The following is a 136651-nucleotide window of genomic DNA, read 5'->3' on the forward strand; positions in this document are numbered from 1 at the left end:
TCAAAGCTCCCATTTCCCAGACAGGGAAACTGAGACCCATGGAGGGAAAGCCATTTGCTGGAATCTCTTGAATGGAAGGGGAAGCAAGGAGGACACTACAAACAGAACCTGCGCTTCTCTTAGACTTTATTTCTGGATCTAGGGGAAAGGGACAAAAAATGAAAAACCAACTGGTAAGGTTGGGTCAACGTGCCACAAGGGGGCACTGTGTGCAGGGAGAGTCTAGGTGGCATTGGACCGCTGGGTCTGAGGGAGGAGGGGCTGGGACCTGGACCTCTGGGTCTGGGGAAGGAGGGGTTGGGGGCCTGGACCTCTGAGTCTGAGGGAGGAAGGGTTGGGGGCCTGGACCCCTGGGTCTGAGGGAGGAGGGGCTGGGGGGTCTGGACTCCTGGGTTTGAGGGAGGAGGGGCTGGACTCCTGGGTCTGAGGGAGGAGGGGCTGGGGGGTCTGGACTCCTGGGTCTGAGGGAGGAGGGGCTGGGGGCCTGTACCTTTGGTCTGAGGGAGGAGGGGCTGGGGGCCTGGACTCCTGGGCCTGAGGGAGGAGGGGCTGGGAACAGATATTCCTGAATTCCTTCCGCAGGATGTATTTGGGGGTCAATTTCATGGGTTCCCAGTCCCCATAGTTAACTGGCCTGGACGGTTTTCTCTATCCACTCAGTGAATTTGCAGAGGTTGGTGTAGACGCCTGGCACGCCAACTTGGCCACACGGGGCTTTTCCGAAAGACACAAGGCCCTGCAAGTACCCGTTGCAGATCAGGGGCCCCCCAGAGTCACCCTGTTGTGAAGAGAGGGAGAGTCAGAATCCGAAACACAGAGAGATGGAAATGGATGTGGGATCAGAAAGGAACTAAATGAGACTGAGAAACAAAGACAGAACCATCATCAATAACAACATAGCCCAGCAACATATCTGTTGGAAGTCCCATTCCAGATCCCTGACTTCATCTAATCCTGCTTCCCGATGTCCTATGTCCTGAATGCTGGCTGCTTCTCTTGGGCTTGTGGTCTGTTTCTGTTTGTCTGTCTCTCCTTCTTTGTCTCCTTTGTGGCTTGTTTATCTGTCTCAGTGTCTCTGCATCTCTTTGTAAAGTCTTTTTTTTTTTTTTTTTTTTTTTTGAGACAGAGTCTTACTCTGTTGCCCCAGCTGGAGTATAGTGGTGTGATCTCGACTCACTTCAACCTCTGCCTCCCATATTCAAGCGATTCTCCTGCCTCAGCCTCCCAAGTAGCTGGGATTACAGGCGCCTGCCACCATATCCAGCTAACTTTTGTATTTTTAGTACAGACAGGATTTCACCATTTTGGCCAGGCTGGTCTTGAACTCCTTACCTCAAGTGATCTGCCTGCCTTGCCTCCCAAAGTGCTGGGATTACAGGCATGAGCCACCATGCCCAGCCTCTTTGTGGAGTCTTGATTTTTCCTATTTCTCTTCGTGTTTCACCTCTATGAATCTGTGTCACTGTTTCCCTCTGGGTACACAGTTGACCCTTGAACAACCCTGGTTTGAACTGCACAAGTCCACTTATACTTGGATTTTTTCAATAAATACATTAGAAAAATTTTAGGAGAGTTGCAAAAATTTAAAAAAATTCACAGATGAACTGTGTAGCTTAGAAATATCAAAAAATTCCAACAAAGGTATATCATGAATGCATAAAACATATGCATAAATCGACTATTTATGTTATTGGTAAGGCTCCCCGTCAACAGTAGGCTATTTCTAGTCACGTTTTTGGGGAGTCAAAAGTTATAAGAGGATTTTCTGTTGGGTGGAGGTCACCGCCCTCAGGCCCCATGCTGTTGGAAGGTCAACTGCATTTCTATGTGTGTGTGTTTCTGCCTCCCCATGTCTGTTTCTGTTTCTCTCTTCCTTTGCTTCTCTTTATTCCTGTGTTTATTTCTCTGTTTCTCTCAGTTTCTCTCTCTAGTTGTCACTGTCTCCCTGTGTGTCTCTCCGTCTCTGCATCTCGCCATGCGGCCCCGTGTGTCTCTGTCTCCCCCTTCTCCACCCTTCCCTGAGTCGCCTGCCCTCCCCTTTCCCGTCTCTCACGTTGCAGGAGTCCTTCTGGTCTTGCCCTCCGCCGGCGCAGAACATGCTGGGGTGGTACAGCGGGTCATAGAGCTTACTGCAGACCTCCTCAGACACCACCGACACGTTCACGCACTGCAGCACGGTAGGCATTCTGCCTGGGACGCAGAGCTCTGGGTCAGCCCCCGCGACGGGGCAGAGGACCCCCTTGAAGAGGGCAGACACACACCCGTGAGCTCACCGTTCGCCAGCAGACCCCAGCCAGAAACGAGGCAAGAGTTCCCCGCGGTAGGGCACTGCAAAGCAATGCTGATGCTCCGGATGGTGTCAGACTCGGACACGGATTCGTCCAACTTGATGAGCATGAGGTCGTTAGCGAGCAAGGGTCTGTTGTACTCTGGGTGCCGTACGGAGAGGCTGGCCTCCACCATCTGGCTCCCTGGCTCTTGGTCGGCCTCAAGACTGTGCAGGCCCAGCCCGATGGTGTAGGAGCTGTGGGCCACGGAGGGCAGGTCAGTTTTGTGGCAACTACATCCTTACCTCCATTCTCATCTTCAACCCCATTCCCATCCCCATCTCCTAACCCCAACCCCACCCTCTTCGCTAAACACCCTAAGAGCTACTTAACCATGGTCTCAAATCCTCATTCACAAAAATTCAGGGACAAGAACTTGCCTTAGTTCACTAGAGACTCAGCACTGGGCTGAGATTTCAAGTCAGGGCTCTCTGAGTCCTTCCGAAGCAAGGTTCCCGCCTCCCAGCCCTTCCCTCTGGGCTCCCCGGATCCAGGCTCATTCCGTCCTCCTCCCAGAGCCTTCACCGCTGTTTCCCCCTGAGCACCCCAAGATGAGCCTGATATTAGGCCCCGCCCCCGGACCCAGGCCCTGCCCACTCCCCCTACCTCTGCACTCACTTCTGGAAACAGTGTGCGGCTGACAGCACCCACTGCGGATGCACCAGGACGCCCGAGCAGAACAATTCGTTTTCCATGACCAGTGCCGCCTGCCAGGGCTGCGAGTGCGGGCTGCAGTCCTCGCCGTTTATGATTTGGCTGCAGCTACCAGAGACGAGCGATCCTGAGGGCGGAGTCAGGGATGGGATCGGGACCAGGAGGCGGGCCCAGGGTTCCTGGGGGGTGGGCTTACCGAGCAGGGGCGTGGTCAGAGGTTCAGGAGCAGTCAGGGCTCCTCGGGGCGGAGTCAGGGCTGGGAACGGGCTCAGGAGGCGGGCCCAGGGCTCTTGGGGGAGGGGTTACCGAGCAGGGGCGTGGTCAGGGCTTCAGGAGCAGTCAGGACTCTTCGGGGGCCGAGTCAGGGCTGGGGGCGGGCCCAGGGGGCGGACCCAGGGCTCCTGGGGGTGGGGTTATGGTGCAGGGGGCATGATCGGAGCTTCAGGGGCTGGTCCAGTATATAGGCCTAGGGCTCCCAGGGGCGGTGATCACGGTGCAGGAGCCTGGTCAGGGATTCAGGGTAGTCAGGGCTCCTGGGAGGAGAGTCAGGGCATGGGGGTGGGCTGAGAAGGCGGGATCAGTGCTCCTAGGGTTGGGGTTACAGCGCAGGGGCGCCATCAAGGCTTCAAGAGCTGGGTTATGGCTAGAGGCAGTCTCAGAAGGTGGGACCAGGGCTCCTGGGGCGGAGTCAGGGCTCTGGGGTGAGCTCTGGAGGTGAGACTGGTGCCATCGCGGTGCAAAGCCACGGTCAGGAGGGGTTCAACAGAGGAGTCTAGGCTCACAGCGGTAGGATCGGGTCCTTTGGGGTGAATTAAAGCTCAGGGGGTGGAGTTGTTGCTGGGAGCAAGGATCGGGTCACTTGTCTGCGCAGACCGATGCTCAAAGTCGGTCCTGCGCCGAGTCACTCCTATCCTCTCCCAGCCTTGCCCACAGTCACACCCAGCCACGAGCCCATGCACACCAAAACACCATTTTATAGTCCTGTGAGGTGAGTTCCTTGGGGGTGGGAGAGGGGGATCTCAGGACTGAAGACCCAGGAAGCAGGCGCAGATTCCCAGCAATGGATCACTCCCCAGGAAGCACAATCTCCTGCACCCTCGGCTTCCCCTGTCCCCATATCATCATTACACTGTTGTCACTCCACCAGATATTCAGAGGCACAAACTGTCAGAGTCTCACAGGTACAACCACACACCCAGGCACACTGCCACACACAAATTCACCACGATACAAGGAGTTGCAAGGGCACAGCCATGGGGGACGGATAACACGGTACCGTCTCACAGGCAGCTTTGCAGTCACAAGCAAGAGGACACTGAGTCACACCTGAACATTAACAAACACTGTGCCCCCGAGCACGGACAGACACACACACGCATACTCAGATACCTGCGACACCAAGGATGAGGTACCCCAGGAACCAGCCCCAGGGATTTCCTGCTGTGGCCATCACGTCAGCACCTGGGGATGAGGACTGAGACTTAGCCGTGTCTGGGGATCTTCAGCCCAAGTCTCTCCATCCCTCTCTTTGTCCCTCCCTTTCTTCCCTCTGGGACGTTATTAGGTAGGCAAGAGCCTAGACCATCTACCCCCTCTCCCATCCATGGACCCAGAACCTAGAGAGACAGATTTAGAGACTGAGAGAGAAAAAGAGAGAGAGAGATGGGAAAAGAGAGAGAGAGAGAACTAGGTAGAAAGGAAAGTTTAGAGAAAGCATCTAGCCATCTGTGAATGGCGAGAGATGGTGTCTAGCCACCCACAAATAAGCATGGAGGGCAGACACACAGAGAATCAGAGCCGGAGAGACAGAGTGCTTGAGAGATATCCTCAGAGACAGTCTGAGAGTTAGACATGGAGATATAGATTCAGAGAGACAGAGAGACCCCTAACTAGAGACAGTGACTCCTAACTAGAGACAGTGAGAGATCTGTCTAGAGAGATGTGGAGACAGAAGGCACAGAGGCTGAGAATCCAGCGAATGGAGCTGTAGGGAGAGTTGGATCATGAACACTGCAGGCTTTTAGTGGGGGACCACCAGGCCTCTTACCGGGCCACCTCTGGGCTCCTGGATTCCACTGCTGGGCTGAGCTCCAGCCTGCTGCCTCCCGCAGGGGCCTCTTTGGGGCTTATAAGCATCCTCAGCCTGGGCTGGCCTGCCCCCAGGGGATGTGTTCCAGGGGTCAGGTGCTGCAAACTTCCAGCTCAACTCTCTCAGGCTGCCTCAACTCTGACCAGGCAGTGGTTGGGGGCCCAGAAGGGGCTGGCAGCAGGGTCTAGGGACCCAGGGAGGAGACCCCTGCCCAGATCCTAGACTACACTCTCCTTTCTCTCTCTCTCTCTCTCTCATTCTTTCTCTTTTCATGTTCTTATTCTCTCTCATGAGATACCTCTCTCTTGCCTGTATCTCTCATTTTCTCTTTCTCTTCTTCTTTCTTTCTCTCATTCTCTCTCATTATTTTTCTTGTGTTTTCTTTCATTTCCTCTCATTCTCTCCTGTTCTCTCTCATGTTCTTTCTCTTTTTAAATTAAATCTCTCTCTCTCTCTCCCCTCCTCCTTCATCCCTCTCTTTCTGTGCTTCTCCAGCAAATTTCCCCAGGTTCGTATCCAGCCTACATCACGAACTATTTTTGGAACCTTGGGCAAGTGACTGCACCCCTGTGAGCCTGTTTTTCCAACTGTAAAACTGGAGTGACCATTATGCCCCATTTCCCAAGTGGATTCAAAGAGGTAATTCAGGGAAAGGCACACAGTGCCAGGCACATCGTAGGCTCTCTGTGAGCGGGAGAACTAAAAAGTCTTCGCTCAGTGAAAAGCAGCTGAGTGCCTACCACACTCCGAGCTCTGCGGCAGGTGCTGGGGCCACAGGAGGAACCAGCAAAGTCCTCGTCACCGGGGATCGCGTCCTACCCGGGGGCACAGACCATAAAGGAAAACTGCAGGGACCAGCATATAAGGTGGTGGTCGGGGAGACTCAGAGAAGGGGAACATTTAAGCTGAGAGCCCAGGGAAGAGGAGGAGGAGGGTCCCCGCAGCAGGGGCGGTTGCGGGGTGCAGGGGAGAACTTGGCTCCAGCCAGAGGAGGGCAGGGCGGGTAGGAGCGCAGACCGGGAACCGGGCGGGCCTGCAGGAGTTTACGTACCAGGATTAAGGAGCTTGGGTTTTACTTAAGTGCAATGGATTTTAAGCACGAGGATGGAGTGACATAATCTTATTTACTTTTTAAAAACTTCCAGCTTGGAGAGTGATGGTGGGGGCGGGGCGGGGGGCAGTGGCAACAGCCCAGGTGGGAGGTGACAGGGTCAAGGGAGAAGAGAGGTGAATGGACACGGGGTCCCCTCTGCATGTGGAGCCAAGTTACTGCCCGATGGATGGAAAGTGGGGGGCCAGGAGCAGAGGGGCCAAGGATGGCATGGAGGCTTGGTCTGTTGGCTTGCGCTCTACGGATCTTGTGGAGACGCATAGGTGCGGGAAGGGGGGTGGGGGGTGAGAGGGTGCCGTAGACCGCGGAGGGTGCACGGAGGGGCAGGCCGAGGTCAGGACTGCCGAGAAAGAAACAGTGGGGACTCATCAGGGGAGAGGTGGTGTTTACAGCCACGAGGCCGGGTGAGATCATCCAAGGAGTGGGTGAGTGTAGACCGCGGAGCCGGCACGGGTGAGGGATGGTGCCCGCAGGTGACCGCGACGAGGCAGGAATGTCTGTGTGTCTCTCTGTCTCTCCTGGGTCTCTAACACTCTTTCTCTCTCCTTCCTTACTTCTTTCCCCCACACCCCACCCCGTGTGTCTGTCTCTCTTTCTCTCTGGCTCTCTTTTCCTCTGCCTCTCTGGTCCCATCTCTGTCTCTCTCCCCCTTGTCTCTGTTTCTCTCACCTGCCAGACTAGAAGCATCCCAAGTGAGACCCTCCCCCAACTCTGTCCTGGGCCCGTGCGCCCCCAGATAACTCTGGGCAGGACGGGACATAGGCTGGGACCACAGAACAGGAAGCCCTGGCAGGTTTCTGTCTCTGTCTCTCTTTTCCCTGTCCCTGTCCCTTTCTCTCTCTGATCCCATCTCTCTCGCTCTCCCTCTGACCTCTGTCTGTGACCCTCTGATCTCTGTCTGTCTCTGTCTGCCCCTGTGTGTCTCTCTTTCCTCCTGTCTCTGTCTCACCTTGCCTTCTCTCTCTGTCTGTGTCTCCACACCTGTCTCTGTCTCACCTTGCCTTCTCTCTCTGTCTGTGTCTCCGCACCTGTGTCTGTCCATCTTTCTCTGTGTCTCTCTCCTCCCATCTCTGTCTCTGTCTGTCTGTGGCTCCTCACCGGTCTCTGTCCATCTTTCTCTGTGTCTCTCTCTTCCCATCTCTGTCTCCGTCTCTCTGTCTGTCTCCGCACCTGTGTCTGTCCATCTTTCTCTGTGTCTCTCTCCTCCCATCTCTGTCTCTGTCTCTCTGTCTGTGTCTCCGCACCTGTGTGTCTGTCCATCTTTCTCTGTGTCTCTCTCTCCTCCCATCTCTGTCTCTGTCTCTCTGTCTGTGGCTTCGCACCTGTGTCTCTGTCCATCTTTCTCTGTGTCTCTCTCTCCTCCCATCTCTGTCTCTGTCTCTCTGTCTGTGTCTCCGCACCTGTGTCTCTGTCCATCTTTCTCTGTCTCTCTCTCCTCCCATCTCTGTCTCTGTCTCTCTGTCTGTGTCTCCGCACCTGTCTCTGTCCATCTTTCTCTGTGTCTCTCTCCTCCCATCTCTGTCTCTGTCTCTCTGTCTGTGGCTCTGCACCTTTGTCTCTGTCTATCTTTCTCTGTCTCCGCTTTCCTCCTGTCTTCTCTCATGTTGCTCTGTCTTTGTTTTCCATGCGCTTCCAACACTTCTCCCTTCGCTCTCTTCATTGTGTCTCAACTCAAGTGTTACTTCTTCAGAGCCCTTCCCTGAGCCCTCCCCTAGTCTGATTCAGGGTCTTCACTCCCCTATTTGTTTTTTCATCTTATAGCATCCTACATGCTCCTTTAGAGAATTTGGTACAATGTATACACGTATTATTGTGTGTTTCTTTTTCTTTTTTTTCTTTTTTGTTTGTTTGTTTGTTTCTTTGAGATGGAGTCTCACTGTGTTACCCAGGCTGGAGTAGAGTGGTGCGATCTCTGCTCACTGCAACCTCCGCCCCCCGGGTTCAAGCGATTCTCCTGCCTCAGCCTCCCCAGTAACTGGGATTATAGGTGCCTGCCACCAATTCTGGCTAATTTTTGTATTTTTAGTAGAGATGGGGTTTCACCATGTTGGCTAGGCTGGTTTCAAACTCCTGACTTCAGGTGATCCACCCACCTTGGCCTCCCAAAGTGCTGGGATTACAGGCGAGAGCCACCGCGCCCGTCTTGTGTGTTTATTTTTCTAGTAGCTGTTTCTTTCATTAGTGTGGGAGCCCCTTGGGGAAAGGGCTGGTGTCTGTTATGTTCACTGATAAAAACTATTCACTGCAGATGTGTTGAGTGGATGGATAAAGGGAGATACAAAAATAGAGAGAGACAGACAGGAGAGGGAGAGATGAAGGCTGACGGAGAGAGAAAATAACAACAGACAACAATGGTAGCTTACTATTAATTAACCTTTAGAATATGTTAAATTAATTGTGAGGAGGTCAAGAACTTACCATATGTCTGGCCCTCTTCTAAGTATTTTAAATGCAATAACAAATGTATTCCTCAAAAAAATCTAAGAAGTAGATGCTGCTATGAACTTTGTTTGACAGATGAAGAAACTGAGGCACAGAGCGGGTAAGTAGTTTACCAAGGTCACAGAAAGACTGAGGCCAAGAGAGAAGAACAGACAGAGGTGGGTAGATGGAGAGTAGGAGAGAGCTGGGAACACATTGAGAGATGTGGCCAAAAAGATAGGAAGACGCTGAAAGAGAGACACGTCTCAGGAATTAGGAATAATCATTACTTTAAAAATAATAAAATATCAGTTTGGGCACGGTGGCTCATGCCTGCAATCCCAGCACTTTGGGAGGTTGAGGCGGGTGGATCACCTGAGGTCAGGAGTTCGAGACCAGCCTGGCCAACATGGCAAAACCCCATCTCTACTAAAAATACAAAAATTACGTGGGCGTGGTGGTGGGCACCTGTAATCCCAGCTACTTGGGAGGCTGAGGCAGGAGAATTACTCGAACCCGGGAGGCAGAGGTTGCAGTGAGTCGAGATCGCGCCATTGCACTCCAGCCTAGGTAATAAGAGTGAAACTCTGTCTCAGAAAACAAACAAGTAATAATAATAATGATAAAATATCTAACATTTATCTATCACCTCTCTTCTAGTTGTCATGGTAACAATTTTATACAAGTTAACTAGTTTTAATTTTCATAACTCCCTGAGGTACTCATCATTCCCAATGTGATGAAAGAGGAAATGAACGCACAGAGAGGGCAAGCTACTTATTGAAGATCACACAGCAAAGCAGCCATGCATGTGGGCTGCCTGACCCCAGAGCCCATATCTTGAGCTGTTATGCCACCTCTCTCTATAAGTCAGGAAACAGAAGCCGAAGCCAAAGGACAGGTGGGCCTTCCTGTAGATACACAGGTCATGGGGGCCCACCCTGGCCCACTATCCATCACCTGAGTCATCTGAGTTCACCCCCGCCTGCGGATGAGATGCAGCCTCAGCCAGAGAAGCCAGGGAGTATTGCTGGGGAGGGGAGGGAATGCGGCCACAGACGGGGCCACCCACCCACCGAGAGAGCCCACTCTTACTGTATAACTGGAAGAACAAGCCCCTTCTACCTCCCATCCCCCTGGGGGCTGGCTGAGCCACAAGAGGCATGAATCTCTGGATGCAGTGGTGCCGCTGCACTAAGGCCCCAAGGCAGCCCCAGCCATCTCTGCTGAGGTGCCCAGAGCAGCCCTTAGGGAACTGACCCCTGAGTTTTCCTCAGTAACCTCAGGGAACTCCTGTAGGCTGGATTTGAACAAACCTCAAGGGTGGAAGAAGGCATCACTCTTGCTTTTTTTTTTTTTTTTTTTTTTGAGATGGAGTCTCGCTCTGTCGCCCAGGCTGGAGTCCAGTGGTGGGATCTCGGTTCACTGCAACCTACTCCTCCCAGGTTCAAGCAATTCCCCTGCCTCAGCCTCCCGAATAGTGGGGATTACAGGCACACACCACCACACCCGGCCCATCCTTGCCTTTTATTCAATAACATAAGGCTACCTTGGGGCAGATTGTATTACACAAGAAAAGTCTTTTCCTTCCTTAGTATGGACGATAGGATATTCAGTAGGAAGAAAACTCAAAAGTCCTGGTGTGAGTGGCTCCTTTTCCTGCTCCGGTCTCAAGAGGAGAGAGGCTGGGACTGAATGGTGCAATCCTGGGATCTCCTCCAGAAGTGGGGAGGATGGAGAGACGGACTTTGGGAGAAGGAAAGATGGAGCTCACTCCAGCATGAGGGAGGTGCGGGGAGGCAGAGAGAACACAGCCCGTTTGCCGGTAAGATGGGAGGATGGCTGTGGGCTGGGGGGACAACTCTGGGGAGGATCTTCTAGCCACTCTGCAGCAGCAAGTAGAAGAACCCCAGTAAATAATAAAGGAGGGCTGGGCACAGTGGCTAACGCCTGTAATCCCAGCACTTTGGGAGGCTGAGGCAGATGGATCACTTGAGCTCAGGGGTTCGAGGCCAGCCTAGGCAACATAGCAAGACCCCGTCACTACTAAAAATAAATTAGCCAGGCATAGTGGTGCACGCCTGTCGTCCCAGCTACTCAGGAGGCTGAGGCAGGAGGAGGATCGCTTGAGCCCAGGAGTTCAAGGCTGCCGTGAGCCAAGATCACACCACTGCACTCCAGCCTGTGAGAGCAAAAACAAACAAACAAGGCTGGGCATGGTGGCTCACGCCTGTAATCCTAGCACTTTGGGAGGCCAAGGCGGGTAGATCACCTGAGGTCAGGAGTTTGAGACCAGCCTGGCCAACATGTCGAAACCCCGTCTTTATTAAAAGTACAAAAAATTAGCCGGGCTTGGTGGCGCATGCCTGTAATCTCAGCTACTTGGGAGGCTGAGGCACGAGAATCACTTGAACCCAGGAGGTGGAGATTGCAGTGAGCCAAGATCATGCCACTGCACTCCAGCCTAGCGACAGAGTGAGACTCTGTCTCACACACAAACTCACCAAAAAAAAAAAAAAAAAAAAAAAAAAAAAAAAATCACCCCAAAACCCCACAAAAACCAAAGGAGCAGAAGTTATGATGGTGGCCTCATTAACCAAGGGCCTGGGCATCCCCCATTTTTCTAGCAGCAACCAAGCTGAGTCATCAGACATCACTCTACAGAAGAAGGAGGATGGATGGGACCCCAAAGTAGCTGTGACATTTCTTGCCAGGCAGATGGGGACAGGGGCAGTGGGCCTGGAGCAGACTGAAATCAATTAAGATCTAATTGTGCAGGCCATAGTGGGCAGGTGTGGTCAAGGGACTAGCTTTTAAATTTTATTTAGGTTTTTTTTTTTTTTTTAGATGGAGTCTTACTCTGTCGCCCAGGCTGGAGTGCGGTGCTGTAATCTCGACTCACTGCAGCCTCCACCTCCTGGGTTCAAGTGATTCTCCTGCCTCAGCCTCCCGAGTAGCTGGAAATACAGGCACACGCAACCACACCTGGCTAATTTTTTTGTACTTTTAGTAGAGACGGGGTTTCGCCATGTTGGCCAGGCTGGTCTCGAACTCCTGACCTCAAGTGATCTGCCCACCTCGGCCTCCCAAAGTGCTGGGATTACAGGTGTGAGCCCCTGTGCCTGGCCTTATTTAGTTTTAATTAATTTAAATGTAAACACCAACACTTGATTCAGTTATTGGGAGAGTTTTAATTAAGTATGTTTGGAACAACCTGGGTGCGTGAATCATCTTTTTCAACTCTAAACTTTCTGGGCTCTGAATGCAGATCAAATATTTCTGAAAAAACTTAGCATCCAAATTGCAATGTGCTGGGAGTGTAAGTATATACACTGGATTTTGAAGAACTGGTGTGGAATAAAGAATGTAAATTCTCTTACTGATTTTTTTTACGTTGGTTACATGTGGAAATGACAAGTTTGGATATATCAAGTTTAATATGTTACTAAGATTAATTTTACCTGTTTCTTTTTCCTTTTTAAATTTATTTATTTATTTATTTATTTTATTTTTGCAGAAACAGGGTCTCACTAGTTGCTTAGGTTGGTCTTGAACTCCTGGGCTCAAGTGATGTGCCTGCCTCAGCCTCCCAAAATGTTGGGATTACAGGCGTCAGGCACTGCACCTCGTCCAGGTTTCTTCTTAAATGTTCCCTCCTGACCACCTGTCTAGAATGGCTCCATCTCTTTACCCTGATTTTATTGTTATCAAGTATATAAGTCTGTATTCATTTCATTTCCCATTGCTGCTGTAGTAACTACCACACACTCAGTGGCTTAAAACAAAAGAGATGCATTCTCTTACGATTCCAGAGGTCATAAGTCCAAAGTGTCTAAAGTGGGCTAAAGTCAAAGTGTCAGTAGAACTGATTCCTTCTGGAGGCTTCAGAGGAGGCTCTGTTTCCCCCTTGTTTCCAGCTTTAAGATGTCACCTGCCTACCTTGGCTGGTGGCCGAATCCTCCATCTTCAAAGCCAACAGTCGCCTGCATCATCCTGACCTCCGCTTCATGTACTCACCCTCCTTCTCTGACGGACTCTTCTGTCTCCCTCTTATGGGTGATCAAGGTGATCTTTGTGATCACCTGGAGCCCCCTCGGGTAATCCAGGATAATCTCCTCATCTCCAGATCATCCACTTAATCCGTCTGCAAAGTCTGTTCTGCCACGTGAGGTCACATATGCACGGGGTCTGGGGATTGGGACATGGACATCTTTGGAGAGGGGGCATTATTCTGTGTATTCAAAAATCACGGCATATTCAGTGATTTGCTTGTTTATTGTGCCTGCCTCTGCTAGACCATAAGCTCCATGAGGAACAAAACATGACCCTGTCAGGGTCACCATTGTATCCCCAATGCCAGGGACGATGCCTGGCACATAGTAGTTGATCAGTAAACATTCACTGAGGACTGGCCTGGGTGGCTCACGCCTGTAATCCCAGCACTTTGGGAGGCCGAAGTGGGCAGATCATGAGGTCAGGAGATCGAGACCAGCCTGGCTGACACAGTGAAACCCCGTCTCTATCAAAAATACAAAAAATTAGCCAGGCGTGGTGGCGGGCGCCTGTAGTCCCAGCTACTCAGGAGGCTGAGGCAGGAGAATGGCGTAAACCCGGGAGGCAGAGCTTGCAGTGAGCCGAGATCACGCCACTGCACTCCAGCCTGGGCGACAGAGCGAGACTGTCTCAACAAAACAAAACAAAACAAAACAAAACAAAACAAAACCATTCACTGAGGACAAATGTTCCAAGGACAGAAAAATTCATGCTCTTATGAACAAGTGATTTATAGTAACAGAAACCGTTTTGAAACTGGCGTTGCGTTTTACACTGATTAAGAGACGGACTCTGGAATACACACTGTCATAGTTCAAATCTCTGCTCTGCCATTCACTAGCCGGGCAACCTTAGGCAAATCGTACTGTCTCTGTGCCTCGATTCCTTATCCGTGAAATGGGGATAGTTACAGTAGTTGTCTCATAGAATGTTAGAAGGATGAAATGAATTAGTACATACAAGGCAGTTAGAATTCTGCCAGGCGCAAAGGAAGTGCTTCATAAGCATTAGCTTTCATTGTCATTATTAATATTATTCTGCAAATGATATTTAACAAAACATGATGCAAACCCAAGCATAGGGGATTCGTTTGTAGTTCCAAATAGATTAAACATCTCAGCAACACTTTGGAAGATTCTTATTGTCTCCACCTTGAGCTCACCATGAACTCAAGGAGCGAGAGAATACAGTCCGTACAAGTTGTGAATCCCGAAAATCTGAGACAGGTCTCAGATTTTTCAGAAAGTTTATTTTGCCAAGGTTGATGACGTGTGCCCATGACACAGCCTCAGGAGGTCCTGACGACGTGTGCCCAAGGTCAGCAGAGCACAGTTTGGTTTCGTACATTTTAGGAAGACATGAGACATCAATCAACATATATAAAATGAACATTGGTTTGGTCTGGAAAGGTGGGACAACTCGAGCGGGGAGGGGGCTTCCGGGTCAAAGGTAGGTAAGAGACGAACGGTTGCATTCTTTTGAGTTTCTGATTAGCCTCTCCAAAGAAGGCAATCAGCTGTGCATTTATTTATTATTATTATTATTATTTGAGATGGAGTCTTGCTCTGTTGCCCAGCCTGGATTGCAGTGGCGTGATCTTGGCTCACTGCAACCTCCACCTCCCAGGTTCAAGTGATTCTCCTGCCTCAGCCTCCCGAGTAGCTGGGACTACAGGTGCCCGCCACTAAGCCTGGCTAATTTTTTTGTATTTTTAATAGAGACAGGGTTTCACCATGTCAGCCAGGATGGTCTCAATCTCCTGATCTTGTGATCTGCCCGCCTCAGCCTCCCGAAGTGCTGGGATTACAGGCGTGAGCCACCACACCCCGGCCAGATATGCATTTATCTCAGTGAGTAGACGGTGGGTTTGAATAGAATGGGAGTCTGGTGGGCTCTAAGCAGTGCCCAGCTGGACTTTTCCCTTTAGCTTAGTAATTTTGGGGGCCCCAAGATTTATTTTTCTTTCACGAACTCATTTCAAAACTGAGTCTGGATTTCATTCTCCTAGCTTGACAAATTCAGCTGCCAAATTGCTGATTAAAAGCAGATTTCCTTCTTAAAGAGGAAAGCCATGGTTTCTTTCTGAAAGGAGAGGAGAGAGCCTTATCGTTTCTGTTTCATAAAAGGAAACTTTCATGAACTGCTTCCTGGCTTCTCTGGTTATGGAGTGAAATTCATTGCAATTTCTTAGGATCTCTACCCGGGCCACCCACAGAGGGCTCTTGAACAACATGCAGGCTGCAGACACATCTGGCCTGTCTCGTAGAGTCTGGACTTTTTTGTTTGCTTGTTTGTTTGTTTGAATGGATCACGAGCATTAAAAGGTCAAGAGATTGCAAGTTTCTCTTGAAAAGGCCACGGTATCAGTCAATATCACGCCTGCATTCCCACGTGGCCATAATCCAGCATCAGCAGGTGCTGAGTGGCCACCCCGGGGGCACCCTGTGGTTTTCCTTGGCCCACACACAGTCAGCTTCCCTCATTTATACTTCCTGCCTGGCCCCAGGAGGTGGCTGAGTTTGTGACCTCGGTGGAGAAAAAAGCATGGACACACAGAGACATGGATATAAAGAGATCAGAGGGAAAGAAAGTCTCAAATAACGAAACAACACAACAAAAGGAGTCATCCATCACCCCGACCATGAACATCATCATCATCATAGCTACTCTTGTAACGTACTTTATCTTGTGCCAGGCATTATTCTAGGCTCTTTGTAAATGTGAACTCATTTAATCTCCTGAACATCCTATGAGGTGGGAACTATTATCACCCCCATTTTATAGATTTAAACAAAGAGTCACAGAGAAGCTCCCGGGTTGTTTGCAGAAAACAGCGGGCAGGTGAGAGCGCTGGGCTCGGCACTCCCCAAGCTCGGAGCAAGTGCGCCTACAACTGTGCAATACTGCCACCTAGTGGAGCCGGAGAGACATACTCGGAGAGGACTAAAGGCTGTGGGCCCAGGGTTCTCTTGCGCCAGTCACCCTGGGCCGCAGCATCCGGCTCAGGATCCAGAAACGGGAGCAGAGGTGGCAGGAAGCAGGGCTGGCCGCCACCAGAGCTTTCCACCTGTGGACACCAAGTCCTGGTCCTGACTTTGGGTCTCTCAGATGTAAAGGGAGGGGTTCAAGCGTGACATCAGGCGAGGGCTGAGTGTCTGGCCTCATGGTCGGCTTTCCTCAGCTGAGGATAGCGACATCGCATGGGTTTATGTGAAGTTTCAATGGGGACGTCCATACAACACGTTGGACACACAAGAGCCCGGCAAATGGTATCTCCAATTATTGCTATGAATACAATGAAGTCACATGGTGACCTTGGTTGCCCTTCGCCATCTCCCGCTCCGCTGTGCACCCATATAGTCAAATAACAACCATGCAGATAATAATAATAATTAACTTCTCACATAATTGAGTGGCTATAGTCATTTTCTAAAAATAGAGACAGGGTCTCACTACATTGCCCAGGCTGGTCTTGAACTCCAGGCCTCAAACAGTCCTCCCACCTCGGCCTCCCAAGTGCTGGGATTACAGGTGAGTCACTGCACCCAGCAGATTCTTTAACTTGAGTTATTGTACTTAATATTATAGGATAAAATCATAAGCCTGTCTTAAAAAAAAAAATGGTGCAGGGCCGGGCGTGGTGGCTCATACCTGTAATCCCAGCACTTTGGGAGGCAGAGGTGGGTGGATCACCTGAGGTTGGGAGTTTGAGACCAGCCTGACCACATGGAGAAACCCTGTCTCTACTAAAAATACAAAATTATCCAGGCGTGGTGCTGCGTGCCTGTAATCCCAGCTACTCCGGAGGCTGAGGCAGAAGAATTGCTTGAACCCGGGAGGCAGAGGTTGCGGTGAGCTGAGATGGTGCCACTGCACTCCAGCCTGGGCAACAAGAGTAAAACTCCATCTCAAAAAAAAAAAAAAAAAAAAAGTGCAGATCCCCAGCGCTCTCACCTGCCACTCTGTTGTCTGCAAACAATCAATTTCTGAATTGATTTCTTTCCCCATTTGAAAAGGAAATCAGCTTTTCTCCGCAAAATTCTCACTGGCTAGATTTGTTAGATTGGGGAAAGGTGAGAAGAAAGCAAATCTTTCTTTGGTTCCACACTTACTGAAGTGGGAGAACACTGCCGCTAATTGGTAACACATGCTAAGTGTGTGTGCTGTACAACAGTCTTAAGGGATTTGCAGGAATGAACTTGTTTATATTCCCAGCCACCCTAGGAAGTTGCTACTGTTTCTATCGCCCCTATAAATAGGGAGAAACTGAGGCAAAGGGAGATTAAAGTTATTTTCTAAGTCAAGGTGCCATGGTTCACACCTTTAATCCCACCTTTAATCCTGGGAGGCGAGGAGGGAGGATTGCTTTAGTCCAGGAGTTCAAGGCCAGCCTGGGCAATGTAGTGAGACCCTGTCTCTATTAAAAAAAATTTTTAAGTCATTTTCCAAGGTCACACAGTAAGGAGCAGCCAGGTTTGGACACAGGGACTCTGGCACAAGTGTGTGTGTGTAACATCATTTCTATTTAATTTTTTGAATAGAAAATATTTTCGGCCAGGCACTATGGCTCATGCCTGTAATCCCAGCACTTTGGGAGGCCAAGGTGGGTGGATCACTTGAGGCCAGGAGTTCAAAACCATCCTGGCCAACATGGCGAAACCCTGTCTCTACTAAAAATGCAAAAGTTAGCTAGACATGGTGATGCGTGCCTGTAATCCCAGCTACTTGGGAGGCTGAGGCAGGAGAATCACTTGAACCTACGAGGCGGAGGTTGCAGTGAGCTGAGATTGCGCCACTGGACTCCAGCCTGGGCGACAAAGTGAGACTCCATCTCAGAAAAAAAAAAAAAAGAAGAAGAAAATATTTTTACATGGTAAAAAAATATGTTTATAAAAAATACAGAGTGATAAACCTTCACCTAACTTTGTTCCCCAACCTGTCCTGTCTTCATCCCTCTTCAAAACACAAAAACTAGAATATGTTTTTTTGGATCATCTTCCAGGATTTTGTGGCACATGGACAGATGCTTACAAAGATGTGTTTTTATTTTTTTTTTCTCTTGCCTTTAGCCACCAGGCTGGGTTTCGCACCAAGAAACGTGTCTCCCGGAGCTTAGACCTCTTGGTGAATTCTCTTTCTTGTTATCAGCATTGAAGACCTGTAATGCCTGGTTAATGTCAAGGTTTGTGAAACACTGTTTGGATAATTACACAAGTTATAAAACAATAGCTGGTGTGAAAATTACAGATGATTCATAATTACACATATGGCTGTCAAGCTTTCTGCTAGAGAGTCTTTCAGCCTGGGAGAACTCAGTGGGAGGAACTTTTTTTTTTTTCCTAAAGGGATCTCATTGCTCATTCTGCAATGATTAGAGCTGGCCAGAAAATAGACACTGGCAATACAGCAAATAAAATCGAAGGGAAAATGCAGTCAGAGAGATCTAGGAGGACGACAATATTTTTTACTGAGCACTTCCGATATGCCAGACACATTTTTGTTATGACATTTTATTCTGAAATAGTTCAAAACTCACAAAAAGTTGCAAAATAGTGCAATAATGCCCATGTACCCTTCATCCAGGTTCTCCCAATGGTAACATTTTTTATAAGGATAGTACACTGTCAAAACTAGGAAAACATCGTTGATACCATGCTGTTAACTCACATAGAGACCTTATTTGGATTTCATCATTTTTTACATCTCTCTCTCTGTCTCTCTCTCCACCCCATCCCCACCATCTGTTTGTCTCTGTTTCTCTCTGTCTCTCTTTTCATGTATCTAGTTCTTATAGCTCTATAGATAAAGGTAACCATCACCACAGTTGGGATACAGAACTATTTCATCACCATAAAGAAATTTTCAGGCTGGGCGCGGTGGCTCATGCCTGTAATCCCAGCACTTTGGGAGGCTGAGGTGGGCGGATCACTTGAGGTCAGGAGTTCAAGACCAGCCTGGCCAGCATGGTGAAATCCCATCTCTACTAAAAATACAAAAAATAGCCGGGTGTGGTGGCATGCACCTGTAATCCCAGCTACCTGGGAGGCTGAAGCATGAGAATTATATGAGGTACCTAAAATAATCAAGTTCATAGAGACAGAAAGTAGAATGGTGGTTGCCAGGGGCTGCTGGGAGCAGGAAATGGGGAGTTGTTGAGTGAATACAGATTTTCAGTTTTGCAAAATGAAAAGGTCCTGGAGATTGGTTTCATAACAATGTGAATACACTTAACAATACTGAAGTATACACTTAAAAATGAATAAGGCCGAGTGTGGTAGCTCATGCCTGTAATCCCAGCACTTTGGGAGGCCGAGGTGGGCAGATCATCTGAGGTCAGGAGTTCGAGACCAGCCTGGCCAACATGGTGAAACCCCGTCTCTACTAAAAATACAAAAATTAGCTGGGCGTGGTAGCACACACCTGTCATCCCAGCTACTCGGGAGGCTGAGGCAGGAGAATCACTTGAACCCGGGAGGTGGAGTTTGCAGTGAGCCGAGATCATGCCACTGTACTCCAGCCTGGGCAACAGAGCAAGACTCCATCTCAAAAAATAAAATAAAATAAAATAAAAAATAAAATAAAATAAGGAAAATATTGTTAAATTGCAATTTTAAAGATATTTTAAGTTCTGTGGACTATATGGTTTCTGTTATCAACCAGTCAACTCTGCTTCATCGAACAACTCATACTCAATACATACATGAATAAGCATGGCTGTGTTCCAATAAAACTTTATCTACAAAAGCAAAACAAAACAAAACAAAAGACCACCTTTGAGTTGGTCACAAACTTTGTGAAACATCATTGAGTCAGTTGCGTAAGTTATACAACAGTGACTAAGTGTGAGAACTAGTGATGACTCCCTTCATTGTTATCAGTGGAGATAGATGATGCGGACCTGGCTTATTTCTTAAGGTGCACTGTTTCAAAAAGCTACAAAAACTCAGGACAAGCTCCTAATTGTGAAGATGAACAATTTCACTCATCTTGGTCTACTGCCTTGCAGGGGTGTTTTGGTAGAGTGGTTTCTCGACAGTTTTTCTTGAAACCCAAATCCAAATCCAAAGCTTTGCTGAGTAATCCATTATCCTTGAAACAACCCCGTGAAGTTGTACTGTTATTCTTGCATTTGTACTATTATTCTTGTATTTTGGCTTGGAAGACTGTGTGCCTAGCTGCTCTGCTATCCTGTCTCTGTCCAGCACACACACACACACACATACACATGCACGCACACACGCACACAAATGTCAACATTGGTTTCCTCTGGTTGGTGAGATCATGGGGTGTTTTTTCATTTTTGTTTTTTGAGACAGAGTCTTGCTCCTTCGCTCAGGCTGGAGTGCAGTTTTGTGATCTCGGCTCACTGCAACCTTCACCTTCGGGGTTCAAGCGATTGTTCTGCCTCAGCCTCCCCAGTAGCTGGAATTACAGTCTCCCACCACCATACCTGGCTAATTTTTGCATTTTTGTTAGAGACAGGGTTTCACCATGTTGGCCAGGCTGGTCTCGAACTCCTGGCCTCAAGTGATCTGCTCACCTTGGCCTCCCAAAGTGCTGGGATTACAGGCGTGAGCCACTGCACCCGGCCCAGGCTGGGGTTTTTATTATCAGAAACTGCTAGACTTTCTCCCGAAGCGGTTGAACCATTTGACCCTCCCTTCAACCAGGTATGAGAGTTCGAGGTGCCCCACGAAGTGTGCAACATCTTGGCATTTTCATCTTATTTATTTTTATTGAATTTATTGTAGTTTTTTGTTATTTAGTTTTTATTTCATAATCATAAACTTAACTCTGCAATCCAGCTAGGCATGGAAGGGAACAAGGAAAACATGGAACCCAAAGGGAACTGCAGTGAGAGCACAAAGATTCTAGGATACTGCAAGCAAGTGGGGTGAAGGGGTGCTCTCCCGAGCTACAGAAGGAATGGTCTGGTCGTTAAGATAAAATACAAGTCAAACTTAGAGTTGTTCACAGTCAGCAATGGTGATCTCCTTGCTGGTCTTGCCATTCCTGGACCCAAAGTACTCCATGGCCTCCACAATCTTCATGCCTTCTTTCACCGTGCCAAAGACCACGTGCTTGCCATCCAACCCCTCAGTCTTGGCAGTGCAGATGAAACACTGGGAACAATTTGTATTGGGTCCAGCATTTGCCATGGACAAGATGCCAGGCCCTGTATGCTTTAGGATGAAGTTCTCATCATCAAATTTCTCCCTGTAGAGGGACTTGCCACCGGTGCCTTTATGGCGTGTGAAGTCACCACCCTGACACATAAACCCTGGAATAATTCTGTGAAAGCAGGAACCCTTATAACCAAATCCTTTCTCTCCAGTGCTCAGAGCATGAACCTTTTCTGCTGACTTTGGAAACTTATCTGCAAACAGCTCGAAGGACACATGGCCTAAGGGCTCTCCGTCAATGACAATGTCAAAGAACACGGTGGGGTTGACCGTGGCTGATAGTACAGGACTCGCAGCGGCAGTGTCTGCAAAGCCTATTTTAATTTTTTAAAACCGATCTGATGGGTGGGTGGTAGCGTCTAATTGTGGCTTGAATTGGATTTCCTCTCATGACAAAAGAAGTTGAGCATTGTTTCATGTGCTTTATGGCCCTTTGTATGTCTGCTGTTGTCAAGTGGACCTGTGTACACCGAGAGCTGACCCACTCATGTGTATCAGTTCTGTGGGGCTGCTGTAACGAAGTAGCACAAACTGGGTGGCTTTAAACAAAAGAAATGTATTCTCTCAGAGCTCTGGAGACTGTAAGTCTGAAATCAAGGTCCCCACGGTGTCAGCAAGGCCACACGCCCTCAGGCTCTGCGTAGAGTCTTTCCTGGCTTCTGTTGACGGCTGCTGACCACTGGCCTTCCCTGGCTGGCAGCTGCAATACTCCAATCTCTGCCTCTCTCTTCACATGGCCCTCTCCCTTTGTGTCTGTCTTCATATTTTCTTCCCTCTTTTTATAAGGACACCAGTCATACTGGATTAAGAGTCCAACATACTCTGGTAAGACTTCAACTACTTATACCTGAAATGACTGTATTTCAAACTAAGATCACATTCTGAGGTCCTGGTGATTAGAACCTCAACATATCGGCTGGGCACGGTGGCCCACGTCTGTAATCCCAGCACTTTGGGAGGCCGAGACAGGTGGATCACCTGAGGTCAGGAGTTCAAGACCAGTCTGGCCAACATGGTGAAACCCCATGTCTACTAAAAAAAAAATACAAAAACTAGCCAGGCGTGGTGGTGGATGCCTGTAATCCCAGCTACTTGGGAGGCTGAGGCAGGAGAATTGCTTGAACGTGGGAGGCGGAGGTTGCAGTGAGCCGAGATTGCACCATCCACTCTAGCCTGGGTGACAAGAGCAAAACTCCATCTCAAAAAACAAAACAAAACAAAACAAACAAACAAACAAACAAAAAAAAAACTTCAACATATCTTTTTGTGGGGGAACACTTCAACCTATAACATTATGGATTCAGTAGCCTGCCCTTTAAATAATGTCCAGGCTCTAGGCTACATCTCAGATGCATCAGTGATGCATTCCAAAAGTGGTAGTGTTACCATGCAACCAGTGGGCTCACAGCCCCATGTGCATAGAGGCCAATACCATAGCACTGGCTTTTGAGAAAAGAAAAACTTAATTGCACGTTGATCAGCAAAAGGACATAGGAGGAAACACCTGACTCTGTCTCCCTGAGCTGGGGGGCTGGAGCAGGTTTTATAAGCATGGAGTAAGGAGGCGTGATCTGATTGGATCTGGCAATAAGGTGATGCTGGAGAAGCATGATCTGACTGGATCCTGCCATGGGGTGACACCAAGGCTCAAATCTGATTGGATCCTGAATCCTGCCATGCAGTGTCCGCTTCTTAATTCAGTCCCTGCTCCTCCATCCAAGCACTTTGGTTCCCCCTGTGGTTGCACGCATGGTTCATCTGGGTGTACTCAGGTTATATGATCTGAAATACCATGGCAACTGAAAAACATCTCACAACTTTGTTACATAAAAGTGGAACCAGGCTGGGCACGGTGGCTCACACCTGTAATCCCAGCATTTTGGGAGGCCGAGGCAGTTGGATCACCTGAGGTCAGGAGTTTGAGATCAGCCTGGCCAACACGGTGAAACCCCGTCTCTGCCAAAAATACAAAAAACCATCACTGGTCATGGTAGCATGCACCTGTAATCCCAGTTACTCGGGAGGCTGAGGCAGGAGAATTGCTTGAACCCGGGAGGTGGAGGTGGCAGTGAGCCGAGATCGTGACACTGCACTCCAGCCTGGGCGACAAAAGTGAGACTCTGTCTGAAAAAAAAAAAAAAAGCGAAACCAGATTGGTCTGTGCCAACTCTGGGGCAGGCACTGTGCATGAGGTGGAATTGTCATCTTGGTGTTACAGGTGAAGAGTGTGACCTATACACCACGGCTCAGAGAGGTCAAGGAACTTGCCCAAAACTAGACAGCTGGGAATGTCTCGCAGGACTGTAGGACTCCAAATTTCTTTTTCTTTCTTTTCTTCTTTTTTGAGACGGAGTCTCGCTCTGTCACCCAGGCTGGAGTGCAGCAGCACGATCCTGGCTCACTGCAACCTCCGTCTGCCAGGTTCAAGCGATTCTCCTGCCTCAGCCTCACAAGTAACTGGGATTACAGGCGTCCGCCACCACGCCCGGCTAATTTTTTGTGTTTTTAATAGAGACGGGGTTTTGCCATGTTGGCCAGGCTGGTCTTGAACTCCTGACCTCAAGTGATCCACCGGCCTCGGCCTCCCAAACTGCTGGGATTACAGGCGTGAGCCACCGCGCCCGGCCCTGGACTCCAGATTTCATGCCCCTCCCACAACTTTCCCAGGTCCCAGTTCAGTTCTTGCAAAGGCCTCCAGGTGGCGCGATAGAGCAAATGGTGGATTCCGCTAACTTGGGTTTACAATTTCTTCCTGGGAGGCTTGCAGGGTGGGGCACTTGAACGTGCACACGAAACACCAGGGGATCTTATGGAAATGCCGCTTCTGGTTCAGTTGGTCTGGAGTGGGATTCTGTTTTTTAATATGCTCCCAGGGCATGTTGCTTCAGCCTTGAGCAGCAAGAGCTTCATTCAGTGGGATCAACAGCCCTCGCCACACTTGTGCAGGCAGCCAACTCCAGAACAGTAATTAATGACGTTCATCACAATCACGGAAACAACGATTTCCACATGTTTATTCTGTGCCGGCCTCTGTGTTCTTGTCTTTGCCTTTATGCGCATTCTCTCCTTTAATGCTCAAGGCAGTCTCATGAAGTAGCATCATTTTACAGAATAGGAAACAGGTAGGACTGAACCAGTCTGTGTCTATTGCACCCCTTCCCTTTTTCCTACAGGATAGATGCCATCCCTGGGGGACTCAGCCCAAGGCATGGGGGAAGAGAGGCCCGGGCTCTGGGGGATTGGCTGCAAGGCCAAGCGGTGGGACGAGGCCGCTTAGGCAGCGGGATTGTGGGGATTAGAAGGAAGAGTGAGATCAATAATATGCAAAGGGCCGGGCACGGTGGCTCACGCCTGTAATCCCAGCACTTTGGGAGGCTGAGGTGGGCAGATTGCTTGAGGTCAGGAGTTCGAGACCAGCCTGGCCAACATGGTGAAACCCCGTCTCTACTAAAAATACAAAAAAATTAGCCGGGCATGGTGGTGAGCACCTGTAATGCCAGCTACTGGGGTGGGGGGTGTTGCTGAGGCAGGATAATCGCTTGAACCTGGGAGGCTCAGGTTAAGGTGAGCCGGGATCGTGCCACTGCCCTCCAGCCTGGGCAACAGAGCCAGACTCCTCTCAAATAATAATAATAATAATAATAATGATGTAATAAAATAGAAAGATCTGCAAAGGAACCCCAGATCCTGCACTACCTCCCTTACAACTCTCACCAAAGGAATCCTTTCTCTCTCTCTCTCTTTCTCTCTCTCTCCCTCTCATTTCTCCCTCTCTGTTTGCCCTTCTCTTTCCAGATCTCTCTCTGGGTCTCTTTCTCTTCATCTCTCCTCCTCCCTTCCTCCTTTCCTTCCTCAATCCTCTTGCTCTCCCTATGTCCTTCTTCCATCACTTTCTCTACGATCAGTGTTTCAGTCTCTCTCTCTCTCTCTCTCTCTCTCTGTTTCTCTCTCTCTCTTTGAATGTCACCAAAGCTAGCTCTTCCCCTCTTTCTGAATCTTTTTCTACCCTCCCCACCCCCAGTCTCTTTAAACTTGAGTCTTTCCGGTGAGGTAGTATGAGCCTACAGTCCCAGCTACTCCAGAGGCTGGGGTGGGAGGATCCCTTGAGCCCAGGAGTTTGAGTCCAGCCTGGGCAACATAGCAAGATTCTGTCTCCAAAAAACAAAAAAAAAATCTGAGTCTGTTTGTCTCACTCTCCCCAAGTTGCTCTCTTTAAGTCTCTCTGAGTCCATCTGCCTTAAATCTATTCCAGTATATCACTATGTTCCTCTCTTTCTTCCTTTTCCTCCCTTCCTCTCTCCCTCCTTCCTCTCCCCTCCAAATCTGTCTCTCTCCATCTCTCTCTGTCTTTACATCTCTTTGAGTCTCTTTCTTTTCTTTTCTTTTCTTTCTTCTTCTTCTTCTTTTTTTTTTTTTTTTTTTGAGACGGAGTCTCGCTCTGTTGCCTAGGCTGGAGTGCAATGGTGCAATCTCAGCTCATTGCAACCTCTGCCTCCTGGATTCAAGTGATTCTCTGGCCTCAGCCTCCTGAGCAGCTGGGATTACAGGCACCCACCAACATGCTTGACTAATTTTTGTATTTTTAGTAGAGACAGGGTTTCACCATGTTGGCCAGGCTGGTCTTGAACTCCTGACCTCAGGTGATCAGCCCGCCTCGGCCTCCCAAAGTGCTAGGATTACAGGTGTGTGAATCACCGCACCTGGCCGAGTCTTTCTTTCTTTAAAGTTCTCAGAGTCTCCCTTCTTCCCCCCTTCCTACCCCTTCACCTCACATCCTTATGGCTTTGGCCCTATGTACCTATGTTTGCTTTCGCTGGCTCAATCTAGTGTTGTGGTTACCGGCACGGGCTTGGGACTCCTACGCCCTTGACTCAAATTCCGGCTCTGCCAAGTACCAGCTGCAGAAATTGAGCCAAATGCACCAAACCTCCCTGCTCCTCAGCCTCCTGGCTGGCTGAGGGCCTCCCTCCTAAGGTTTCTGTCAGGACCAGGAGGAATAAGCATGCAATGAATGCAGTGAGGTGTCTGGCACTGGATGAATGGTAGATGTTGTCATCATCATCATTATTATTATTACTAATAAAAGGTAACCCACAGCCAGCCTCTCTGTAGCCAACAATTAGATGCATATCTGGTGTGTGGAATGCATGGGGGGGAGGGCCCTCCCACCCATAAAATTGGGGCCACTCCCTGACCTTGGTTTCTCGCCAGGATCAACCACCCCAAGAGCGAGGACCGGATGGAGGATGTGCCAGCTTTCTGAGCCACACCTGCTGACACTTTTCGCCCTCAGTCAAAGCCTATCTGAGATCTTCAGCCACTTCTGTGCATTTCATTTTTTTAAAATAAAAAGTGGTTTATCTATTTCCCTTTTTATTTTAGAGACAGGTCTTACTATGTTGCCCAGGTTGGTCTTGAACTCCTGGGCTCAAACGATCCTGCTGCCTTGGCTTCCCAAAATGCTGGGATTACAGGTGTGAGCCACAATTCTGTACATTTCAGAGAGGTATGTATTCAAGTGAGAATCAGCCACCGCTGGGTTACATTAAGTGTCTGGTTTAGCAAGTCAGGGATATAAAACAGCATCAGAAGGTGGCCACAGTGAGCAGGAACCACAACACACAAACACGCACACACACTAGTCTCACGGGTGGCTCAGCCCCAGGTCAACATCCCTGCAAGCTATGGCTTGACAATTTGACAAGCTACTTTTTACTCCATTTATAGCTTAGGTGAAGAGGTTGAATATTAAATGCATTATTATCATCACTGGTTCAAACAGATTCCTTTCTTCATTTTCTTTTCTTTTCTTTTTTTTTTTTAAGATGGAGTTTTGCTCTTCATGCCCATGCTGGAGTACAATGGTGCGATCTTGGCTCACCGCAACCTCTGCCTCATGGGTTCAAGCGATTCTCCTACCTCAGCCTCCCGAGTAGCTGAGATTACAGGCATGCACCACCATGCCTGGCTAATTTTTTGTATTTTTAGTAGAGGTGGGGTTTCTCCATATTGATCAGGCTGGTCTCGAACTCCTGACCTCAGGTGATCTGCCCACCTCAGCCTCCCAAAGTGCTGGAATTACAGGCGTGAGCCACCATGCCTGGCCCCTTTCTTCATTTTCTCTCTCTCTTTCTGTGCCTTCTTTTCCTCCCTCCCACTCTCCCTCAGTCTTACAAAATGTGCGGTGTGGTTCTTACGTATGAGTGAATGTGTGACTTTAATTTACTTAACTGGCATTGGGTGATATTCTTACTCTATCCTAAGCCACTTTGCAAATAGCACTATGTTTTTAAGGCTCACCCGTGTTGTTACGTGTTCATACATGTGTTCGTTGCATCTGACTTCTGCATAGGAACTTCATGGCGGGACGTCCACCACATTTACACAATTCCCCTACTGATGGGCACTTGGTGGCTTCCAGTTTCTGGCCACTGCAAAGAACCCTGCAAAGCACAAGCTTGTACGTGTCCCCTTGTGGGTGTGTAAGAATTTCTTTGGGATGTATAGCCAGGAGAGAAATCGCTGAGTCACTGGGTGTGTGTATACTTGTTTGATGAAATAGCATCAGCTCCGTCTTCATAATTGGAGACACCACACTCAACCCAGTTGCACTTGAACATTCAAATGTCTACACATCCCTGACAGCCCTTGACCTTGTCTGCCCTTCTCAAAATGAGAAGACTACTTGATGTAAAGTCACGTCTCAAGTTACAGTATCTAAAAAGTTTGAACATCTCTCTCTCTTTTTAGAGACCAGGTGTCAGTCTGCGATCACAGCTCATGGCAGCCTCCCAGGCTCAAGTGATCCTCCCATCTCAGCCTCAGGAGTAGCTGGGACCACAGGCTGACACCACCATGCCTGGCTAATTTTATTTTATTTTATTTTATTTTTTATTTATTATTATTTTTTTTTTGAGACGGAGTCTCGCTCTGTTGCCCAGGCTGGAGTGCAGTGGCGCGATCTCGGCTCACTGCAAGCTCCGCCTCCCGTGTTCATGCCATTCTCCTGCCTCAGCCTCCCGAGTAGCTGGGACTACAGGCGCCCGCCACCACGCCTGCATGCCTGGCTCATTTTTAATATTTTTTTATAGAGGCCGTGTTTCGCCCTGTTGCCCAGGGTGTTCTTGAACTCCTGAGCTCAAGTGATCCGCCTGTCTTGGCCTCCCGAAGTGCCGGGATTACAGGCACGAGCCACCGCGCCTGGCCTTGAACATCTCTATGTGCATGTTAGCTTTTGGAATTCTGCTTCTGCAAATCACCTCTTTGTAGCTTTTATCCATTTACCTATAAGGATATCCATATTTTTTCTCATTAATTCACAGGTGCTTCTTGCATATTACAGGTTCTAGTTCTTTGTCCATTTTGGATGTTACAAATAACTTCTCCCATTCTGATAAATGCCTATGAATCGTCCTTACCTTCTCTTAAACCAAAATGTTTAATTTTAAGATAATCAAACTAATCAATGTTTTGTCATATGATGTGTGTTTTTTTAGGTCTTAAGAAGTCATCCCCTATCACAGAGATTCAAAAATAGGCCGGGTGTTGTGGCTTATGCCTGTATTCCCAGCACAGGGATGCCAAGGCAGGAGGATCACTTAAGGTCAGTAGTTTGAGACCAGCCTGGCCAACATGGCAAAACCCCCATCTCTACCCAAAAATAGAAAAAGCAGCTGGACGTAGTGGCATGTGCCTGTAGTTACAGCTACTTGGGAGGCTGAGGCATGAGAATCGCTTGAGCCGGGGAGGCAGAGGTTGTAGTGAGCCCAGATCATGCCACTACACTCCAGCTTGGACGATAGAGTCTTCAAAAAAATAAATAAATAAATAAAATAAATATATATTCACCATGATTTTTTCTATTAATTTTATAATATTATCTTTCAGTGGTCTTTAATACAGCTGGAATCCAATTTCATGTGTAGTATTAGAAATCTAGGTTTCTTTTTCTCTGCACAGCAGACGAGTTTTTCTAATGCCACTTACTAAATATACCATCATTCTCCCACTAATTTGTGTTGATATTTTATCTTATATTAAGTCCCTAATATATTATATGATGATACATCAGTTTCCTATGATTCTCTTTCTGGGACCTCTCTCCTGCCTCTCTGGTCTACTTGTCTGTTCTTGCACTGATCCCACCCTTTTTAAAAAACATTAATTTTGTTTTGTAGCATGTCTTAGTATCTAGTAGGGCGAGGAGCTTATTTCTTACACCACCACAGCCGCATTTTTCTCACGACTTACATCACCATGCAGGAAATACACTGATCTCCTCCACCCTTAATGGGAACAATTTACAGACATCTGTCCCCTCCTGGTTCTGGATCCAGCCTCCATGTTAAAAAGACATCTTCATCCAGGAAAAGAAAGTCAAGGCTGCCCAGGAAAATCTGCACAATGTCTTAGCTCATCTTTCAGTTTCTAGAAGCTTCATTTCCCATACCATCCTCTCTATATCGGCATATAGAAAACCAACTACGGTAGCCCAGACACCCAAGATTGTATTCTGCCTGTTCCAAGCCCAGATGTAGGAAGTCCATGCATGGAGCTCTGAAGGAAATCATCAGAAATGTGAGCTGCTTTTTTTTTTTTTTTTTTTTTGAGACGGAGTCTCGCTCTGTCGCCCAGGCTGGAGTGCAGTGGTGTGATCTCGGCTCACTGCAACCTCCACCTTCCGGGTTCAAGCAATTCTGCCTCAGCCTCCTGAGTAGCTGGGATTACAGGTGCCCACCACTGTGCCCAGCTAATTTTTGTGTTTTTAGTAGAGATGGGGTTTCATCATGTTGGCCAGGCTGGTCTCGAACTCCTGACCCCGTGATCCACCTGCCTCGGCCTCCCAAAGTGCTGGGATTATAGGTGTGAGCCACCACATCCAGCCTACTCTTTCTCTTTTATCAGCAAAACAAAAACTTCCCCAGAAACTCCAGCTTTGTCTTCTTGCTTATAACTGGATGACATGGCCACCCGGATGTATCCAGGTCATATGCCAATCTGAGCAATACTCGGGCTCGTCAGTAATGCAGTGGGAAGAATGATAAGCACATCTCAGTTGCACCCAGCTTGCCCTGTGCCAAGTCAGACAAGTCACAAAACACCAACCTCTGCCTCTTAGTCCACACACATCTCCCCTCTGTTCGCCTGTTTGCCCTTGAGCCTGAACTTGATGGGAAAATGCATCCAGGCTCTGCCATTAGCAACAATCAGCGTGGGGATAGTGCTTGCATCTTTGGTGGGCAGAGAACCCAGCACACTGTTTCTCCTAAACTCTTGGTTTATTTTTCTTGAGACAGGGTCTGGCTTTGTTGCCCAGGCTGGTCTCGAACTCCTGGGCTCAAGCAATCCTCCTGCCTCAGCCTCTGAAGTAGTTGGGATTACAGGTGTGAGCCACCATGCCCGGCCTCTCTTCTTTTCATCACGGTTGTAGCAATTGTTCCACAAGTGTATTACCTTTACAGCTGTTAAAGAAACTAGAAACTACCCAAATGTCTCCTCATAGTAAAAAAATGGCTCAATAAATCAGAGTACATTTACACAATGGTATACTGCGCAACGATGAGAATAAAACATTTACAACCATAAACAAAAACCTGGGCGGACCACACAATATATAATACTGAGAAAAAAAAAAAAAGCCCAACACAAAATAATATAAGACACTCATTGCTTTTTTTGTTTGTTTGTTTTTTTGTTTTTTTAGACAAAGTCTCACTCTGTCGCCAGGCTGGAGAGCAGTGGCACGATCTCAGCTCACTGCAACCTCTGCCTCCCAGGTTCAAGCAATTCTCCTGCCTCAGCCTCCCAAGTAGCTGGGATTACAGGTGCACGCCACCATGTCCGGCTAATTTTTGTATTTTTAGTAGCGACGGGGTTTCACCATGCTGGCCAGGATGGTCTCGATCTCTTGACCTCGTGATCCACTCTCCTCGGCCTCCCAAATGATTTATTTATATAAACTTATTATACTTCTATATGTCTATGTAAATAAATTTATATTTATATGTTGTTCATAAATGGGAAAAATTAATTTATGGTGATAGAAGTCACAAAAGTTGCTACACTTGGGGAGAAGTCATGAAAGTCACTACCCTTGCAGGCGAGGGATTTAGGTAGTAATGGAAGCAGCTACATTTGGCAGGGGAGGTGGTGACTGCAAGGAAGACCCCACTGGTTTTTCTGAGGAGATGCTTAGGTTCCGTGGCTCTGTCTGAATGCTGGTTACAAGGGTGTGTTCTGTTTTGTGAAACTTCACTGCCATTTATGATACTTCTGTGCATCTTTCTTTCTTTCTTTCCTTTCTTTCTTTCTTTCTTTCTTTCTTTCTTTCTTTCTTTCTTTCTTTCTTTTTTTGTTTCTTGAGACAGTCTCATTCTGTCGTCTAGGCTGGAGTGAAATGGCGTGATCTTGGCTCACTGCAATCTCCAACTCCCAGGTTCAAGCGATTCTCTTACCTCAGCCTCCCGAGTAGCTGGGATTACAGGTGCCCACCACCGAGCCCGGCTAATTTTTGTATTTTTAGTAGAGACAGGGTTTCGCCACATTGGCCATGCTGGTTTCGAACTCCTGACCTCAGGTAATCCACCCGCCTCTGCCTCCCAAAGTGCTGGGATTACAGGCGTGAGCCACCATGCCCGGCCCTGTGCATTATCTTTCAATAAAAGTTAATTTAAAATATTGCTGCAAGGGCATCTATGGGGCAGACATCATTGGTTGTTCCTCCTGTTCTTTGATGTCGGAATCCTGGTTTCTCTCAAGGAGCAGCTTCTACATGCTTTAGCGGGGGTCCTCCACTCCACCGTGAAAGGATAATCCTGTTTGGTTCAAATCAACCATGTTAACCTCTCCACCCCACTCCCCACCCCACCCCACCAGTCTGTGACTGGTTTAGGAAAGGACATGTGACCCAATTCTGGCCAGTAAGAATAAGATAAAATTCTGCTGGGGTGGTTTCTGGAAAAGCATCATCCTTCTCAAAGACAGACCCACTACGGGTGTTGATCTTAAGGATGATGACCCCCCACCGAGGAGAACCAAGCGAAACACAGCCTGACGCCCTGTGTCTGGAGCTGCCCTTACCTGGATTTCTTGATATGTGAAATTAAAACTTATTTACTATTGAAGCCAGCATGAATCTTCTCTTGTTCCTCAAAGCAGCTTAACCGGAAACATCATTTTGGAAAATGCGCTCGAGACTGCCCCTTAGCTAGGATTCTGCTCCTATCTAGATTTTTTTAAGATTAAAAAAAAAAATTGAGTCCAGATGGCTCACGCCTGTAATCCCAGCACTTTGGGAGGCTGAGGTAGGCAGATCACCTGAGGTCAGGAGTTCGAGACCAGCGTGGCCAACATAGCGAAACCCTGTCTCTACTAAAAATACAAAAATTAGCCAGGCATGGTGGCTTACACCTATAGTCCCAGCTACTCAGGAGGCTGAGACATGGGGATTGCTTGAACTGGGGAGGTGGAAGTTGCAGTGAGCTGAGAATATGCTACTGCACTCCAGCCTGGGTGACAGAGTGAGACTCTCTAAAGAAAAACAAAAACAAAAAACAAACATTGAATTACAACTGTCACCCAGTACTATTTGCCCCTATTTTCACACCACACCACACACCCTGGCACCCCAGTCTTTCTGGAATGTCCCCTAAAAAGTCGTGAGGACTTGTAAATGGCTAGGCACAAAGGGGAAGATAAAGGTGACAATTATTGGATCATTTTGATGTATGTGTCCTTCTCTCACACCTTTGACTGTTCATCAGGCAGACACTTCTTATCTCTTCTTCCTTGCTGGTAAGGACTGCACCCGTGACAGAGAAATGTCAGAAACTCACTTTCTCAGCTTCTCTTGAAGCTAGAGTGTCAGCATTGGGACCTTCTCCAATGAGTGGTCATTGAGACCCAAGAACAGATCCAGGGGTGTCAGGGGACTCTGGAAAAGACTTTCTTTCCTAATGAAGAGAGCTCTGCCAACAGAGTCTCTCCTTCCTGTCTTTTGTCATGGTGTGTGAGGATGTGATGTCTGGAGCTGTGGCAGCCATTTTACAGCCACGAGATTACAAGCCTAAAGGAGAAAGCTGACATATTTTCTTCTTCCTGCTAGAACATAAGCTTAAGGAAGGCAGGGGTTTGGTGTCTGTTTTATTAATCAGTCTATCCCAAGTGTCTATAATATTACTTGGCTCTCATAGGTGCTCATGAGTTGAATAAATATATGAATGAATGAATGCAGAGGGCAGTAGAGAAGAAAGATGGGTCCCTAATGATGTAATGTAGGAATCACCAAACCACAGTACTTCCCTCTTTTGGGGCTTCTTATTATGTGAAATAATACACGTCCTTATTGCTTAACCCACTTTGAGTTGGGTATTTTGTTACTGACAAAATTTTCTGGTGTAATTCCTTTTCTAGAGTGTTCAATTTCCAAAGTATTCCCTGGAGTGACTTTCTATAACCACCTGTGAGTATCTTGAGAAATCTTAGAGCTGGATTGGCACATGGAGATCATTACGTTTCAATCCTCCCGTTTTACAGGTAGAGAAACTGAGGTCCAGAAAAAGTACAAATGACCTTTACACAGGTCACTCAGAAAGTGCTGAAGACTAAAATGTCCATGTGTTGATGTGTTGTCCATTTCAATGACTACCACGCCCACAACCTTCTTAGGGGCCCTGCCCTGCCCACTGCTATGGATGAAGGGGTGGCTGGGGGATCCATGTTGCACTCTGTGGGCCCACCTTTCAGACTAGAGATAGAGTCTGCATCTGACCCTAGGGACAGCCAACCAGATTTTTTCTCTAGGGGCTATGAACAAAGAAAACCCAGTAACTGGAGCCAGTTATGGGGGAGAGAAGAGATGCTTTGATAGGCAACAGGCAGTCAATGTAATGAGAAAACAGAGGTGGGATGAGAAGAAAGAGACCGTGAAAGACACATAACTAGGGGAGAAGGGATAGAGATCCCACAGGCAGCTGCTTCTGCCCTGACATTTTCCAATTTAAATTAATGGATATTCTTTTGATAACTGATATGGCCTGGCCCTGTGTCCCCACCCAAATCTCATCTTGGATTTTAATTTGAATCATAATCCCCACGTGTTGGGGGCGGGATCTCATGGGAGGTGATTAGATCATGGGGACAGTCCCCCCGTGCTATTCTTGTGATAGTAGTGAGTTCTCACAAGATCTGATGGTTTTATAATTTTCCCCCTTCAGTTTGCCCTTCTCCTTCCTGCCACCCTGTGAAGAAGGACATGTTTGGTTCCCCTTCTACCATGATCGTAAGTTTTCTGAGGCCTCCCCAGCCATGCTGAACTATGAGTCAATCAAACCTCTTTCCTAATTACCCAGTCTTAGGTAGTATCTTTGCAGCAACTTGAGAATGGACTAATACAATAACCTACCTCCCGTTTCTACCCTGGCCAACAAGCAGCTCCAGTTTGTTCTCCACAAAGAGCCAGAATGATCTCCTTTGTGCATGAACCAGCTCTGGCTGAAAAACCTCCAATGACTTCCCAGATTCTCAGAGAAAACAAACAAGTGTCCAGCTCTATGGGTCTTCTTTCAGCTCCTGGAGAATGTCCAGCATGCTCCCATCTCAGCACTTGGCACTTGACCTCCTGTCTGTCTGGAACATCAGTGCCCCAGATGTTCATGGGGCTGGCCACTTTCTTTCTTTCTTTTTTTTTTTTTTCTTTTGAGATGGAGTCTCCTTCCATCACCCAGGCTGGAGTGCAGTGGCGCAATCTCAGCTCACTGCAACTTCTGCCTCCCAGGTTCCAGTGATTCTCCTGCCTCAGCCTCCCAAGTAGCTGGGATTACAGGTGTGCACCACCACGCCCAGCTAGTTTTTGTATTTTTAGTAGAGACAGGGTTTCACCATGTTGGCCAGGCTGGTCTTGAACTCCTGACCTCAAGTAACCACCTACCTCAGCCTCCCAAAGTGCTGGGGTTACAGGCATGAGCCACCGCACCCTGCCCGAGGCTGGCCACTCTTTATCCTCTCAGTCTCAAATGGTACCTCCTCGGCGAGGCCCTTTGTGTTTGTTGCAGTGGCTACTGTAACAAATCACTGAGAGTCGAGTTGCTTAAAACAACACAGATTTATTCTCTTGTAGTTTGGGAGGTCAGAAGTCCTAAAGATCTCACTGGGCAGAAATCAAGGTGGTCGGCAGGGCTGGTTCCTTCTGGAGGCTCTAGGGGAGGGTCCATTCCCATCTCCTCCCGCCTTCCAGAGGTTGCCCATATTCCTTGGCTCATGCCCCTTCCTTCACCTTCATTATTATTATTATTATTGTTAGAGATTGGGTCTCGTTCTGTTGCTCAGGCTGGAGTGCAGTGGTGCAATCATGGTTCACTACAGCCCTGAACTCCTGGGCTCTAGTGATCCTCCTACTTCAGTCTCCCGAGTAGCTGGGACTATAGGCACACACCACTACACCTGGCAAATTAAAAAACATTTTTTTATTTTTTTTTAGAGATGGGGTCTCCCTATGTTGCCCAGGCTGGTCTTGAACTCTTGGCTTCAAGCCATGCCCCTGCCTTGGCCTCCCAAAGTGCTGGGATTACAGGCGTGAGCCACCATGCTCATCTTCCTCTGTCTTCAAAGCCAGCAGCATAGCATCTTCCAGTCTCTCATTCTGATCTTTCCGCCTCCCTCTTATAAGGACCCTTCTGATTATATTGGGTCCACCCAGATAATCCAGGATCATCTCCCCATCTCAAGACCCTTAATCACATCAGCAAAGCCCCCTTGCTATAGAAGGTAACATATTCACAGGCTCCAGAAATTAAGATGGCGTTTCGAGGTGGGAGGGAGGCATTATGCTGCCTCCCATGCCCTCCTTGATCATCCAATGTAGAGACCCCCCCACCAACTCATGACATTTCCTCTCTTGCCTTATGCCCTGCTCTGATTGTGTTCATGTCACTTACATAATTACTATGGCACATACAAGTTTATCTCTCTCTCTCTTTTGTTTTTTTGAGCTGGCATCTTACTGTCGCCAGGCTGGAGTGCAGTGGCGTGATCTCTGTTCACTGTAATCTCCACCTCCCAGGTTCAAGCGATTCTCCTGCCTCAGTCTCCTGAGTAGCTGGGATTACAGGTGCATGCCACCATGCCTAGCTAATTTTTGTATTTTTAGTGGAGAGGGGGTTTCACCATGTTGGCCAGGATGGTCTCGATCTCCTGAACTTGTGATTCGCCTGCTTTGGCCTCCCAATTATCTCTCTCTTTATTGTCTGTCTTCCACTCCTGGAACGTGAGCTCTACAAGGCAGGAACTTTTTGGTCTGTTTGGCCCAATGCCTTATCCCCAGCACATGGAACCATTCCTGGTGCAAAGTAGCCACATGGGGCCGGGTGTGGTGGCTCATGCCTGTAATCCCAGCACTTTGGGAGGCCGAGGCAGGCAGATCACTTGAGGTCAGGAGTTCGAGACCAGCCTGGCCAACATGGTGAAACCCTGTTTCTACTAAAAATACAAAAACTAGCTGGGCGTGATGGCAGACGCCTGTAATCCCAGATGCTTGGGAGGCTGAGGCAGGAGAATCGCTTGAACCTGGGAGGTGGAGGTTGCAGTGAGCCGAGATTGTGCCACTGCACTCCAGTGTGGTTAACAGAGTGAGACTCCATCGCAAAAAAAAAAAAATAATAATAATAAATAAATGAAAATAAAAAAATAGCCACCTGGCCAATATTTATGAAGAAGGTGAAAAGTAGTCTGACTGGACCTGTTTCTCACAACCCAAGTGACCTCATAGACAAAACACATGAGCCTGGAGGCGGAGATATGACTTGTTCATAGCCACCCCGCACAGGGAGGAGACACAGGAAGATTCCACTTCTCAGTTTATTTCTGGGACTAAATTTGGGTCAGAGCTGCAGAGAAGGGATGGGCCCTGAGCTTGAGGATGAAAGTGCCCCAGGGAGATTGAGATACAACCCCCGCCCTGGACAGTTTTGGAAATTGTTCCCAGGGTTCAACTAGAGAGACACGGTCAGCCCAATGTGGGGGAAGCGGACCCTGAGTCCTGGAGACATGGGGTCAGGGGCTGGAGAGATGAACACTCTCAACATCTCTGGGAAGGAATGAGGGTCTGAAAGGAGTGTCAGGGCCGTCCCTGCAGCAGGTGGGGATGCCGGTGTGCTGAGTCCTGGGATGACTCAGGAGTTGGCCTGGATGGTTTCCTGGATCCACTTGGTGAACTTGCAGAGGTTGGTGTAGACACCCGGTCTGTTGGGCCGGGCACAAGGGTAATCTCCCCAGGACACGAGTCCCTGCAGGGAGCCGTTGCAGACCACAGGCCCCCCAGAATCACCCTGCAGGAGAGAAAGGGAGGCACGAGAGAGGCAGAGATGTGGCAAAGTGGGCAGAAGGAGACATGAGAGACCCAGAGACGCCCATAGATGGAGAAGCAGATGGGAACAGACACACAGAGATGGAAAGTACAGAGATGAAGAAATGCAGAAAAAGACAGAGAAGGAGACACAGGCAAAAAGAGAGAGAGGGAGAATGTTATTAATATTTCACTCCAAATCCAGCTTTTTTTTTTGAGATGGAGTCTTACTCTGTTGCCCAGGTTGGAGCGCAGTGGCCTGACCTCAGCTCACTGCAGCCTCCATCTCCCGGGTTCAAGCAATTCTCCTGCCTCAGCCTCCCAAGTAGCTGTGACTACAGGTGTCCATCACCACACCCGGCTAATTTTTTGTATTTTTTTTTGTAGAGACGGGGTTTCACCATGTTGGCCAGGCTGGTCTCGAACTCCTGGCCTCAAGTGATTCGCCCACCTCAGCCTCCAAAGTATTGGGATTACAGGCGTGAGCTACCATGCCTGGCCTCCAAGTTCAACCTTCAGACCCCATTTGTCACTCTCCACTCCATCTTCCTCTTCCAGATTCCTGTTGTCCACACATCATTTCGGGGGGCCTGTGACCCTTCCTCTCCACATCTCGAATCTTCGTCTCTACTTTCTGTTCCAGCCTGTCTCCCTCATCGTGTATCTCTCCGCCTCCCTTTCTCTCTCACTCTCCCCTCCAGCCTGTGCAGGCCTTATTTCTCTTACTGGACACACACTTTCCTTCCCCATTCTCCACCAACCCATCCTTATACCTCCCTTCTGCAGAAATACAGTTCTCAGCCCCTGGATGAGGGCTTCTCGATCTGGGCACTGTGGGCATCTGAAGCTGGATAATGGTTTGTTGTGGAGGCCTGCCGTGTGCATCATAGCACGTTGAACAGCACCCTTGGCCTCTATCCATTAGTTGCCAGTAATGCCCCTCCATATAGTTGTGACAACCAAAAATGTCTTCTGGTATTGCCAGTGTCTTCTAGGGGCAGAATCACTCCCAATAGAAATCCATTCGCTTGGACTAATTTGTGTTTCCTGTCCTCAATTCCCCATACCTCCCTATAATTACCCTCCTATAATAATACTCACTGCTCTTCAACAGTCATTTTTTTCCCTCTTTTCCTTCCTTCCTTCCTTCTTCCCTTCCTCCCTTCCTCCCTTCGTCTCTTTTTTTTTCTTTCTGACAAAAAGTTCTTGCTTTGTCACCCAGGCTGCTGTCTGGAGTGCAGCGGTGCTGTCATGGCTTACCGCAGCCTCAAACGTTTGGGCTCAAGCAATTCTCCCACCTCAGCCTCCCAAGTAGCTGGAACTACAGGTGTAAGCCACCACACCTGGCTAATTTTTTTTTTAATTTACTACATATTTATCTATCTCTTTATTGCCTGTCTTCCACTTGGGGAACATGAGGTCCACGCGGCAGGAAGTTTTTGGTCTGTTTTGCCCGATGCCATATCTGCAGCACCTGGAACCATTCCTGGTGCAAAATAGCCACTCGGCTAATATTTATGAAGAAAATGAAAAGTAGCTTGAGTGGACCTCTGTTTGAGGTAGAGAGAAATATCTATCTCCCAGCTGGGCACGGTGGCTCACACCTGTAATACCAGCAATTTGGGAGGCCGAGGCAGGCAGATCACTGGAGGTCAGGAGTTCAAGACCAGCCTGGCCAACATGGTGGAACCCCATCTCTACGGGGGAAAAAAAAAATAGCCGGGCATGGTGGTGGGTGCCTGTTATCCCAGCTACTTGGGAGGCTGAGGTGGAAGAAATGCTTGAACCCAGGAGGCGCATGCTGCAGTGAGCTGAGATGGTGCCATTGCACTCCAGCCTGGGTGACAGAGCTAGACTCCGTCTCAAAAAAGAAAAGAAAAGAAATAAATATGTACATACTACAATAATGATGTAAGTGGTATGAATAAAATCTACTAAAATAAAAACAATTAGTATTTTTATTTTTTTAATTTTTAGTTGCCCAGGCTGGTCTTGAACTCCTGAGCTCAAGTGATCTTCCCACTTCAGTCTCCCAGAGTGCTGGGATTACTGGCATGTGCCATTGCACCCGGCTTCATTTCTTACTTACATGCATGCAAAATATGAATTACAGAGTCCTGGTATCAATTATTAGGAAAGCCAAGACTTGCCTTTTTCCCAGTAGCAGACACTGTTTCAAAGCAAACAAGCTTAGCTGCCTGTACCTCTAAATTTCAACTTTCTTGTGGTTTAATTTCTCTCATTATTTTTTAAATTTAATATCTCTGCAGAGTTTCTTTTGAGAGGCTGTTAGTTAACTGCTCTGAGCCTTGGCTCCTTGTTTGTAAAATAGGGCCAATAATAACAGGTAAATGAGTTAATGAGCTGAGGTATGCAAACCACTTAAAACAGTGTCCAGCAATTAGCCAGATGCTATTATTTTTATACTATTGGTATTAGTATTGTTGTAGTTGTTATTATTTCTTGCTTGTAGCTTTTAGTGGCCACACCCAGACCACACACCGGTATGAAAAAACAAACAAAAAAACACCTTGAGGTCTGGAAAAACAAGATACTAACCTTGCCCACAGAAAGGCTAAATAGTTTTAAATGCCACCATTCGAATGAGATGTGCTTTCTTTTCTTTTCTTTTTTTTTTTTTGAGACGGAGTCTCACTGTGTTGCCCAGGCTGGAGTGCAGTGGTGCAACCTCGGCTCACTGCAAGCTCTGCCTCCCGGGTTCAGGCCATTCTCCTGCCTCAGCCTCCCAAGTAGCTGGGACTACAGGCGCCCGCCACCACGCCCGGCTAATTTTTTGTGTTTTTAGTAGAGACGGGGTTTCACCGTGTCAGCCAGGATGGTCTCCATCTCCTGACCTAGTGATCCACCCGCCTCGGCCTCCCAAAGTGCTGGGATTACAGGCGTGAGCCACCGTGCCCGGCCGAGATGTGCTTTCTTCTGTTAAAAGTTTTCCCCCTCGCAACCCCCCGCTAAACCCAGGGCACAGAGAAGAAATGGGGAGAGCTGGGAAGGTGTTGCATTTGTCAGGTTTGTACAATTTGGGGGGAGCTTTTCATAGCCATGGGACTGGAGTACTCCTGAATCCCCAGCTTCCTAACTACTGTTGAAACCCACACCCTGCTAATGAGAGCTTGTTAACTTACGTCCTTCTAGATCCCTTGGGAGCCTGAATACAGAGGAGGGTGCTGGTTGATGTAACAGTTTGATTTTAAATTCTGTCTTCCTCAATAGATACAGCTTCCATTAGAATATAGGGAAGCTCTGTGTTGGTGACCAAGAAATACTTGCAGAGCATTCGCCCCTGTCTACACCTCCAGCGTCACTTTCTACTGTTGCCCCCACTTTTGTTCTCCAGTTGCATTGGTTTCCTCTTCTTCTTTGAATCAGCCAAATTCCTTACTGCCTCAGGGCCTTTGCACGTGCCTTTTCTTTCCCCTTAAACTTCACGAGTTTAGCTTCTTTGTGTCATCCATTCTCTGCTCAAATGCCACCTCTCCAAGGAGGCTCCCCTGACCACCTTTTTGAATATTGGCCCTTATTGTTTACTATCCTAAAACCATGTTTTATTTTGGGGTTAACCTTTACCACTCTCTGAAATTGCCCTATTTATGCAGATTCTTGACCACAGAGTTTTTTATTTTTTAACTTTGTTCCTCCAGCCCTTCCAGCAGCTTTGCAATTAATCCCATGTATTAAATATTCTCTTGTAAAAATACCTACCAGATTTCTCTTTTCCTTCCTCAAGATATTTTACCAGCACTTGCTAGAAAACTGTCATATTACAGATTTTGTTGAAACAAGACACTTAACTACCACACGCCTGAAAACTGCCAAAACTGACATCTGTAACATGGAGTGCCCCTATTAGATATGGTATCTTTATGCAGTGCACAACCTGCCCAACCATACAAAACAGCCCTGATCTTTCCCTCTAGATCCGTGCCATCCAACACAGTAACTGCTAGCCACATGTGGCTACTGAGCACCTGAAATGTAGCTAGTCCAAATTGAGATGTGCTGTCAGCATAAAATATATACTCACTTTCAAAGACTTAATATGAAAACAAGAAAAGAATGTAAAGTATCTCATTCATAATTGTTTTATATTAATTACACTTTGAAATGATTGTATTTGGGGTACATTGGGTTATTAAAGTTAACTTCACCTGTTTCTTTTTTACTTGTTTTTTTTTTCTTTTTGAGACAAAAGTGTCACTCTGTCTCCCAGGTTGGAGTGCAGTGGCACGATCTCAGCTCACTGCAACCTCCACCTCCTGGGTTTAAGTGATTCTTGTGTCTCGGCCTCCTGAGCAGCTGAGATTACAGGCGCCAGCCACCATGCCAGGCTAATTTTTGTATTTTTTTTTAGAGACGGAGTTTCGCCATGTTGGCCAGGCTGGTCTCGAACTCCTGACCAAAGGTGATCTGCCTGCCTCAGCCTCCCAAAGTGCTGGGATTACAGGTGTGAGCCACCGCGCCCAGCCTTTTTTACTTGTTTTAATGTGGCTACTAAAAAACTGGAAATGACATAAGCAGCTCAGCATTATTTCTACTAAACACCACTACTCTAGGGTATGAGCTCTGTGAGAACAGGGGTCCTGACTGTCTTGGCAATTGCTGGATTCTCAGAATTTGGCAACGCTCCATGTTACCGAGTTGGCACTCAGTGTGTATCTGCTGAATAAAGAGAGGTGTCCTCACCTGGCAGGAGTCTCTACCTGCTTTGTCACCGGCGCAGAACATGGTGTCATCTATCTGTCTCGGGTAAGCATCCTCGCACCTTTTCTGACTTAGCACGCTGATATTCAAGCACTGGAGGACCTTAGGGAAGCGCACTGTCAAACAGGAACACAATGAGAAGTGGGGAAAGATGGAAGGCGGCAGAGATGGGTCGATATCAAGAAGAACCTGGACACTCACCTTGGGGGCTCTTGGTTGTCCCCCAGCCAGACACCAAGCACTTTGTCCCAGCAGAGGGACAATGAGAGGAGACGTTGATGGGTCTGACATCTTTAGTGGGACGAATTCTTCGGTTCAGTTTGATGAGCATGAGGTCGTTAGAGTGGCCAGGGTGGGAGTAGCCAGGGTGGGGGATGGATTTGACCCCCTGGAACATCTGCTGCCCAGATTCATAAACTGGTGACAGGGAGTAGTGGCCGAGACGGACTCTGAAAACTCTGAGGAAGATGGGGCAGGTCACCACCAACCCTGATCTCTATCTCCACGTCCAACGCCAATCCCAACCCCACACCCAGCCCCAGCCCCACCCCCATCCCCACCCCCGGTGCCCAAACCATCCTCAACTCCCTCTTGGTCTCCAATCCCATGCCTGTCCCCATCCCAGTCACAATTCCAAACCCATCCCATTCCCAACCCTAATTCTTTCCCTACCCAGAAGCCATCACCATATGCATTCTCAAGCCCAAATCCAACCATCTCCAACCCCACCCAAAACTCCAATCCCCATCCTTCATTCTATATCTGCTCCCAATCTCAACCCTATCTCCATGCCATCTTCATTTCCACCCCAGCCCGATTTTCACCCACCCCCAATTCTAAAGCCAATCCCAATTCCACCTCCATCCCAAACCATTCAACAAATATACGCTCCTAACCTCAAATCCAACCCATCCTTGGCTCCTTCCCATTCCCTACCACAACACTCTCCCCTCTCCAACCTCATCCTCCCACCTTGCTCCCCCGCAAAACTCCATCCTTAGTCCCATCCCCGACTCGACCTCCTCCTGCTCCCACATCCCCAACCCATCACCACCAGCCCTCACCTCCATGACACCCCCAACCCCACTTCCCCGTCCCCACCAGTCCTCACCTCCATGACACCCCCAACCCCACTTCCCCGTCCCCACCAGCCCTCACCTCCATGACACCCCCACCCCCACCCCCACTTCCCCGTCCCCACCAACCCTCCTCTTGGAACTCCCACTCACTTCTTCCTGCAGTGGGCGGCCGTGAGCAGCCACTGTGGATGCACCAACACCGCCCCGCAGTAGAGCTGGTTGGGCCTTAGCAACAGCGCAGCCTGCCACGGCTGGGTGTGCTTATCGCAGTCGGACCCATTGATGATGCGGCTGCTGCTGTCGTCCGACCGGGCGTCTTCCCCGGCCCCAGCTCCCAGGTCCTGGTTGCTCCCAGAGGGCACGGTGTTAGAGGGGTGGTCACAGGAAACATCATTGTTGGCGAGAACATGCTCTGGGAACGGAAAATGGGTTGGGCGGGGCTCAGAGGCGGGGCTTGGGCTGGGGGTGGGTTTCAGACTCAAGAGGCCAGACCAGCTAGAGGGTGGGTGTCTGACACGCTGAGGGGGCAGGGGCAGGGCCTGGAGAATAAGAGTGGCACCTCTCAAGCCCAGGCTCAAGCTCAAGGACAGAGCCCAGGCTCAGGTAGGGTTACTGGACTCTAACTGGACCTCACAGATTCCTGGAATTGGCTAGAACTACATGGGAGGGTAAAATTGGGTACAGGATTCCTGGACAAGCTCACGGGTAGTGCCAAAGCTGTGGGGGCTGGAGCCTGGGGATGGGAGGGAGACCAGGGCTTTAGGGATGGAACTGGTCTCAAGAAGTGGGGTCAGGCCTCAGTGAGTGGGGTCAGGGCTGGAGGCAGGAAGGGGTTTGGAATTGACTTAGTTAGGGTCAAGGCCAGGGTTACATGTTAGAGTCTCCTATAGAGCTCTGACTTTGGGCTGGGGGCAGTGGCTCACGCCTGTAACCTCAGCACTCTGGGAGGCCGAGGTGGGCGGATCACCTGAGGTTGGGAGTTCGAGACCAGCCTGGCCAACCAGGTGAAACCCTGTCTCTACTAAAAACACAAAAATTAGCCAGGTGTGGTGGCGCGCACCTGTAATCCCAGCTACTCAGGAGGTGGAGGCACGAGAATCACTTGAACCTGGGAGGCAGAGGTTGCAGTGAGCCGAGATCACGCCACTGCACTCCAGCCTGGGAGAAAGAGCAAGACTGTCTCCAAAAAAAAAAAAAAAGCTCTGACTTTGAAGGGGGTTCTAGAAGGTACCCACAGAATAGGGGGTGGAGCCTGGCCCAAAGGGGTGTGGCCTTAGGCGGGGTCCACTAGAGTCTGGCCTAGGGGCGTGGTTGAGGAAAGGAGGTGGGGTCAGAGCTCATGGGCGGAGCTAGGGTTCCGAAAGCAGGACCAGGAAAGACGGGCTCAGCTTAGGGGGCCACATGGAGGGGAAGAGCAGGCCTAGGTTTCTGAATTCTCAGATGAAAACATGCCTTCTCAATCCTGTCAATCTCCTCCTCTCACACACAGACCTACAGACTACATACATGCCCCACTCCATCATCAGTCCTCCCGTGCCCATTCACTGGTTCTTACCCTTTTTTTTTTCTTTTTTTCTTTCGAGACGGAGTTTCGCTCTTGTTGCCCAGGCTGGAGTGCAATGGCGCGATCTCGGCTCACCGCAACCTCCACCTCCCGGGTTCAAGCAATTTTTCTGCCCCAGTCTCCCGAGTAGCTGGGATTACAGGCACGTGCCACCACACCAGCTAATTTTTTGTATTTTTAGTAGAGACGGGGTTCTCCATGTTGGTCAGACTGGCCTCGATCTCCCGACCTCAGGTGATCCGCCTGCCTCGGCCTCCCAAAGGGCTGGGATTCCAGGCGTGAGCCACCGCGCCCGGCCTGGTTCTTACCCTTGCTGATTGCCCTGGCACCACCATCATTCACGAACTCACCCCAAGAACCACGCGCACAACAGCAGTAACAGCCAAGCACGCACGCAGTTCTGCAGACACGTACATGTTGCCTCCACAGGGGCAGCTAACATACAGCTCTGTCTCCAGGTACACACGCTCCTGGGCAGCCTAGTGGGATCGCACACCCTCATCCACAGTGTCTCAGTGCCACGCACAGATGCCGTGTGTGCACAGATGTTCAGACTGCCACATACTCTTCTGCACACAGGCACACCCTGCAAGTCAGTCACCTAGCACCCATCTCCCAGAGATAGCTACCACTGCACCCTCTATCCCTCCAGGCAGAGACAGAAACTCGACACACAGCTGCACCATCACACATACAGTAGCATTTACACGGCCTCACACAGACACACACAGTCACATACAGTCAGCCCTACACAGAGCTTCAGGTAGTCACACGGTCACAAATACAGGCATCCATAACGTCACACTCAGCCACAATCACATAATCGCCTGCAAGCAGCACACAGTCACACCTTTCCACGGTGATGACCACTTCTGTTGCACACAATCCCGGGACCTCAGGGGCAGGAACTGCAGATACCTGCAGTCATATACAATGCCAAGTCACCACACACAGCCAAACACACAGTGAACACCCCCAGTGCTACATGCATTCACCCACACAGCTGTGGAGCCACACACAATCTTAAATGCACACACAATCACAAAACCACACACACAGCCTCAAAGGGTCAGTGCCACCTGCCGCACAGTCACTTGATATGGGAAAAGGCATCCCCCTCCCCGACACACACCATGGCAGTCACAGGGCCACATACAATCACACAACCACAAGTACAGACAGAGACTCACATTCACCCGGTCCCGGAGTCATGCCCAGGCTCACACAGTTCCCCAGGGGACAGGCGCTCTAGTGCCGCAGAGACAGTCCTCCCAATCCCACACCCCTCCCACCCCAGAGTTCTGGTTACCTGTGACCCCCAGAAGCAAGGCTGTGATCAGAGCACAGAGCACCCACATCCAGGGGGGTCTTGCTGTAGCCATGGCCGCTGCACCTGGATGGGGAATGTCAGAGGGTTGGGAGGCCCAGGCCATCCGGGGAGCCCTTAACCCACTTCCCCTCCCTCCCCTACCTTATTTCCCCAGGTAGAAAGGAACCACAAGGGCGGGCCACCATCAGCACTGCGCTGAGACCCAGGCACTATAGAATTCAGAAGATAGGAGTCTAGCAGCCTCCAGACAGGGCAAGGAGGGGACAGAGAAAGATGTGGGTGCAGGACGCACAGACACCTCTCCTTCCCTGCCTGCTGAGCCACCCTCACCAGGTCTCACTTGCCCTGTCCCCCAGGTAGGGGGTGGGGGATTTGCTCCCAGCTCAGCCGCAGACTTCTCAGGCCTGTGCCTTCCTGGCCACTGCCTCCTCCTGGGCTCTGGGCACCGGGCCTGAGTTATAACCACCCACTGCTCCCTGGGGCACATTCCCGGGCAATGAGGTGCCTATCGGGCCTTAGCAATAGCTCCTCCTGCTCCCCCTATCTCCACCCCCAGAGCACCCCCCACCCAGTCCGGAATGTCACTCCCTGCCTCCCTGGCCGGGAGAATGGGGAGGGGTCTCTGGAAGCCAGGCCAGCCCCTTCCCTGCCTCCCCCAGCCTTAAGGATCTGGCTTCTCACCAACTCTGGGTCACTATTCTTGGCGCCTGGATTGCTTGCTTTCTTCTCTGCATTTTGCTCATTCCACCACTGTCTGTTCACCCTCGATACTCCTCTTTCCATCTTTGTCTCTGGTTTTTTTTCAGAGTCTTCTTCCATCTCTCTGTGGTTCTCCCTCGGCTATCTTTCTGAGTCTCTCTCAATATCTCGTGTCTCTCTCCACCCCTCTCTCTCTTTCTATCCCTCTCGCCTCTCTGTCTCTCTCCACCCCTCTCTCTCTTTCTATCCCTCTCGCCTCTCTGTCTCTCTCTCTCTCTGTCTTTTTCTCTGTCTGTCTCTCACTCACTCTCTCTCTCTCTCTCGCCTCCTGTCTGTCTTAGGAGCCTTGTTTTGTTCTCCTTGGGCCACAGGTGTTTCTGTCTCCCTGTTCCTCCCTGTCTTTCTATGCCTCTGTGATTCTTTCTTTTTTAAAGGTTCTGAATCATTTGTCAAATATACCTTAGAGTTCTTGGCCCATTTATTTTCCTTTATTTCACTTCTGCTCTATTTGTTGACAGCATTTTTTTTTTTTAGGTATAACTAAGGTACAACAAACTGCTTGTTCGTTTGTTTATTTATTTATTTGAGACAGAGTCTTGCTCTGTCGCCCAGGCTGGAGGGCGGTGATGTGATCTCGGCCCACTGCAACCTCCACCTCCAGGGTTCAAGTGACTCTCGTGCCTCAGCCTCCGGCGTAGCTGGGATTACAGGTGTGCCCCGCGACACCCGGCTGATTTTTTTTTTTTTTTTTTTAGTAAAGACAGAGTTTCACCATGTTGGCCAGGCTGGTCTCAAACTCCTGGCCTCAAGTGATTCACCCACCTCTGCCTCCCAAAGTGCTGGAATTATAGACATGAGCCACAGTGCCTGGCCCAAACTGCATATTTAAAGGGTAGAGTCTGATGGCTTTAGGTACTTGTCACATCAGCATAGTCAAGAAGATGATCATAGACACCACCCTGAAAACTGTGCTTCTGCCCCTTTGCGTGTATCTGGGACTCTTAATCTCTCTTTCTTTACACCTCTGTGTCTCCCTTTGTGTCTTTCTCTATCTTCTCTTTTCTCTCTGACTCTGTGTGTCCCTGTGTCCCAGGCTCTCTGTGTGTTCTCTCTGTGTTTCTGTAGTTGTGTTATTCTGTCTCTCTCTCTCTCTCTCTCTTTCTTCCCCACCCCTTCCTCCTTCCCTGTCTTTCTGCCTCCCTCTCCCTGCATTTTAGGCAGGGGAGACTCAAACCACTTTGCAGAGGGAGCTCTCAACTCCTTCTCTTGCCTTCACTCTGGGCCCAGGCCATGGAGCACAAAGAGGCAGGGACCCAGTCTGGGAATCTGCAGGTGCCGTGGCCCAGCTGGTATGGCCAGGCATGGGTGAGAGAGTTGGGCAGGGCTACTTGTTATTGGGAAAATAGATCAAGAGGCCAGGAGAGGGGCAGACGGCTTGGGAAATGGGCATTGGGTGGGGAACCCGAAAGGTGGCTTCTCCCTCTCCACTCCTGAGCCATCTGAGGCCACCTCTCCTGACCTCGTCTCTACGCCAGCTTTTCTTTCCATCTGCCGCCAGCTCTTTGCATCTGTCTTCGTGTCTCCTTGTCTCTGTCCTCACTAGGAAGTAAGAGCTAATGAAACATTCATCTGTGATGTGCCAGACACAGGTGTCTGTGAAAAATCAGACTCAGGTGTCCGTGAACAATCAGACTCAGGTGTCCGTGAACAAAATGACAAAGACGCCTGAAGATGCTGCCTTCTTTGAGCCCTCATTCCTTGAGGGCAAAAAAACAACCGAGCTGTGTTGCTCACATCTATAATTCTGTTAAAGGGGAGATTTTAGAGCACTCAGGACTGGTTTTAGTGCACAGGGAAAATACCAAAAAACCCAAAATAACAAAAACCTATTCTGAGGTTTATTTTGATTATGACAATTAATATTTCATTCATTAAAGTGACAAAACTGTGGCCGGGCGCAGTGTCTCACCCCTGTAATCCCAGCACTTTGGGAGGCCAAGGCAGGTGGATCACAAGGTCAGGAGTTCGAGACCAGCCTGGCCAACATGGTGAAACCCTGTCTCTACTAAAAATACAAAAATTAGCCAGGTGTGGTGGCGGGTGCCTGTAATCCCAGCTACTCAGGAGGCTGAGGCAGGAGAATCGCTTGAACTTGGGAGGTGGAGGTTGCATTGAGCTGAGATCACGCCACTGCAGTCCAGCCTGGGTGACAAGAGCGAAACTCCATCTCAAAATAAATAAATTAATTAATTAATAAAGTGACAAAACCAGCAACCTATTTCTTCCTTAGTCTTTTAAGTTGTTTGCAACCCATTTTGATCTAGATAAATCTTTTTCTTTCTTTCTTTCTTTTAGACATCAGTTGCTTTTAAGTTCTTTTTTTTTTTTTTTTGAGATGGAGTCTCACTCTGTCTCCCAGGCTGGAATGCAGTTGTGCGATCTTGGCTCACCGCAACCTCCGCCTCCTGGGTTCAAACGATTCTCCTGTCTCAGCCTCCTTCCCGTGTAGCTGGGACTACAGGAGGCACACCGGCTAATTATTTTTTTGTATTTTTAGTAGAGATGGGGTTTCACCATGTTAGCCAGGATGGTCTCCATCTCCTGACCTCATGATCCGCCCGCCTCAGCCTCCCAAAGCGCTAGGATTACAGGTGTGAGCCACCGCACCCGGCCTATGGGGTCCTCATAATAATGCTTGGTCCTATTCACAAACTAAGTTAATTAAACACCTTCAGACATTTTAAACTACGTTTCTAAAACCAACACATTCAACCTCTTCTGGAAGTCCCTTGAGTTTTAGGCACCACTTCCAAAGCATTGAAGTGAGTTTGTACATCTGAGTGTATTACACTCATAAATATGACCCATGTTGCATTCTTTCAGATATCCCAATGCTGGATATTAACTTGGCGTAACTCCATCTTAAAAAATCACAGCTCAATTATTACACATTTAAAGCTGAAGTCACAAGGCTTTCCCTATAACAGGTGAAATTCTCTTAAACACACAATCACCTAAAATACCAAAAGTGTAGAGATTCTGCTTCAAAAAAATAAAATTCATAAGAAGGGTTGGATGTCTAAACATTTTAATGCTCAGTTCCAAAACATCTCAGAATTACAAGAAGACTTCAGTACAGAAGAGTGGTTAGGAACCCAAACTGTGGCACCAGCCCCTAGCATTTAAATTCTGGTGCAGCCATCTACTAGCTGTGAGGCTTTGATCACACCAGGGACCCCCTCTGTGCCTTGGTTTCCCTGTCTGTAAAATGGGAACAATAATGGTATCCACCTCACAGGCTTGTGATGAGGATCAAATGAGTTAATATATGTAAGGCACTTAGAATAGTACCTGGTAAGTGCTAATCAGTATATTTTAAATTATTATTATTACTGTTGTCATGACTATCATTATTCTTATTATCCATTCAGAAAGTCAATTTCTTTCTGAATGGCTCACACCTGCTATCCCAACATTTTGGGATTCTGAGATTCATGGATCACTTGAGGTCGGGAGTTTGAGACCAGCCTGGTCAACACGGTGAAACCCTGTCTCTACTAAAAAAAAAAAATTAACTGGGTGTCCTGGCACACAGCTGTAATCCCAGCTACTCGGGAGGCTGAGGCAGGAGAACTGCTTGAGCCCGGGAGGCAGAGGTTGCAGTGAGCCGAGATCGTGCCATTGCACTCCACCCTGGGCGACAGAGTGAGACTCTGACACTCTGTCTCAAAAAGAAAAAAAGAAAGTCAATTTTCTCTCAATTAACTGCAGCTGATTTTGGTCTGGACCGTCATTGCCTGGGTTCCTCTTGGTGACCCTGGTGAATTTCACGGCTTTTCCGGAGAAGGTTGCTCAAGGGGGGCCCAGGTCATTCACATGACTTCATAATTCCATCAAGTCACAAAGTCAGCCACTTCCTTCCATCACGTCCCCATGATAGAATGTTGCATTTCTTTGATTCTTAAGGCAAAGATCATAGGGTCTTTCTAAAGCCCAGATCTGACCACGTCCTTCCTTTTCTCCAGGTCCTCGGGATCAGGTCCAAGTTCTTCTGCCTGGTGCTCAGTGGCATCATCTTCCGCTGACCTACATTTCCAGCCACATCGTTCATTTCTCCCACCTCAGACGCCAGCCTCCACCATCCAGGACGATTCACAGGTGTCCTCACACCCCCAGGATTGTCTACATGTTGTTCCTTCTGTGAGAATGCCACCCACCCGAACTTCTCCAAAGGGTGACCTCATATCCGGCCTTCCTTTCCAGCCCTCCCAGGCCCAGCCCCACCTCAACCCTCATCTTCTCTCCCTGCATCATCACCTCAACCTCCTCCCCAGCCCCAGCCTCCAGGGTCTCCCCTCTGGTTCATCCTGCACATGGCCCTAGGGCTGCCCCAGCTCACAGACTTTCCATGGCTCCCCAGTGCTCTCAGGAGAAGGTTTCAGCCTCTCATGCTGGCATCTGAGATCCTTGGGGATCTGATCCCTGCCCTCCTCTCCCATCACCGTTACCCATGCATGGTGGTCTTCCTACCCTCCCACCTTCCTGGTTTGGCTGTGACAAAAGTTTAGGCTGGGCGCGATGGCTCACACCTGTAATCCCAGCACTTTGGGAGGCCGAGGTGGGCGGATCATGAGGTCAGGAGTTTGAGACCAGCCTGGCCAACATGGTGACACCCCGTCTCTACTAAAAATACAAAAACTAGCCGGGCATGGTGGCACGTACCTGTAATCCCAGCTACTCAGGAGGCTGAGGGAGGAGAATCACTTGAACCTGGGAGGCGAAGGTTGCAGTGAGCCGAGATGGCGCCACTGCACTCCAGCTTGGGTGACAGAGCAAGACTCCATCTTGGGGAGGGAAAAAAAAATTTAGGGGCAAAAGCCATCTTTGAGGTGTAGCACAAGGTGGAGGCATCAAGAGTGCCTTCCTGGAGGGGAGGAAAAATCAAATTGGCTGTAAAGGAGAACTGAGAATATCTAGATTTCAGAAAGGTGGAAGTCAAATCAAAGCAAAAAGCCCCACTCATAATAAAATTCATTCTTTATTGAGTGCATGGTGGCCCAGGTGCTATTCCGTGTATGTCATAGGTGTGAAACCTTAAATCTTTCCAACAGCCACTGCCTTATGGAGACTGTATCATCCTTATCTTCATCTTACAGGTGAGAAATCTGCAGTGAAGAAAGGTACATCCCAAGGGGACACCGACAGTAAGCAGCGGAGCTGGGATTCCAGACACGCGGCTGGGCCTCTGCAGGAAGAAATCAAACGTGTGGAAGGGTTGGGGAGAGGAGATGCCTAGAAGGGATTTTCCTGTATTCTCTTAGTGGTGGGGGTAAGACCAAGGACCCAAGTCCTCACTCATCACGTCCTCCCCAGTGATGCAAGGATGGAGCTGGGGTAAAACCAGGGAGAATCAGGACCCTCACGTCGCTGCGTTTATTAAGCATCAGGGTCAGAGCTGGGCAGGAGAGGAGGGGAGGCAAGGTCTAGGTGAGAGACGTTCTGGAACCAGCCAGTGGGGTGGTAGGTCGGGAGGTGGATGTCACATGTCAGGGTCACTTGGCCTGAATGGTTTTTTGGATCCAGTTCGTGTATCTGCAGACGTTGGTGTAGACTCCTGGCTTCTCCTTTGATCCACAGGGGATGTTACCCCATGACACAAGGCCTCGGAGGTGGTCTCCACATACCAGCGGACCCCCAGAATCACCCTGCAGGAAAGAGGGAGAAAGTCAGATACAGATAGAAACCCAGAGACTGTGTGTGTGTGTGTGTGTGTGTGTGTGTGTGTGTGTGTGTGAGACAGAGAGAGAGGTAGAAAGGGACAGAGGTACTTACTGAAAGATGGAGAGAAAGACTCAGGGACAGAGAGACAGAGAGAGAGACAGTAAGACACACAAAGGCACAGAGAGAGAATGGTAGAGAGAGAATAAAGGAGACTCAAAGACACAGAGATAGGAATGCCAAGATGCAGAGGAACATAGAGAGCAAGAAAGAGAAACAATTTAAGAATGGAGACTGACAGGTGTGGAGAGAGGCAGAGGTGTAGAGACCGATGGAGAGAGAGAGAAAAGAAGAAGATGAAGACGAAGGAGGAGAAGGAGGAAGGGGAGGAGAGGGAAGAGGGGAAGGAGAGGGAGGAGGGGAGGGGGAGGGGGTCAGGGAGATGGAGGAGGAGGAAGAGGAGGAGGAAAAGAGGGAGTGGAAGAGGAAGAGGAAGAAGGAGGGGGGAGGAGGGGAAGGAGAGGGAGGAGGGGGAGGGGGAGAGGGAGGAGGGGGAGGGGGAGAGGGAGGAGGAGGAAGAGGAGAAGAGGCAGTGGAAGATGAAGAGGAAGAGGAAGGAGGAGGAGGAGGAAAAGAAGATGAATAAGAGGAGGAGGAGAAAATGAGGAAGAGGAGGAGGAGGGGGAGGAGGGGAGGAGGGGGAGGAGGGGAGGAGGGGGAGGAGGGGAGGAGGGGGAGGAGGGGAGGAGGAGGGAGAGGGGGAGGAGGGGAGGAGGAGGAGGAAGAGGAGAAGGAGGAAGAGGAGGAGGAGGAAGAGGAGGAAGAGGAGAAGGAGGAGGAGGAAGAGGAGGAGGAGGAAGAGGAGGAGGAAGAGGAGGAGGAGGAAGAGGAGGAGGAGGAGAAGGAAGAGGAGGAGAAGAGGAGGAAAAGGAGGAGGAGGAGAAGAGGAGGAAAAGGAGGAGGAGGAAAAGGGGGAGGAGGAGGAGGAGGAAGAGGAGAACGAGGAGGAGGAAGAGGAGAAGGAGGAGGAGGAAGAGGAGGAGGAGGAAGAGGAGGAGGAGGAAGAGGAGGAGGAGGGGGAGGAGGAGGGGGAGGGGGAGGGGGAGGGGGAGGGGGGAGGGGGAGGAGGAGACGATAAGACCCAGGTGGGAGAGGTAGGGAGGGCCCAGGGAGAGATATGCCTGGCACTATTCCGTCCAGGGACACCTCTCCACCTCGTGTCTTGAGGACAGTCTCGCCCGCCTGCCCTTTCTTTGCGTCCAACTTGCTATGTATCGCTTTCCCTGTCTCTGTCTCTGTTTCTGCCTCTGTCTCCCTCTTGGTTGGTCTCTGCACATCCCTCAATGCATTAGTCATTCTGGCTTAAAGAGGAGAGCTTGGATGGATGACAATGGAGGAAAAGTTAAAGTATTCGGGAGGGAGTCCCCTTTTCCCAGCTAGTGTCTCCCTCCTCCAGAGCCTGGTCGTTTCTGAGCAGGCTCGTGGGGGCTCTGTTTGAGGAAGGACAGTCCCCTCACACCATCTGCTTCCTTACTACCTCTCTTTGGTTCTTTTTGTTTTTAGACAGAGTCTGGCTCTGTCCCCAGGCTGGAGTGCAGTGGCGTGATCTCAGCTCACTGCAGCCTCTGCCTCCTGGGTTTAACCAATTCTCCAGCCTCAGCCTCCCGAGTAGCTGGGACTACAGGTGTGTCCCACCATGCTTGTGTAATTTTTGTATTTTTTTTTTTTTTGAAATGGAATCTTGCTCTGTTGCCAGGCTGGAATGCAGTAGCATGATCTCGACTCACTGCAACAACCTCCGCCTCCAGGTTCAAGTGATTCTCCTGCCACAGCCTCCTGAGTAGCTGGAACTACAGGCGCCTGCCACCACGCCCAGCTAATTTTTGTATTTTTAGTAGAGATGAGGTTTCCCCATATCGGCCAGGCTGGTCTCAATCTCTTGACCTGGTTATTCACCCACCTCGGCCTCCCAAGGTGCTGGGATTACAGGCATGAGCCACTGTGCCCATCCTAATTTTTGTATTTTTAGTAGAGATAGGGTTTCACCATGTTGATCAGGCTGGTCTCGAACTCCTGACCCCAGGTGATCCTCCTGCTTCGGCCTCCCAAGGTGCTGGGATTACAGGCATGAGCCACTGTGCCCATCCTAATTTTTGTATTTTTAGTAGAGATAGGGTTTCACCATGTTGATCAGGCTGGTCTCGAACTCCTGACCCCAGGTGATCCTCCTGCTTCGGCCTCCCAAAGTGCCAGGATTACAGGCATGAGCCGCTGCTCCTGGCCTCTCTGGTTCTTGATCCCGTGGCCTCCATCCTTGTCTCTGCACTTCCTGTCTCTGCTGCCTGTGTCTTTATATCTCTGCATATCCCTGACTGTGTCTCTGTGTGTTGAACTAAGTCTCTTCTTTTCAGGGCTTGGGTTCTCCCTCAGCCTGTCTCTGTAAAGCTCTCTTTTGGCCTGTGTCTCTCTCTTCCTGTGTCTGGCCATGTTTTTGTGACTTCGTCCTGTCTCTGGCTGTGTAAGTGGCAGATCCGGGTCACCTCACCTGGCAGGAATCCTTCCCGTACTTCTCATCCCCAGCACACAACATGTTCTGGGTGATCTGGCCAGGGTAGGCATGCTCACACTCCTCATGGGACACCAGGTGGATGTATGCACACTGGATGGTGTCAGGGAAATCACCTGTTAGGGGAGAGATGGGCCAGACTCAGCCCAGGCCTTGCACTCCCCACATCCTCCCCAGTCACCCCCCCAACCCCTATAAGTCCTCCATCCTCTATTGGTCCCTCTTTTCTATTGGCACCCCTCTTCCTGTTTGTCTCTCATTCTTACATCTCATTACCATCGTCCCTGCCTCCTAATTAGTCCCTCTTTCTATCATTCTTCCCTCCCATTGGCTGTCTTCCTCATTAATCGTCTCTTCTCCAGGAGTCCTCATTTCCTATTGGTTTTCCTTTTCTCTTAGGTCCCTCCTCCACTTTTCTCTCTTCCACTGGTCCCACCTTCTTCAGTAGTTTCAGTTGACCTGGAGGACTCTTCCTCTGTTACGCCCTCCTCTACTGTACCCCTCCTGATCAGTAGTCCATTCTTCATTGGACACTTCCTGCCCATTGATTCATCTTGATTGGTCACTCTGTGACCATTGGTCTTTTCCTAACTGGCCATGCCCTCTCCCATTGGTTCTTCCTTTCTATTGGTTCTTTATCCAATGGTCCACCTCCATCATTGGTCCTTTTCTAACTGTCCCCACCCTCCCTCATGGATCCTCCCTTTCTATTGGCCTTTCCTCCAATGGTCTACCTTCCTCATTGGTCCTTTCCTAACTGGCCCTGCCCTCCCTCATTGGCTCTCTCTTCCTATTGGTCTGCTTCCCTCCTTGGTCCTTTTCTAACTGGCCTCACCATCCCCCACTGGCTCTCCCTTCCTATTAGCCCTTCATCCAATGGTCCACCTCCCTCATTGGTCCTTTTCTAACTTGCCACATCCTCCCCCATTGTCTCTGCCTTCCCATTGGCCCTTCATCCAATGGTTCACCTTTCTTATTGGCCCTTCACACACAGGCCCACCTTCATGGTTCCTGCTGATCTATTGGACCTGTTTTTTCCTCTAGTGACTCCTCTGGACCATTGATCCTTTCCCCTTAGTCCCTCTTCCATCAGCTATACCCCCATTCACTGTCTCAATTCACATCCTTCAGTTGGCTTTTGTGCTTTATTGGTTTCTCTTCTTCCATCAGTTCCTTCTCCATTATTCCTTCCTGCTGTTCAATGAATCCTGATCGGTCCCCTTTGACCTTTGACATCCTTCCTGATTAGCATCTCCCCACTGACCTTCCCTCTTTATTGAACCTTCATCTTATGTTCCATCTCTCCCATGCTATTCACCCATTGGTCTACATTTTCCATTGGCTGTTCACTCACTGGCCCAGCTCCCAAATTCACTCTCCCTCCCCCTTGACCTTTCTCCCATTGAAACCCTGTCCCATTGGTCCTCACCATTAGCCCATCTTCCCATGGCCCCTCACCAATTTTCCCACTCCCCATCCTTTGGCCCACTTCCCCCAGTAGCCAGTAGCCTGCTCCCCACCAGCCTCCCACTACTGACCATCTGCTGTCTTGCCCCAGCCCAGGATGTGGCAGCTGGTGGTGTTGGCTGAGCAGTCCCTCTCCAGGGGAAGGGGCTGGATGAGTTCAGAGAGTTTGGCTGGGCGTGCCAGGCGCAACAGCATGATGTCCTGGTCATGGCTGGCGGCATCATAGTCAGGGTGGATCACAGCCCGGACAACAGAACTCTGCTCCTGGGAACTCTCCCTTTGCCGAAGGTTATGCTTCCCCAGGAAGACCTGAAGATTCCTGGGAAGGAAGAGGGCTGGGTCTCACCTGGAGCCCTTGGGCTACAGTTGAGGCTTCAGAGAGGGCTGGGAAGTCATGAATCAGCTGGCCTGCTCCTCCCACAGTCTTCCCCAGCTGGGTAAATGGCAATTCCATCCTTTCAGAATAATCTTGGGGGCTATTCTTCACTCTCTTTATTTCATGCCCTACATCCAAGCTGTCCAGAATTCCTTTTGCCTCTCTGAAACATATCCAGAATCTGGCCACATCTCACCTTTCCCACGGCTACCATCTTGGTTTGAGCTGCCTTTTCACTTCCTACCTGAACTAGAGCAGTAGCCTCCTCAATGGGCTCCCTGCTCCATCTCTGGCCCCCCACAGTCCATCGTCCACAAAGCAACCAGAGATATTTTAACAATGTAAGTTGGTCCTGTGCCTCCTCTGCTCAGCCCCTCCTATGACTCCCATCTCTCTCGGAATCAAAGCCAAAGTTCTCAACGTGGCGCACCAGGCCTTGCAAGCACTGCCCCATCATCTCTCAGACATCTTCTCCTCCCACTCTCCCCTTCTCTCCCTCTGCTCCAGCCAAACGCTGGCTTCCCTGTCTTGCCTTGAACACAATAGTGATCTTCCCACCTCAGGGCCTTTGCACTGCTGTTCCCTCTGCCAGCAAGTCTGTCCTCCAAGTATCTGCATAGCTCACTCCCTCACTTCCTTTAAATGTCGCCTCTCAGGGAAGCCTTCCTTAGTTGCCCAATTAAAATACAAATACCTGTTAGTAGGCAATTCCTATCTCCCTCCCCTGCTTTCTGTTCCACCAGAGAACCTATCACAATCATCTGACATGCTATATATTTATTGTTAAATATTTACTCATTGTATTATTTCTCCTCCTTGCAGAGCAATGCTGTCCACTAAATGCTACGATGCCATGATCTCGATCTGCACTGTCCAGAGGTGGCTGGGGGAACCACAAGCTACAGGTGGCTGCTGAGTACTTGAAATGTGGCTTGTGGATTTTCCATTTCATTAATTTCAATGTAATTTGCTATATGTGACTGATGGCTACCATATTAGACAGTGCAGCTCTAGGATGTCAAGATGGGGATTTTTGTTCTATTCAGATATAGTATCTCCAGTGCGTTGATCAGCACCTGGCACAGGATAGGTGTTTGATACATATTCCTGAAACAGAGAGTCACTCCCTTGCTCAGACATCACCCATGGCTCCCCATTGTCCTAAGAATAAAGCCTGGGCTCCTCCACTTGGCACTGGAGCCCCTGTGTGATCTGGCTGTAGTCACTTTCCAACCTTATCTCCCAGCACCTTCTGCCCCCCAGTGAACGGGAAATTTTCTTTTCTGAGAATACTCAAGACGGTTCTCACCTCAGGGGTGTTATCACAGCCTTTCCTCTGCCCTGAACTTTCCTTTTCCCATCTTCGTGCCTCTGCTTGGATTTTATCTCATTAGAAAGTCCTTCCTGACCCTCCTCCATCTAAAGTAGGTACCCCTATTCTTTTCCTTCATAATTTGTAATTATATGGGGTTTTGAAGGGTTTGCTTCTTTTGTTTGTTTGTTTTTTTGAGACAGGGTCTCGCTCTGTCACCCAGGCTGGATCTGCAGTGGTGTTCTGTAGATCACAGCTCACTGCAGCTTTGTACTCCTGGGCTCGAGTGATCCACCCGCCTCGGCCTCCCAAAGTGCTGGGATTACAGGCATGAGCCACCATGGCCAGCCCAATTTGCTTCTTCTTTCTTTCCTTTTTTTTTAGACAGAGTCTCGCTCTGTGGTTCAGGCTGGAGTGCAGTGGCGCGATCTCGGCTCACTGCAACCTCCGCCTCCCAGGTTCAAGCAATTCTCCTGCCTTAGCCTCCCAAGTTGCTGGAATTACAGGAGCCCACCACCATGCCTGGCTAATTTTTTGTATTTTCAGTAGAGACAGGGTTGCACCATGTTGGCCAAGCTGGTCTCGAACTCCGGTAATCCACCCACCTCGGCCTCCCAAAGTGCTGGGATTACAGGCATGAGCCACCATGCCCAGCCCTCACTTTGCTTCTTAAATAACTGCTTGTCTGCACCTTGCTGTCCTTGTGCTCCCGAGGGCAGGGATGATGTGTGTGTCCCATCCATTGCTGAATCTCCACTGCCCAACTCGAATGTGGCACTTAGCAGGTGCTCTTAGTCAATGTACATCAAAGGAATGAATGATGGTGGTGAGAGTCATCCAAGGTCTCCTTGGGGTCAGGGGAACCACCCCAGGGATTGTCACTTGCTATTTCCCTGCACCTCAGTTTCCTCATTTGCAAAATGGTGCCAAGAGTCCCTTGTGGTGGGCATTCCAGGAAAGGTGTGTACATGGTTTCACTCAGCACCTGATTGGTAGTTAGCATCAAACAAGTGGCAGCTGTCGTGAATCTGACTAGTGAGGATCAGCGCCCAGGGTTTTTGTCCTGGGCCCTCCAGCTCCTCCAACTGTGCCAGCTTTTTGGATGATCTCATCTAGTCCCATGGCTTTAAATACACCTGTTTGCTGACGATGCCTTCATTTTAACCTCCAGCCCTGACCGCTCCTCTGAGCTCCAGAGTCCTCCCTGGCCTCCCTGCTGGGACATCTCCCAGGCATCTCAAACTCATCGTGGCTAAAGCAAAATGTCAGATGCTCCTGTGCCTACACCCGGCCTGTTTCTCTTTCCCTCTCCCACAACTCAGAGAAAGACGTGGCAAAACACCCAGTTGTTCAGGACAAATACCCGGAAGCCAGCCCTGCTTCTTCCTCTCCCTCCTGTTCCTCGTTGCCAAATTCTGCTGGCTCAGTCTCAGAATTCCACATCCCAAGATATTCAACATCCCTCCATCCCCACTGCGACCGCCTGGGTTCAAGCCACCCCCCTATGTCGCCGGATGAAAGCAACAGCCCCCACGTGGGCCTCCCTCCCTCTCTCTTGCCCAGACCACGTTCCACGTGGTAGCCAGGGTGCTTGTAAAAATGTAAATCAGGCTGGGTGTGGTGGTGGCTCATGCCTGTAATCCCAGCTCTTTGGGAGGGCGAGGAGGGCGGATCACCTGAGGTCAGGAGTTCGAGACCAGCCTGGTCAACATGGTGAAACCCCGTCTCTACCAAAAATACAAAAATTAGCCAGGCAAGGTGGTGCACACCTGTAATCTCAGCTACTTGGGGTGCTGAGGCAGGAGACTCACTGGAACCTGGGAGGCAGAGGTTGCAGTGAGCTGAGATCATGCCACTACACTCCAGTCTGGGTGACAGAGCGAGACTGTGTCTCAAAAAACAAACAACAAAAACAAAACTGCCCAGTGGCTTCCTACTGTGCTCAGAATTAAATCCAAATGCCCATCATGCCCTGCAGGTCCCCAAATGATCCAATTCCCCCATTAGAAAGTAAGTTCAGGAAAACAGCAATTTTGCTTGTTTTTTTTTGTTTTCTTTTTTTTATTTTCTTTTCCACTGCTATGCCCGCAGGGCCTGGCACACATTAAGTACTCAATTAAGCAACAGCTGAATGCACCTGGCTATCAGATGGCCTCGTGCTGGGATGGGGGGGATGCCTGTGTCACCTCCTGCCTGACATCTATAAGACACCCTCAGGGTTCAGTCGCATCCGCTGTTCATTTACAGTGTAGACTCACGGTTTTTTGCAGTGGGCAGCTGTGAGGACCCACAGTGGATGGATAAGGACCCCACCACAGAGCAAGTGGCCCGAGGTGTAGAGGGCAGCTTGGTAGGGGTGAGATGTCTTGTCGCAGGGTCCGCCATGCACCAACTTATTCTGCTCCTCTGCCCAGGCTGAGGGAGAGAAGATCTGAGTCAGAGAGGAGTTCTGGAGAAACCAAGCGCATCCCCCTCAACATGAACTCCAGTCAAGATTGGTCAGGTGCAGTGGCTTATGCTTGTAATCCCAGCTGAGGCAGGAGGATCGCTTGAGCCCAGGAGTTTGAGACCAGCCTGGGTAACACAATGAGACCTCATTTCCACACACACACACACACACACACACACACACACACACACACACACACACACAAATTAGCAGGGTATGGTGGCATACGCCTGTAGTCCCAGCTACTTGGGAGGCTGAGGTGGGAGGGTCACTTGAGACCCAAGAGTTCAAGTCTGCAGTGAACTATGGATCATGCCACTACACTCCAGCCTGGGTGACAGAGTGAGACCCTGTCTCAAAAAAAAAAAGCTTCTCTGTATTTCCACTCCCAAACTTACCCCATTCCCATTACAAACCCAACTGTATCCCCTATCCCCGGGCTCTCTCCAACTTTCCAACCTACCTCCTACCTCTTCTCCGTTTAGATCCCCATCCCTAAAGCCAACCCCACCCCAAACCCTCATATCTTCAAACCCACCTCCCACCACCCTCCCCATCTGTATTCCCCACCCTTAGCCTAATCCCCAATGTCTTCCTCATTTCAAAGCTCCCCCACCCCAACCCCGTGCATATCCCCATCCCCAATACCAGCCTCTTCTCCATCAACAAGCCCAACCCTGTCTGCAAGCCTCCCCCATCCAAATGCCCTTTCCCCACCTGCAGCAATCAGACTCAGCACCACCATCAGCTTCTTCATGGCCGCTCCTGAGAGGGGAAGCCACATGGTCCATTAGTCACTGCCTCGACCCTCCCCCCATCCCTCTGTCTGCTCCCTCTGCATCCTCTCCTTCCTTCCTGGCCTGCTATGCTCTCCTGCCTTGACCTCTGTCCTTCCCGTCTAGCCTCCTGATTTATTCTTCCCCAGCCCACATCTTCCATCAGAGGATCCCACGAAAACAGTGCCAAAGAGAATTCAGAACTACGTCCACTGGTCCAGTAACCCATGGTGAGATTCTGATTAGATCTTTCTACTTTCTTGGGCACTGATTTGCCTTCCTGTCGACAGGAGAGGGTTACCCTAGGGGGCCCTAGCGTTCTTCCTCTGTATGGGAGTTTTCCTCGGAGCCTGGCTCTGTGCGCAATGGCCACCCACCCCCCCCACCCAGCAGGTTCTGTGATGTCTGTGATCTCACCTGCTGCAGGCCTCCGGGCCTCCGGGGATTCTTGAGTCGGGGGAAGGAACAGCTTTGAGACGAGGAGGCAGAAAGAGTTAGAAATGCGGGGAGCCGTGAGGAGAGAAGACACTCAGATGCAGTGGCAGAGCCAAGCGGAGGACGCAGGGGCTGCAGAGCCCAGGGCTGCAGGGACTGCCAGACACACACCCCCAGCTCCCAGGCCTCCCTGGAAGAGGCTGGTTCTGTCCCCAGATGCTTCTGGAACGTCCTTTTAACCCCTGTCTCTCAGGTCCCTGAGCCAGGAGACTGGCTACACCCTTTTCCTCCTTACCGAGGCCTCCCACACACATTCCTCCCGCCCCCACGCTCTGCTCTTGGTGACCCCTGACCAGGCCTCCAGGGAGGGGAGCACTGGTCCCTGAGTGCAGTGAGAGCCTGGACTCCTGGGTCTGAGGGAGGAGGGGCTGGGGGCCTGGACTCCTGAGTCTGAGGGAGGAGGGGCTGGGGGCCTGGACCCTTGCGTCTGAGGGAGGAGGGGCTGGGGGCCTGGACTCCTGGGTCTGAGGGAGGAGGTGGGAACTTGGACTCCTGGGTCTGAGGGAGGAGGGGCTGGGGGCCTGGACTCCTGAGTCTGAGGGAGGAGGTGGGAACTTGGACTCCTGGGTCTGAGGGAGGAGGGGCTAGGACCTAAACTCCTGGGTCTGAGGGAGGAGGGGCTGGGGCCTGAATCTGAGGCAGAGGAAGTTCTAGTCGGCTCAGTCCTTAGACCTCTGGGTTTTGGAGAAAGAAAGTGTCTGAAGACAAATTCCGGCCTCTGGGGCAAGCAGATGGTGCCCCAGGCCTCCCTGCACCCCCAGCACTCTCTGTGCCACCCAGGGACCTGCAGGCCCTCACTCCGGGCTCCAGAGCCCTCCGGCACTGGGAAGCAGCCTGCCCAGGTTCAGTGCGGTTGGGGTGACTCACACACCTGCCCGTAGGTCCCTCTGTGTGCTGCCTGCCGACCTCTGTGTCCCCAGGAGAGAGCGAGCCAGCCAGCCGGGGAGACAGCGTGTGTCACCACACTGGCCCCCGCCCCTGCCCCGGGCTGGGGAGCAGGCCCAGGCGCGATGGGGAAAGGGCCCAGGAACAATGGGGCTTTGTCCGCCCCCAGCACCCCAGTGCCATGCTCCCAGCAGCTCCGCGCCTCAACCTCTCTTCCGGCGGGCAGGCGGGAGGGCGGTTACATCAATGGCTTCCTTTTGTCCCTGTCTGACAGTCCTCCTTTGCAGTCTCTGACTGCCCACCCGGCCCTGACTGGAGATTTCGGCACTCCACATCCTCCTGGTCCTTCTCCTCCAAGTCTGCCCACCCCTGAGGTCTCTTGCTCCATCTGTCTCCCTGGCCATGGAGGGGAGGGAGCTTCCATCTCTCTCTCTCCCATCTCAGTCTCTGTATTTGTGTCTCTCCACCTTTTCCTCCACTTTATTTTGTCCCTCTCTCCCTCTTGTTTTCTCTCTCTCCCTTCCTCTCTCCCTTCCTTCCTTCCTTCCTTCCTTCCTTCCTTCCTTCCTTCCTTCTTTTCTTTCTTTCTTTCTTTCTTTTTTTTTGACGGAGTCTTGCTCTGTCACCCAGGCTGGAGTGCAGTGGTGTGATCTCAGTTCACTGCAACCTCCGCCTCCTGAGTTCAAGCAGTTCTCCTGCCTCAGCCTCCCAAGTAGCTGGGATTACAGGCGCCCACCACCACGCCCGGCTAAATGTTTTTTGTATTTTTAGTAGGGAAGAGGTTTCACCATGTTGGCCAGGCTGGTCTCAAACTCCTGACCTCAGGTGATCCACCCACCTTGGCCTCCCAAAGTGCTGGATTACAGGTGTGAGCCACTGTGCCCGGCCTCTCTCCCTTTCTTTCCCCTTGATTCTCTGACTCTCCGTGCTTATCTCCTCCTGGGTCTCTTCTTAGATTTCCCCAGGGGTAGCACTGTGTGTGCCCAGAAGGGAGTCAGTTTCCCCAGGAAGTAGCGGGGATGATTCCCGAGCGATGAGGAAGCTAGCAGGATGGAGGAGGACTTGAGGACTTATTGATGAGATGCGGACACACAGCGAGAGGCATGGAGTTAAGCAGAAATCGGAGAGCACTTGGGAACGACGTGGGGCTGTGATAAGATGGTGGTGCTGGGCAGTAGCAGAGGGATCCGGGAAGACTTAGGGAGGTGCCTTTGAACTTGGGCCTAGAAAGCTGAGCCAGGCGTAGGTCAGGAGGAAAGGCCGTGAAAATGCCTGGCCTGGGTGCACATGGGAAACTGCAGGCAGTGGTTGGGGTGGTTGGTATGGGCTGGAGGGTGAGGGTGTGTGCGTGGCAGAGTGGAGAGAAACGAGGAGGGGGAAGTCACTGCGTAATAAGGACAATGATAGGAATGAAGTCTGGCTCAGCACCTGCTTGGGCTGGGCACTACAGGTAACTTAAAAAAAAAGTTCTTTTTTCTTTTGAGACAAGGTCTTGTTCTGTCGCCTAGGCTGGAGTGCAGTGGCACGATCCTTGCTCGTGGCAGCCTCAACCCTCATGGGCTCAAGCGACCCTCCCGCCTCAGTCTTCCCAGGAGCTGGGACCATAGGCATGAGCCACTGTTCCCAGCCAACCCTTTTCTTTGTCTTGCATTGAATCTAATTGTCATCTTGCATTGCGCATCCCCCATCACTCCAGGGATGAAGACTACTTCGGTATTCAGTATACTCTCCGGGTGCTCCCTCTCACATTTGGTCCCCACTGACCTCAGCACCTTCTTCTCAGGACGTGCTATCTTCACAGACAGCAAGTCTGATGTTGCACAACCCAGTGACCAGGCCCTATCCCTCTGCCTCCTCTCTCTGGGGGGTCCCTTCCTCTCTGTCCCCACACCCTCAACCCCAACTCAGAGCTGCACCTCTCCCACCTGGACCAGGATCCCTCTGTTCTCTGTATCCCTTGCCCCAGAGAGACCTTCCTGTGCCTTGAGCTGACCTTGCCCCTCCTCTCACAGACCTGCCCTGGGTCCCCATCTCCCTTGGGACCAAGTCCCAGCCCCCCAGCCTGGCATTTGAGGACCTTTAGCATCCAGGGAAGTCCCGGCCAATGAATTGTGATGCCAAGCACGCATGCACATTTACATTTTCCAATCACCATACATTTTTTTTAAGTCAGAAGATTTTTTAAGTGTCCTTACCACAAAAAATAAGGGTGTAAAATAATGCATATGTTAAATAGCTTGGTTTAGCCATTCCACAACATATACATACATATATCAAACATGATGTTATACACCAGAAATATATACAGTTTTTACTTGTCAATTAAAAAATAAATTTAAGGCCAGGCATGGTGGCTCATGTCTGTAATCCCAGCACTTTGAGAGGCCAAGGTGGGTAGATAGCTTGAGTCCGGAAGTTCATGACCAGCCTGGGCAACATAGTGAGAAACCATCTCTGCAAAAAGTAAAAAAATTAGCCAGATGTGGTGGTGCACACTTGTAGTCCCAGCTACTTAGGAGGCTGAGGCGGGAGAATTGCTGAGCCTGGGAAGTCGAGCCTGCAGTGAGCTGTGACTATACCACTGCACCCCAGCCTGACATGGCTGGACAAGGTGGCTCATGCCTGTAATCCAAGCACTTTGGGAGGCAGAGGTGGGAAGATCACTTGAGCCTAGGAGTTCAAGACCAGCCTGGGCAATATAGTGAGATCCTATCTCTAAAAAAAAAAAACAAAAAAAAAGAAAAGAAAAAAATTACGTAGGTGTGGTGGCACACATCTGTGGTCCCAGCTATGCAGCAGGCTGAGGTGGGATAGTTGCTTGAGCCTGGAGGCCCACGTTGCAGTAAGCCATAATCACGCCACTGCACTTCAGTGTGACAGAGCCAGACCCTGTCAAAAATTTTTTTAAAAAGAGTCCTGAGTGGTGAGTGGCCCTCACACTGCATGACAAAGCTATGTCTACGTCTCCGTGTGGCTCCAGCTTTCTAGAACACATCAAGCTTCCCTGACCCATGCCCTGCCCTCTGGCCTCTGGCCCTTCACTGAATGCTATTCCCTCTTCTTCTTGAGATGGAGTCTCGCTCTGTCACCCAGGCTGGAGTGATGTGGCGCGATCTCTCTTCGCCTGCTGGGTTCAAGCAATTCTCCAGCCTCAGCCTCCCGAGTAGCTGGGATTACAGGCACACACCACCATGCCTATATTTTTAGTAGAGATGGGGTTTCACCATGTTGGCCAGGCTGGTCATGAACTCCTGACCTCAGGTGATCTGCCTGCCTCGGTCTCCCAAAGTGCTGGGATTACAGACGTGAGCCACCGCGCCTGGCCTATTCTCTCTTCTTAGCATGTTTTCCCCACCTTTTCCTGGCAATAACCTGTCCTTCAAGTCTTTGCTTGGACATTACCTCCTCCAGGAAACCTTCCCTGAACACCACCCAGCTGCCACCTGCTGTAGTTGGATTACTCATTCTCTCACGTAGGTTCCCACAGCAGGTGTCTCCCTCAACCTAACCTGGACGGGGGGCCACCTGGATTGACATTCGTCGTCTCTTCCACTGGACCGTGAGCTCCTTGAGGGCAGGTACGGGACTGACTCATCCCTGTGTCCCAAGCAACCACACAGGACCTTACCCAGAAGAAGCCTTAGGCAAGACTGACCAAATGACTAAATGACTTTATCACACCCACTCCCATTTTACAGATAAGAAAACTGAGGCTCAGAACGGGAAGTTCATTGCTCATCATCAAACATCCAGGAAATGGTGGAGCCTGAATGGGAACTCAGCTTCCAACATGGCGTGGATGTGGCCCATCCCTTGGTGGCCTGGCTGGGTCTATCTTATGACAGTACGAGGTGAGTGAACTTGGGAGGAATTGTTGAGAGCTGGGTGGGGAAAGAAGGGAGGTGTTAGGCTGTGGGGAGTGGAGGGACTTTGAAGAGAAAGAAATTTCTAACTCTGCCTCTTCTCTGGTGACCTTCATGGTTTGCCATCTCTGCATACTTTGAATGCTTATTTACTGGATAGTTTGCTCCAGATTGTCTTGCTCTGCAAAACTCTTCACTAAATAAATTCTTCTGTCTCGGTGCAGTGGTTCACACCTGTAATCCCAGCACTTTGGAGGGCTGAGGTGGGAGGATTACTTGAGCTCAGGAATTAGAGACCAGCCTGGACAACATAGTGAGACCCCGTCTCTACTAAAAAAAAAAAAAAAATAGCCCAGGCATGGTCCCAGCTACTCGAAAGGCTGAGGCAAAAGGATTGTTTGAGCCCAGGAGACTGAGGCTGCAGTGAGCTATGATCATGCCACCAAACTCTAGCCTGGATGATAGAGCAAGACCCTATGTGAAAAAAAGAAAAAAAAAATTATAAGGAAACTTCATGAGACTGTAAGCAGAAAAAAGTGCCAGAAGTCATAAACAATAAAAACCAATGCCTAGGCCAGGCGCGGTGGCTCATGCCTGTAATCTCAGCACTTTGGGAGGTCAAGGCGGGCAGATTGCCTGAGGTCAGGAGTTTGAGGCCAGCCTGGCCAACGTGGTGAAACTTGGTCTCTACTGAAAATACAAAAATTAGCTGGGCATGGTGGCAGGCACCTGTAATACCAGCTACTGAGGAGGCTGAGGCAGGAGAATCACTTGAACCTGGGAGGCAGAGGTTGCAGTGAGCTGAGATCGCGCCATTGCACTCCAGCCTGGGTGACAAGAGCAAGACTTTGTCTCAAAAAAAAAAGAAAAACAAAACAAAACTAAACTAAAACCAATGCCCATTGAAGGAAGGCTTACCTTGTGCCACACAATGTTTGAGCACTTTCTGTATATTAACTTATTGAATCTCTGTAATAACCCTAGAAAGTAGGTGCTTTTTCTCCCATTTCAAGGATGAAGGAACAGGGACAGGGGAAGTAATGAGCTTAAAGGAAAATAGCTTGTAGGGACTAGAACTGGGATTTGAACCCAAGAATCCAAGATCCAGAGCTAGTCCCTTAACTACCACACTATACTGCTTACCCAAAGAAAAATGAATTACTTAAAAAAAATCAACATTAGTACCATCTCAGTCATTGCAAACCAATCTACCTGTAGCTTGCGTATAGGAGAGCAGAGGGCCAGGGCCAGGGATCTCCAGGCTGACTTAGTGCAAATGCAATGTTTTGTTACTTTTTAAAATTCCAGATTGAATGTTGGAGTGCCTTGCAGAAGAGAGAGAAAATGTTGCTAAAACTTCAGGGGAATGACTGGTCGAAAATGTTTGACATTCTTTAAACTTGACAGGCCCAGAAACAGAAGGGGCTGGGGACCTGGGCTCCTGGGTCTGAGGGAGGAGGGGTTGGGGCGGGGGGTCTGGACTCCTGGGTCTGAGGAAGGAGGGGCTGGGGGGGAGCCTGGACTCCTGGGTCTGAGGGAGGAGGGGTTGGGGCGGGGGGTCTGGACTCCTGGGTCTGAGGAAGGAGGGGCTGGGGGGGATCTGGACTCCTGGGCCTGAGGGAGGAGGGGCTGGGGGGAGTCTGGATTCCTGGGTCTGAGGGAGGAGGGGCTGGCGGGGGGGGGTCTGAACTCCTGGGTCTGAGGGAGGAGGGGCTGGGGGGAGTCTGGACTCCTGGGTCTGAGGGAGGAGGGGCTGGGGGTAGTCTGGACTCCTGGGTCTGAGGGAGGAGGGGCTGGGGGTCTGGACTCCTGGGTCTGAGGGAGGAGGGGCTGGGGGTCTGGACTCCTGGGTCTGAGGGAGGAGGGGCTGGGGGGGGAGTCTGGATTCCTGGGTCTGAGGGAGGAGGGGCTGGCAGGGGGGTCTGAACTCCTGGGTCTGAGGGAGGAGGGGCTGGGGGGAGTCTGGATTCCTGGGTCTGAGGGAGGAGGGGCTCGTGGGGGCAGGCCTGCACTCCTGGGTCTGAGGGAGGAGGGGCTGGGGGTGGTCTGGACTCCTGGGTCTGAGGGAGGAGGGGCTGGGGGGAGTCTGGATTCCTGGGTCTGAGGGAGGAGGGGCTGGGGTTCTGGACTCCTGGGTCTGAGGAAGGAGGGGCTGGGGGGAGTCTGGATTCCTGGGTCTGAGGGAGGAGGGGCTGGGGGGTCTAGATTCCTGGGTCTGAGGGAGGAGGGGCTGGGGTTCTGGACTCCTGGGTCTGAGGGAGGAGGGGCTGGGGGGAGTCTGGATTCCTGGGTCTGAGGGAGGAGGGGCTGGGGGTTCTGGACTCCTGGGTCTGAGGGAGGAGGGGCTGGGGTTCTGGACTCCTGGGTCTGAGGGAGGAGGGGCTGGGGGCCTGGACTCCTGGGTCTGAGGGAGGAGGGGCTGGGGGCCTAGACTCCTGGGTCTGAGGGAGGAGGGGCTGGGGGGAGTCTGGATTCCTGGGTCTGAGGGAGGAGGGGCTGGGGGGTCTGGATTCCTGGGTCTGAGGGAGGAGGGGCTGGGGGGTCTGGATTCCTGGGTCTGAGGGAGGAGGGGCTGGGGGGAGTCTGGACTCCTGGGTCTGAGGGAGGAGGGGCTGGGGGTCTGGACTCCTGGGTCTGAGGGAGGAGGGGCTGGGGGGAGTCTGGATTCCTGGGTCTGAGGGAGGAGGGGCTGGGGGGTCTGGATTCCTGGGTCTGAGGGAGGAAGGGCTGGGGGGTCTGGACTCCTGGGTCTGAGGGAGGAGGGGCTGGGGGCCTGGACTCCTGCGTTTTCTGTGTTAGCCTCCTATATGGGAGAATCAGAATTAGCGGCTGCAGAATTTCTGCAATATGACAGGGCTGTGGTGCCTGCGTTAGGAGAGACTCAGAGGGAGATGAGATAAGGAGGGGAAGGATCTGGAGGATCTTGGTGGGGAGGGAATTCTGGGAGAAAAACAGGAAGAACAGGTAGGAGGGCGTGTCCTGGGCTGGAGTGGCTCCTCGGTCAGCAGCGTCTGAGGTGTGACCACACAGAGGATCTTTGATGTTAGATGGCTGGGGCTGTGGCCAGGCTCTGAGTCACAGAGGACTCCTCCCTCATCCTACCCGCTTCCCGAGGTTCCTTTCCCTCCCTTCTTGGGGAGCAGGTGCCACCATCTTCCTCCGGCACTGTTTGTTTACTTCTTACTTCTGGCAGACCCCCATGGGACCCCTGTGTCCTGTCTACTGTCATCCCAATCCCTCTGAAAACCGCCAGCCTCCCTCCTCACTTGTCACTCGTGAGATGCTCAGAAACACTTTCACACCCCTTCCCACGCTGATGAAGTTGGCCTGTTCTCTCCTCCCTCCTCCCTTCCTTCTTCCTCTCTCCATCCTTTCCTCTCTCTCCCATTTTACAGACAGGAAAAACTGAGATCTGGGAAATGGAAATATGCCCTGGAACAGGGCCGGCAGGACCAGGGCTCAAAACCAGGCACATTTTTCTTTCTAGTCTCCCTTCCTGAAAGGTCACCTCTCTCCAACCTTAGATCTTCAGACTTTTTTCCCCACCTTTATTTTTCATGTTATAAAAGCGCACATTCAAGGAAAAGTACACAGAAGGAAGGAGACACCTCATGAAGACCCCAGTATGCAGTCTGGGACATGTGTTTTCAGATCTGATTCTGTGAATATTTCATTTTTTATGGGTAGGGTCACATACATATATATTTTTGTCCTTCCTTTTGTCATTTAACATCATATAGCCTAAATGTTCTTGAATAATACTGACAATTCTGTCTAAGTATCATTTTTAATAGGTTTATAATATCATTGTGGGCTGGCCGTGGTGGCTCATGCCTGTAATCCCAGCACTTTGGGAGGCCAAGGTGGGTGGATCATCTGAGGTCAGGCGTTCAAGACCACGCTGGCCAACATGGTGAAACCCTGTCTCTAGTAAAAATACACAAAAAATTAGCCTGGTGTGGTGGTGCACACCTGTAGTCCCAGGTACTTGGGAGGCTGAAGCACGAGAATCACTTGAACCCAGGAGGCAGAGGTTGCAGTGAGCCAAGATTGCATCACTGCACTGCAGCCCAAGCAACAGAGACTCTGTCTCAAAGAAAAAAAACATCGTTGTGCCAAGCCAGACTATTATTTAAGCCATCCGGTACTTTTGGAACATGTTTGATGGTTTCACTTCATTTCTGTGATAAATAATATCATGGTAAATTCAAGTCTTGTTCTACATTTTGGATTTTTTTTGTTTTAGTAGGTTCTTCCTAAGATTAGAGTTACTGGGTCAAAGGTGGTGAATAAGGGTCTCGGTGTACGTTGACCAAGTGTCTTCCGTAAAGACTGTACGAACGTCCAGTTCCAGTGTTTGAGAGTGCTGGTCTCACTGACTCTTCTCCAGCACTGAGGGTTTTGTGTTTCTTTATTTGTTTTGGTTTTAGGTCTTTACCAATTTGATTGGTTTATCAACAGGGCACGAGGTTTAAATATATCTTTGAGGAAAGGTAAAGTCAAATTTGACTTCATAGGTCATCGGCGTCCTCACTCCTGTGCATTTTCTGTTGGAAGCACACAGTTAATTAACTCAGTGTGGCGTTAGCGATGCTTTTTCATGGTGTCATTTATCCACTTGGTGAACTTGCAGACTTGAGTGTAGACTCCTGGGTCATTGGGTTGGCCGCAAGGGAAAGTTCCCCAGGACACCAGACCTTGCAGGGTACCTCTGCACACCAACGGTCCCCCTGAGTCACCCTAGAGGGAATAGAGCCGGAGATTAACTTTGGCTTCAGATCAAAGCCCAACTCATTCTCATACATTCCTCAGTTATCGGTCTCTGTCTTGCAGATTATGGACTTCCACCATAGCCAATGAGAAGAGACTCATTGTCTCTGGGGACTAATGGGAGAGCTAGTGCTAGGGACACACTAGGTCCTTTGAAGACACTGGGTTGACCCTTGGCCGATGAGACCAGTTGCAGAGAAGGGGTGGGGCTTCCAGGATCAGAGCACTCTTTATTTTCCAATGTTAAGGACCCTGCTCCAAGCTAGTAGGAGAAGGAACATCATCTCCAAGGGGTGGATGCATGCCCTGTGGCGCAGGAAAGGGGGACACGATGGTCTCGGAGACCAGGGTGAAGACCAGTTACATAATTTACAGGGCTTGGTGCAAAACGAAAATGCAGGGCCCTTTGTTCAAAAATTATTGAGAATTTCAAGACAACAACAGGAATGCATTAGACTAAGTTTGAGACCCTTCTGAGTGTGGGGCTCTGTGTCCGTGCAGAGCTTGCACATTCATGAAACTGGCCCTCACCAGGGGAGAAGGGGAACACCCTATTCTCTAGGACAGTCATCTCTCTCCCATCTCCTCTATCCCTAACACTCACCATCCCACATCCCCTGACAGCTGAAGGTGCAGATGTGAGCAAGGAGGATGGGTGTGGAGAGACAGAGAGAGTTGGAGGTGGAGAAGAAAGAGGGAAAGGAGAGAGAGACAAAGAGAGATGAGGAAGAGGGAAAGGGTATGGGGAGAGAGAGAGACAGAGAGATGGGGGTGGAAAAGAAGGAGGGAGAAGAGAGACAGACAAAGAGATGAGGGAGATGGGGAGGGTGTGGGAAGAGAAGAGAGAGAGAGATGGGGGTGGAGAAGAAAGAGGGAGAAGAGAGAGACAAAGAGAAAGGGGGAGGGGGGAAGGTGTGGGGAGAGAGATGGGGTGGGGGTGGGGAGAGGAGAGAGAGACTGGAAGAGAAGAGGAGAATAAAGAGAGAGAAAGAAAGACAGAGATGGGGGAGCGGTGGGGAGAGGAGAGAGATAGAAGAAAGAGAAAGAGAGAGACAGTAAAAAGGAGGGGGCAAGGAGAGAAGAGGGAGAGAGATGAAGAGAGACAGAGAAGTGGGGGAGAGAGAGAAAGAGGAGAGGGCCAGAGAGCAGACAGAGAGAGAGGAAAAAAGAGAGAGCAGGGGGGCAGGGAGAGGAGAGAGAGGGAGGGGAGGAGAGAGAGAGAAGCAAGAGAAAGAGGGAGAAGACAGACAGAGAGCAGAGAGGAGGGCATGGAGAGAGAACAAGGGAGGGAGAGCAAGCTAGCTCAACACAGAGAAAAAACAAAGAGGAAAAGAATGAAGTGAAATTATGTCACAAAGAGAGATGTGGGAAGACTGTTCAGAAACAGAGGGGATGACAAAAGGCCACAAAGAGGGAACAGAGAGGAGGTGGAGAGAAAGAGTGTTTTCCCCGGGACCAGGGCCAGGGTCAGGTGAGTGAGTCATCAGCTTCAGGCACAAAATCTCAGTAACTGCAATACACAATACTTCAATGCAGTACTTAACGAAATCAAATGTAATACATAAAACTGCATGATGGGCATGGTATCCACATTTTAAATGAAGACAGTGCCAGTACAGCGCTGTGCTGAGCCACGCTAGTACTTACGGCAAGGGAAAATTCAGTAAGATCCACCTGCTCTTTATTTAAAATGTGACATTTTGTCCATCATGGACTTCTGCATGAGTTTTTATTTTTATTTTTAAATATTGCGTTATGATTTATCTCAATCACTGAGGTTTTTGGTGGCCCCTTAAGGTTTGGGCCTGAGGCCAGCACCTCAGTCTCCTTCCCTGGTCCCACCCCCACTTTCTCACCCCTATTAAACTCTCTGTCCCATCCCCAGGGCCACATCCGCCCCTAAGTAAACTCCCACCCCTGACCTAGGCAGAGAATGAGGTGAAAAAAGCTGAGGAGGCCAGGCCTGGGGGGAGGGCAAGGCTGGGCTTGGTGCCCAGTCACTCGGGTCAAGCTCTGTCCCTGGGGCATGCAGACAGGGTAGCCAGGACTGGGGAGGAATTGGGGGGGAGGGTCTCACATTGCAGGCGTTTTTCTTGGAGTCGGGGATGCCAGCGCACAGCATGGAATTTTCCAGTAAGTCCTTATAAACCTTCGTGCAGTCCTGCGGGGAGATGAGCTTGACATCCACGCACATGAGGTCAGAGGGAAAGGTCACTGCAGGGAGGAGCAGGGAGAGCTGTTAGTCAGAGAGGATGGGGGCGAGGACCAGAAGGGCTGTTGTTCAGGCTCCTGGGCCTGAGGACCAGAGGGGCTGTGGGCCCAGGCTCCTGGTTCTGAGGGAGGAGGGTCTGGGGCCCAGGACTGCTGGGTCTGAGGGAGGAGGGGCTGGGGTCTGGACTCCCGGGTCTGAGGGAGGAGGGCTGGGGGCCTGGACTCCTGGGTCTGAGGGAGGAGGGCTGGGGCCTGCACTCCTGGGTCACTGAGGCCACCTACCATCTGGGCTCGTGGTAGTGCCCCAGCCGGAGACAGTACAGGTGGTTCCAGGGGGTTCGCAGCGGGAGGGCAGCCTGACTTTCTTCACCATGGATGACAGCCTGGCCTGGCTATTGAGCTTCACGAGCATGAGGTCATTAACATGGGTCTGTGTGGAGTAGCCGGGGTGGCGGAATGACTTCGAGGCCTTGATCCTCTGAGCTCTCCTGTCGCCCAGCGTATCACTGCCCAGGTGCACGGTGTACTCACTGCGAGGAGTGACATTCACAGATTCAGAAGAGACACTGTGACAGAGAGGGTGTGCAAAGACCTGGGGGACGGGGTGGGGACAGAGACCCAGAGAGGGGGGGACAGAGACACAGAGAGAGGAGGGGGGACAGAGACACAGAGAGAGGAGGGGGGACAGAGACACAGAGAGAGGAGGGGGGACAGAGACACAGAGAGAGGAGGGGGGACAGAGACCCAGAGAGAGGGGAACAGAGACCCAGAGAGAGAGGGGGACAGAGATCCAGAGAGAGAGGGACAGAGACCCAGAGAGAGAGGGACAGAGACCCAGAGAGAGGGGAACAGAGATCCAGAGAGAGCGGGGGACAGAGCCCCAGAGAGAGGAAGACAGAAAGCCAGGGAGAGAGGGGGACAGAGCCCCAGGGAGAGGGGGACAGAGATCCAGAGAGGAGGGGGAACAGAGACCAGAGAGAGAGGGGGACAGAGACCCAGAGAGAGAGGGACAGAGACCCACAGAGAGAGGAGGAGGAACAGAGACCAGAGAGAGAGGGTGACAGAGACCCAGAGAGAGAGGGGGACAGAGACCCAGAGAGAGAGGGACAGAAACCAGAGAGAGAGAGGAGGGGGAACAGAGACCCAGAGAGAGAGGGGGACAGAGACACAGAGGGGAACAGAGATTCAGAGAGAAAGGCAGACAGAGACCCAGAGAGAGGGGGACAGAGCCCCAGGGAGAGGGGGTACAGAGGCCCAGGGAGAGGGGGACAGAGATCCAGAGAGAGAGGGGGACAGAGACCAGAGAGAGAGGGACAGAGACCCAGAGAGAGAGGAGGGGGAACAGAGACCTAGAGAGAATGGGGGACAGAGACACAGAGAGAGGGGAACAGAGATCCAGAGAGAGGGGGACAGAGACCCAGAGAGAGGGAGACAGACAGCCAGGGAGAGAGGGGGACAGAGCCCCAGGGAGAGGGGGTACAGAGGCCCAGAGAGAGGGGGACAGAGACCCAGAGAGAGGAGAATAGAGCCGTAGGCACAGAAAGACTGCCCTTCCACCCCCATAGCGAGCTGGAGACGCTGGCGCACCTCCAGCAGAGACTTGGGCGGCACCTACTTCATCTTGCAGTGGGCGGCAGTGAGCACCCAGTGCTCATTGACCAGGACGCCTCCGCAGTGGAGCTGATTGCCACTGAGCAGGGCCACCTGCCATGGGTGGGAGCCTCTTGCACATGGGGCGCCATCAATAATCTTGTCACCCTGGGCTGGATGGAGACATGGAGGAGCATGTGGGTAGCTAGCATTAGGGGAAGGCTGAGGCTGCACCTCAGGGATTCCCGGAGTCAGAGATGGACAGAGACAGATGAAAATGCGTGGAGAAATACAGAGAAAGCAAGAGATAGGGATAGAGACAGACAGAAGGAGCCCACTCAGAAACCCAGGAGGCGCATCTCATCTGGGGAACCACAGAGAGACACTGAGCACAGGAGGCAGGGCCTGGAGGGGACAGAGACCCCCCGAGTCAGCAGAAGCAGGAAGAGCGGGGGCTTCAGCCGACAGTCTGGTCCTCCCAGGATGGAAGCTGTTTGAGGAGGGAAGGGTTCTGACTCAGGGACTCCTTGGAGAGGGTGAGTGGGGGCCCTGAGGTGAGGTCAGACTTCCCAGTCCAGCTTTCACCTTCTTCTCCTGCAGTTTCCAGGGCTAAGGATAGCAGTAGGATCTGCAGGGGCAGGAGAAGAGATCTTGCCATGGTGCCCTGCTGAGCCGCTCAGGGGCTGCCAGGCGAGGAAGGGCCTCTCCTGCTGGAGCTGAGAAGGAGAAAGCATTCAGGCCCAGCCCCTCCTCCCTCAGACCCAGGGGTCCAGGCCCCAGCCCCTTCCCCCTCAGACCCAGGGGTCCAGGCCCCCAGCCCCTCCTCCCTCAGACCCAGGGGTCCAGGCCCCAGCCCCTCCTCCCTCAGACCCAGGAGTCCAGGCCCCATCCCCTCCTCCCTCAGACCCAGGGGTCCAGGCCCCAGCCCCTCCTCCCTCAGACCCAGAAATTCCTTTCTCTGGCCTCTCCTTCCTTACACTCAGAAGTCCAGACCCCTAACCTCCTCCTCCCTCATACCCAAGAGTCCAGACCCTAGCACCTTCCTCCCTCAGACCCAGGAGTCCAGACCCTCATTGCCCTCCACCCTCAGGCCCAGGAGTCGAGACCCCAGCCCCTCCTCCCTCAGACCCAGGAGACCAGGCCCCCAGCCCCTCCTCCCTCAGGCCCAGGAGTCCAGGCCCCAGCCCCTCCTCCCTCAGACCCAGGAGTCCAGGCCCCCAGCCCCTCCTCCCTCAGACCCAGGAGTCCAGACCCCAGCTCCTCCTCCCTCAGACCTAGGAGTCCAGGTCCCAGTCCCTCCTCCCTCAGACCCAGGAGTCCAGGCCCCAGCTCCTCCTCCCTCAGACCCAGGAGTCCAGGTCCCAGTCCCTCCTCCCTCAGGCCCAGGAGTCCAGGCCCCAGCCCCTCCTCCCTCAGACCCAGGAGTCCAGGCCCCAGCCCCTCCTCCCTCAGACCTAGGAGTCCAGGTCCCAGTCCCTCCTCCCTCAGACCCAGGAGTCCAGGCCCCAGCTCCTCCTCCCTCAGACCCAGGAGTCCAGGTCCCAGTCCCTCCTCCCTCAGGCCCAGGAGTCCAGGCCCCAGCCCCTCCTCCCTCAGACCCAGGAGTCCAGGCCCCCAGCCCCTCCTCCCTCAGACCCAGGAGTCTAGAACCCCAGCCCCTCCTCCCTCAGACCCAAAATTCCTGTTCTTCAGATCCCTAGAGACCCAGGAATCTAGGCTCCGATCTTGCCCTTCCCTGTGGAACCCAAACTTCTGACTCTGTAGTTCCTTTTTCCCTAAAAGACCCCAAATTGCAGACTTCCAGGCCCTCACTGCTCAGGACCGGGAGTCCAGGCTGCAGCCCCTACCTCTCGAGAGCAGAGTTCAGGCTTGGAGCCAGCATCACCCCCTCCCCTACAGGTGCACCCTTGATGAAGCCTCTTCTCACCTCGAGAGGATCTGATGTGATCCAAGTTCCGACTTGGGCTGGCACACAGCTGGGTTCCAAAATCTCCAGCCCTCTGCTGGGCCGTCCTCTTATACCACCCCCCGCCCCATGCCCGGCCCCAGCGCCCTGGGGTGCAGGCGGAGCCGACTCTGGGACACCCCCGCCTGCATTTGCGGTTCTGGTTATCTGGAACCCTGACGAAGCGAGAGCAATTGGCACCACTGCACTCTCTCTCCACCCTCCCTCCGAAGGACGGGCGGTGCCCAGCTCCTGCGCCCCCGCACATTCTGGTCCCACAGTCCCTCCTGGCTGTTCTCGGGGGAGGGACCCGGTGCGCTGGGTCTGAGGGGCAGGAGCGGGATTCAAGGACTCGCTGAGCTCAGAGAATAGGCTCTGGCTCGGGTCCTTCTCTGGGGCGGTTTTCTTTCTTTCTTCCCTCCTCCCTCCCTCCCTCCCTCCCTCCCTTCCTTTCTGTTTTTTGGATGGAGTCTCTCTCTATCGCCAGGCTGGAGTGCGGTGGCGCGATCTCGGCTCACTGCAAGCTCCGCCTCCCAGGTTCAAGTGATTCTCCTGCCTCAGCCTCCCGAGTACCTGGGATTACAGGCACGCACCACCACTCCCAGCTAATTTTTGTATTTTTAGTAGAGACCGGGTTTCACTATGTTGGCCAGAATGGTCTCGATCTCCTGACCTCATGATGTGCCCGCCTCGGCCCCCCAAAGTGCTGGGATTACAGGCGTGAGCCACTGCGCCCGGCTTCTGGGGCCATTTTCTTGCCTTCACCCCCTCTCAGGGGTGGCCTAGACCCTACATCCTAATTCTGGCCCGTCTGTGGGAACTTGTCCAAGCTGATCCCAGTGGTGCCTGTAAGCCTGAACCCATTCCCAACTCTAAGAGAGGAGTAAGTTAAAAACAACGCTTTCCCTAACCCCACCCCACTAATATTTGCCATGTTTAGGATCTATGTTCTTATGGTCATTTTAATCATGTTATACATAGATTTCTTTGTATATTATGTATTTATAACAAAAATGTCTGTACTTAACATTATCTAATAGAACATTTTTGAGGGCTTCATTTATTAATTTATAAGCAAACATTTATTTTTCTTTTTTTAACTTTTCTTTTCAGTTCGGGGGTACATGTGCAGGATGTGCAGGTTTGTTGCGTAGGTAAACGTGCGCCATGGGGGTTTGTTATACAGATTATTTAATCACCCAGGTATTAAGCCTAGTACCCATTAGTTATTTTTTTCTGATCCTCTCCTCCCACTCTCCACCCTCTCACAAGCCCCAGTGTGTGTACCCAAAGGAATATAAATCATTCTGTTTAAAGACACATGGACACGTATGTTCATTGTAGAACTATTGACAACAGCAAACACAGGGAATCAACCTAAATGTCCATCAGTGATAGACTGGATTAAGAAAATGTGGTACGTATACACAATTGAATACTACGTAGCCATAAAAAAGAACAAGATCATGTCCTTTGTAGGGACGTGAATGGAGCTGGAGGCCATTACCCTTACAAACTAAAGCAGGAACAGAAAACCAGATATGGCATGTTCCTACTTACAAGTGGTAGCTAAATGATGAGACTGCATGGACACATAGAGGAGAGAAGAACCTTTCTTATTTTTTTTTTTTTTAGATGGACTCTGGCTCTGTCACCCAGGCTGGAGTGCAATGGCACGATCTCGGCTCACTGCAACTTCCACCACCCCCGTGTTCAAGTGATTCTCCTGCCTCAGAGTCCTGAGTAGCTGGATTACAGGCGTGCACCACCATGCCCAACTAATTTTTGTATTTTTAGTAGAGATGGGGTTTCACCATGTTGGTCAGGCTGCTCTCCAACTCCTGACCTCAGGTGATCCACCGGCCTCGGCCTCCCAAAGTACTGCGATTACAGGCCTGAGCCACCGCGCCCAGCCAAGGATTTTTGCTAAATGAGTAGATTATAGCTGCTCTTGCCACAGGGGAGGAAAATGGTTAACTATGTGAGATAATGGACATGTTCATTTGTTCAGCTATAGTAATCATTGTCCTATGTATATACATCGCATATGATCATATTGTACACTTTAAATATACACAATAACATTTATTTTTTAAAAAGAGGAAAACTTTTCCCTCTTTGTACATTTAGATTACTTTTCCTTCCTTTATAATGGTTGTGTAATATTCCATACTATACTTGTATCATGATGCATGTCATCTGCCTCAAATTGAAATACACTGGGATAGTTTTAATTATAATAATGCTGAGATGAACTTCTTTGTACATTCATCTTTGTTCATTGTAGTCATTCAAACAGCATCCATTGAGCATCTACTTTGTGCCAGAAACTATTCAGGCTCTTGGAGACACAGCAGTGATAAAACAGAGAAAAATCCCTGTCTTCATAGAGGCTTTTGTTTTGTCTGTCAGGTCAGCACAAAAATAAGCATATAAAATGTAGAGTTTGTTAGGTGGTTGTAAGTGCTATAAGGGAAAATCCAAGCAAGGAAGAGGGTTGGGGAGTTACTGATTCCCTCTACCCTCAAGGATCCCTGAGGTTATAATATCAGGAAGGTTGGCTGGAAAGACCCCACGTGAAGGTGATATTTGAGCAAAGTCTTGAAGGAGATGGTGGAGGGATCCAGGTGGCTGCTTGAAGGTAGTGAGTTCCAGGCAAAGCGAGCAGGCAGGTGTGTTAGCCAAGGAGCATATCTGAAGTGCCTCAGCAGGCAAATCACTGCGACCAGAACAGAGTGACCAAAGGAGATGAGGGCAGGTGATGAGGCCAGAAATATAACAGGACTCTGATGACATGCGGTCTGAAAGGTCTTTGGCTTTTATTTTGAGTAAGACAAGAACCATTGTTGGACACACTCCTAAAGTTGGTTTTGACCTCAACCTCTAAATTAGATCCCCAAAACGGGATTTATTTCTCCACCCTGGACCTAAAACTTATCTCAATCCTGACCCCTAACTCAATTCTTTTTTTTTGCTTTGTTTTGTTTTGTTTTTGTTTTTGAGATGGAGTTTTGATCTTATTGCCCAGGCTGGAGTGCAGTGGTGCGATCCCAGCTCACTGCAATCTCCGCCTTCCAGGTTCAAGCAATTCTCCTGACTCAGCCTCCCGAGTAGCTGGGATTACAGGCATGTACCACCACACTTGGCTAATTTTTTTTTTTTTTTTTTTTTTAGTAGAGATGGGGTTTCTCCATGTAGGTCAGGCTGGTCCCTAACTCCCGACCTCAGGTGATCTGCCTTCCTCAGCCTCCCAAAGTGCTGGGATTACATGTGTGAGCCACCACGCCTGGCACCCCAACTTGATTCTACATTTGACCCATAATAGTAGACATTATTGTTGTGTCCCCAGGCATTCACTCCTTCTGCCTTTCTATCAGAGGCTCCATTTTGTTTGGATAATACTTTATCGTCATCAGGACTATAAGCCTCAATGAACCAAGCATTGAAGCCATATTTTGTTTGCTTAATTAGTTTGAAAATGGACATGTGCTGTTCTTCTGGCCAATGAGGAGGAGGGGAAGACCACTGAGGCACTTCTAGGAAAGACTTTCTCATTTTCAAAAAGAGGCACTGAAAGGGGACTTTTTTCTTCTGCTAGATGGTGTCTTTTCTGGATGCAAATTCTGGAACTATGGCAGCACCCCAGGGACCACAGAGGGAAGTGACCAGAGGACTAAGTCAAAACACTGCAGGTAGCCCACCAGAGAGGTGAGGATCAGCTGGGTCTTTGATGAAGTCACTGAGCTGGTGAATTAACCAACGATGGAGACTCTTCATGTCATGATTTTTCAGATTCCCTTTCTGGGTTAGAGTTGCTTGGTCCTTGTAGCCAAAATCATCTTTATAAGACCTCAATGTTCAATCAGAATATTGACTCAGATCCCAAATCTGATCCCAAGCCACAAATCCAAATCCAATTCTAACTTGATTCCATATCTTGAAGCCACATAAATCAACAAACTCAACCATGCCTCCAGTCTTAGCTCTCTTCCCAACCCTCATCTCCATATCCCATTTCAGTCCATATCCCATTTTGGCCATTGTTAATGTGAAGACAACCAATTTAATTTTTAGAATAGTCTTTTTAAAAAAACAAATTAGTAATTTAGATCCTATAGCTGACTACCTCTCAACTAAATTTAATTTTTTCTTAGTTTTTCTTCTATACGGTGGTTTTCTTGTCTTTTAGTGAAAAGTTGTTGATTGTTTATGCAATATTTTAACACCAATCCTTTATATATTTAACAAATATGGATTGGGTGGTAGCTATCTACCAATGAGGATACAATGGTGTGCAAACCTAGATAGTGTCTCTTCCCTCAAGGGGCTGACAGTGTCATGTAAAAGAAATACAGTCAAATAATTCATAAACAAGTGTAAAATTACAACTACAAGGCATGCTCTGAAAGACAGGGTATTATGAAGGCACTTCCAGAGGGGTTAGACCCAGGAATTGACTATGAGCTGAGATTTGAAAGAATATTAAACTAGAAGAAATCTTCTAGTAACTAGAAGTAGACTAGAAGAAATCTTCTAGTAACTAGAAATAGTAAACTAGAAGAAAATTTCTTCTGGTAACTAGAAGAAAATGGGAGGAGAATGGGCAGTGTGTTGTGTAGAGAAAACAGCATGTGCAAAGGCCCAAGGCATTATTGCTGGAGCTCAGAGGCCCGAGGTTAACTGCGACCAGATAATGACGAGCTCTGTATGTCATTGTGAGTCTTACTTTATCCTGTGGATAATGAAGACCTATTTGAACCTTAGTCAGAGAAATAACATAACAAGATTCGTATTTTCAAAACATCAACCTAGCTACTGTATGAAGGCTGGATTTGGGTGGGATGTGAAGATACTGGGCAACCATGGGGGAAGTCATTGTTGTTGTCTAGATGAGGGAAGATGGTGACTTGGATACAGGTGGTTGAAAGGTGGAGACGATGTTAAGTACATGGAGTCAAAATGCACTTAGGAGAGAGAATCAACAAGCCTTGGTGATGGATTGAATGAAGGTTGTGTTGAGGTAGTGGGAGATGTTAAGATTTCAAAGTCTGTTGCTCGATGGACAGTGATGCCATTCATTGAGAAGACATGGTAGATGTGGTCAAATGGTTCTGATATGACAAGAAAAGACCTCAGACCCTGACTTCAAGCAGAACCCTAAATCCAACCTTTACTTTGACACAACTCCCAACACGTATTTTGACATGAGCCCCAGGCTTTTTGTTTGTTTCAATAGCTTTCGGGGTACAAGTGGCTTTTGGTTACATGGATGTATCGTATAGCGGTGAAGTCTGAGATTTTAGTGCACCCATCACCCAAGTAGTGTATATTGTACCCAATATTTATAGTGTTTTATCCCTTATCCTCTTCATACCCTCCCGCTTCTGAGTCTCCAGTGTCCATTATACCACTTGGTATGCCTTTGTGTACCCACTGCTTAGCTCCCACTTACACATGAGAACGTAAGGCATTTGGTTTTCCATTCCTGAGTTACTTCACTTAGAATAATGGCTTCCAACTCCATCCAAGTTGCTTCAAAAGACATTATTTGATTCTTTCTATGGTTGAGTAGTATTCCGTGGTGCATACACATCACATTTTCTTTATCCACTCATCAGTTGATGGGCACTTACTTTGGTTCCATATCTTTGCAATTGTGAATTGTAGTGCGATAAACATACATGTGTATGTGTCTTTTTGATATAGTGACTTCCTTTCCTTTGGGTAGATACCCAGTAGTGGGATTGCTGGATTGAATTGTAGATCTACTTTTAGTTCTTTGAGAAATCACCATACTGTTTTCCACAGAGGTTGTACTACTTTACATTCCCACCAGCAGTGTATAAGTGTTCCCTTTTCATCACATCCATGCCAACATCTATTGTTTTTTTGACTCTTTAGTAAGCCCCAGTCTTAACCCCAAACCTTAATCTGTACCCAATCCTGAACCTCAAATTCTGCTTTATCCTTGATGAACCCCAATTTGTATCTCAACCAATAACCTAAATCTTGACTGAGTTCTTGACTCCAAATATCAACTCAGTCTGGGATCCAGACGTCAATCAACCTTAACCCTCCTGACCCTTGACCTTAACCCTGAACCGTTAGCCATAAGCCAAACTCAACCTTGACCTGAGCAGTGAATGTCACCATAGCCTGAGTATCAAGCCTGCCCCGGGATAATTCAGACATTAGTCTCCATTCCCATCATATTCTAGGAAGCCCACATTCATATCCTCCCCCATGAACCCATTCCCTCACATCCAACACCAATTCTAACACTCTCACCCCATCCCACCCTATTTTCATCCTCAACCCAATTGCTACCTAAAATCCCATTCTCATTTCCATCCCCAATTCTTTTCCCAATTCCATTTTTATTTCTCCAGCTCACCACACAACTTTGACTCTTCATTTTACAAAAACTCTAAAATAAAGTCTGCCAACTAATATCTTGCTAACATTGATGCTATACTAACTCAACTCAAGCCGAGTCCCAAAATCTTCTGAGACATTTACTGTCATCGAATCCAAAATCAGATCCCCGAACTTGGACATCTAGCCCTGCCCATTCCACAGCAGGAATCTGGTCGTGAAGGGTGTCAACATTCCTGACCTGGGCTCCCAAATCAAGGAGAAGCAGACTCCAGCCCAGCTGACCTCACAGCTCCATGATTCAGCAATCTGTATCTTTCCTTCCTGGCTTCTCAAAGACAGAAATGGTAGCAAGACTTCCAGTGTATTATCTACTCCCTGCATCTTCATCCTTAGATTCTCTCCTCCCTCAGTCCTCTGCCTCCTTAGTATCTGTTAGAAAGAGGAAGGAGCCAGGCTACTCTAGAGCCCTGTTATTCACTCCTAAGTCACCAAAACATCTATCCTCTGCTTTTCATCATCTATCATTCTGTAAATTATATTCCTAATTATTTAACCTGATTTTGTTGCCAAACACTGGTCATCACAAGCAGAGGAAATGTGTGTGGGGTTCTTTTTTTTTTTTCCAGCACCCCGCCCAGACCGGAGAACATAGGAGGTACTTAAATAAATACTAGTCTGCAAACTTCTGGCATCCACAGGTCCACAGGCCTTAGATTCAGTCCTGCCTTGATCCCTGAGCTGTTCCACCATGCAGTGTGACAGAAAGAACTAGAAAGAACTTGGACTTTCAACCCAGCTTTGAATCCTGGTTGCCCACCCTGTGACTTCGGGTAAGTGACTTCATTTTTCTGAGTCAGACTTTGCCCCTCCCCAAAGTGGAAGAAAGCAAAACCTATTTACCGAGGCAAATGAGAGGATTAAATAAAATTATGAATGGAAAATTGATGGGCACATAACAGCCAGTGAATTAACGTGAGTTCCCTCAGCCCATCACCCACGGAATGAAGCAGCAGCTCCCATTTTTTTCCCCCTACATTTAGTGTGGTGTGTCAGGTGCTGCGCAGACCTCGTCTGTATTCCTCACATTGGTCCAGGTGAGGATTGTCATCCCCATTTTACCTTTCTTTTTTGCCCCCTGCCCCATCATCCCCATTTTATAGATGAGAAAATGGAGGTTTAAAAAAGGCTAGATCACTTGAGCAAAGTCACAGAGCTGAGGAGTCAGAAGTGTCAGAATTCAGCCGGGCGTGGTGGCTAAAGCCTGTAATCCCAACACTTTGGGAGGCCGAGGTGGATGGATCACTTGAGGTCAGGAGTTCGAGACCAGCCTGGCAAACATGGTGAAACCCCATCTCTATTAAAAATACAAAAAACTAGTCGGATGTGGTGGCATGTGCCTATACTCCCAGCTACTCGGGAGGCTGAGACAGGAGAATCACTTAAGCCAGTAAGCAGAGGTTGCAGTGAGCCGAGGTTGCACCACTGCACTCCAGCCTGGGTGACAAGGCAAGACGCCATCTCAGGAAAAAAAAAAAAAAAAAGCCAGAATTTGAACGTTGGGATTCAAAGGCCTATGGTATCACTACTGCACAAATCCATACTCTGAGAAGGAAATTTCCTTGTTACATCCACATGTACCCTCTGAGTCTCATTTGGTTCAAAACAGACTTGGATCGCCCTCAGCCTATTAATGATGCATACCCCCATGTCAGAGAGAGGCCCATATCCAGGCCCACTGTGCCCTTTGCATTTAGTCCTGGCACCTGTTGCTAAGTCTCATCCAGACACCCAGCCCCATACCTCCGTCGTCCTCAGACCTATGTCCTGAACCTTTGTTAAATGACTCATCTTCCACCTTATGATCACACCTGAGAACTGGCATCTGATAATCTTGCCAGCTATGCCTTTCCCTGAGGGATTCTGAACACTGTGACCCTCGTACCTCCTGACTCAGCCCATGGGTTCTGATGGCCAATTGTTTCATACTTCCTGGATTCTCTTCCTCCTTATTTCTTTCTTTCTTTTTTTTTTTGAGACAGAGTCTCACTCTGTCACCCAGGCTGGAGTGCAGTGGTGCGACCTCAGCTCACTGCAACCTCCACCTTCCGGCAGAACCCCATTTCTTTTGGGGGAGATGCTGCCTTATTTCTTATAGTTCTGGTGAAACTGTCAATCATAGTTCTCCAACTCCACCCACCCACTGAGGTGGAGAAATGACCCAGGCCAAGTCAACAAGATCAGTGTTTTCTCTCTGGCAACAATGATAGATTCAAGGGGTGGGCCCAGTTGAAACTGGACCAATTAGAGTTCCTCCCTGGGATTAATTTCAAGATGCGAGGAGAAAGGAGATTTTTGTTTCTGTTAGTAGCTGCTATGTTCCCTCCATGCCCCTCCTTAGTACCTAAGATTGAGTAAATCAATCCCTAAGTCTTTTCAGGCTTATATTCCATTGGAGACATTAAAGTATCTCCTGGACCAGCCTAGGCAACATGGTAGAGTCCTAGCTCTACCGAAAAAAAAAAAAAAAAAAAAAAAAATGGCTGGGCGTGGTGGCACATGCCTGTGGTCCCAGCTACTCAGGAGGCTGAGGTGGGAGGATGGCTGAAACCCAGGAGGTAGAAACTGCCTTAAGCATTGTTTGTGCAATGCTCACTGTACTCTAACCTGGGTGACAGAGTAAGACCTTGTCTCAAAAAGGAAAAAAATCTCCTTGGCATTGGATGATACTAAGAAAGTATCAACTGTGTAAGGTGTGATAATGTAAGTTGGTTATGTTTAAAACGAATCTCTTTTGGAACAAGGATTGGCAAATTTTTAAAATAAAAGGCCAGAGAGTAAATATTTTAGCTTATGTGGACCAAGAGAGAAAAATGGAAGATATTATGTAGATATTTAATAGCAGGAAAGAAAATAAAATTTCACAATTTTTAATTGATGAAATTCAAAATGTAGTAATGATAATTTAGTGCAAATTTTTTGTTGCTATTCCTTATCAAGCTCACGCCTGTAATCCCAGCACTTTCGGAGGTGGAGGCAGGCAGATCACCTGAGGTCAGGAGTTCAAGACCAGCCTGACCAACATAGAGAAACCTTGTCTCTACTGAAAATACAAAAAATTTTAGCCGGGCATGATGGTGCATGCTTGTAATCCCAGCTACTCAGGAGACTGAAGCAGGAGAATTGCTTGAGCCAGGGAGGCGGAGGTTGCGGTGAGCCGAGATCACGCCATTGCACTCCAGCCTGGGCAACAAGAGCGAAACTCCATCTCAAAAAAAAAAAAAAAAATTTAGCTCAGGAGATTTGGTCCAACAGCTGTAATTTGCCATCCCCTGTTTTAAAAATGCATAATAAAATATTTAAGAATGAGATGTTGTGGTGACTGAGATTGCTTCAAAATATTCCGGCATTAGGGAAGTGTGTGGTGGGAATATAGGTGAAACAATAATTGGTTTTGCATTAACTTTTTTTTTTGAGATAGGGTCTCACTCTGTTACCCAGGCTGGAGTTCAGTGGTACAATCATAGCTCATTGCAGTCTCAACCTCTCAGGCTCAAGTGATCCTCCCACCTCAGCCTCCTGAGTAGCTGGGACCACAGACGCATGCCACCATGCCTGGCTAATTTTTTAATCTTTTGTAGAGACCAGTCTCCCTATGTTGCCCAGACTGGTCTTGAATGCCTGGGCTCAAGCAATCCTCGTGCCTCGGCCTTTCAAAGTGCTGAGGTTACAGGCGTGAGCCACTGCACCGGACCTTGCATTCATTATCGAAGTTGGATGGTGGTATATGAAGACACATTATGTTATTCTATTTTGCATGTGATTGAAATTTTCCATAATAAAAATTATAAAACAATTCTTTGAGTTGAGATGTCCCCTCCAGAAATGCATCCCTGGCATCAGAAGTTTAATGCCATGCTTGAAAGACTTCCTCAGGATTTCTGGTATGGGGGAACTGTCATAAAGCATCAGGGAGATTGATGAATGCAAGGTATCTCACACACCCACGCCCCTTGTGGAGAATTGCCTTCCCATAGCACTAAGTGGCCATGTTTCATATCACATGACTCCAAGTAGCCACTGATTGGCTAAGATTTGGTCACCTGACTGGGATGCCATCAAATGATTGGCCATTCAGTGACCAATGATGTGGCTGAAGAGGAAAAGGTGAGCTAGACGAATCAGATTCTCTTTCATGAGACTATTTTCTGAGAGATCCTAGTGAAGGAGGAGGCGAGGTTTAACTCTGGACTAGATTGAAGACAGCTGGAACAGGGAAAAGGCACCAAAAGCACATCTCCATAAGATGTGCACACCAGCACCATGACAGTTTACCACTGCCATGACAACACCCAAAATTTATCAGCCCTTTTCTAGAAATTTCTGAATAACCCACCCCTTAATTTGCATGTAATTGAAAATGGGACTAAATATGACTACAGAACTGGCCCTGAGCTGCTACTTTGTGCTCAATGCCTATGGGGTAGCCCTGCTCTGCAAAGAGCAGTACCTCTGCTACTGTGCAGTACTGTTTCAAGAAAAGTCACTAACACCACTGGGTTGCCCTTGAATTATTTCCTGGACAAAGCCAGGAACCCTCCCTGGCTAAGCTCCAGTTTTGGGCCCACCTGGCCTGCACCACTAGAAGAGTGACTATATCCTTGTAATAACTACCCCCTCCACACTCATCTTTCCCTAAAACAAGTTATGTTAAGCCTTTGCTTTAATGAAAACTTTCCCAAATGCCCTTTGCGTCACACTTCAATTTGGACACACCACTCATTTCCTTCTACCACAGCAGACACCACCAGATGGCTCTAGGCTGTGAGAAAGAGTTCTATCTGGATTTTTGGGAGCTCTCAAGATTTTTGACCCGAGTGGTGGTTTCATGGTTGTTCATTTGTGAATATTTAAGCTGTTCATATATTTTCTGCACTCTTTTCTATGCATATGTCCCAATGTTTTCCCTTTTCTTCTTTTGTTTTTTTTTTTTTAAATAAAAATAGAGATGAGGTCTTACATTGTTGCCCAGGCTGGTCTTGAACTCCTGGGCTCAAGTGATCCTCCCACCTCAGCCTGTGAAAGTGCTGGAATTACAAGCATGAGCCACCATACCTGGCACAATTATTATTATTATTAATTAATTTATTTATTTATTTTGAGACCGAGTCTCGCTCTTGTCGCCCAGGCTGGAGTACAATGGCATGATCCCTGGCTCACTGCAACCTCCGCCTCCTGGGTTCAAGCGATTCTTCTGCCTCAGCCTCCTGAGTAGCTGGGTTTACAGATGCCCGCCACCACACCCCGCTAATTTTTGTATTTTTAGTAGAGATGGGGTTTTGCCATGTTGGCCAGGCTGGTCTCGAACTTCTAACCGCAGGTGATCCATCCGCTTCGGCCTCCCAAAATGCTGAAATTACAGGCTTGAGCCACCGCACCTGGCCAATTATTTTTTAAAGGGGGAAAATTTTATCTCCAAAGCTTGTGAACACTTTGCTCAGGAAAACTAAACACAAACTCTTTCAAAACTGTCTTTCACATACCAGCCCACTGAATGTTTGAAAACCTTTGTATGTATTTTCTCCCCTGAAATAAAGCTCTTACCCAAGTTCTTCCGGAAAACGAGGGATCACTTTAGGCAGTGGTGATGGCCAAAGTGACCATGAGAACTTGGTTTCTGCACATCCCCACCTAGCCTGCCAGCAGGAACAATCCCGGATCCCCATCCAGCCCTACCCGCAGGGCCAAAACACAGACAGGCAAGGAACCAGAGAGTTGTGAGTTTATTCAGGGAGATCTAGTGCTTATCCTAGAATCAGCCCTTGCTGCCTATGATCTTCTTGATCCAGTCCAGGTAGCGGCAGATGTTGGTGTAGACGCCAGGTTTGTCGGACCTCCCACAGGGGTCTGAGCCCCAGGATGTGATGCCCTGGAGTGCACCGTCACACACCAGGGGGCCTCCAGAATCGCCCTAGACAGGGAGAATGAGAACAGCCTTGCATCTGAGATGTCCACGACGTCCCTTTTCCTGCTGTCCCAGCGTTTTACCAGTTCTTTGGCATGATTGGTCCCCTGTAGCCAATGGGGGTAAAAGCATTGTCCCCTGAGATCAGTCAGGACAGGGCTTGGGGCTTCCATGTACAGACAGACATGGTGTCTAAGGGTAGTGGTCAAAACACTGACACAAGAGGGGAAAGAATGAAATCCCAGCCAGGCTTGGTGGCTCACACCTGCAATCCCGGCACTTTGGGAGGCCGAGGCGGTAGATCACTTGAAGTCAGGCGTTCCAGACCAGCCTGGCCAACATGGTGAAACCCTATCTCTACTAAAAATACAAAAACTAGTTGGGTGTGGTGGTGCATGCCTGTAATCACAGCTACTCGGGAGGCTGAGGTGGGAGAATTGCTTGAACCGGGAGGCAGAGGCTGCAGTGAGCCAAGATTGTGCCACTGCACTCCAGCTTGGGGGACAGAGCGAGGCCTTGTCTCAAAAAAAAAAAAAAAAAAAAAAAAAAAGAGTTCTCGAGGGTCCAATCCAGGGAGAAGACAGTAGGGATTACTTGGAGAGGACTGAGCTGAAGTTTCCTCTGTTCCTGGCCAATAGTGAAGGCATCATTGATTGCAGTTGCCAAACATAGGAGAAAGGATCAAGATTCTTATGGACACACACACACGCACACACATACACACACACACACACACACACACCCCCCATATTCCCAAGGGACCATGGCTGAAATATTTGTGGAAGAGACCGCAGTCTCTATGGAACAATCCAGAGACTGGCTTTCATGGCAGTATCGCTGATGGAAACGACTCCATTCTTGGCCAATGGGGAAGAAAGCATTGTCTTTAGGGACCAGTCATTGGCAAAGGTGGTGAGGCTTCCAGGAAGCGGACAAAGCCAGGGGAAAGTGCTAGGAACAACGAAGTTGCAGTTAGAAGAGAGAGTTATATCTATGACAAATCCCAAGAGAAAGGGATGGGAGCTCATTGAGGAGGCACTGAAGTCAATGGCACCATTTACTCCAGCCAACTGGGAAGACACCATTGTCTCCCAAGCAACCAATCACAGGAGAAGGGAACCAGCCTTGGGATTCTAGCCCGGTCTCAAAGAAAAGTGGCTGACCACCGGGCCGGTGGTAAAGTCGGCACAAATTCCACGATGTAATGCTGGGAACCAGAGAGCAGGCAACTCGTCTAAACTCTAGCCTCAGACTCTCTCCTTGCTGGACATCTACCCCACCCTCTATAGCCCCCAACTCTGCATCCCATCCTGTAGTTAAGGGTTCGAAAGAAAACAGCAGCAGCAATTCAATGCTCCTAATCCCTATGCGGTGTGACTTTCAGAGAGAGAGTTTGGCTTCTCTGAACCTAGCTCCCAATCCATAGAGATAGGGGTGAACACTCCGGGTGCTAAGTCTTTGGGGTCACTCCCCTTACCACCCCCACCCCCATCCAAGCCTTGAACCTCGAGGGGGCAATGAGGGATGTGTGAGGAGAAGGATTTCAGAAATTGCTCACCTGGCACGTGTCAGCCCCTTTGCTGCTGCCTGCACAGACCATGCCATCTGTGATCTGCCCCGGGTAAGCATCCTCACACTTCTTCTGGGGAAAGATTTTTACTTCTGCACAGTTGAGAGTGTCAGGAAAATTCTCTGAGGGGGAAGAGGTTGTAAGGTTCCCTGAGAGAGCAGCCCTTTGCCTCCATCCCTGTCTGGATCTAACCCCCTTTCTTTCCAGGATGTAATGGGGGAGCTTTCCAGCTGCATGGGGGAATTTTCTGACACTGTGCACGGGGGACATCACTTCTCACCACATTAAACGAAGCTGTACTTGTTGCTATTGGGCTTTCTCCATCTAGAGAGGGGCCCTCGGATCTCACGTGTTTTTTCTTGCCCTGAGCCATTTTCAAATCAAGGGGCTGGGGGTTACTTGGAAGTGCCCCTTTATGGTACCTCTGACCCTCTCTTTCCAGTCTTCCTGCCCTCAGACAACTGGGTCCTCAATCTGTGCTAAATCCTGCTCCTTCCAAATGTCACCTCCTCCTGGAAGCCTTCCCTGACCACTCGAATTAAAAAATACCATCCCTCCATTACTCCCTATCCTTTTACGCTCCACAATATTTCCTTACAGCACTTAACTCTACCTAATGTTTTATTTTATGTGTATTTGTTTATTGTCTATTTCTTCCACCTAGCTTGCAACTCCATAACGACAAGGACTTTGTACAGTTTGCTCATGGCTGTATATCCAGCGCCTGCAACAGCACCTCGGCATACTAGGTGCTCAGTAAATAAGAGTTGAATTAATAATTGAAGGTGGAATTGATCTTTTTTATTAACCACTTTTGAGGAATAGACTTCTCCAAAGCCTCTTTGAGGGGGAAAAACTTCCATCTGGCATCTCTACGTGCCAAAAGCAATATGCTCATAATCTCATTTAATCCTCACAACAGCGCTTTGAAGGAGAGATGCATTCATTCATTTCATTATTTATTCATCAGGTCATCCATTCAACAAATATTTATTGAGCATCTACCATGTAGCAGGCACCATTCTGAGCACTAGGAGAACACAATGAAGAAAACTGATGTAACCTGAACCCTCACGTAGCTAAAAAATCTATTGGTTAATGATTCCCATTTTGCAGATAAGGAAAGTGAGGCTCAGAGATGGAAAGGAATTTGCCCAGGGAGAAAGGGCAGAGCCATAATTTGAACTGATCTACTTGATTTGCGAGCACGTGTGTTTCCACAGCCGCAAACTGTCTCATCCAAAGCATTCAGAGCAGGAGTGAGGCAGGCAGGGACCTGAATGCTGACTTTGCCACTTCCTGGAGAAGCTCCTTGACTCTCTTAGCTGAGTCCCAATGTTTTCACTGTGAAGGAAGGCGAGGGGCTGTCTGGATTCTGGAGTCCCAAAGGGACAGCTTCATTGGAGGTCCAGATTTTGAGGTCCAGAGTCAAGAGGGAGTTAGGACTGCTGGGTCCTGGGAGAAGAAGGGCCTAGACTCCCGGGTCTGAGGGAAAAGGGGACCAGGGCCCAGGTTTCCTGGGTTCAAGAAGGAGAAAAAGGCCGGGGGCGGTGGCTCATGCTTGTAATCCCAGCACTTTGGTAGGCCGAGGCGGGCAGATCACTTGAGATCAGGAGTTCGAGACCAGCCTGGCCAACATGGCGAAACCCTGTCTCTACAACAAATACAAAAATTAGCTCGTGTGGTGGTGGGTGCCTGTAATCCCAGCTACTCGGGAGGCTAAGGCTCGAGAATCGCTTGAACCCAGGAGGCAGAGATTGTAGTGAGCTGAGATTGTGCCACTGCACTCCAGCCTGGGCGATTGTGTGAAACTGTGTCCCCTCGCAAAAAAAAAAAAAAAAAAAAAAAAAAAAGGAGGGAGGTGGGGGAGAAGGTGCTTAGGAGCCTGTTTTCCTGGGCCTCTGAGAAGTCCAAATATCCCAAGTGTGTTAAGATTATATAAAATCCTATACAACCAAAGGTCCCATAGGGTAGTGCTCTCCGCCATACAGGAGGGGCTTTTCTGGCCCTGCTTAACAATCTGCTAGTTGGTTCTTTCTCTCACCACTCTTGTTAGTAGTCAGATCTTCAAGGCTTCTCATATGACTCCTGCTTGTGAATCTCAACATCATGATCACTTTCCCTTCTTTGTCTCCCTCTGGGGGACCAAGCTTTGCCAATAGCTTGGGTTCCACTGGGCCAACCAGCTCCTCTCCCTCCCATTAGTGGACAAGCCCACTACCTCGGGGACTGGTGACAGTGCCCCAGCCTGAGACGGTGCACTTCTGGCCAGGCTGGGTGCAATGATCTGCCAGGCTGATGGGCTTCACTTTGGACCCCAGGGATGCCTGGTCACGCAGTTGAAGAAGCATCAGATCGTGGTTGTGGTCCTCCACGTCGCTGCTGTTGTAGCAGGGGTGTGGGATGGACTGCACCACAGGTATTTCTTGCTCTGGGCCATCTTTATTCTGTAGGCTGTGGTCTCCCAGGCGTACTGTGTATTTCCTGTAATGGCGGGGATAGTTTGGGACCCAGGCAGGGGTATTGCCCCCAGCCCCCTCCTCCTTCAGACCCAGGAGTCCAGTCCTCAGCTCTCTCCTTCCTGAGTCGAAACCCCAGCCCCCTCTTTCCTTAAGCCCCAGCCGACCTCTGCCCCCATCATCCACTCACGGTTTTTTACAGTGGGCAGCTGTAAGGACCCAGTTGCCACCTACAAGGACACCGCCACAGAGTAGTTGCTGGCCCTGGAACAAGGCCGCCTGCCAAGGCTGCGAATGGGGTTGGCACTCATGACCCCCCAGCACCTTGTCCTCCTGTGCCCTGGAGTGTCCTGCAGCAGGAGGGAGAGGGTTGGATCGCCACCCTCTGGGGCAGTGCGAGGGCTGGGAAGGCCACTGTGGGTTCAAATGGACACACGGCAAATTCTCTGCATACAACTTAGTGAGGAGGTCCAGGCATCCACACGCTGCCACACGGGGACACTCATTTCAGTCCATGTGTCATCATACAAGAGTCACACACCCAAGAATGCCCCCACATGCTTCCACGTGAGTCTACGGGCTCCGTGTACTCCCAGGTGAATCTATGCCCCCAAGCAAGCAGCCCCCAAAGGCTGTAGCTATTCAGACAATTTACAGCATCACGGAACCTACTCCTACCTGCTGCTACCTGTTTCTTGCCTCTATCCACCCTGAGGAAAGCCCACAGAGGCTCCTGCACCGTATCGCACTCTTCACATCCGTGCACACGCACCCACATAACCCCCGCGGCATTCCCACAGACTCCCCAGCGCCACTGCTGCCTTCAGATCCCTCCCCTCCGGAGGCCTCCGCAACCCTCCTCACCTGCCCAGGCTCCCCCCAGCAAGAGCAGGAACATCCACGTCTTGGCCGCACGAGGTCGGGGGCGTCCCATGGTGAGGTCTGCGAAATGGAGAGGGCGGGGCCGGTAAACAGGAAGGAGGAGCCTGAGCTCCCAGTTCTGGATTTGGGCACTGGGGAGGCAGCCGAGAGTATCTGGGGCTGTTCTGGGCTTCTCTGGAGGAAGGAGGAGGCTGGGGGACTGGATTCCTACATTCCAAGAGAGGAGGGAGTCCTGGATGTCTGGGTCTGAGGGGACAGGGAGCTGGGAGCTGGGACTCCTAAATTAGGGAGAGGAGGAAGCCGGGGTCCAGACTGCTGGATCTCGACAGAGAAGGGCATCTGAGGCTGGGGTCCTGGAATCTGGAGAAGGAGGGTCCGGGGCCTGATGTCTGTGTCTGAGTACCTCTGCACCTCACCTTCCAGAATCCAGGGGCGGGGTCACCTACTGATTCGGACCCAGTGGAGGAGGCCCCAGTACTTCAGTTCTCTGCCTGGTACACGATTCTGGAGCCTTTTAACTGGGAATCTCCACCTCCTGCTCCTCCTCCTTCTCCTCCTGCACTAGAGCCTGGGGAGCTTCTGGGAACTGGAACACTGGGTGTGAGTGAGAAGGGGCGGAGGGGACTGAACGTGAAATCTTGAGGGAGGAGGGGCTGGAATCTCAGACTCCTGAGGCTAGGGAGAGGAGGGACTCAGGAGGACTCGGTGCTGAGACTCTAGGATCTGAAACATAAAGGGCTGGGGGCCAAGATTTTAGTTCTGAGAGGGGAGGAGGCTGGGGGCCTGGATTCCTGGGTCTGAGGGAGGAGAGGCTGGGGGCCTGGACTCCTAAATCTAAGGGAGGAGGGGCTGGGACCTGGGATTTAGGTCTGACCGAGGAGGGGCTGGGGGCCCAGACTCCTGGGTCTGAGGGAGGAGGGGGCTGCTAGGGGCCAGAACTCCTGGGTCTGAGGGAGGAGGCGCTGGGGGCCTGGATTCCTGGGTCTGAGGGAGGAGGGGGCTGCTAGGGGCTGAGACTCCTGGGTCTGAGGGAGGAGGGGGCTGCTAGGGGCCAGGACTCCTGGGTCTGAGGGAGGAGGGGCTAGGGGCCTGGATTCCTGGGTGTGAGGGAGGAGAGAGCTGGGGGCTAAATTCTAAGTACTTTTAAAAGGACAAGCTTGGAAGCTGATCTTTTGTGGGAGGAGGGGGCTGCTGCCAGTAACCGGGAACCGAAGAAAGGCAGGTCTTCTAGGGTCAGAAACCAGAGGGTGGATCAGGCCCCGCCCGCTGTCCCCTGAGAGGTCCGGGATCTGGGAGGGCAGGTTTGGGAGGCACTGTGACCTGGTTTCCCCTTCCCCTGGAGGCGGCAAGACCAACCCAAGCAGAACCCAGGAGTCTTGCTGCAATAGGGCTGATGGACAGAGACTTTAGGCAGAACTTACTAGGGGTTTAAGGGGGAGTTGCAAGGCGGTACCGGTTCCCTCATCTGCCCTTCACCGCCCACCCGTTTGCCCTCCACTCATCTCACAGCTCAGGCAGAAAGAAGGTGCGGTTTCCCGCGTTTACTGAAAAATCATCCATTGGCTCTAAAGGTATCCAGACCCTCCCTCAATTTCCCCCCAGGTCTCCGCCAGGATTCAAACCCAGCACACGCCCAGGACGGGGCCACAAGGGGCTGAGCTCTACACTGCCCGAGCTCCACGTGGGCGGAGCTACTGCGCCCCTGACATCACGAGGGGCGAGATCTCTGGTGAAGGAGGCGGGGCCACAAGGGGTGGAGTCCCGAGGGGAAGTCCCACTGGGCAAAGTTCCGAGGGGCGGAGCTATTTTGTGTAAGTGGTTCCTTGGGGCGGAGCCACAGGCTGTGCTGTTCCAAGAGGGAGGTGATGGCTGTCGGTGACGTCATAGAGACGGGCTCTGAAGGGCGTGTCCCTGCTCCGTTCCGAGGGGGCGCGACTGTGTCTTGCTTGACCTCGTGAGGGGGCGGAGCCTCAGGGGCGGAGTCTCAGTGTCCAGAGGGGAGTCTCAGGGCAGCTGGAGGTCCAGGGCGGGAATCATTGAGGCTGGAACCCTACGAGAACCCCCTACCCCGTGCCCTTCGGCCTCTCTTGGTCTTCCAAGGTGCCCCCGTGGCGCGCGGGATCAGTTCTCCATGATTTCTTGGATCCAGTCAAGGTAGTGGCATACGCTGGTGTAGACTGCGGGGCGCCGGGGTCTGGAGCAGGGCTCAGCACCCCCAGACACCACGCCTGCCAAGGTTCCATTGCAAACCAGGGGGCCCCCAGAGTCACCCTGTACGCGAGAGAAGGGCAGAGGAACTATTAGGCCACTCTGTTCATGACAATTACACGGGCCACTTCTTCCCTCCCAGAAAGGCCCCAGCCCCTTCCTCCTCCAACATCCGAGAGTCCTCCATCTCCAGACTCTTCTTCCTCAGACCCAGGAGTAAAAGCTCAGAGCGCCCACCTCCCCGCAGGACCTAACCTCCTCCTCCCCGAGGACTCAGACTCTGGACGCCCAGCCCACTCCTCCTGTAGATCCAGAAGTCTGGACCTCCAGACCTTTTCTCTTTTACACTAAGGAGTCCAGGCCCTGGTCCCGTCCTCTCCCAGGAACCAGGTATCCCAGTCTCCTTCTCATTTTGACCCAGGAAGGCTGGGGGCCGACCCCTCTGCTCCCCTAAATCCTAGAAAACTTGGCAGGACAGCCTCATTTTCCCCAGAGTAAGGTCTCACCTGGCAGGAACCTCGGCCCCCCTCCCAGAGGCCTGCACAGAGCATGCTGTCCGAGATGTGGCCAGGGTATGCCCAGTGACAGAGTTTGTTCTCCAGGATGCTGATGTTGGCACACTGCAGTGTGACTGGAAACAGCGCTGTCAGGGAAGAGAACTGTCAAGGATCTGCAACTGTCTCCAACACACTCAGCACCCCACTGCCCTGAGTCCTCCCTGCAGCTTTTCCAAAGGACCCATGGAGCCACATTTAGGACTCTCAAAGATAGAGACAAGAGACGGTGACAGAGAGACAGTCATAGCACGCAAGAGAAACAAATGGAGACAAGGAGGAAGAGGGCCAAGTAGAGAGAGAGGCTGGCCGGGCACCGTGGCTCATGCCTGTAATCCCAGCGTTTTGGAGGCCGAGGCTGGCGGATCGCTTGAGGTCAGGAGTTTGAGACCAGCCCAGCCAACATGGTGAAACCCCATCTCTGCTAAATATACAAAAATTAGCCGGGCATGGTGGCAGGCGCCTGTAATCCCAGCTACTCGGGAGGCTGAGGCACGAGAATCACTTGAACCTGGGAGGTGGAGGTTGCAGTGAGCCGAGACTGGTCACTGCACTCCAGCCTGGGAGACAGAGCAAGACTCCGTCTCAAAAAAAAAAAAAAAAGAAAAAAAAAGAAAGGAAGGAAGAGAAACAGAAAGATGCAAGCAGAGAGCCAAGAGATAAGAGATGCATATATAACTCCCTAGCACTTTGGGAGGCTGAGGCGGGCGGATCACAAGGTCAAGAGATTGAGACCATCCTGGCCAACATGGTGAAACTCCGTCTCTACTGAAAATACAAAAAATCAGCTGGGCGTGCTGTTGCGCACCTGTAGTCCCAGCTACTCGGGAGGCTGAGGCAGGAGGATCGCTTAAAACCCAGGAGGTGGAGGTTGCAGTGAGCCGAGATCACACCACTGCACTCCAGCCTGGGCAACAAGAGCAAGACTCAGTCTCTTAAAAAAAAAAAAAAAAAAGAAATAGAAAAAGACCCAGACCTCAAGGGGTGGAATGAAGGCAGTGAGATAAAGGGAAAGAGATTCACAGGAAGATGGTCACTGATGGAGACAGAGACATAGACAGAGATACCAGATACAGTGTAGTCAGTATAGATGTGGATATGGATATATAATACACATGTGCATCTATATAAGACATGGGTGCAGGCTCCGATGCATCAAGGGATATGATAAACAGAATTGGTAAACAGAAGTCGGGGACGGGGGCTGTGCAGGGAGACAGGAGCCATTTGGGTCCATTGGAGTGAATCAGAGAACTTATCTTGGCTGAAGGGGGCAGCCTCCATTGACTCAGCCCAATGCTTGCTATTTTGGGAATGTGAGTTCTTCAAACTTTTTCAAGTGAATCCAGAAACCTGGCTTTTGTATAAAACTTTCCAAGTTTTAGATATTGGCAGCAACAAATTCAGACTGTTTTTCCAATCCACTGACCCAATTTGGCTAATGGGTCAGTGATCCGTGACTCTGAGAAACATGGTCTTATTCCCATACTAAGATGAACGCATTTCACATTTAAACATCTCTGGGCCAGGTACAGTGGCTCACACTTGTAATCTCAGCACTTTGGGAGGCCAGGAGTTTGAGACTAGCCTGGACAACATAGCAAGACCTCATCTTTGCTAAAAATAATAAAAATTTTTAGCATAAGGCTTAAGTTAAAGGAGGTCCCATCATGGAGCAATGCATGATGGGAAATTCCCACACAGCATCTCTTACCACAATCAGTGTTTTATTCATGGAGGGAAGAAAATTGGAACAGTATGGATGGTCACTTTTCAGAGGCAATGGAGAGAGGATTCCTGCATCAGGTGGATTCCAGGATACTATTAGAATGCCCAGAATCTAAGATTCTAGAATTCTCAGATTCTGACACACTATTATCCATGATTCTAGAATCTAGAGGCTCAAGGTTTAGAGTTTTATGAATCCAAGATTCTAACATTCCAGATTCCCCTGGATCAAAAAACTCCAGGATTCTAACATTATCTGAATTAAATCTAAGATTTGACTAGATTTTAAAAAGACTAGAATTTTGGCTGGGTGCAGTGGCTCATGCCTGTTTTCCCAGCACTTTGGGAGTCCAAGGCGGGCAGATCACAAGGTCAGGAATTTGAGACCAGCCTGGCCGATATGGTGAAACCCCTGTCTCTACTAAAAATACAAAAAAAAAAAAGATAATAATAATAATAATAATAAATAATTAAAAAATGACCCGGGTGTGGGATGTGGTGATGCATATCTGTAATCCCAGCTACTTGGGAGGTTGAGGCGAGAGGATCACTTGAGCCCAGGAGTTCAAAGCTGCAATGAGCCGTGATTACACCGCTGCACTCCAGCCTGAGCAACAAAGCGAGACCCTGTCTCAAAAACAAACAAACAAACACTCTGAAATTAGAATGTGTCTTCCAGAAAATGGTGTTATATAATCAATGGGATCTAATGGGATCTTTCCTCCTCCTCCTCCTCCTTTTTTTCTTCTCCTCCTCCTCCTTCTTCCACTTCTTCGCAGTTCATGAAATAATGGCACATCTTAAAAATGCTAGCATCTTATATTTGGTTAAATATATCGATTGGCAGATAGAGAGAGAGAGGAGAGAGAAAAGGAGAAGACAGAGATGAAAAGGCAGAGACAGAGGGGTGAGGGAGCAAGTTTCAGAGAGAGTTCTGGGCCAGGTCATACCCTTGGGGCTGGACACGGCCCCCCAGCCTGAGATGAGACACTGCATGCCTGGGGAGACACAGGTCTGGCTGAGGTTGAGGGGCTGCACAGCAGGACTCAGACGTGCCTGCCTGGGCAGGCGGATCAGCATGATGTCATCATTGTGGTCATTGGCGCTGAGGTCCTTGTTGAAGCCAGGGTGGGGGAAGAAGTCCGTAACCCGGAACAGCTGCTCCGGACCCTCCCATTTCCAGAGGTGGTGCTCTCCAAGGCGGACCCACAGATACCTGCTGGGACAGGCCTCAGAGGTCAAGCTGGGGGGAAGGTAAAAGTCCTTTCAGCCCCAGCCCTCTTTTCCTGTCCATCAGGGTGCTGTGTGACCCTCCGCAAGCCACACACCCTCTCTGCACCCTCATCATCTATATCTGGTCCAGGGTACTGTGATTTTAAGCGAGGCACACACCTCCTCTGGGTCCCTGGTCCCCACTCTGATGTTTTGTGTGTCTCCATCTTTGTAGCTCTCCCCACAAAGCACCCGCTCCTAGTCCCAGGCTGAGTGAGCCACCTTCCTCCCTACTCACCTGGAGCCTTGGTGGTGACTTGGGTCCCTAGGAACGGTGTGGGCACGGGGGACCCCACCTACCGCATAACAACAGCCCCACCCCTGCCCCCACAGGTCTGGTGGCTTCTGTGGGAGCGGCTCTGTATGTCTGAGTGGTGTGTGTGTATACGTGTGTGTGTGTATGAAAGGGGATGAGATATGGAAAATCCCCAAATTGGGGGTCATCTCTGGCCTCAGCTTTTCCTGTCTATCATATCCTTCACCCTTCAGTGCATGTCTTCCTGGTGTCTAACCTTAAGCCCTCACCACAGTCTCAGCGCACTTGTTTCATTTCTGGTCCCTGCCCTAGACAGCTGGGATCCTTTCGGGGTTGACAAGTCCATTCCCCAGCCTCTGACCTCTGACATTAGGCAGCAGGCTAATGACTGCGAATTCAGGGTTGGGGAACCAGAAACATCTGTGTCTGTCTCTCTCTGTCATTCTTGCTGTCTTGGCTCTGGATCTGGAAAAGTAGTCCTCACCCCTACATCCCTTCATCCCCCTACCCTTCCCCTGCCTCTGACTCTCTGCCACCTTCATATCTCTGCATTTCTCCTGCTTCACTTTCGGTTGAAATCTGAACATCGTTCTCCCAGTCTGATGTATAGGCTTAAGTTAAAGGAGGTTCCATCATGGAGCAATGCATGATGGGAAATTCCCACACAGCATCTCTTACCACAATCAGTGCTTTACTCATGGAGGGAAGAAAATTGGAACAGTATGGATGGTCACTTTTCAGAGGCAATGGAGAGAGGATTCCTGCATCAGGTGGATTCCAGGATACTATTAGAATGCCCAGAATCTAAGATTCTAGAATTCTCAGATTCCGACACACTATTATCCATGATTCTAGAATCTAGAGGCTCAAGGTTTAGAGTTTTATGAATCCAAGATTCTAACATTCCAGATTCCCCTGGATCAAAAAACTCCAGGATTCTAACATTATCTGAATTAAATCTAAGATTTGAACCTAGAATTTTAATGTTCTGGGACAAAAAGACTAGAATTTTGGCTGGGCGCGGTGGCTCACGCCTGTAATCCCAGCACTTTGGGAGTCCGAGGCGGGCAGATCACAAGGTCAGGAGTTCGAGACCAGCCTGGCCAATATGGTGAGACCCCCGTCTCTACTAAAAATACAAAAACAAAAAAAAAATAGCCTGGCATGGTGGTGCATACCTGTAATCCCAGCTACTCAGGAGGCTGAGGCAGGAGAATTGCTTGAACCCGGGAGGCAGAGGTTGCAGTGAGCTGAGATTGTGCCACTGCACTCCAGCCTGGGAGATAGAGGGAGACTCTGTCTCAAAAAAAAAAAAAAAAAGACTAGAATGTCATCAGTCTATAAATCTATAACCTTAGAAATTTAAGAGTCTGGGATTCAAATAGTTTAAGACTACAGAATTATCTGAATCTCAATATTCTAGGATACTGTGAATCAAAGATTCTAGTACTGTGAGTTTCAATACTCAATGAATCTAGAAAGCTCTGAATTTAAGATTCTAGGATCACACTAGCCATTATGGCTATTGAACACTTGAAATGTGGCTAGTCCATTTTGTAACAGGCTATATGTGTAAAATACAGAACAGATTTCAAAGGCTTAGTACCAAAACAAAAGTAAACTGTATCATTCATACGTATTTAAAAATTGATTACATGTCAAAATAAGTTTTTGGGTATGTCAAGTTAAATCTATTAGAATTAATTTTACTCATTCCTTATTTTTTAAATGTGTCCACCAGAAATTTAAACTTACACATGTGGCTGGCATCATAATTCCTCTGGGCAGTGCTGACCCAGACTGCTAAGATTCTAATAGTCTGCGAATCTATGATTCTAAAATTTGCTGAGGCTATTGCAAAATTTCATAAATTCAAGATTTTAGGATTCTACGATTCTGGATTTCTCTGGGTCAGTCTCGGATTCGAAGAGCCTAAGTTTCAAATCTTAGACTTCTCAAATGAGATATTGTCGGTCTCTAGAATTTTAGGATTTGGGAGGCTACCCTTCCTAATTCTAAGAGTCGAACTTGTGATATCAGAAGTGGAGGCTCCGCACTTCTGGCCTAAAGCACCCCTCACCCTCTCCTGACCCCCAGCCTCTGTCCCTCCCCAGCATGGCCAGCCCGGGTCACTCACGGCTTGCGGCAGTGGGCAGCTGTGAGCAGCCAGCGGTCACTGATGAGGGTCGCCCCACAGAAGAGCCGAGTGAGGTGGAAGAGGCCGGCCTGCCAAGGCTGGGAGTTGGGGCGACATTCCTCGGCCCCGATGGCACGGGTGTCTGCCCAGCCATGCCCTGGGGTGGGGACGAGGGACAAAGGGGTCAGCGAAGAGCAGGCTGGGAGGGCAGGGAGAGGATGCTGAGAAGCCTAGAGGGCAGGAGGCAGAAGCCTGGGATGGGAGGAAAGAGCAAGGTGACCTTAGTACAGCCGTGAAGGGGCAGCCAGCCCGGCAGCCTCACCTGCCAGCAGAGAGAGCAGAGCACAGAGGAGTCCCAGCTTCATGAGCCCTGGGCACCTGGATCCTGGAACGTGCACCCGGCGTCCAGCGCTTCTTTATGCTAAGCCATGCCATCTCCTTCCTCCTCCATGGGGCCGCCCCTGTGATTAATCGGGGTTGGGAAATGTCCCTGGGGGAGGGGGAAGCCCTGGGGCTGTGACAGGGGCCTTGGGAGAGGAGGTAAGTGCAGGAGGACCCCCCTTTTGGGATGAACTGGCGGCTTGCTGGGCCAGAGCTTGACTGAATGGAGGAGGAGTGCTGGGGGTGTGGAGAGGTTGTGGGCACCTCCTCTGGGGTCTTCAGAGTGGGAGCCCTCATTCCTCATCACCTTAGGCTACAAGATACAGAATCTTTTGTGTCCTGGAAAAGGAGGGAGATCCTTGAAGCCTAAGGTCCTGGGGTGCAGCAGGTTTATTTTGGATAAAGCAGTGGTGTGCAGAGACCAACCTCCCATGGCAGGCTGGAGGGATGTGCAGGGGGGACCACCCAGAAAGGAGGCGAGGGGTGGGAGACAGAGTCAGGACTCAGACACAAGAGCAAAAGATACAAAGAGAGGGAGGTACAGGCACAGAAGGACCCAAGATGAGAGGAGGAGTGGCAGGAGGAGACAGAACACGAGAAAGATTGAGGGAAATCCAGGTGGAGTGAGGCAGAGACCACAGGCAGCTGCACAGGTTTACACACCTCGCAGAACCTTCCCTGCCCTGGGGATTTGGGCCTCTTCCCACAAGGACAAGGCCCTCTCCTAGAATGTTGAGAAATCTGGTTCCATCTGGATTAACCCACTCTTGTCATAACCTGCCCCCTTCCCCACGGCTCCACCACCCAAGAACCCAGGTGCCCAACCTTCCAGGTAGCAAGTGCCCTGTGCTCTCTCTTAATACATCCTGATCTTTGCCAAATCCTGAGAACATTTGCTATATATTTTTTTCATCCATCTCCCTGCCCCCCACCCCATTGTCCTTTCCATCACCCCATCCTCCCTGCCTCTCTCCTCATCATTCCTTCTCACCAGGTGGACAGCTTCTGGAGGGCTGGGCCCAGGTCTGACTCATCTCTGTGTCCCAGCATCACCCCGTTCCAGGCGGAACAGGGCTTGCAGAAGTCCTCAGGAGATGTTCATTGAATGAGTGAATGTCTTTCTCCATATCCTTCTTTTCCTGGTGAACTCCTACTCATCCTTCAACACCCAACCTCAATTCTCCCTCCTCCAGGAAATCTCTGAGTTCCTCAGGCAGAGTCCATCTTTGCCTCCCCTGGGCACTTACGATCCCTTCCACTTTCTCCTGCTCACAGGCCTGGTTATGAAGCTGGGTCTGGGCTCCCCTTGAATGTTCTCTCACTGTGTCGTCATGGTTTGGAGCATGGACTCTGGAACTGGACCATGTGTGTCCAAATCTCAATGATTAGGTGTGATTAGTGATGAGGTGTGTGACTTTGGGCAAGTCACAAGACCTCTCTCAGTTGCTCCATCTGTTTTTTGTTTGTTTGTTTGTTTTCCAAAACAGAGTATTGCTCTGACACCCAGGCTGAAGTACAGTGGCGCGATCTCAGCTCACTGCAACCTCTGCCTCCTGGGTTCAAGCAATTCTCCTGCCTCGACCTCCCAAGTAGCTGGGACTAAAGGCATGCACCAAGACACCTGGCTAATTTCTGTACTTTTAGTAGAGACAGTGTTTCACCATGTTGGCCAGTCTGGTCTCCAACTCTTGACTCCGTGATCCGCCTGCCTCAGCCTCCCAAAGTGCTGGGATTACAGGCGTGAGCCACCGCACCTGGCCTGCTCCATCTGTTAAGTAGCAGTAATAACAAGGGTTGTTGGGGGGATTAAGCAAATTTACACACATGAAGCACATCAGTGTCTGACACATGGTAAATGTTCAATGTCTCTTCATCCCCTGCAGAAACCTGCGGTGCCTTTATCATAGCTCATTTCACCCTTGCCTGCAGTTGTCTCACTCCCTTTCCAGACAGGGAAGTCCTTGAGATCAGGGACTGGGTATCCACTATGTGCTAAGTGCCACCTTAACTGCTATTAAGAGCATTTTAGACCAAGCGCGGTGGCTCACGCCTGTAATCTCAGCACTTTGGGGGGCCGAGGCGGGTGGATCACTTGAGGTCAGGCGTTCAAGACCAGCCTGGCCAACATGGTGAAACTCTGACTCTATTAAAAACACAAAAATTAGCCAGGCATGGTGGCGGGCGGCCTGTAATCCCAGCTACTCGGGAGGCTGAGGCAGGAGAATTGCTTGAACCCGGGAGGCAGAGGTTGCAGTGAGCCTAGATCGTGCCACTGCACTCCAGCCTGGGCAACAGAGCGAGACTCTCAAAAAAAAAAAAAAATGAGCATTTTAATAGCTACCTTTATTGACTGTGTTCTCAGTGCCTGGTGTTAGGTGAACTTTGCATGTATGTTATCTCATTTAATTATCCTTTTGTTGTTGTTGTTTTTTGTTTTTTGACACAGGGTCTCTGTTGCCAGGGCTGGAGTGCAGCAGCATGATCATAGTTCATTGCAGCCTCAACCTCCTGGACTCAAGTATTCCTCCTGCCTCAGCCTCCTGAGTAGCTAGGACTACAAGCTGTGCACCACCATGCAGGGCTAATTTTTTTTTTTTTTTTTTTTTTTTTTTTTTTTTTTAGTAGAGACGAGGTTTCACTATGTTGCTCAGGCTGATCTTAAACTCCTGAGCTCAAGCATTCCACCCATCTCAGCCTCCTAAAGTTCTGGGATTATAGGTGTGAGCCACTGCGCCCAGCCTATCTCATTTAACTCTCACGGGAGTCTAATTAAGCAGGTGTCTCCATTTCACAGAGTGAAAACTGAGGAAGAGAGAGCATTCAAGTAATTTGCTCAAAGTCATACAGCAAAGTGATTGAAATGCATTTCCTTCTCTACCTGGTGAACTCCTACTTATCCTTTAAACTCCTGCACAAATGTCCCCTCATTGAGAAGCCTTTCCTGACTCCTTCAGGCACAGCCTGTGGACTTGGTGTGGTGCACCCCATACCCCCTTCTGTTACCGCACTGATCTATTTGTGTTATGTGTTCACACAGCAACGGGGGTGACTTCTGTGTGCCGGGCACAATACAGATGCTTAGAAAATCACAGTGAACAAATATCTGAATCACTGCCCTCACAGAATTTGTGGAGAAGGGTGACATAGACCATTATCAAGTAAACGCAAATGAGATAATTTCAGGTATAATAGGTGCTATTAAAAAATAAATAAACAGAGCATCGGGACTGGATGACCAAAAGTGGACTCCTATAGCCTGGGCAATTCAGGAAGGCCTCCCGGAGGAGGTGACTTTTGAGTGGAGACCTGAATGACAGGAATGTAAGACTGGCCTGTCTCCCTGACCTAACTAGCAGCTCCTTGAGGGTAGTGCCTGGTCTGATTCATCTTTGAGGCCTGGCATAAGACGTGGCTCGATAAACATTGTGGAGTGACTAAAGGGACGGGTGAGTTGCCTTTAATAATGAATCGAGTTTTCAAGTTTCCACCGACCTCGCTTCTGATCTTTGGAGGACAAACCCAGCTGATATGCCTGACTGACATTTCCTGGGTGTGCTAATGGGGGCAGAATGGGAAAGAGGCCACGGAAGGGAGCTGTGTACCAGACTCTGTGCTCAGACCTTGTACATCAACCTCCTGTGGGCTCTGCAGGGTGGGGGACCTTGTGATCACCCCTACGTATGTCCCCAGCACCCAGCACTGGGCCTGGCACATAATAGATGCTCCATAAATTGGTAACTGAAAGGACAAACAAACAAATAAAAACCCCGTGCTTAATGGGAAATTTCTGTTGTGCCTATATTCAGCTAGCTTATGTTACTTCTTCAAAGTTCAGGATAAGCTGAGACACTCAAACTTCTTCTTTTTTTGAGATGGAGTTTCGCTCTTTCATCCAGGCTGGAGTGCAATGGTGCAATCTTGGCTCACTGCAACCTCTGCCCCCCGGGTTCAAGTGATTCTTCTGCCTCAGCCTCCCAAGTAGATGGGATTATAGGTGCCTGCCACCACGCCTGGCTACTTTTGTATTTTCAGTAGAGGTGGGATTTCACCATTTTGGCCAGGCTGGTCTCGAACTCCTGACCTCAGATGATCTGCTTTCCTCGGCCTCCCAAAGTGCTAGGATTACAGGCGTGAGCCACCACACCCGGCGGACACTCAGGCTTCTATTAGCTTTGCCTGGATTCTGTGTATTAACCCCTTCCCTCCCCCAATTTCAGGGAGAATCAAACAATTCCTCCTCCCAAGTTTTCAGGACGAAAATCTCACAGCCAATTGATAACAGACAAACCAAAGATTTCCCCCTAAATGTCAGAGGGAGGTTTCTTGGCACAAACTGGGCAGTTGAAGTGGCAAGGGTTCCCCAATCTTCACTACCCCCTCGGCCCTCTGGTCTTAGAGGCTGGGATGGAAGCAAGGTGAGGTCCCTTGAGTTCAGTGGCCCCATGAAGGCAGAGAAGGTGCTGTATGACTCAGGGCCAGCCTAGCTCGTGCCAAGGCAGGAGGAACTGGTGTTGGGTGGAACCAGAAGTGGGAAACAGTGGGAGATGAGAAGGAAGTGGTTAAAAGGTGTTTCCTGGGACTTGGAACTAGAGTGGGGAAAATGATTCTTCCATCATCCCTAAGGGTTGGGGATGGAAGGTTGGGATTGGGGGCTACCCTGTGCACTTCTTCCCTGGACACACGCTTTCACCGGGACATGGTCAGATCATGACAACAGGTAACCTTTAGTCAGAACTCACCACCCACTGTGTTAAGCCTTACATGACAATCACCATGAAGATTTACATACACATGTTATATCATAGTCTCCTCACAACATGTCTAAGAGGTAGGCACGTCATTGTTCCCGTTTTGCAGATGAGGAAACTGAGGTTCAGAGAGGGCACTTGGCTTGCCCAAAGTCACACAGCGGGGAGTGGCAGAGGAAGTCAGGTTGGGTGACCCCAGTAACTGCTCTCAGAGGCTGGGCGATGACCGGCTTCCTCGCTTCTCTGGAATAAACCTTTGCCACCACTTCCTGCATTTCAGCTTCAGTACAGGCAGAGAATGGGGATAGGTGGGGGAATGAGGTGAGAGGGGAGATGTTTAGAGGTGTGGAGGGCGGCAGAGGTTTGAACAGTGCAGACAAGGGGAGAGTTCAGCCGACTGGGGAGGAAGAGGATGGACGACGGAGCCTCTGGGCATCTGGATCAGCAGGAGCATAACATCTGGATCAGTTGGAGCGTAGCATCTGGATCAGTTGGAGCGTATGACTTTATTGATCCAGGACATGTATTTGCAGATCTGGGTGTAGACAGCTGGATGCTGGGCAGAGCCACAGGGGTAAACACCCCACGAGAGGATGCCTTGCAGGGTCTCGTCACAGACCAGGGGGCCTCCAGAGTCACTCTGGGGGTGGCAGGAAGGAGAGATCAAATAAATGTGCCAACGTGAGAGCTGTCACTTTGGGATCTGGGGCAGTGGTGGGGAAGGAAGGGGTTGGGTTGGGATAAAGACGAGGATGGGATGGGGTTGGAATTAGGTATGAGCTGGAAGGTAGGAATGGAGATGGACTTCAGGTTATGGGAGGTTGGGCTGGGGGATGAGAATGAAGACGCAGTGAGACTGGGGTTGGGATTGTAGTTCATGGAAGGTGAGGGGATGAAGATGGGCTTGGAGATGGGAATGGGGTGGGGTTAGGATGGAAATGGGATTGAGGATAGGGATGAGGAGGGGGTTAGGTCTGGGTAAGAGTTGGGGTCAAGGATGGGTTTGGGAATGGAGTTGGGGAGCAGGCACAGGGTCTGCTCTTTTCCCATAACCTCCCTGTCCTCCCTCCCAGGAGTCAGAGACTCTCCCTGTTCAGACCCTACCTGGCAAGGGTCCTGGCCCCGGTCCAGTCCAGCACATATCATGTTGTTGGTGACCACGCCAGGGTAGAAGACCTCACACTCTTTAGGGCTCAGGATAGTAACGCTGGAGCAGGTCAGGCCCTTGTTGTACTTCACTGAAGGGAGAATATGCCAGTAATCCCTGGGTCCAGCCCCCAATCCTTGGGGAGCCAGGAGTCCAGATACAAGACCGTTTCTATCCTAAGCCCCAGCCCCTCCTCCTTCAGACTCAAGAATCCTGGCCCCAGCCCCTCCCCACTTAGACCCAGGAATCCAGGCCCCCAGCCCCTCCTCCCCTCAGACTCACAGACACAGGCATCCAGGACCCCAGCCCGTCCTCCCTCAGATCCAGGAATCCAGTCCCCAGCCCCTCTCCACTTAGACCCAGGAATCCAGGCCCCCAGCCCCTCCTCCCCTCAGACTCACAGACCCAGGCATCCAGGACCCCAGCCTGTCCTCCCTCAGATCCAGGAATCCAGTCCCCAGCCCATCCTTCCTCAGACCCAGGGGTTCAGGCCCTCAGCCCCCTCCTCCTGAGGTTCCGGCCTCAGAGCCCCAGCTCTTGCCTCTCCGGGCGGCCGTGGTGCCCCAGCCAGCAACCTGGCACTGGTCTCCGGGCTGAGCACAGCGGTAGGGAAGCTGCAGGGCCCGGGCGCGGGGCCCCAGCACTACAGGCCTGGCCAGCTTCAGCAACATGAGATCGTGCTCATCCGTTCGCCTTGGCAGGATGGGGCCTGAGCCCTGGTGGTACTTGGGATGGACAACAGAGCGAGTGGTCCGGCGGAGCTGCTCGCCCTGAAGAAGCAGCAGGTGGTCATCCCCTACTCGAGCCCACAGTGGCCTGGGGGAAGGAAGAGGCATGTGAAGGCAAACCCTTCATAGGGACTGGGAAAGCAGGTGGGCAGTGGCGTGAGGGCAGATACCAGGGCCTGGAGATAGGAAGGGTCTGAGGGAAGAGGGCCTTGCGGGAGAAGGGGACCTCAGTGGACATGGGGAGGAGGAATCAGTTGTTTGAGCTCTGAGGATCTGCAGGAATTGAGGAGGGCTGGGGGCCTGGACACCTAGGTAAGCCTTCCACATTTTCTTTTCTCTTTTTCTTTTCTTTGTTGAAATAGAGTTTCGCTCTTGTCACCCAGGCTAGAATGCAATGGCGCAATCTCGGCTCACTGCAACCTCCACCTCCCAGGTTCAAGCAGTTCTCCTGCCTCAGCCTCCTTCCTGAGTAGCTGGGATTACAGGCACCCGCCACCACACCCAGCCTTTTTTTTTTTTTTTTAATTTTTAAAAATTTTTTATTTTTTATTTTATTTTATTTTTAGTTGAGAAGTGGTTTCACCATGTTGGCCAGGCTGGTCTTGAACTCCTGACCTCAGGTGATCCACCCGCCTTGGCCTCCCAAAGTGCTGGGATTACAGGCGTGAGCCACCGAGCCCGGCCCTACTCCACATTTTCTCTGTGGTAATACCCAACCCTTCCTCCTTCAATGGGGACTCACGAAGTGAACCTTTTCCTTTAGTTCTAAATTCCTGACCACACCAGACCCTGGCTTCTATCCGTTGCAGGCAACCACCTCCTCCTAGAGCTCAAGGAGAATCAGCGGGACAGGATTGACGGGCCCAGAAATGCGGAAAAGGACCACACCGCCCCCTGGCGGCCACAGCGCAAGCCCGGTCTCTCCTCCTGCTGGAAGGACACCAGGGACCGCACCTCCAGCTGTGGGAGTTCCGAGAGCCCCCGCCCTGCCCGCTCCTCCCTGGAGGCCGCCTCCACAGCCCCCCGTGGCGTCCTCGGGGATGGATCTCCTCCTACTTGTTTCCGCAGTGCGCGGCCGTCAGCACCCAACTCTGGTCCACCAGGACACCCGCGCAGTGGAACGAGAGGCCGTTGAAGAGCGAGACCTGCCAGGGCTGCGAGCCGCGCGCGCACGGGGCGCCATAGGCTTCGGGGTCCAAGCGCGTGTCGTTTTTGGGGAGCAGCGCCGCCTCTGCGGCTGGAGAAAGAAAGGGGACGGAATCAAAGCACGGAGGGCAGGGTCTGGGTTTGGGGTTGGAGCTGGGCTGTGGGACTGGACTGCGTTCGGGGACGGGGGACGCAGCCAGAACGCGAGGGTGGTAGGGAAATATTGGGGGTTTCGCGTGCACCGAAGGGAATGGGAGGAGAAGAAGCGCGTGGAAGTGGAAGGAAGCTGGGATAGGGTAGCGTGGAGTAATGAGACAGAATAGGGTGGGTCTGGAGGGCAGGGACTGAACGCAGCGCGCCTAGAGAGCTGGCTAGAACGTCGCTGGTCGATAGAGGGGCGGGGATTGAACGCGGCGGGGAGGTAAGGGTGCGGGGATAGAACTCGGGGATCGGGGAGAAGAAGGGGTGGGAATAAGAAAACGGGATTGAAAAGCAGGAGAGGGGTGGGGCGCAGTGGTTTACGCCTGTAATCCCAGCACTTTGGGAAGCCGAGGCGGTTGGACCGCTTGAGCTCGGGAATTCAAGACCAGCCCGGGCAACACAGCAAGACCCAGTCTCTACAAAAAAACAAACAAACAACAACAACAAAAAAGTAGTCGCGGAGTCATGCGCCTGTAGTCACAGCTACCTGGGAGGCTGAGATGGGAGGATCGCTTGAGCCCAGGAGGTGGAGGTTGCAATGAGCCGAGATTGGGCCACTGCACTCCAGTCTGGGCGACAGAGTGAGACCCTGTCTCAAAAAAAAAAAAAAAAAAGCCGGATGTGGTGGTGCATGCCTGTGGTACCAGCTACTCCGGAGGCTGAGTATCGCTTGAGCCCAGGAGGTCGAGGCTGCAGTGAGCTCTGATTGGGCCACTGTACTCCAGCCACGGAGACAGAGCACTGCCCTGTCTCAAAAAAAAAAAAAAAAAAAAGAAAGAAAGAAAGAAAGAAAGAAAGAAAGAAAGAAAGAAAGAGAGAGAGAAAGAAAAAAACAAGAAAGAAAGAAGAAAAAATAAGAAAGTAAAACAAGAAAGAAGAAAGAAACAAAAGAAAGGAAGGAAGGAAAGGAAGGAAGGAAAAGAAGAACGAAAGAAAGAAAAGAAAGAAAGAAAAAGAAAGAGAGAGAAAGAAAAAAGAGACAGAAAGGGAAAGAGGAAGAAAAAAGTGAGGGGAGGGCAAAAAGCGGTAAGGCAAGACTCAGGATAAAACACGGTGGTGTGGCCGGGAGCGGTGGCTCACGCTTGTAATCCCAGCACTTTGGGAGGCCGAGGCAGGCGGATCACGAGGTCAAGAGATCGAGACCATCCCGGCTAACACGGTGAAATCCTATCTCTACTAAAAATACAAAAAACTAGCCGGGCGTGGTGGCGGGCGCCTGTAGTCCCAGCTACTCGGGAGGCTGAGGCAGGAGAATGGTGTGAACCCGGGAGGCGGAGCTTGCAGTGAGCCGAGATCGCGCCACTGCACTCCAGCCTGGGCGACAGAGCGAGACTCCGTCTCAAACAAACAAACAAACAAAACAAAACACGGTAGTGTAAAATGGAGCGGGGCCGGGATGGGGCGGCGTAAGAGGAGGAGAAAGAACGCGGCGAAGAGTCCACGGAAGAGCGAGGATCCGGGTGGCAGAAATCGGACGGGGCCTGAGTGGGGCGGGACATCTAGGGGCCGAGCCAGAAGAAGGGCCCAGCTGACTTGGGGGCGGGCCGTGCTCCGGAGCGCTGGGTGGGTGCTGGGGTCTCGGGGGAGGAGAGGTGCGCGGGGCTTGGTGACAGGAACACATTCTCCTCCCGCCCGTGCCTCCCACCGGCGCCTCTCCCCGCCCCCTGCCCCCCACCTTACCCCAGAGTTGCGCCATCAGCAGCGGCAGCAGCTTCGCCAGAGCCCGGGCGCCAGAGGCGGCGGAGAGGTGGAGGTGCGGAGCTCTCATGGCCAGGATCTGCTGGGGTGTGTGCGGGGGCGGGTTAAAACAGATGCTCCGTTAGAGACCCCCACCTCGCCGCGCTCATCCGCCCAGCCTGGGCCACCCCAGCCCGCAAGCACCCTTTTGACCTGCAGCCGATAACCCCAGGGGCTGGCAGACGGGAGATTCGGGCTGGAACAGCGGTAATGGGCACAATTACCCTAATGACGCCCCTCGCGGCATCTTCCCGTCCTCCCTGTGCCCGAGTGGAGCGCTCTCCGCGCCCCAGCTACCCTGGCCGCAGCCACGCCGCGCCCGAGGTTTCCCCCTCCTTCACGCGCGGGGTGGGGATCCGAGGCTCGGAGCCAGTGGGAGCCTCTTTCTCAACCTCACAGCGGGGGGACTTCCGCGTCCCGCAGGTGGAGAAACCGAGGCTCTAAGCCGGCTCCTGCCTGTGGCCCGGGGGTCCCCACCCATCCTCTCGCAATCCACCCCAACCCGGGTGGGGTGCAGGTAGCTTCACCTGGGAGTCGCCGATAGGAAGGAGGGAGGGGACCCAGACGTGCCTCTGCCCTGCCTGTGGTCTGCCGCTGGTATCCTCTGCCCAGGGACCCCTGGCGGGACCTTCCCTTTTAACCCCAAGGAGTCCGGAAGCTTCTCCACCCTCCCCTACCCCCACCCCCGGGCTCCCTCCCTTTCCCTCTGTCTAATTGTACCGTGGGTGAGGCTGGCACTCCTGGGTCCCAGATTCCTGCTCTGGGAGGGGCCCTGGAATACAGGCTTCTCCCAGTGCCCGAAACGCCCCCTTTTCATCCCTTTTGGAACTGGCTTCCGTGGGGATTCCCCGGGTCCCGGTGCCAAGAAGGCTTCCCAGGCGCGGGGAGAGGGTTCACGTCCCCAGCAAGGCTAGGGGTGGCGGGATGAGAGGCCACTGAGCAAGAGGAAATCAATGGGAAGTGCATACCTAGAGTGACAATGTGAGAAGCCAGACTGTGGAAGAGGAAGGAGGAAGGCCTAGAGATAAAGCAGGTTGTGTAGGAGGGACAGAGGCTGGCTTGGAAAGGGAGATTGTAACAAACCAAGGCTAAAAGAGCCAGAGAGAGAGAGAGAGAGAGAGAGAGAGAGTGAGAGAGAGAGAGAGAGAGAGAGAGAGAGAGAGAGAGAGGCGCCGAGGCTAAGACAAACAGAAACAAGGAAAGAGGGAAACCCACGCCGACTCTGTGGCCGTGAGTGAGCTCTGTGTGTGTCCCAGTGACTAGCCCATGTGCGTGTTGGGGGGCTGTGGCTCTGCCTCATACCCATGTGTGGCCATCTCACACCCTCCCTGCCATCTGTGTGCCACCAGGTGACACACAGGCCCCTGAATCATAGGAGGTCAAAGCTGTGAGGGGCATCGGCATCACCTCAGCCAACTCCCTCATCTCAGGTGAGGAGTGAGAGGCTCAGAGAGGGCAGAGACTCACAGGAGGTCACAGAGCAAGTCCACTTAACAGCCAGAAGGCCCTGGTTCCACTCTGGGCTCCTATTGCTCATGCCAGCCACTTCTGCGAGGTGAGCAGACCATCCCAAAAGATCCTGAGCTGGCCGGGCGCGGTGGCTCACGCCTGTAATCCCAGCACTTTGGGAGGCCAAGGGGGGCGGATCAGGAGGTCAGGAGTTCGAGACCAGCCTGGCCAACATAGTGAAACCCCATCTCTACTAAAAAGACACAAAAATTAGCTGGGGATGTTGGCGCAGGCCTGTAGTCCCAGCTACTAGGGAGGCTGAGGCAGGAGAATTGCTTGAACCTGGGAGGCAGAAGTTGCAGTGAGCCGAGATCACGCCACTGCACTCCAGCCTGGGTGACAGAGCAAGACTCTGTCTCAAAGAAAAAAAAAAAAAGATCCTGAGTTCTGGATTCTCTCCGTGGGACATCCTCTTCAGAGGCCGTCTAACTCAGTGCTGCTCAGCTGAACTTTCTGCAGTGATGTTTTATATGCACTAGCTAATCCAGCCACCACCAGTCACATGTGGCTATCCAGCCTTGGAAATATCACAAGTGAGACAGAGGAGTTACATTTCTGGCTTTATGTAATTTTAATTGGAAGAGCCAGCTGCGGTTAGTGGCTACCATATTGGCCAGCAGAGGTCTCCACTACCTAGTTACCTATCATGGAAGTTGGAGAATAACAATAAGCTCCTTTGGTTAGGTCTTCGTATGTGCAGGCTGACTGACTTCTTTACTTACTGTGTTATACTTTTGCATGCACCATTTTACAGGAAAGGAAACAAACAGAGCCTTACTCCAGGAACATCACTTGGTAATTAAGAGATCGCCTTGCTTCAGATCCTTGCTCTCCTAGCCGCGTGACTGTGAGCAAGTGACTTTGCTTCTCTGTGTCTGTTTCTTCATCTATAAAATAGGTATGAAAACAGTACCGACCTCATAGGGTTTTGTGAGGATTAAGTTGATACATTTGAAAGTGCTTGGAGGCCAGGCACAGCGACTCATGCCTGTAATCTCACCACTTTTGGAGGCTGAGGAGGACAGACTGCTTGAGCCCAGGAGTTTGAGACTAGCCGGGGCAACATACTGAGACCTCTGTCTCTACAAAAAATACAAAAATTAGCTGGGCTTCATGGCATGTGCCTGGAGTCCCAGCTACTCTGGAGGCTGAGGCAGGACAATCACTTGAGCCCAGGAAATTGAGATTGCCATGAGCTGTGATTGTTACTGCACTCCAGCCTGGGCAACAGAGCAAGACTGTCTCATAAATAGATTAACTAATTTAATTTCATTTAATTAATAAATGAAAGCCGGGCGGGCGCGGTGGCTCACGTCTGTAATCCCAGGAGTTTGGGAGGCCAAGGCGGGCAGATCATCTGAGGTCAGGAGTTCGAGACCAGCCTGGCCAACATGGTGAAGCCCCATCTCTACTAAAAAATACAAAAATTAGCCGGATGTGGTGGTAGGCACCTGTAATCCCAGCTATTCAGGAAGCTGAGGCAGGAGAATTGCTTGAACCCAGGAGGTGGAGGTTGCAGTGAGCAGAGATAGCACCACTGTACTCCAGCCTGGGTGACAGAGCGAGACTCTCTCAAAAAATAAAATAAAAGCCATTGGATCAGGGTCTAGCACATAGTAAGCACTCAGTAGATTCACTCATTTAGCAAATATTTATTGAAACCTTGATATATGGCCAGGAGCTGTCTTTGGGGCTGGGGATACAACAGAGAACAAACCAGGTGTTGTCATTCCCAGAGTCACAATAGTTCAAGGCAGAATTTGAATCCAGGTCTCACTGATTTCAAACCCCAGGTTGATTATTAAGTGACAGCATCTCCTGTAGTCCAGGAGGCCCAAAGAATGTTCTTAGAGGGTCTTGGCTTAGGGTTTCTTATTAACAGAGTGAACAGGAACCAAACACCAAGTGGAAATGGAGGGTGATGGGCTGTGGTGGGTGGGTCCAGTCTAATTGTTCTTCATCGTCTCCTGTATCCAGTCCACATATTTGCAGACTTTCGTGTAGACACCAGGCTTTCGGGTGATCGCACATGGATCCTGGCCCCAGGAGATAATGCCTTGAAGAGACTCGTTACAGACCAGAGGGCCCCCGGAGTCACCCTGGGCACGGGGAGAGAGAATGTCAGTCAGAGAAAGCGTTGAGCATGGTGTTAGCCAGGGAGGAGGTGGGGACGGTGCTTAGGAGTGGGGCCGAGACAGGATGGGTAGGCACTGGGAAAGGTGATAGGTTTAGCGATAAAGCTGGGATTATGGGTGGGATAAAGGATGGGGTTAGGCTCAAAAACGAGTTTGGGGATGGTTGGAGCTGGAAATGGTGTGGAAACGGGGATGGAGCTGAAGTTCGTGCTGAGGTCAGAAACGGGAACAGGGGAAGAGATGGACTGGGAGTTGCAGGGGTCGGCGGGTTGAGGTTGGGGATGAAATTGTGGATGTCGGTAAAGATGTCATTGAAGCTGGGGATGGGGATGGGGCTGTGGTTGGAGACCCAGGCCCTGCCCACTGACCTGGCAGGAGTCCTTGCCCCCTTCCCGCACGCTGGCACACACCATGGTGTCTGTGATGTTGCCGGGGTAGGCGTTCTCACACTTCTGGTGCTCAATGATGGTGATGTTGGCGCATCGCAAGGTGTGAGGCAGGCGTACTGTGGAAACAGCGTGAGGGGCTGTGGGAATGAGCTCCCTGCCACTCTCCTAATGCAGTGCTTGCTGTGATCCCGCCCCTGGGGGAATCCCTGTCCTTAGACGCAGCCAACTCACCTCTCTTCTTGTAACAATAGCAACAGCAATGCTATCCAGCTTTTTTTTTTTTTTTTTTTGAGACAGAGTCTTGCTCTGTTGCCCAGGCTGGAGTGCAGTGGCGTGATCTTGGCTCACTGCAACCTCCGTCTCCCAAGTTTAAGCGATTCTCCTGCCTCAGCCTCCCGAGTAGCTGGGATTCCAGGCGCACACAACCACGCCCAACTAATTTTCACATTTTTAGTAGAGATGGGATTTCACCATGTTGGCCAGGCTGGTATCAAAGTCCCGACCTCAGGTGATCTTCCCACCTCGGCCTCCCAAAGTGCTGGGATTACAGGCGTGAGCCACCGTGCCCAGCCTGCTATCCAATAAATGATTTATGCCAGTTGCTTAATATACATTATCTCTAATCCAATCCTGACAGGTGGGTATAATCATTCTCATTTTATAGAGAAGAAAATCAAGATTCAGAGAGGTGAAGCTGCTTGCCTAAGGTCTTACAACCAGGAGGTTATGGATGTATGATTGCATATTCCGTCCGTCTGACTCCAAGGCCCCAACTTTTGTCCCCACCCCCCCGTCCTGACGTTTTCCACACATCCTCTCAACTTATCCCACATCGTCACTGTGAACCGCATCTCTGATCCCCTGAACCCTTCCACAATCCTGACCACTCCCTCCTCACCACCCCCTGTCAGGTTCCCCTCTGGAGCTCCTACACTGGGGGCTGGACGTGCTGCCCCAGCCGGAAATGAGGCAGCTGGTGCCAGCAGTGACACAGCGTGAGGAGAGGGTGAGGGGTCGCACAGCCCAGGTGATGGAGACTGGCGATGCCATCTTCACCAGCATGATGTCATTGCGGTGGTCTTTGTTGGGGAGGCTGTCGTTGAAGCCGGGGTGGGGGAAGGACTCAGTGGCTGTCTGGGTCTGCTCACAGCCCTCCTCCTTCTGGAGGTTGTGCTGCCCCAGGTGAACTATGTAGCGGCTGAGGTGGGAGAGACAGTAGTTGGAGGAGGAAAGGTCGGGGGAGACATGGGTGGGAGAGGTGAGTGACACCTTTGAGGATGAAGAAACATCGCTCTGCTTCCAACCTCTTCCATGTCTCCCACCGAAGCCCCCTTCCCAGCCATAGCCCCATCCCAACCCCATTCATCCCCCCACCTTCAATACCAACTCGAGCCCATCAACCTTGCTGACACTACCCATTCCCATCTCTAATCCCCTCACCCGCACCCCTATCCCTGAGCTTCTCTCCATCCATCTCCCCATTCCCAGCCCCCCACCCCGGCACCGCCCCAGCCCCCGCACCCACGGCTTGCGGCAGTGGGCTGCTGTCAGGAGCCATCTGGGGGCGATGAGCGTCGCCCCACAGAGCAGCCGCGTCTTCTCGAACAGGGCTGCCTGCCAGGGCTGGGAGTGAGGCTTGCACTCGAACCCCTTGATGATCCTGGTCTCTCCCCCTACAAGCCCTGGAGGGGGTGAGAGCAAAAGGAGGGGCTCAGGAAGGAGAGGTGGTAGACCAGGAGGACTCCCAGAAATGGGGGTGGGGAGGAGAGAAAGAGAGTGGGTGGTCTGGGCCCTGGTCTGGTGTCCCTCTGGGTTGCCCTGGATGCTGGGGTCGGGTATTAAAGGATGAAAATACTTCCATAAGGTCAAATGCAGTGGCTCACGCCTGTAATCCCAGCACTTTGAGAGGCTAAGGTGGGAGGATTACTTGAGCCCAGGAGTTCTAGATCAGCCTAGGCAAACATAGTGAGACCTCCTCCCCCATCTCTACAAACAATTAAAACAATTAGCCTGGCTTGGTGGCAGGTGCCTGTGGTCCCAGCTACCGGGGAAGCTAAGATGGCTTAAGGATCACTTAAGCCGGGGAAGTCAAGACTGCAGTGAGCCGTGTTGGCACCACGGCACTCCAGCCTGGACAATAGAGCGAGACCTTGTCTCTGGGGAAAAAAAAAAAGGAAATACTTCCATACTGGTTGGTCAGTAGCTCCTGTCCTGTGTGCTTTGAGTGACTGCTCCCCCAACTCCAGCTTCCTCAGCCCCTCCACGGGACCCTTTACGACCCCCTTGACCTCTCCTCCTTTGGCATTTAAAGGGATTATCTAGAAGGGCATCCAGGCCCTCATGACCGCTGCTCCAGTTCAGGTGCCTTATGGGTTGTTCTGTAATTTGGAATCAGCCCTGTCACTGTCCAGACACAGAGGGTTAGGGGATCCCAGAGATTCAAGAGGGAGGATCCTGCCCTGCCCCCATCCCCTGCGTACCTGTTGCCAGAGCAAGCAGGATTAACTGCAGAATCCTCATGGCCTGGAGGGGGGAGGAGCGGGCCCCAGGTTCCTCTGGGAACAAGGAGGGACATGGGGCCGCATCACTTTATGGGGAAATCGGAGCGGGGGGGGGAGGGCTGGCTCATGCCCTCTCCTCTCTCCCTCACCTGCTCCCGCTCCCCACTTGGGAGAAACAAGGTTGGGGAAATCCCCTGTTTCTCACAGCACTCAGATCTCCAAACACTTAAAATATATCTTAGGTGTCTAGGGTGGCCTTGGAGAGGGCCTGGTCACAGCTAGAAGCTTCCGAGATACCAAGAACCATGTCGAAGTTGTTGGGAGGGGCTTTGAGCCGTCAAGCCATGGGTCGGCCCTGTTCAAGTCAGCCATGGGACCTCCCCGGCACATGTCAGAGGATGTTTTCCTTCTTGCCTTGAGAGCTGGCCAGGCCCCAGCAGCTTGGGGTGGAAGGACAAGGGGAACCAGACACCGTTCCGTAGCCACCCCTTTTTCATTGTCTTCACAGCAGAGCGATATGGAGCCTTTGAGGTCTGCTGGGGGGGAGTAGGGGGCTCAGCCCCAGACAATGTCTGGGACCCCCATCACCCGGCTTGCTGAATCCCTGTCCGCCAAACCCCTGCCCTTTTGAAGGACAGCCAAGCAAAGCTGGGCGGAGCTGGTCGAGGGGAGGGCCAGTGCCCTCAGCTGCCCTGGCCAGCAGGGGTGGGAGCAGAGGGCCAGCTCAGCAGCTGAAGCCATGGAGATTAGGGGTAACTGAGGCTGCGGACAGTCATCAGAGGTGAGAGGTGTAGAGAGAGGCCAGGAACCCCCACCCAAGCAGAGAAGGACAGAGCAGAGGGAGAAATGGGTGCCCGAGTGGGACAGGTGTCCTTGGGGAGGGCTGACACCTGGACGGGGAGGGGCAGCTTCCCTTTCCTCCTGGACTCACAGGCTCTGGGGCTGGGGCTCTGGGGGCCCAGTGGCGGCAGAGACGGCAGTGGCGGCGGCTATAGCAGGTAGGCTGGGTTGGAGCGCCAGGTGCCAGGCACCAGGCAGGCGGGCTGGCAGGGGGGCGGCCCCGGGCGGGCCCAGGATGACTGGCCTCCAAGCCCTGCCTTAATGCCCCGGGGCGGGGTGTGTGTGAGGGCCCTCCCCGGAGGCCTCTGAGGCACTGGCTGCCTGCCTGTGCCACCTCTCCAAGCCCCTCTTCTCCCTGTGTCTCAGCCTCCCTCTGTCTGTCTGTCTGTCTGCAGCCTTCCTTTCCCTGCCCTGAGTCTCTGAATCTGTGTCTCGTTCTATGTGTCATTCCCTGTCATTCAGTAATTCTGACTTTGTGTGATTTTTCTCTTTCTGTCCCTACATGTCTGTCTGCCTTTCTCTGTCCTCGTCCCTGTCTCCATCTCCACTCTTCTCTCTCTGTCTGGCTCTGTGTGGCCCTTTCTCTAATTCCTTCTATCTTTGTGTCTCTCAGTCAGTCTCTCTGACTGCATCTCTGGCAATTTGTCTTGAAATCCCTCTCCTTCCATCTAATCTCCGTCTCTCTTTTTCCTTCCGTCCCAGCCACTCCCTCTCCACAGCCCCAGCCCAGGTGGGCCCCTGGCCTCCCCTAGGCCGCTCCCTTCTCCTTTGCAAGGAGAGGGGGGGTGTGCTGGGGTGTCACACAGGTGGGGCTGCTGCCAGGCACAGGGGCAGGACCGGAGGGTGGGGGAGGCAGGTCAGGGCCTGTGGAAGCCGAGTCCAGGAAAGGGAACAGAGCCCTTGGCTGCGCTCCACCCCAGGGCTCCTCTGGGGCCTCGCTACTCTGCTGACCCTTCCCCTGCCCGCTTCTCCCTGCCGCCCAGGCAGCCCGAGTCCAGCTGTTCACTTACTGGCTGCTGTGAGACCTCTGCCCGATGACTTCCAGTCCTGCAGCCACCTCAACCTCTGCATCTGCGGAACCCCAGCGCGGATTCCTGCTTCTCCCAGCTTGTTTGTTTTCAGTTAGGTCCCTTGCCTTGGCTTTCCTCCCCTCTCTCCCCCGACCAGATGTGGAGCAAGGCAGGGGAGGGCCTAGGTTCTGACAGCAGCCAGCCCTGGCCTCAAACCTAGGTGCTTCCTCTTCCTACTACTATGACTACCCTTATGACGTGGGGACAAGGGACTCCACCCCTGCAAGGCTCAGTTTCTTCATCTGAGAGATGGGGGTGACAGACCTGCTTGCAGGGGAGGTTGGGATCAGGCTTCCAGGAGGGTCCATTTGGAAAGAGCAGACTGCAGGGGGGCTCAGCAAATGTGCCTCCGCTGGTATGATCACCCCTCACTCCCTCCCTCCTCCAGTTTCCCTTCAGTGCATTTGGGGAGATGGTCTCTCCTCACCTCTTGAGTCCCAGTGGAGACAGAATCCAAGGGGTGGGCAGGAGGATTAAAGACGTAGGCTGAGCTTTCCTGCTTTCCAAGCCTGCACTCCACCCTTCGTCTTATTAGAACAAAGCCACGTCCCACATTAAAGATACAATGTATGCTTCATTACAAGAAAGTAAACTGCAGTTGGCTAGTGGAAAAATGTTACGTTTTATGGACATTGGATTAAATGGTCATAAATGTTGACTTTGCAGCTTTCATCTGGTATTTTGGAGCTAACAATTTTCTTTTTCTTTCTCGGGTCTTTTGTGGACTCTTGAAAAGCTTATAAGCTCTGGGCACTATTTCTATTATGCCAGATGAAGAAACATGTGTCTTATTTATATTGCTGGGTTTTTGTTTTTGAGACAAGGTCTCACTTTATTGCCCAGGCTGGAGTGCAGTGGCATGATCTCGGCTCTTTGCAGCCTCCACCTCCCCGGCTCGGGTGATCCTCCCACCTCAGCTTCCCAAGTAGCTGGAACTACAGGCGCGCACCACCACACCCAGCTAATTTTTTGTGTTTTTGTAGTGACAAGATTTCACCATGTTGCCAGGCTGATCTCGAAATCTGAGCTCAAGCCATCCTCCCACCTCGGCCTCCCAAAGTGCTGGGATTACAGGCGTGGGCCACTGCACCCGGCCTATATTATTAAAAGTAACTTTTTCTACTCCATTTCTGAGTAACTACTCAGGGAAGACCCTCATCCTATTTGAGCTCTGGGTTTTTTGTTTGTTTGTTTGTTTTTGAGATGGAGTCTCGCTCTGTCGCCCAGGCTGGAGTGTAATGGTTCAATCTCGGCTCGCTGCAGCCTCTGCCTCACGGGTTCATGCTATTCTCCTGTCTCAGCCTCCTGAGTAGCTGGGATTACAGGCATGCGCCACCATGCCTGGCTAATTTTTGCATTTTTAGTAGAGTTGGGGTTTCACTATGTTGACCAGGCTGGTCCCGAGTTCCTGACCTCAGGTGATCCACCTACCTCAGCTTCCCAAAGTGCTGGGATTACAGGTGTGAGCCACTGTGCCTGGCCTTATTTGAGCTCTGTTTCTACTCCTATGAGATAGGGAAACTGCTGAGTCCTTCTTCCAGTCTCAACCAGCATGAGGACTTCAAATGGACAGACATGGCCCCTCCTTCATTTATATTTATTCCAGACTATTGCACACTTCTCTCACCCCGCTCGTGGGTCTTAGAAGGGCTGGCAGGAGTTAAAGTTCCAAGAAGTTCCCAGGCCAACAAGAGTGGAGCTAGGGGAAGTGATGGAGGAGATATTGGTGCTCTGGGGGCCAGAGTGGTACCCAAGCTAAGGGGTGGGGGTGGAGGTGGAGGAAACAGGTCAGTTGTTCCTCATGATCATCCGGATCCAGTCCACATACTTGCAAATATAGGTGTAGACTCCAGGGATGCCATCTTGTCCACAGGGCCCCACAGACCCCCAGGACACCAGACCTTGAAGGACTCCCCCACACACCAGGGGGCCCCCAGAATCACCCTGGAAGGGAAGAGAAGTACTGTCTGAACAAGGGAGACATCTTATTTCTGTTTTCCTCCCCAACCCTCCAACCCAGTCCTGGGCCTTGGGGAGGGCTCCAAGTCTGGTCATTAGACAAAAGAGTATAATCACTTTCCCGGAGGACAATGGCAATGGCTAACCAAAAGAGAAGAGCCACTGTCTCTAGGGGCCAATCCCAGGGAAGAAGGGTGGAACTCCATAAAGGACAGCGGTTCTCTCAAGGACAATGGCTGGGGCCCTGATCAATGAGGAGAGAGAACACTATTATCAATGGCCAATCCCAGGGGAGGAGGGTGGGACTCCATAAAGGATAGAGGTTCTCTCAAGGACAATGCCTGGGGTTCTGACCAATGAGGGGAGAGAGTGCCATAAAAAATGACCAATCCCAGGGAAGGTGGGCAGGACTCCATCAAAAGCACAGAGTTCTCTCAAGGACAATGGCTAGGGCCCTGACCAATGAGGGGAGAGACCGCCATCCTCAAATCTCTCTCAGTCTGGGCCAGCACCAACTGGAGGATGGTATGGGAAAGACTTAGAGCCCCAGAAACAGCTGGTTCCCTGTCTGGGCTCCCAGTCCTCTCTGTCTGTTTTGCTGTCTCTCTCTGTAACCCCTGCCCCATCTTTCCTTCTCTGTTCCCTTCCTCCGTCTTCTCTCCCTGCCCCTCCCCCTCCTCCATTCCCCGGTCCTCCCTTTTACTCCCTGTCTCTCTCCCTCCCTTATCCTGGGCCTCTCCTCCATTATTATTATTATTATTATTATTATTATTATTATTATTATTTTGTTTTGAGACAGAATCTGGCTCTGACGCCCAGGCTGGAGTGCAGTGGCGTGATCTCAGCTCACTGCAACCTCCGCCTCCCGGGATCAAGCGATTCTCCTGCCTCAGCCTTCCAAGTAGCTGGGGCCACAGGCTTGCACCACCACCCCCCGGCTAATTCTGGTATTTTTAGTAGATTCAGAGTCTCACCGTGTTGGCCAGGCTTGTCTTGAACTCCTGACCTCAAGTGATCCGCCCGCCTCGGCCTCCCAAAGTGCTGGGATTACAGGTGTGAGCCTCCGTGCCCAGCCTCTCCCTTCCTTTTTGACCCCGTCTCTCTGCAGCATCCCCTTTCCCTGATTCATCCTCCATCAGTTCCCCTCCTGCTTCCAGCCCCTCCCCTTCACTTCCTGTCCTGGTGACCACGCATGCTGCCTGCACTGGCTCACCTGGCAGGCATCCTGCCCCGGGACGCCGCCTGCACACACCATGTTGCTCGTGATTCTCCCGGGATACACGTCATGGCAGGTGGCATGGGAGACGATGGAGAGGTTGAGGCACTGGAGCAGATCCGGGAATGGGTCTGGAGAGAGAACATGCGTGCTGCAGGGTCCCCTAAATCTCCCCACTTTGAGGCCACGTCCCTCTTCCCTGGATGTGGCCCATCCATGTCAATACCCCTGCCCCTCACCGACCTGTACTACAATCCCGAAACCTCCAAGTTACATATTTATGACTTAATTTCATATGAATCATGACCCCAGATGATTGACGGTCTCTTTGATCTTTGACATTTGACTTTGAGTGGCATAACTCAAGAACTTTCTTGTCTCTCCAGCGTCAGAGACAACGAATCCAGACCTGACCCTCTTCAATGCCAGCTACTGTGATCTTTGACCTTCTGTCTTATTACCTTATGATCCCAGCTTGATCTCATATCTTCTGTCTCCTGACCCCATGTCCCTGCCTTTACCTTAACCTCCAACCTCAGCTCTGCATCTTCCAAACCTCACTGCTTCCAACGCCAGTGTCCCCTGATCCTAGTTTATTCGGCCCCAGCCTCCATGACCCCAAACTTCGGGCCCCACACCCCAAACGCTATGACCTCCAATCTCAGATATGTGATTTTGGATAGAATCCCAATTTCCATCCTCAGATTTTGACCAGATTGTACAACCTCTGGATCCCATGACCTTAATTCTACAGTGACCTCTAACCCCAGACCCATGACCCACAATGCCCATATCCTATACATATATATATATATATATATATATATGCCTTTTGCTCCAGTGTGATGACCCCTGACACACTCTGACCTCTGACCATGTCTCTGACCTCTGATCCCTGACTTCATACCCAGTCCTTTAACCCCTTTGGCTCCCAAGACCCCAATCCACCATAATCTCTGACCCCAAACCATGATCCTGATGTCCCATCCCACACCCTGACCCTTTACCCATCCTTCCTCTGAGGTGTCATGATTCGACCTCTCGCCCTGCATCCCAGACTTGTACCCATTCTGACCCCTGACCCCTGGCCCCGGGCCCCTTACTCCATGGGTGGTTGGTGATGCCCCAGCCTGAGACGTGGCACTCAGTGCCAGCGGTTGCACAGTCATTGGGCAGGGGCAGGGGTTGAACGCTGCTGGTTACGCGGACGGGCAGGCGCAGCCGCAGCAGCCGGAGGTCGTGCTCATGGCTCGTCGAGGCTCCCAGGTAGCCGGGGTGGGTCACAGAGAAGCCGCTGCGCCGGATCTGCTCGGTCCAGTCGAGCTGGCTGAGGCTATGTTCCCCCAGGCGCACCCAGTACCTGCTGCCGGTGGCGACGGCTGAGCGGGTGGCAGGCACGCAGTCCCCCACCTTGCACCCCTCCACGGACACTCCCAGGCGCTCCTGCCGCTCCCCACTGTTCTGCCCCTCACTGTCTGTCCTCTCACCTGCGCCTCTCATTCTCCGAGTCTCTCTTACAGGCTCTTATTCCCAACCTCCATCACCCTCTTTCCATCTTGGGTGTTCCCTATTTCTCCTCCCATGTCCCTGCATCTGTGTCTCTCTCTCTCCTTTTTTTTTTTTTTTTTTTTCAAGACCGAGTCTCGCTCTGTTGCCCAGGCTGGAGTGCAGTGGCACCATCTTGGCTCACTACAACCTCCACCTCCCAGGTTCAAGCAATTCACCTGCCTCAGCCTCCCAAGTAGCTGGGATTACAGAAGCATGCCACCATGCCCAGCTAATGTTTGTATTTTTAGTAGAGATAAGGTTTCACCATGTGTGTCAGGCTGGTCTCAAACTCCTGACCTCAAGTGATCCGCCCGCCTCGGCCTCCCAAAGTGCTGGGATTACAGGTGTGAGCCACCGTGCCGGGCCTCTCTTTCTGATTCTCTCGGCTGGTGAAGCCCATGAAGGCAGGGACATCAGTGGACCTTGTTCACTGCCTTATTCCCACCGCCTGGCACGGAGCATGTGCCCTCCATGCTCATGCGTGGACGAGTGGGTTCATGATTGAACGAGTGGGTTGATGAATGGCCTCTCTGCATCCTGCTGCTGGCCCTCTCTCTCCCTGAGTCTCTGTTTCTTTGCATCTGATCTCCCCTTTCACAAAAAAAGTTCCAGGCCAGGCACAGTGGCTCATGCCTGTAATCCCAGCACTTTGGGAGGTCAAGGCAGGAAGATTACTTGAGCTGAGGAGTTTGAGACCAGCCTGGGTAACATAGCAAAACCCTGTCTCTACAAAAAAAATTTAAAAATTAGCCAGGTGTGGTGGCGCAGGCCTGTAGTCTTAGCTCCTTGGGAGGCTGAGGTGTGAGGATCACTTGAGCCCAGGTGGTTGAGGCTGTAGTGAGCCAAGATAGCATCACTGCACTCCAGTCTGGATGACAGAAAGAGCAAGACTCTGTCTCCAAAAAAAAAAAAAAAGAAAGAAAAAGAAAAAAATTCCAGAACATCAGTCTACTGAGGCCCAGAGAGGTGCCAGGCATAGATTCTGAAGTTGCACAAAGAGTTTGGGTCATGTTGGCTGGGTGCAGTGGCTCACACCTGTAATCCCAGCACTTTGGGAGGCCAAGATGGGCAGGTCATTTGAGGCCAGGAGTTTGAGACCAGCCTGGCCAACATGGCAAAACCCTGTCTCTACAAAAAATACAAAAATTAGCTGGGCATGGTGGCGGGTGCCTGTAATCCCAGCTACTCAGGAGGCTGGGGCAGGAGAATCACTTGAACCTGGGAGGCAGAGACAGCAGTGAGCTGTGATCACGCCATTGCACAGCAGCCTGGGCGACAGAGCGAGACCCTGTCTCAAAAAAATAAAAAAAAGAAAAAGAAAAAGAGCTTGGGTCAGACCTGGGCCCCGGGCCCAGACTGGGTCAAGGAATGGCTGGGGTGAGTGGCAGATGTCATATAGCAAAGAAAGGGTACATGCAGGAATGGGAGAGGCAGGAGGGCAGGTTCCAGGACCCTCCCCGGCCCTCCACCCAACACACCTCACCCTGCCCAGCACCACCCCAGGCCCACTGCTAAGGAAGTTCCACTCCTGGTCTAACCTCAGACTCTCTTGTTGCAGGACCAGCTTCTTCCCAGTGGGCACCACCCTCCCTTGTGATCCTACCCCCAGCGCTTGCCTTCCCATAGTCCTCCCTTCACCCACCCCAGGAAGGGACTTACCTGCCGCTGCAGTGAGCCGCTGTGAGGACCCACCTGTGGTCAATAAGGACACCCCCGCAGCGCAGGCTGGTGCCCTCAAACAGCCCCACCTGCCACGGCTGTGAGTTACGCCCACACTCGGTGCCATTGAAAATCTTCGGTGTGGCTGCCTGGCTGAGCCCTGGAGACAGACAGGGGCATGGGTCAGAGAGAGGAAGAAAAGATACAGAGATGGAGAGACACACAGAGTGAGAGAGAGAGACAGGCAGGAGAGAGAGAGGAGAAAGAGAGACGAGAAAGAGAGAGAAAGAGAGAGAAAACCAGTGATAGAAAAAGACCATGAAACATCAAAGAGACCCAGGGAGAAAGATGCTTACACATAGGAGGGAAATGGAGAGACAGAGATTCAGAGAGGGACAGAAGGCAAGAGGGATCAAAAAATAGGGGAGACCGAGGTGAGCAGTGCCCTGAGAGCTGCAGGTAAATGGAGGCACGGAGAAAGCCCCTCTCCTCCTCACCACCAGGCTGGGGGCCAGAGCTGAGATGGGGAGTGGGGTGGGGCCTCCTCATGGGGGTGGAGGGATCCATTCGCAGTCCTGCCCTCTCCCTGCTCCGGGAGAACTCACCAAGAACACACAGGAGCAAAAAGATGCTGAGCCCCATGGTGGGTCACTTCCAAAGTCTGGGGGAAAAAGGGGAATCTCAGAGGTCACCCTTTCCCTGTGCCCCCCACCTCTGCCCTCTCTGCTTCTCTTTGAAGGTCACCAAGGGGATGACCTGCTTGTCCTCTCTCTACCTGCTCCCCTGTGTGTCACTCCCTCATTGGCAGTCGCCTACCTCCTTCTCACCTTGTCTCTTTGTCTGCCAGATCCTCTACGTGGCTGTCACTGTTCGGCCTGTCCGCGTCGCTGCTATCTCTCCGTCCACCTACCTGCCTGTCGTCTCATCTGCTGGCCACTCCGCCAGCCAACTCTACCACTCTGCACCTGGCTCCTCAGCCACCTGTCATGTTGCTCAACCGGTCCCTTTCCTTCCATCTGTCGCTCCAGACAGACCACTGACAAAGCTCTTAACTCTCTTTGTCCTGGCCCATCCAGTTTCCGGGTTAAGGGAAGGGGACCAGGAAGACAGGGGTGGGGCGTCCCCTAATTCTGCAGAAACTCTTCTCAGCTAATCACACTTAATTGAGCTTTACAGCTAAACGGAGTGGGGAAGGAGGAAAGGACCCAGGGTGGGAAGACCCAGCCCCACTCCCTCTCTCCTCTGCAAGCCCGTCAGCAGCCCCGGGACTGATGACTCAAGGTGACTAGGGAGCTGGGTTCTAATCCTGACTCCAGTGACAAAGGAGGGTGGGGAGACCTTGGACACCTGGGGCCCATCCCCATGCAGTGCAGGGGAGGGGCAGGGGGAAGGAGAGGCTGTGAAAGCAGGAGAGTGGACGGGAGGGTCAGGAAGCCCAAGCTAGAAGGAGTCCCAGAAAGAGAAGAAGAGTTGAAGGAACAGACTTCCAAATAGGTGATCAGGCAGGGGTAGAAGAGTTTCTGAACTGAGTTCATATATGTACGTATGAAGTGGATCAATCTAATTCCATAAAGTTTTTCTTTGCTAAGAACTTCTATTGCTTAAATAAAACCCACAGAGAAAAAAAAAAGACACAGGGAAGGAGAAATGGTAGAAAGAGAGAGAGAGAATGAATCACAGGACAAGGGAACTTTGTGCTGTTTTTTGTTTTTCGTTTTGAGATGGAGTCTCGCTCTGTCACCCAGGCTGGAGTGCAGGGCTGTGATCTCCGCTCACTGCAACCTCCACCTCCTGAGTACCTGGGATTACAGGCACGTGCCACCATGTCCGGCTAATTTTTGTATTTTTAGTAGAGACGGGGTTTCACCATGTGGGCCAGGCTGGTCTTGAACTCCTGGCCTCAAGCAACCTGCCTGCCTTGGCTTCCCAAAGTGCCGGGATTACAGGTGTGAGCCACCATACCTGGCCTCTGTGCTGGTTTATCTGAGTTTTTGCTTCATCTAGGAGGAATGGAAGGAGAGAAAGAAGGAGAGAGAGAGGGGACAGAGAGAGAAAATGAGAACAAAAAGGGAATTAGACTCAGAGGAAGGGGGATTGAGAAACAAACCAAGAGAAAAGCAGTCAGGGCCAGGCGCGGTGGCTCACGCCTGTAATCCCAACACTTTGGGAGGCCGATGCGGGCAAGTCACTTGACGCCAGGAGTTCAAGACCAGCCTGGCCAATATGGTGAAACCCCATCTCTACTAAAAATACAAAAATTAGCTGAGTGTGGTGGTGCATGCCTGTAATCCCAGCTGCTCGGGAGGCTGAGGCAGGAGAATCCCTTGAACTTGGGAGGCGGAGGTTGCAGTGAGCCGAGATTGTGCCACCGCACTCCAGCCTGGGCGGCAGAGCAAGACTCCATCTCAAAAAAAAAAAGAAAGAAAAAGAAAAAAAAGAAAAGCGGTCAGACAGACAGAGCGCACAAACAAACAAAAAAACCCAGAACAAAACAGAGGAGAGCAAACTCCCACCCTATGACTGTCTTTTAGTCCTTCACTTTCTCTCTGGGTCTCCAGTCTCTGTCCGTGTCTCATTTTCAGAATCACAGAACCTTAGCTTTTGATTTGCTCTTAGAAACGACCTAACTGCTTTAACTCATCATTGGTCAGCGCGACTGGCGTTGATAACGCTGGTCCCTACAAAGCCTCCTGCTGGCTGTTAAGAGCTTTCCTTCTTTGGGCAGAGAGGATAAAAAAGCACCATGACTGTCCTTTCTCTGGAAAGGACACACTTCACACGCTCACAGCACAAAAACGCCACTTCTTCCTTTTTCTGGTGTCAAGTTTTACAATAAACCTCAACTGAATAAGCAAAGAAACAAAAACAAAAATACCAACAACTACCCAATTCAACCTCTCTCTCTTTTTTTTTTCTTGTAGATTTTAAAGAGAATCAGGTTTACTGATGTGGAATTTATATCCAATAAAATTGAATACAAAAAATAAGGCGGGGTCGCTGATTTTAAGGAGCATTCATGCAAATTAAAAATTACCATGTATATAGTTAGTAACAATGTATTGTGTACTTGAAAATTACTGACCGAGTAGGGTTTAAGTGTTCTCACTACAAGTAAATATAAGTATGGGGCCGGGCATGGTGGCTCGTGGCTATAATCCTAGCACTTTGGGAGGTTGAGATGGGAGGATGGATTGAGGCCAGGAGTTAGAGGCCAGCCTGGGTAACATAGTGAGACCCTGTTTCTACAAACAAAAACTAAAAAAATTAACCAGGCATTATGGTGACACAGGCCTGTAGTCCTAGTTATGTGGGAGGCTGAGGTGGGAGGATCACTTGAGCCCAGGAGGTCGAGGCTGCAGTGAACCATGATCACACCACTGCACTCTAGTCCGGGTCACAGAGCAAGACCCTGTCTCTCTATAAAAAAAATAATAATAACTTTTATTAAAAAATAAAATAAAATAAATTTGTAGATGAGGAATATTTTGCCTCCAGAACTCAACGAGGCCTAAAATGTTTGGGGTTTGTTTTAATGCTGTGGGTGCTAAGAGACTCATCAATAGCTGTTTCTTGGCAGTGTCTCAGCTGGAGGGGTCCTCACTTTACCAAATGATTTTCAGAAATTTAACCAAGGTGGGGCCGGGCGTGGTGACTCACGTCTGTAATCCCAGCACTAGGCCGAGGTGGGCAGATCACTTGAGACCAGGAGTTCGAGACAAGCCTGGTCAACATGGTGAACCCCCGTCTCTACTAAAAATACAAAAATTAGCCAGTTGTGGTGGTGGGCACCTGTAATTCCAGCTACTCCAGAGGCTGAGGCAGGAGAATCACTTGAACCTGGGAGGCAGAGGTTGCAGTGAGCCGAGATCGAGCCACTGCACTCCAGCCTGGGTGACAGAGTGAGACTCCGTCTCAAAAAAAAAAAAAAAGAAAAAAAAGAAAAAGATATTCAACCAAGGTGGGAGGCCTCATACTCTGTGTGGGGCGCTGGCCCATCCCATTGTGTGAGTTCCTCTAGAGTATTTGTGAATCTAGAATTAGCGTATCCTATGGCTTCCTTTGGACAAGGGTGTTTGTCACCATATGACGTCCTGCCTGTGCTTTTGGAGAAACGTGGATGGAGCTGGGGTGTTGCCTGTGTTGCATGTCAGAACGTGATAGCCCAGAGTCTGGAACTTCAGCATGCTGAGTGCTTTGAGCTGAAGGAGACTGGAAGACCTCAGGAACAAGAGGTTCTCTCCAACCTCCTCCTGCTTTCCTCTCCTCTCCCCTTACTTCTCCTTTGAAGCAGTCACAGACACTAGAATTCCTTTTCCCCTGAAGACCCTCATGTGACAGGTGTTCTGCAGAGGAAGGAATGCAACACAGAAAGGCCCAGAAGAATCTGAACAAATGGGACCTGCTGGGATCCCCCCTCAATTTATGACCAAGAGATCATACCTGTTTTTTGGTTTTTGTTTGTTTGTTGAGTTGGTTGGGTTTTTTTGAGATGGAGTCTCGCTCTGTTGCCCAGGCTGAAGTGCGGTGGCACAATCTCTGCTCACTGCAACCTCCGCCTCCTGGGTTCAAGCAATTCTTCTGCCTCAGCCTACTGAGTAGCTGGAATTACAGGCACCTGCCACCACACCCAGCTAATTTTTGTATTTTTAGTAGAGATGGGGCTTCACCATATTGGCCAGGCTGGTCTCGAACACCTGACCTCATGATCCTCCCACCTCGGCCTCCCAAGATCGTACCTGGTTTTTCACATCACATGTCTACATGCCAACGCCTTCTTCATTGACCCTCAAAATGACACAATTTCCCCTGAGTTTTTGGGTCTTCATTTCTGAAGGCTTTCATGTCACATAAAACTGTTAAATCCACTTGTTATGCTTTTATCTCATTAACCTGTCTTTTGTTATAGGGGTGCTGGCCATGGACTTTGAAATGCGTAAGAAAAAGGTATTGCGGGCCAAGCACGGTGACTCATGTCTGTAATCCCAGCACTTCAGGAGGCCGAGGCAGGCAGATCACCTGAGGTCAGGAGTTTGAGACCAGCCTGGCTAACATGGTGAAACCCCGTCTCTATTAAAAATACAAAAATTAGCTGGGTGTGGTGGTGTGCACATGTAATCCCAGCTACTCGGGAGGCTGAGGCAGGGGAATTGCTTGAACCCAGGAGGCAGATGTTGCAGTGAGTGGAGATTGCGCCACTGCACTCCAGCCTGGGCGACTGAGCAAGACTCCATCTCAAAAAAAAAAGGTATTGCACCTTTTCACTACTGCACCTGCAGTAGTGGCCAGGATTCAAGGTTCCCCAGGGGCAGCTGGGTCAGGCGTATTGTATCCTTTCCACGGTGAAGACTAGCTGCAGCTGAGAGGCTGTTGAAATAGCCTTGGAACAGAGCATATTAGCCAAATCCAACGACGGTAACGTATTTGCCAGTTGCTGATTCTATGGAAAGTAATACTGGGTATGGGGGCCTTAATGGATATGTGATATTTTGTTTTGTTTTTGACACAGGGTCTTGCTTTGTCGCTCAGGCTGGGGTGCAGTGGTGCAATTATAGCTCACTGCAGCCTTGATCTGAGCTCAAGCAATCCTCTTGCCTCAGCCTCTCAAGTAGTCGGGACCACAGATGCACACTACCATGCCCAGCCAATTATTTCTATTTTTATTTTTAGTAGAGAGGAGGTCCCACTATGTTGTCCAGGCTGGTCTTGAACTCCGGAGCTCAAGCAATCCTTGATCCTCCAACCTTGGCCTCCTAGAGTGCTAGGATTACAGATGTGAGCCACCTCACTGGGCTGGTACATGATGTTCTGAAATACATATACATTGTGGAATGACTAAGTTGAGCTAATTAACATATTCATCCCTCACATTCTTATTTTGTGTCCATGTGGTGAGAACACTTAAAATCTACTCTCTTAGCAATTTTTGAGTCCTGTAGTCCCCGCTTATCCAGGGAAAATATGTTCCAAGATCATGGAGAGTACCTATCGTAAAATTTAATTTATAAATTAGGCGTAGTAAGAGATGAACCACAATAATGAATAATAATACAATAAAACAATTATAACCATGCACTGTAATAAAATTATGTGTTATGTGGTCTCCCTCTCTCAAAATATCTTATTGTACTGAATTGTACCCACCTATTGTGGGACTGCGGTTGACCACAGGTACCTGCACTGCAGAACGGGAAACCTCAAATAAGGAGGGACTGCTGTCTATGGTACATTGTTATTAACTAGAGTTACCATGTTGTATTAATACAGTAAATCTCTTAAACTTATTCCTCTTGCACTACAGGTGCACACCACCATGTCCGGCTAATTTTTCAAATTTTTAGTAGAGATGAGGGTCTCACTCTGTTACCCAGACTGGTCTCAAACTCCTGGGCTTAACCGATTCTCCCACTTTGGCCTCCTAAAGTGCTGGGATGACAGGTGTGAGCCACTGTGCCTGGCCATCAACTTCTTATAAAGCTAGATGTATGCTGGCCAGGCACAGTGGCTCACGCCTGTCATCCCAGCACTTTGGGAGGCCAAGGCAGGTAGATCACCTGAGGTCAGGAGTTCAAGACCAGCCTGGCCAACATGGTAAAACCCTGTCTCTACTAAAAATACAAAAAATTATCTGGGCATGGTGACAGGCACCTGTAATCCCAGCTACTCAGGAGGCTGAGGCAGGAGAATCGCTTGAACCTGGGAGGCAGAGGTTGCAGTGAGCCTAGATCGTGCCACTTCATTCCAGCCTGGGCAACAGGAGTGAAACTCTGTCTCAAAAAAAAAAAAAAAAGTTAACCATATGCTTATCATACAATTCAGCAATTCTGCTTCGAGATGTCTTCCCAAGAGAAAGGAAAACATATGTCCACACGATGATTTGTACATGAATATTCATGGAAGCCTTATTTATAATTGCTGGAAACTGAAAGCAACCCAAATATACAACTGGTGAATGGATAAACAAGTTGTGATATTCCATACTATGGAATACTGCTCAGCAATAGAAAGGAATGAACTTAGGGCAGGGCACAGTGGCTCACACCTGTAATCCCAGCACTTTGGGAGGCTGAGGCGGGCAGATCACCTGAGGTCGTGAGTTCGAGACCAGCCTGACCAACATGGAGAAACCCCATCTCTACTAAAAACACAAAATTAGCCGGGCATGGTGGTGCATGCCTGTAGTCCCAGCTACTCAGGAGGCTGAGGCAGGAGAACTGCTTGAACCCGGGAGGTGGAGGTTGTGATGAGCTGAGATCATGCCATTGCACTCCAGCCTGGGCAATAAGAGTGAAAGTCCATCTCAAAAAAAAAAAAAAATAAAAAGGAAGAAAGAAAGAAAGAAAAGAAAGGAATGAACATAAACTTGGATGGCGGTCTCACGATGTCACGATGTTGTCCAGGCTGCCAAGCAGTTAATCTAGACCTGACTTAACCCCTGGGGTCCTTAAACCCAATAAAGCCACCATTGCCATGGGGAAGGCCCCTAACCATGACAATACTGATTTGAAGCTCTCTGGAGGAAAAAAAAAAAATCAAGTATAAATATAAACAGGGTAGAGAGGACCCAATCTCACTCCAAAATATATCCAGTAATCATTAAAAAAAAAAAAGATTAAAAAATTTCAGCATTGTATGGGTATACCACAACTTGTTTTTCCATTCACCGGTTGTTGTATATTTAGGTTGCTTCCAGTTTCTGACAATGATAAATAAGGCTGCTATGAATATTCATGTACAAATCATTGTGTGGACATGTTTTCCTTTCTCTTAGGAAGACACCTCAGAGTGGGACTGCTGGATTGTACGATAAGCATATGTTTAACTTTATAAGAAGTTGATAATACTGATATGAGGCTCTCTGGAGGAGAAAAAGTAGAGTATAAATATAAATAGGGTAGAGAGGACCCACTCCCACTCCAAAATATATTCAGTAAGCATCAAAAAAAAAAAAAAAGATAAAAAGATCTCAGCATAGTATGGAATAGTACAACTTGTTTATGCATTCACCAGTTGTATATTTGGATTTCTTCCAGTTTCTGGCAATTACAAATAAGGCTGCTATGAACATTCATGTACAAATCATCACGTGGACATGTTTTTCTTTCTCTTGGGAAGACATCTTGAAGTGGGATTGCTGGATTGTATGATAAGCATAGGTTTAACTTTATAACAAGTTGCTGGCCAGGTGCAGTGGCTCACACCTATCATCCTGGCACTTTAGGAGGCCAAGGTGGGAGGATCGCTTGAGCCCAGGAGTTTGAGACCACTCTGGGCAACATAGTGAGACCCCATCTCCACAAAACATTTGAAAAATCAGCTGGTCATGGTGGTGTGCACCTGTAGTCCCAGCTACTCAGGAGGCTGAGGTAGGAGGATCACTGGAGCCCAGGAGATTGAGGCTGCAGTGAGACGTGACTGAGCCACTGCACTCCAGCTTGGACAACAGAGGGAGATCCTGTATCAAAAAACTCCTCACAAACGAAAAAACCTGCTGGTCCCAGAGCGCTCCCTGGAACAGAGAGCTAATGCCTGCTTGAGACCAAGCAATAGTCACAGAATGAGATCCTTCCTCTGAGAGCTGATGGTGTCATTAGGATGCATGACTCAATTCAAGACACATAGAGAGGTCTGGGCCCAGATACATGAACCAGGGCCACTGGAAACAGGGTTACAGCTTCTTACTCCAGTTCCTAAACAGCAGCTCTTGAAACTTCAGACTTAGGCTGCTTAAATCTGTAACAGAGGGTTCAGTAGGTCTCAGCAAATGCAGCATCCAGCTCAAAGAGCATGCCACCCAGCTGGCGGCAGTGCAGTGAGCAGAAGGCAAGAGGAGAAAGACCCTGGTGCTGGTGCTGGTGGTGGTCATCACCTAGACCCCTGCTCACGGCACCGACTCCGCAGTCACCCCACAGAGGCAGAACAGGACCCTTCGGTGAGCATGTGGCATCATCGGTCTTGACATCCGAACCAAATTTCGGATGGGGAGATCCATCCCATTTTTTGCAGATGGCCACGGCATCAACCTTCAAGGCCCAACTCCAAAGTCCCCTCCTCCAGAAAGCCTGACTGGGGTTTCTTGCCTCCTCATTGCTCCTACGAACTGTCTGCTTCTTTCTTTTTATCACTTAACTTCTTAGAATGGAAACTTGGGCTTGCTCATGGAAAAGCCAGACTGTAAAATATTTTAAAGAGGTTTATTCTGAGCCAATAGGAGTGGTCATGGCCTGAGGAACACAAGCTCAAGAGGTCCTGAGTAAGTGCACACTGAGTAGTTGGATTACAGTTTGGTTTATCCATTTTAGGGAGGCAGGAGTTACTGGCAAAGTCATAGATCAATACATGG

At 50.5% G+C, this 136651-nt stretch overlaps 9 protein-coding genes and 1 pseudogene across 16 annotated transcripts; all 10 read right to left on the reverse strand.

Moving 5' to 3' along the window:
- Positions 1–49: 49 nt before the first annotated feature.
- Positions 50–4497, reverse strand: KLK4 (kallikrein related peptidase 4). 2 transcript variants are annotated; one of them, XM_009436135.5, is made up of 5 exons: positions 4371–4497; positions 2946–3108; positions 2274–2524; positions 2054–2190; positions 50–778 (listed from the first exon to the last, which is right to left on the reverse strand). In XM_009436135.5, the coding sequence occupies exons 1-5, from the start codon at positions 4429–4431 to the stop codon at positions 626–628; spliced, it is 765 nt and encodes a 254-aa protein (XP_009434410.2). In that variant the 5' UTR covers positions 4432–4497; the 3' UTR covers positions 50–625. The 2 variants fall into 2 exon arrangements, with proteins under 2 accessions (XP_009434410.2, XP_063658204.1); XM_063802134.1 differs by lacking the exon at positions 4371–4497 and having other exon boundaries at positions 2934–3065.
- A 16104-nt stretch (positions 4498–20601) lies between these two features.
- On the reverse strand, positions 20602–22827 carry LOC456418 (peptidylprolyl isomerase A pseudogene; annotated as a pseudogene).
- A 13845-nt stretch (positions 22828–36672) lies between these two features.
- On the reverse strand, positions 36673–45921 carry KLK5 (kallikrein related peptidase 5). The gene is made up of 6 exons (XM_063800414.1): positions 45849–45921; positions 43679–43708; positions 43126–43387; positions 42098–42354; positions 41879–42012; positions 36673–37160 (listed from the first exon to the last, which is right to left on the reverse strand). The coding sequence occupies exons 1-6, from the start codon at positions 45919–45921 to the stop codon at positions 37005–37007; spliced, it is 912 nt and encodes a 303-aa protein (XP_063656484.1). The 3' UTR covers positions 36673–37004.
- A 5666-nt stretch (positions 45922–51587) lies between these two features.
- On the reverse strand, positions 51588–62719 carry KLK6 (kallikrein related peptidase 6). 2 transcript variants are annotated; one of them, XM_024351611.3, is made up of 8 exons: positions 62599–62682; positions 61650–61701; positions 61174–61221; positions 60266–60422; positions 58699–58797; positions 56391–56638; positions 54832–54968; positions 52023–52273 (listed from the first exon to the last, which is right to left on the reverse strand). In XM_024351611.3, exons 3-8 carry the CDS (start codon positions 61211–61213, stop codon positions 52121–52123), a joined length of 834 nt encoding a protein of 277 aa, XP_024207379.1. In that variant the 5' UTR covers positions 61214–61221; positions 61650–61701; positions 62599–62682; the 3' UTR covers positions 52023–52120. The 2 variants fall into 2 exon arrangements, with proteins under 2 accessions (XP_016792178.1, XP_024207379.1); XM_016936689.3 differs by lacking the exon at positions 58699–58797 and having other exon boundaries at positions 51588–52273; positions 62599–62719.
- Positions 62720–70006: 7287 nt separating this feature from the next.
- Positions 70007–77187, reverse strand: KLK7 (kallikrein related peptidase 7). Its single transcript, XM_016936688.4, has 6 exons — positions 76974–77187; positions 75632–75762; positions 75072–75219; positions 73739–73986; positions 73323–73459; positions 70007–71215 (listed from the first exon to the last, which is right to left on the reverse strand). The coding sequence occupies exons 2-6, from the start codon at positions 75702–75704 to the stop codon at positions 71060–71062; spliced, it is 762 nt and encodes a 253-aa protein (XP_016792177.1). The 5' UTR covers positions 75705–75762; positions 76974–77187; the 3' UTR covers positions 70007–71059.
- An 11943-nt stretch (positions 77188–89130) lies between these two features.
- On the reverse strand, positions 89131–95533 carry KLK8 (kallikrein related peptidase 8). Of its 3 annotated transcripts, XM_009436138.3 has the most exons (6): positions 94659–95106; positions 94225–94302; positions 93551–93710; positions 93123–93385; positions 90890–91023; positions 89131–89337 (listed from the first exon to the last, which is right to left on the reverse strand). In XM_009436138.3, the coding sequence occupies exons 2-6, from the start codon at positions 94292–94294 to the stop codon at positions 89182–89184; spliced, it is 783 nt and encodes a 260-aa protein (XP_009434413.1). In that variant the 5' UTR covers positions 94295–94302; positions 94659–95106; the 3' UTR covers positions 89131–89181. The 3 variants fall into 3 exon arrangements, with proteins under 3 accessions (XP_009434413.1, XP_063656471.1, XP_003316613.1); XM_063800401.1 differs by lacking the exon at positions 93551–93710 and having other exon boundaries at positions 94659–95533; XM_003316565.3 differs by lacking the exons at positions 90890–91023; positions 93123–93385; positions 93551–93710.
- Positions 95534–95763: 230 nt separating this feature from the next.
- KLK9 (kallikrein related peptidase 9) lies at positions 95764–102806 on the reverse strand. Its single transcript, XM_016936691.2, has 5 exons — positions 102720–102806; positions 102398–102554; positions 99683–99948; positions 96957–97093; positions 95764–96513 (listed from the first exon to the last, which is right to left on the reverse strand). Exons 1-5 carry the CDS (start codon positions 102760–102762, stop codon positions 96364–96366), a joined length of 753 nt encoding a protein of 250 aa, XP_016792180.1. The 5' UTR covers positions 102763–102806; the 3' UTR covers positions 95764–96363.
- A 4677-nt stretch (positions 102807–107483) lies between these two features.
- On the reverse strand, positions 107484–113095 carry KLK10 (kallikrein related peptidase 10). The gene is made up of 6 exons (XM_001174078.5): positions 113013–113095; positions 112429–112525; positions 110458–110638; positions 109215–109489; positions 108631–108764; positions 107484–108166 (listed from the first exon to the last, which is right to left on the reverse strand). The coding sequence occupies exons 2-6, from the start codon at positions 112514–112516 to the stop codon at positions 108014–108016; spliced, it is 831 nt and encodes a 276-aa protein (XP_001174078.2). The 5' UTR covers positions 112517–112525; positions 113013–113095; the 3' UTR covers positions 107484–108013.
- A 2531-nt stretch (positions 113096–115626) lies between these two features.
- On the reverse strand, positions 115627–121467 carry KLK11 (kallikrein related peptidase 11). 3 transcript variants are annotated; one of them, XM_016936692.3, is made up of 6 exons: positions 121357–121467; positions 118999–119073; positions 118044–118200; positions 117451–117716; positions 116498–116634; positions 115627–116093 (listed from the first exon to the last, which is right to left on the reverse strand). In XM_016936692.3, the coding sequence occupies exons 2-6, from the start codon at positions 119036–119038 to the stop codon at positions 115941–115943; spliced, it is 753 nt and encodes a 250-aa protein (XP_016792181.1). In that variant the 5' UTR covers positions 119039–119073; positions 121357–121467; the 3' UTR covers positions 115627–115940. The 3 variants fall into 3 exon arrangements, with proteins under 3 accessions (XP_016792181.1, XP_001174067.2, XP_001174063.1); XM_001174067.6 differs by lacking the exon at positions 121357–121467 and adding an exon at positions 120870–121096; XM_001174063.6 differs by lacking the exon at positions 121357–121467 and adding an exon at positions 119951–120029.
- Positions 121468–122507: 1040 nt separating this feature from the next.
- KLK12 (kallikrein related peptidase 12) lies at positions 122508–128224 on the reverse strand. 2 transcript variants are annotated; one of them, XM_016936694.3, is made up of 7 exons: positions 128139–128224; positions 127917–127972; positions 127312–127471; positions 125208–125467; positions 124102–124235; positions 122758–122873; positions 122508–122628 (listed from the first exon to the last, which is right to left on the reverse strand). In XM_016936694.3, exons 2-7 carry the CDS (start codon positions 127951–127953, stop codon positions 122571–122573), a joined length of 765 nt encoding a protein of 254 aa, XP_016792183.2. In that variant the 5' UTR covers positions 127954–127972; positions 128139–128224; the 3' UTR covers positions 122508–122570. The 2 variants fall into 2 exon arrangements, with proteins under 2 accessions (XP_016792183.2, XP_054528635.1); XM_054672660.2 differs by lacking the exons at positions 125208–125467; positions 127917–127972; positions 128139–128224 and having other exon boundaries at positions 127312–127438.
- Positions 128225–136651: the final 8427 nt, after the last annotated feature.

The sequence above is a fragment of the Pan troglodytes genome, chromosome 20, assembly GCF_028858775.2.
Source record: "Pan troglodytes isolate AG18354 chromosome 20, NHGRI_mPanTro3-v2.0_pri, whole genome shotgun sequence".
Lineage (NCBI taxonomy): Eukaryota > Metazoa > Chordata > Mammalia > Primates > Hominidae > Pan > Pan troglodytes.

What these genes read in the sequence shown, in the direction of transcription:
- KLK4 (XM_009436135.5), bottom strand. Translation starts at nt 4,431, where the DNA reads ATGGCCACAGCAGGAAATCCCTGGGGCTGGTTCCTGGGGTACCTCATC. An exon ending in CCTCATCCTTGGTGTCGCAG is followed by an intron (nt 3,109 to 4,370) that starts GTATCTGAGTAT and finishes CTCCGCCCTCAG; the next exon opens with GATCGCTCGTCTCTGGTAGC. An exon ending in ACCAGAAGGACTCCTGCAAC is followed by an intron (nt 779 to 2,053) that starts GTGAGAGACGGG and finishes TCTTCACAACAG; the next exon opens with GGTGACTCTGGGGGGCCCCT.
- KLK5 (XM_063800414.1), bottom strand. Translation starts at nt 45,921, where the DNA reads ATGGCTACAGCAAGACCCCCCTGGATGTGGGTGCTCTGTGCTCTGATC. An exon ending in CTTGCTTCTGGGGGTCACAG is followed by an intron (nt 43,709 to 45,848) that starts GTAACCAGAACT and finishes TCCCATCCCCAG; the next exon opens with GCTCCAGCCCCCACAGCTTT. An exon ending in GCCGCCCACTGCAGGAAGAA is followed by an intron (nt 42,355 to 43,125) that starts GTGAGTGGGAGT and finishes CATCTTCCTCAG; the next exon opens with AGTTTTCAGAGTCCGTCTCG.
- KLK6 (XM_024351611.3), bottom strand. Translation starts at nt 61,213, where the DNA reads ATGAAGAAGCTGATGGTGGTGCTGAGTCTGATTGCTGCAG. An exon ending in GCTGCCCACTGCAAAAAACC is followed by an intron (nt 58,798 to 60,265) that starts GTGAGTCTACAC and finishes ACATTGACTAAG; the next exon opens with AGCACCTGCTAAGTGCCACA. An exon ending in CTGGGGCAAGACAGCAGATG is followed by an intron (nt 54,969 to 56,390) that starts GTCAGTAGTGGG and finishes CTCCCCTAACAG; the next exon opens with GTGATTTCCCTGACACCATC.
- KLK7 (XM_016936688.4), bottom strand. Translation starts at nt 75,704, where the DNA reads ATGGCAAGATCTCTTCTCCTGCCCCTGCAGATCCTACTGCTATCCTTA. An exon ending in GGAAACTGCAGGAGAAGAAG is followed by an intron (nt 75,220 to 75,631) that starts GTGAAAGCTGGA and finishes GTCTCCATCCAG; the next exon opens with CCCAGGGTGACAAGATTATT. An exon ending in CACTACCACGAGCCCAGATG is followed by an intron (nt 73,460 to 73,738) that starts GTAGGTGGCCTC and finishes TCCTCCCTGCAG; the next exon opens with TGACCTTTCCCTCTGACCTC.
- KLK8 (XM_009436138.3), bottom strand. Translation starts at nt 94,294, where the DNA reads ATGGGACGCCCCCGACCTCGTGCGGCCAAGACGTGGATGTTCCTGCTC. An exon ending in GCTGCCCACTGTAAAAAACC is followed by an intron (nt 93,386 to 93,550) that starts GTGAGTGGATGA and finishes CCGCCATTACAG; the next exon opens with GAAATACACAGTACGCCTGG. An exon ending in CACTGTCACCAGTCCCCGAG is followed by an intron (nt 91,024 to 93,122) that starts GTAGTGGGCTTG and finishes CTTCCCCCTCAG; the next exon opens with AGAATTTTCCTGACACTCTC.
- KLK9 (XM_016936691.2), bottom strand. Translation starts at nt 102,762, where the DNA reads ATGAAGCTGGGACTCCTCTGTGCTCTGCTCTCTCTGCTGGCAG. An exon ending in TCTGCTCTCTCTGCTGGCAG is followed by an intron (nt 102,555 to 102,719) that starts GTGAGGCTGCCG and finishes TCCCCACCCCAG; the next exon opens with GGCATGGCTGGGCAGACACC. An exon ending in GCTGCCCACTGCCGCAAGCC is followed by an intron (nt 99,949 to 102,397) that starts GTGAGTGACCCG and finishes CTGTCCCAGCAG; the next exon opens with GTATCTGTGGGTCCGCCTTG.
- KLK10 (XM_001174078.5), bottom strand. Translation starts at nt 112,516, where the DNA reads ATGAGAGCTCCGCACCTCCACCTCTCCGCCGCCTCTGGCGCCCGGGCT. An exon ending in GCTGATGGCGCAACTCTGGG is followed by an intron (nt 110,639 to 112,428) that starts GTAAGGTGGGGG and finishes TTCTTTCTCCAG; the next exon opens with CCGCAGAGGCGGCGCTGCTC. An exon ending in GGGGCCAGGACCCTTGCCAG is followed by an intron (nt 108,167 to 108,630) that starts GTAGGGTCTGAA and finishes TGCCACCCCCAG; the next exon opens with AGTGACTCTGGAGGCCCCCT.
- KLK11 (XM_001174067.6), bottom strand. Translation starts at nt 120,930, where the DNA reads ATGCAGAGGTTGAGGTGGCTGCAGGACTGGAAGTCATCGGGCAGAGGT. An exon ending in CCTGCTTGCTCTGGCAACAG is followed by an intron (nt 118,201 to 118,998) that starts GTACGCAGGGGA and finishes CACCCCCTCCAG; the next exon opens with GGCTTGTAGGGGGAGAGACC. An exon ending in GGGGCAAGGACTCCTGCCAG is followed by an intron (nt 116,094 to 116,497) that starts GTCAGTGGGCAG and finishes CCCCGTGCCCAG; the next exon opens with GGTGACTCCGGGGGCCCTCT.
- KLK12 (XM_016936694.3), bottom strand. Translation starts at nt 127,953, where the DNA reads ATGGGGCTCAGCATCTTTTTGCTCCTGTGTGTTCTTG. An exon ending in TTTGCTCCTGTGTGTTCTTG is followed by an intron (nt 127,472 to 127,916) that starts GTGAGTTCTCCC and finishes GTCTGTCTCCAG; the next exon opens with GGCTCAGCCAGGCAGCCACA. An exon ending in CGGGGCAGGATGCCTGCCAG is followed by an intron (nt 122,874 to 124,101) that starts GTGAGCCAGTGC and finishes CTTCCCTTCCAG; the next exon opens with GGTGATTCTGGGGGCCCCCT.